Here is a 144,179-nt window from a genome sequence, read left to right on the forward strand (position 1 = left end):
AAGTAGTTGGTGAACCAGGCGAGACAGTCATTTGAGAAACCAAGGCTGTTGAGTCTGCCGATAAGAATGTGGTGATTGACAGAGTCGAAAGCTTTGGCAGAGTCGAAAGCGTTGGCCAGGTCGATGAATACGGCTGCACAGTAATGTCTCTTATCGATGGCGGTTATATCGTTTAGGATCTTGAGCATGGCTGAGGTGCACTCATGACCAGCTCTGAAACCAGATTGCATAGCGGAGAAGGTACGGTGGGATTCAAAATGGTCTGTAATCTGTTTGTTAACTTGGCTTTCGAAGACCTTAGAAAGGCAGGGTAGGATAGATATAGGTCTCTAGCAGTTAGGGTCTAGTGTCTTCCCCTTTGAAGAGGGGGATGACCGCGGCAGCTTTCCAATCTTTGGGAATCTCAGACGATATGAGAGGTTGAACAGGATAGGGTTGCAACAATTGCGGCGGATAATTGTAGGAAGAGAGGGTCAGATTGTCTAGCCCAGCTGATTTGTAGGGATCCAGATTTTGCAGCTCTTTCAGAACATCAGCTATCTGGATTTGGGTGATGGAGAAATGGGGGAGTCTTGGACAAGTTGCTGTGGGGGGTGTAGAGCTGTTGACCGGGTTATGGGTAGCCAGGTGGAAAGTATGGCCAGCTGTAGAAAAATGCTTATTGAAATTCTCGATTATCGTAGGTTTATTGGTGGTGACAGTGTTTCCTAGCCTCAGTGCAGTGGACAGCTGGGAGGTGCTCTTATTCTCCATGGACTTTAGTGTCCCAGAACTTTTGAGTTTGCAAATTTCTGCTTGAAAAAGCTAGCCTTAGCTTTCCTAACTGCCTGTGTATATTTGTTCCTAACTTCCCTTAAAATTGCATATCACGGGGACTATTCGATGCTAATGCAGAACCAAGGGCTATATTTGTTCCTGGTTCTAAATTGGAACCCACCATACGATACTGTACACTAAAACTTTTCCCCGTAAATGTACAGCATTATACTGGCACCATAGTTGCCAGTTTAATACTGTAATTTTGCTTTACAGCAGTGATGCTGTAATATAGTTTACAGCATGATTTATGTGACATATTACAGCATCCCTGCTGTACATTTACAGCAGGGATGCTGTAATATGTTGTACAGTAAGGAAAATCATGCTGTAAACTATTACAGCATCACTGCTGTAAAGCAAAATTACAGTATTAAACTGGCAACTATGGTGCCAGTATAATCCTGTAAATTTACAGGGAAATACCTACGGTAACATACAATTATTACTAAGCAGCATTGCAGGTTGTCTTTAGAAGACAGCTCCCTGAAATGTAATATTTTAAGAAAAACAATGTGTACAAATATATATATTTATTCAAATTCATAATATGAATTTCACATGAATTGCACTTTAACCACAAAGAACAACATTTGAAAAGAGCAACCTTACAACTCCAGATAATAGTGGAGAGAGGGAGACAGAGAGAGATACAGTGATAAGAACATTGACAAATACTAGCCAATAATGTACTTCACCATACACAAACCAAGACATCAGAATAGGTCATTCTTGAAAATACAGGATTATGTAAGAACATTTTTTAATCTAAACAGATCAATGAAAAATAGGAAAACAGTTGAACATGGAGACATTTTGACAAAACTATAACAAGAACTGCTTGCCTGCCTGTCTTTGAGAGAGAAATGAGAGAGAGATCGAGAGAAAAAGGGGCTTAGAGAGAAGGACGGATAGAAAGGAGTGAGCAGGGCTAGACTGGAGCCAGAGAAGCACGTTACTGCAAGCCAAAACAGGCTCTGGGATGGCGCAAGCAGATCATTTTCAATGCCTCAACTGATTTAATATATTCTAATGTTGGGTTGTGTAGGTTCCTGGTTCGAATAAACTCTGAAGGAATCAAAGGCACAGCGAAAGCAGGAGTGAGCCACAAGACCGGAAAGGTCGTTCAGAGGAAGCCATTGCCAATTGACCAACATGTTACACGCTTTCTCGCAGACCTGAACGAGTTTGAGTGGAAAAAGTACACAAACAATAAGGAATATCATTGCAATGTAACTAACAAATGCTAAATGTAAGTGGTGGCTTAATGAATGTTGAATGCTTACCTCTGTATCAGCTCCAAGGTTGCAGAGGCCAACTCCTGGTATTCTATGTTAAAAACATAGAACATGCTGAAGAGCACAGAGAGGGCAGCAGAAAAGTTGGACTCACTGTCCAAAACACAGACCACCCTCCTCTCGATCGACACCATCCATTTTGAGGAACCTAATAGAGTATTTCCTGAAATACACAAAAGTAAGAGTGTTACTGTATACTAACTAGACATCTCTAGATATGTACCACAATACTATATATTTCTGTTCCACCTTAAATCAAATAAATGTATTACCAAGCATGATCAGCCTTGGTGTGTCTGGCAAAGGAATTTGCGCCTCGACATCAACCAAAGTTGCAGTGACCTAAAATCACAAAACATACATATACAAAATATTCAAATCATGTGTAATAGTACAGTATAAACAAAGTTAATATGATTAATGGTAAGTATAAAAACACTATTATTTACATCTGCCAAGAGGAACAGAGACTCGTCCTTCTCTTTGAAGTGGGTCATCAACAAAAGAATGGCAGCAGTGGCTGTTAGATCGCCATTGCCTTTTATGTAACCATCGATTTCATTCAGCAGGCACTGGATCTCTCTCCTCAACTTGGTCTTTCGTTTTTTAATGAAGTTGAAAATTCTCTTACCCTTGTTCAGGGGAGCTTGAGTCAGGTGACTGTCAATCACGAGTATTGAAGTGGTCGCAGAGCCATAACTTGGTGAAAAGAGTAGGCCACTGTTCCTGGAGGTCACTGATGCCTCGAGGAGGACAAGTGTCCTATCCATTGTTACAGATCCTATCCATTCTTCATTTTATTTGAGAAAATACAAAGAAAAATAACTGTTAGGCTATGCGCTGCACTCCATACAAGAGGACAAGCAATTAATTTTCAGAAACATTTGAATATTTTTGTATTTCTATGTATTTTTGTAATTTCCGTCCATTTTATTGCAATGCCTCGTTCCCTCATAGCATAAACCATTTATTTTGAGGGCAAACAAACTAACTAAACTCAGCAAAAAAAAGAAACGTGCTCTGGACTGGGAACTGTCGCCGGAAGCTCCGGACTGGGAACGGTCGCCGGAAGCTCCGGACTGGGAATGCGCACTGGAGGCCTGATGCGTGGGACTGGCACAGGTGGCGTCAGACTAGTAACACGCACCTCAGGGCGAGTGCGGGGAGCAGGAACAGGACACCCCGGACTGGGCAGGCACACTGGAGGTCTGATGCGTGGGGCTGGCACAGGTTGCGCCAGACTGGTAACACGCACCTCAGGGCAAGTGCGAGGAGCAGGCACAGGGCGTACCAGGCTGAATAGACTCACTGGAGGCCGTGTACGTGGGGCAGGCACAGGATATACTGGGCCGTGGAGGCGCACTGGAGATCGAGTGTGGAGTTGGCACAACCCATCCTGGCTAGATGCTCAACCTAGCTCGACAAATGCGGGGCGCGGGCACAGATCGCACCGGCCTGTGAATGCGCACTGGCGACACAGTGCGCATCACCGCATAACACGGTGCTTGCTTCGTCACTCGCTCCCCACGGTAAGCACGGGGAGTTGGCGCAGGTCTCCAACCTGACTCTGCCAATCTCCCCGTGTGCCCCCCCAATTTTTTTTTGGGGGGGGGCTGCCTCTCGCACTTGCCTCGTGGTTGGTATAGTGCCTCGTAATATCGCCGCTCCGCTTTAGCTGCCTCAATCTCCTCTTTCGGACGGCGATACTCCCCAGCCTGAATCCAGGGTCCTTTCCCGTCCAGAATTTCCTCCCAAGTCCATTCCTGTTTCTCCTAGGCACGCTGCTTGGTCCTTTGGTGGTGGGAGATTCTGTCACGACTGTCGTAAGGAGAAGCGGACCAAAGTGCAGCATGTGTGTCGTTCCACATTTTATTTTCACTGTGAAACTTTGCAATACATACACAAATAAACTGAACGAACAAAACAACAAACCGTGACGCAGAGTAGAAACATACACTAACTCAGAAATAATCTCCCACAAACCCAGGTGGAAAAAAAAACCCTACTTAAGTATGATCTCCAATTAGAGACAACGAGGACCAGCTGCCTCTAATTGGAGATCATCCCAAACAAAACCCCAACATAGAAATACAAAACTAGAACCTGACAACATAGAAATAGAAAACATAGAGAGAAAAAACCCTGCCACGCCCTGACCTACTCTACCATAGAAAATAACATATTTCTATGGTCAGGACGTGACAGTAAGTTAGAGTAATTTTTACAGGAGGCTTACAATTACAGTTATTAACAGTATTTTTCAGCATTTTACCCCATATGCAGTGCAATCTACAGCATTAATGGTATTTTTAATGGTACATTTAAGGTATTTTACGGTGGATTCTACAGTGTTTTACTGTTGAAATTACAAGGAAAACCAACATAGTAAAGAACATCAAAGCCGTTTTTATTGAATAGAAGTAACATATATCGAGTACAAAGAAATACTTTCTTGCTGCCTTTCCAAACAGTACACAAGTACAAAAACAGGACACAGGTCTTTTTGAATAACTCCCTCTTCAAACAACACGTTTAGTTTAAAAACATTGAATGCAAAATGGAAGTACAGTATTATTGGAGAAAATATTTTTCACAAAATATAAATATATAAAAAGATGTTGCAAATCTAACATACAAAAAAGCCTATTGATTAATCATGTTCTAAAATGATTGATAAAATAATACATCTCAAACAAGCCTTATACAGTGCCTTCAGTAAGTATTCACACCCCTTGACTTTTTACACATTTTGCCACTGGCCTACACACAGTACCCCATAATGTCAATGTGGTATTATGTTTTTAATTAATTAAAAATCTGAAATCTCTTGACTCATTAAGTATTCAACCCCTTTGCTTGGGCAAGCCAAAATAAGTTCAGGAATAAAAATGTGCTTACAAAAGGGACATTAAATATCCCTTTGAGCATGGTGAAGTTATTAATTACACCTGGATGGTGTATCAATACACCCAGTCACTACAAAGATACAGGCATTCTTCCTAACTCAGTTGCCGCAGAGGAAGGAAAACTGAGGATGGATCAACAACATCGTAGTTACTCCATAATACTTACCTAATTGACAGCGTGAAACGAAGGAAACCTGTACAGAATAAAAATATTCCAAAACATGCATCCTGTTTGCAACAAGGCACTAAAGTAAGACTGCAAAAAATGTAGCAAAGCAATACATTTTTGTCCTGAATACAAATCCAATACAACACATTACTGAGTACCACTCTCTATATTTCCAAGCATAGTGGTGGCTGCATCATCTTATGGGTATGCTTGTCATCGTTAAGGACTGGGGAGTTTTTCAGGATAAAAAAGAAACGGAATGGAGATCAGCACAGGCAAAATCTGGTTCAGTCTGCTCTCCAACTATCAGCAGGACAATAACCTAAAACACAAGACCAAATCTACACTTGTTACTTGACAAGAAAACAACAAATATTCCTGAGTGGCCGAGTTACAGTTTGACATAAATTTACTTGGAAATATATGACAAGACCCTGAAAATGGTTGTCTTGCAATGATCAACAACCAATTTGACAGAGCTTGAAGAATTTTGAAAATAATAATGAGCAAATGTTGCACAATCTAGATGTGGAAAGCTCTTAGAGACTTACCCAGAAATATTTACTGTAATCGCTGCCAAAGGTGCTTCTACAAAGTATTGACTCAGGGGTGTGAATACTTATGTAAATGGGTATATTACATTTTCAATAAATGTGCAAAAATGTCTAAAAACATGTTTTCCCTTTTGTCATTATGGGGTATTATGTGTAGATGGGTAAGATTTTTATTTATTTAATCTGTTTTGAATTCAGGTTGTAACAACAATATGTGGAATAAATCAAGGAGTATGAATACTTTCTGAAGGCACTGTATATATTGTGCTACTACTTCAGATTTTGTTGCAAGTAAGCAGACGATCTGAGCATATAAAACAAACATTTTTGAAGGTGTAGTCATAAAAAGCCATAAAAATAATTGAAAAACATTTTGAATATTCAAAATCAAAAGGATACAGTGCTATTAATAAAGCGTGTAAACATCTTATGTATTTTGATATCTTAGTAAAAAATTACCTTTGAAGTAAAGCAAATGCTGGTTATGACATATAGTGAGTGTTTTACTAAAGTAAGCTCTTTGAACAGACTGCTAAAAGGCACCACGAACGAGTGAGTAGTACTGAGTAGTACTCAGTAAAAAACAAATAACTGGCAGGTCTCCACTGTGAACATATGCTGTAAAATCAGTAAAAAAAAAAGTCCAGTATTTTAAAACTGCACAGCAAACTCTCCAAACAAAAAAGGGCTACAAAAGTAGCCAAAATGAGTAGACAAAATAAGCGTATATTGTACTTCAATCTGAAGTCCAGAGCACTTTAACAATGGTGAAGGATATCTATGCACCATACTGGGATTTATCAACCACTGAAATGTACAGATTTAAAAATATAAATTTAAAATGACATTAGGACAATGAAACTCCCAAAGTTCAATCAAATATTTTTTAAATCTTGTAAACATTTTCATATATACAGTATAAAAATGAAGTATATCATTTCTATAAAACATTCTTGTACAGATAGCCAAGATGGGTTTTCAGATGCCCTGGATGATGAGGTAACTCTCACTTACATTTGGTGAAAGCGAAAACTAACTTCCAGTTAAAGAATATGGATACTTTAGAACAGTAGCACATGACAAATGTCAAAATGTCCAATATTGAGATGTCGTTACGTCTTTGTATTGATTTTACAGTACATTTTTGAATATATTTTGGCATGGCTGAGAACGGAGCCTTCTTCATTCTGTCTCTCAGCTCGATTGGACATTTTTGTATTGAATTGTTTCAAGTATTACGTCACATTGGCATTTGGGAGAAGAACATGTACATTTCCCAATGTTGACATCATGAAAATGAAACAAAAATGTCTACTCATTGATAAAGAGATCTATATAAATTCTTATATAAAACTTTCTCTAGTTTTAGAAAATCAGTGTGGCATAAAAATATGTCTGACTTTGTGAACACAACAAATCCACTCAAAGACAACATGAGGGGAAGTAATTTGTTAAAAAGTAAGAGCAGTGTACAAAACCTTAAAACCCTAAAATAACACTTTGGCTTTTGCCTACCAGGGGATAACAAGATTGTCAATCAGAAGTGCCAATGCCAAGTTAGACAATCAGTGGTACTTTCCATGTCACTCTCAGACCAGCCTTTTGTTAAAAGGAAGGCTATAAAAGTAAGACCCTCAAATGGTCCCCTTATGGCAGTGCTAGTTTCGCTCAGTGAAAGCATGTCTGGCTCCTTAGATTTTTTTGTGTAGGGTATTTTTAGAGTGATGGAAGAAAACACCATGGCTGAACGGAGAGGGGTGAGAGCGTAGTCACCATGTGTACCCGCACGATCTTGTGTCCTACTCCTCAGCCTCATGATTGGAGGAGGCCAAAGGGTGCAGATCTACACCTGCATTGCTTGCTGTTTGGGGTTTTAGGCTGGGTTTCTGTACAGCATTTTGTGACATCAGCTTTATAAATACATTTGATTTGATTTGCAGATCCTCCTCATGGGTTAGCAGTAGAGGGAGGTGTGGAACTACAGAGAGGTTAGTTAGGGAGGGCACTATTCACATGCAAAGTAGTCCTTCAGAGGGGCAAACAGGTGTCTGATGACAGGCACGCTCCAGGACCTGCCCAGAAGCTTCTGCCTGGCACCGCGGCCCATGTTGGACACATCTGTGTAGTGGACCGGGAAGCCAAAGATCCTGGAGGGAACAGAGGAGTAGAACAGTTTCTAAACGTGTGAGCGGCACAGTCAGAATAGAATTGTGGGTCTGGGTCTCACCCAATGATGTTTATAAAAACTGGATAGCTAATGCTATGTATTAGCCAATGAGAGGCTTTGAAGCTACCGGTTGGCCATATTGGCACACCCATTTAGGAGCAGTCCTCCATAGGAATACATGGAATTCTACAGTATTTGAATTAAACGTTCTAAGGACACAATGATGTGTATTTAAGTTTTTTGTTTGTTGTAGAGAGGACATTAATATTAGTATTCTCTACAAAAATACATTAAGGAAAATGTTTTAATATTTTTTTTTTAATGTTTAGCTCACATAATATAATTTAAAAGCATACATGAAGGTGTTTGTAATAGAATAAATGTGTCTAAAACGAATGTAGACATTAATTAACGCATTTCTATAGCTTCCAAAATCTTTTTTATAATTGAGGAGGAGTACCAAGATGGCTGCGAGGTGACTTCAATACAGCTCTTCCTGTTAGTCATCCAGGGTTTATACACATCATTGGTCTCACCTCTCCAGCTCGGTGCACCACAGGATGTCCTCTTTGCCATTCATCATGACAGGGAAGTGCTGGTCTTTTCCCTGCTTGATGGAGTTGGCGCGTGTGGTGATGGTGCGCACCTTTCCAAACTACAGGACAGAGAAAATACACACCCATATTAACACGATACAGATGTGATCAAAATATTGGCCCTCTTGCTCGATTCACTATTTCTTCTAAAATAAGTGGAAATTACCAAGGCAGCAGCTACTCTTCCTGGGGTCCAGCAAAATTAAAGGCAGTTATACAATTTTACATTAAGTGTGTGCCCTCAGGCCACTACTCTACTACCACATATCTACAATACAAAATCCATGTGTACAAGTGTGTATAGTGCGTATGTTATCAAGTGTGTGTATGCATGCGTCTGTGCCTGTGTTTGTGTCTCTTCCAGAGGTGTGGACTTGAGTCACATGACTTGGACTCGAGTCAGACTCGAGTCACAAATATGATGACTTGCAACTCGACTTTAACACCAATGACTCGTGACTTAACTTGGACTTACCCTGATGAAGACAGCTTCGCTGTCGAAACGTTGGTTATTAAATTTTTGCATCTGAGCTCTTAGAGTGTGCGGCTTTCCTTTATTTTCTAGTGTTCTACTCCGCTAGCCAGCACCTCGCCTTTAAAGGTGTGCGTTTCTTTTTTCTAGATTAACTTGGACTTGAGCCTTTTGACTCGAACTGACTTGATACCCTCCCCAAGCCCAAATATAAAAATGTATGCTATTACAAAATTGTGCAGCGCATCAACTCTTCATTTAACAGATTACAGTTTGAATCAGACAGCAGCCAATCAGATTGTGCCAGCTGAGAAAAAGTTGCGCGTGGCTGTGCAGAGGAACGTCAGTGGGTGAATTCAGATGTAACCCTTAGATTGATGATACCCAAAATTATTATTTTCAGATATAAAGACTACGCTGTATCAACAAAAACGGATTGCAACTTGCAAAACATCCGGGAACAAAATTACAGCCGGAGGTGCAACAACTTCCAACTTTGTTCGACATTTGAAGCTGCACAAAGAACGGTAAGTCGTGGCTAATATAGCCGACTGCTATATAATTTATAAATTTGCTAGTGTAGCATGTAGGTTAACGTAACGTTAAATCAATGAGCCTCCACACAGTCAGTCAGTGCGGGAACGTGATCATTGCACCCAAGATTGAGCTACAACTGGTTAGGCAGCTGGTAGCCTAAATCCTGCCTGATTTTACTGCTGTTCCTAAAACCATTGACATACGTTAGCCTACTGTAACCACACACAGAAAGGGTGTGTGTGTGTGTTAAGGTTGGGCGATTATGTACAAGCCTACATCGCACGATTGCGCCCCATGGGGCGGTGGGGGTCTTTCTCATGGTCTTTCTCATGGCTACCCATGTATTTCCATGGAAATATAAAGTTTATTTGGAAATAAATAAATATATATTTTTAAAAGCATTCATGATTTGCGTAAATGTAATATACTAACTATTACTCTTGTTAAAAATATGAAATGTTATTATATTTGGTGAAGAGCACATTATGACTTGTTTAGGACTCGAAACTCAAAGTTTAGGACTTGAGACTTGCCTGTCTTGACTTGGGACTTGAGTGCTAAGACTTGAGACTTACTTGTGACAGTCCCCGCTGTTCCATAAGGTGTATTTTTATCAGTTTTCTTAAATCAAATTTTACTGCTTGCATGAGTTTCTTGATGTGGAATAGAGTTCCATGTAGTCATGGCTCGATGTAGTACTGTGCACCTCCCATAGTCTGTTCTGGACCTTGGGACTATGACATTTGACCTTCACATTTTAGTCACTTCGCAGACACTCTTATCCTAAGCAATTTACAGTGCATTCGTATTAAGATAGCTAGGTGAGACAACCACATCCCAGTCGTAGTAAGTACATTTTTCCTCAATAAAGAAGTTTTCAGCAAAGTCAGTGCTAGTTGGAACAGACAAGGTCTATTTAAAAAAAAAGTGATTAAGATGTCTTATTTAAGATATTCTTGACCGGAACTGTATATATTGAAGGAGACACAGAAGGACTGAGTGTGGTTTTATTCATATCTGTACTGTACTGTAATTGGCAATACAATATATGTACAAAAGTATGTGGAAACCCCTTCAAATGAGTGGATTAGGCAATTCCAGCCACAGCCGTTGCTGACAGGTGTATACAAATTAAGAAACACAGCCATGCAATCTCCATAGACACACGTTGGCAGTAGAATGGCCTTACTGAAGAGGTCAGAGACTTTCAACGGAGCACCGTCATAGGATGCCACTTTTCCAACTAGTCAGTTCGTCAAATTTCTGCCCTACTAGAGCTGCTCCGGTCAACTGTAAGTGCTGTTGTTGTGAAGTGGAACCATCTAAGAGCAACAATGGCTCAGCCGCGAAGTCACACAAGTTCACAGAACAGAACCGGAAAGTGCTGAAGTGCGTAGCGTGTAAAAATCATCAGTCCTTGGTTGGAAAAATCACTACCGAGTCCCAAACTGCCTCTGGAAGCAACTTCAGCACCAGAACTGTTAGTCGGGAGTTTCGTGAAAAGGGTTTCTATGGCCGAGCAGCTGCACACAAGCCTAAGATCACCAGGCGCAATGCCAAGCATCGGCTGGAGTGGTGTAAACCTCGCTGCCATTGGACTCATCACGCTTCCCCATCTGGCAGTCCCACGGACAAATCTGGGTTTGGTGAATACCAGGAAAACGTACCTTCCTCAATGCATAGAGCTGTCATGACGTTGCCCTCTTTGGACACAGCGAGCACCATCCCCCTACCTCTGCAACATCCCCCTTTCTCTCTCCTACACTCAGGCTGCTGTGGTCAGAGAGGTCGTAAATTCCCGGAGAAGAATCTTCCTCATGGCCAGACAGTATAGAGAGAGAGTGAGTTTCATAGAGATAACAAAGGATTTTCTTCCACCTCACAGAACTGGAGAACCGGACGACATTCATGTTCTGGAGCAGGTATAAAAGATCGGTGAAGAATCCAGCTACGAACTGGTCCTTTTCGTACAATTTTGTGAAACTCATGAGAGACAATACAGCCACATTACCATAACCATGTCTATACAAGAGTCTCAGTTATGAGGCTTACATCTAATGGTTGTATAAAATTAATGAGTAAAGATTAAACTATTTGTGAAATAATGTAATGTGATTTTAGACTGTTTAATGAAGCAAACTCCAATTCCCTTTGGAGTTTAACTAAATAAGAGGACCGCCCCCTGAGCACAGGCAGGACCCGGCGTCATGGGACAGCCCTTTTCTGTGTTCCGAATAAAACCCCCACCTGGGTTTTCCCACTTCAGACCAGCTTACCTCGATAACGAAAGGGCTAAGGTTTGAGACGAGACCAGTACCTCTATCACAGAGGGAAATAAGGGTTTGAGTAGATTGCTTAATCTTTTAACCATCCCACATGGTTAAACTCTTGGACTATCGATACCGACAGAATAAGAACAAGTCTTTGATATTAATTACTAGTCTGCAGCTGGAATTCGGTATCATTGAACGCGAAGACAGACAACCGCCGAAACATCTGTTCTATAACAACATCCCTGAATTTTACTCTGAACTATCAATTCTAACCACGGCAGAGAGAGAGGGCGGACAAACTATAACAGAAACGAACTTTCCAACAGCGATCCCGACGACACACTGAGCGTAAATATATATATTGATTGCAATTATTCCCGAATGATTGAGCGTTCATGTGCAAAGGATTGGCATTTCAATTGTTATAACTATCAACTTTGTAGTGTCTCTTATCTTTCGCGCCCTTCTCAGTCCCTCTGTCTAACAAGCCGCCATGCCGGTTTAGCCCACTATGGCACATTCCCCTATCATTTCTTTGTAACCATATCTACTTTGTTTGTTTGTGCATTTGTGATTAATTACTTTGTTAGTAAATAAATGATTTAAGACAATTGATATATGGATGACTCATATTGAAGACTGCGTTCATGCAGATAACCAACAATTTACGACGTTTGGAATGAGACTAACGTGAGGTAAAGAATAATTAATTAATCAGAAGACTAAGTGATCAGATATTAAAATATCAGAAAGTTATATTAGGAAAATTATAACTTTGTAATCTGAATATTTTCCTTGGTGCCCTGACTTCCTAGTTAATTAAAGTTACATGATTAAGTAGTTTAATCAGGTAATAATAATTACAGAGAATCTTTGATAAAGACTAATCTTCAGTTTAATGATGCCAAAGACATGACAGTGCCAACTGTAAAGTTTGGTGGTGGAGGAATAATCGTCTAGGGATGTTTTTCATGGTTTGGGCTAGGCCCCTTAGTTCCAATGAAGAGAAATCTTAACTTGTTATGGATAGGGGGCAGTATTTTCACGGCCGGATAAAAAACGTACCCGATTTAATCTGATTATTACTTCCGCCCAGAAACTAGAATATGCATATAATTATTAGCTTTGGATAGAAAACACTCCAAAGTTTCTAAAACTGTTTGAATGGTGTCTGTGAGTATAACAGAACTCATTTGGCAGGTCAAAACCTGAGAAGATTCCAAACAGGAAGCGCCCTCTCTGACCATTTCTTGGCCTTCTTGATCATCTCTATCCAAAAAGGCTCTCAGAAGGCGCCAGAACGTTGAATGATGACTTTGCAGGCCATGGCTGAAAAACAGTAGCGCATTTGGTAAGTGGTCGATCTGAGAACAATGAGACTGGTGCGCGCGTGCACGAGACGACTCCATGTTTACATTTTCAGTCTTTGAACGAAAACAACGACTCCCGGTCGGAATATTATCGCCTTTTTACGAGAAAAATCGCATAAAAATTGATTTTAAACAGCGTTTGACATGCTTCCAAGTACGGTAATGGAATATTTAGAAATGTTTTGTCACGAAACGCGCCGGGCGCGTCACCCTTCGTTACCCTTCGGATAGTGTCTTGAACGCACAACAAAACGCCGCTATTTGGATATAACTATGGATTATTTGGAACCAAACCAACATTTGTTATTGAAGTAGAAGTCCTGGGAGTGCACTCTGACGAAGAACAGCAAAGGTAATCCAATTTTTCTTATAGTAAATCTGAGTTTGGTGAGTACCAAACTTGGTGGGTGTCAAAATAGCTAGCCCGTGATGGCCGGGCTATCTACTCAGAATATTGCAAAATGTGCTTTCACCGAAAAGCTATTTTAAAATCGGACACCGCGATTGCATAAAGGAGTTCTGTATCTATAATTCTTAAAATAATTGTTATGTTTTTTGTGAACGTTTATCGTGAGTAATTTAGTAAATTCACCGGAAGTGTTCGGTGGGAATGCTAGTTCTGAATGTCACATGCTAATGTAAAAAGCTGGTTTTTGATATAAATATGAACTTGATTGAACAAAACATGCATGTATTGTATAACATAATGTCCTAGGAGTGTCATCTGATGAAGATCATCAAAGGTTAGTGCTGCATTTAGCTGTGGTTTTGTTTTTTGTGACATTATATGCTAGCTTGAAAAATGGGTGTCTGATTATTTCTGGCTGGGTACTCTGCTGACATAATCTAATGTTTTGCTTTCGCTGTAAAGCCTTTTTGAAATCGGACAGTGTGGTTAGATAAAGGAGAGTCTTGTCTTTAAAATGGTGTAAAATAGTCATATTTTTTTAAAATGGAAGTTTTCGGATTTTCGAGGAGTTTGTATTTCGCGCCACGCCTATCATTGGATATTGGAGCAGGTGTTCCGCTAGTGGCCAGTCCGCTAGCGGAACGTCTAGATGTAAGAGGTTAACGCTACAACATACAATGACATTGTAGACGATTCTGTGCTTCCAACTTTGTGGCAACAGTTTGAAGATGGCCCTTTCCTGTTTCAGCATGACAATGCCCCAGTGCAAAAGCGAGGTCCATAGAGGAATGGTTTGTTGAGATCGGTGTGGAAGAACTTGACTGGCCTGCACAGAACCGTGACCTCAATCAACCCCATCAAACACCTTTGGGATGAATTGGAATGCCGACTGTGAGCCAGGCCTAATCGCCCAACATCAGTGCACGACCTCACCAATGCTCGTGGCTGAATGGAAGCAAGTCCTTGCAGAAATGTTCCAACATCTAGTGGAAAGCTTTTCCAGAAAAGTGGATGCTGTTGGTGCAGCAAAGGGGGGACCAACTGCATATTATTGCCCATGATTTTGGAATGAGATGTTTGACGAGCAGGTGTCCACATACTTTTGGTCATGTAGTGTATGTTTTCTGTGGGATATTGTGAAATATACACTCAGTGGCCAGTTTATTGGCTACACCACCCCATTCACGAAAATGGTTCATGTGGCCGTGGCTTGCTATATAAAGCAGGCAGACAGGCATCGAGACATTCAGTTACTGTTCGATTGAACGTTAGAATGGGCAAAACGAGTGACCTAAGCAACTTTGAGCGTGGTATGATCGTCTGTGCCAGGTGCACCGGATCCAGTATCTCAGAAACGGCCGGCCTCCTGGGCTTTTCATGTACGACAGTGTCTAGGGTTTACCGAGAATGGTGCTACAAACATTAAACATCCAGTCAGTGGGTGAAAACCGCTAATTGATGAAAGGTCGAAGGAGAATGGCAAGAATCGTGCAAGCTAACTGGCGGGCCACAAACAGGCAAATAACGAACACACTGGGTTCCACTCCTATCAGCTAAAAAACCAGAAGAAGCGGCTCCAGTGGCCACGCGATCACCAACACTGGACAATTGAGGAGTGGAAAAACGCTGCCTGGTCTGACGAATCCCGGTTCCTGTTGCGTCATGCTGATGGCAGAGTCAGGATTTGACGTAAGCATGATTCCATGGCCCCATCCTGCCTGGTGTCAACGGTAGTGGTGGTGTAATGGTGTGGGGAATGTTTTACTGGCACACGTTGGGTCCCTTAATACCAATTAAGCAACATGTCCATGCCCCGAAGAATTCAGGCTGTTCTGGAGGCCAAGGGGGGTACTAGATGGGGTACCTTATAAACTGGCCACTGAGTGTATATTGTAATATACTGAAATAAAACCCCTTGTTGATTTTTGTCCAGTTCCACTGAGTGAAGAAAAGTTAGATAGTGTTACCTTAGCCACACGGCCATGTTCCAGACAGTCCTGTAGCTCTAGCTTGTCCATCCCAGATGCACACCGAGGCCTGGCACATGAACAATGGGAATGTGATATGGAATACTCCAAGAGATATCCATAAATGGCCATTTATTTTACGGTACTGTTTCCACTAGATTTCAATTGGTAACAATGTGTACTTTCTGGCATTTACTTTATTTCAACACAATTGACAACTACCAAAGTAAAATTAATTCTCAGGATATAACTGTGTAATTACCAACCATGCAATTAGGTCATTTTTGTATTGTCAATTAAAACAGGAATATGAAAGATTGCGTTATTATAGGAAAACAAGTAGACTGTGGGCAACACACACCTGTTCATCCCTGGTAGGTTGCCCCAGAAGTACCTAGCCCTGTGAGCCGCAGACACCTCAATGGCATCGATCATCACTGGATTGCACTGTCGGACACACACACACACACACAGGTAGGCGTTTCATTTAACATACCACAGCTATCATGGGTTACACATTTTCGCTCTTCACAACGCCTTTGTGTTATGTTGTGAGTCCACAACGACATATAAAAGACTACGACAACTTTTAAAACGCTCTAATGAAGTAATACCAAAGACCTCTGAGATTGTCACTTGTATTGATATTGTGGATATAACAAACCTCGAGGAAACGGGAGATGTCCCTCTTGTCGTTGACGCCCATGGCGACCACGTTCTCGAACATCCAGAAGAATGGGCGGTCCTCGCCCTCCTTGGGCTTGGCCTCACTCAGCAGGCGGTAGAACTCAAAGAACAACCTCCCTGTGCCCTCTGGACAGACAGACAGACGGAGGATGAGGAGAACACGTTAGGAGATTTTTACTACAGTCCAATGTTGACTGAATAATAACATTCATCAATTGCAAATATCTCTTTGATTGTTGTAGCTTTAATGTATATGAAAAACAAGTTATAAGTTTATACTGTGCATATAAGAGGGAATGTATAGAAATGACATTTTATAAGAACTACTTCCCTGCCATTTCAGCCTGTAACACTTGGCATGGATTTTGTGTAATTGGAGAAGTGAAGCATGCTTCGTAACACATTTATTGAAGTTTGATTATGATTAATTGATCATTTTTTATTACGTTTCTTACCGTACAGTCCCTTCCTGGCGGGGTTGACAATAGATAGGTCGTTACAGGGGCTTCCTCCTATCACCAGGTCAAATGGGCCCCACTCTTCTATCTGTATGAGACAACAGCACCACCTACTGTCAGACTGAGTGTAACACAAGTCAATGCCCCAACATTTGTACCGATCTGTAGTCACCGCCTTTTCTCATTGCCAATCCCCTCTACTCTAACCCTACATAGCGTCACCCCCCCCCCCCCTGCACACCCTTGTTAACAAGCAAACAAAACAAAAACAACGTTTTCCATTGCTTTGTTGATTTCATAAAAGCTTTTGACTCAATTTGGCATGAGGGTCTGCTATACAAATTGATGAAAAGCGGTGTTGGAGGAAAAACATGCAACATTATAAAATCCATGTAGACAAACAACAAGTGCGCAGTTAAAATTGACAAAAAACTAGAGGTCGATCGATTAATCGGAATGGCCAATTAACTAGGGCCGATTTCAAGTTTTCATAACAATCGGTAATCTGCATTTTTGGACACCGATTGTGGCCGAATTTTATAATTATATACATATTTTTTTACATTTTATTTAACTATGCAAGTCAGTTAAGAACACATTCTTATTTTCAATGTCGGCCTAGGAACCGTGGGTTAACTGCCTTGTTCAGGGGCAGAACGACAGATTTTTACTCGGGGATTCGATCTTGCAACCTTCCAGTTACTAGTCCAACGCTCTAACCACCTGCCTTACATTGCACTCCATGAGGAGCCTGCGTGGCTTCAAGCCTATGACTTCAAGCCTATCAACTCCCGAGATTAGGCTGGTGTAACCGATGTGAAATGGCTAGCTAGTTAGCGGGGTGTGCGCTAATAGCGTTTCAAACGGTGACGTCACTCTGAGACCTTGAAGTAGTTGTTCCTTTGGAGAATAAAATCGATGACCTACGCGCAAGATTAAACTACCAACAGGACATTCAAAACTGTAATATCTTATGCTTCACAGAGTCATGGCTGAACGACGACACTATCAACATACAGCTGGCTGGTTATACGCTGCACCGGCAGGATAGAACAGCAGCGTCTGGTAAGACAAGGGGCGGCGGACTATGTATTTTTGTAAATAACAGCTTGTGCACGATATCTAAGGAAGTCTCGAGCTATTGTATCTCATGATAGGCTGTACACCACTATCTACTTAAAGAGTTTTCATCTGTATTTTTCATAGCTGTTTACATACCACCACAGTCACAGGCTGGCACTAAGACTGCAATGAATGAGCTATATTCTGCCATAAGCAAACAAGAAAACGCTCACCCAGAGGCGACGCTCCTAGTAGCCGGGAACTTTAATGCAGGGAAACTTAAATCAGTTTTTCCAAATTTCTATCAGCTGGTTAAATGTGCAACCAGAGAAAAAGAAAAACTCTGGACCACCTTTACTCCACACACAGAGACGCATACAAAGCTCTCCCTCCCCATCCATTTGGCAAATCTGACCATAATTCTATCCTCCTGATTCCTGCTTACAAGCAAAAATTAAAGGAGGAAGCACCAGTGACTAGAACAATAAAAAAGTGGTCAGATGAAGCAGATGCCCCCCCCCCCATCAAACAGGTAAAGAGTCAATACAGGACTAAGATCGAAGCATACTACACCGGATCTGATGCTTGTCGAATGTGGCAGGGCTTGCAAACCATTACAGACTACAAAGGGAAGCACAGCCGAGAGCTGCCCAGTGACACGGGCCTACCAGACGAGCTAAACTACTTCTATGCTCGCTTCGAGGCAAATAACACTGAAAATGCATGAGAGCACCAGATGATCCGGAAGACAGCGTGATCACGCTCTCCACAGCAGATGTAAGGTCAACATTCACAAGGCTGCAGGGCCAGATGGATTACCAGGACGTGTACTGCGAGCATGCGCTGACCAACTGGCAAGTGTCTTCACTGACATTTTTAACCTCTCCCTGTCCGAGTCTGTAATACCAACATGTTTTAAGCAGAACCACCATAGTGCCTGTGTCCAAGAACACTAAGGTAACCTGCCTAAATGACTACCGACCCGTAGCAATCACATCTGTAGCCATGAAATGCTTTGAAAGGCTGGTCATCATCAACACCATTATCCCAGAAACCCTAGACCCACTCCAATTTGCATACTGCCCCAGCAGACCCACAGATGATGCAATCTCTATTGCACTCCACACTGCCCTTTCCCACCTGGACAAAAGGAACACCTACATGAGAATGCTGTTCATTGACTACAGCTCAGCGTTCAACACCATAGTGCCCACAAAGCTCATCACTAAGCTAAGAATCCTGGAACTAAACACCTCCCTCTGCAACTGGATCCTGGACTTCCTGACGGGCCACCCCAGGTGGTAAGGGTAGGTAACAACACATCCGCCACGCTGATCCTCAACACAGGGGCCCCTCAGGGGTGCTTGCTCTGTCCCTTCCTGTACTCCCTGTTCACTCATGACTGCATGGCCAGGCACAACTCCAACACCATCATTAAGTTTGCCGACGACAACAGGGGTAGGCCTGATCACCGACAACAACAAGACAGCCTATAGGGAGGAGGTCAGAGACCTGACCATGTGGTGCCAGGACAACAACCTCTCCCTCAACATGGTCAAGACAAAGGAGATGATTGTGGACTACAGGAAAAGGAGGGCCGAGCACACCCCCATTCTCATTTACGGGGCTGCAGTGGGGCAGGTTGAGAGCTTCAAGTTCCTTGGTGTCCACATCACCAACAAACTAACATGGTCCAAGCACACCAAGACAGTCGTGAAGAGGAAAAACCTATTCCCCCTCAGGAGACTGAAAAGATTTGGCATGGATCCTCAAAAGGTTCTACAGCTGCACCTAAAAATTGTCAAAGACTCCAGCCACCCTAGTCATAGACTGTTCTCTCTGCTACGGCACGGCAAGAGGTACCAGTGTGCCAAGTCTAGGTCCAAGAGGCTTCTAAACAGCTTCTACCCCCAAGCCATAAGACTCCTGAACACCTAATCAAATGGCTAGGGGCTCGTAAGTAACCATTTCACTGTAAGGTGTAAGGTGCTGTTGTATTCGGCACACGTGACTAATATAATTTGACATTTGAAATGTCTCGATTCCTTTGAAACTTTTGTGAGTGTCTTTTTTACAGTTAATTTAATTCCACTTGCTTTGGCAATGTAAACATTTTCCCCATGTCAATAAAGCCTATGAGTGAGTGAGTGAGTGAGTGAGTGAGTGAGTGAGTGAGTGAGTGAGTGAGTGAGTGAGTGAGTGAGTGAGAGAGAAGTGCTTCTGAGACTCTTACGCAACTTCGAGGGGGTTGGCCATTGACTCCCTACTGCCTAAGGGTTATGTGTAAGGGGTTGTAGGTTCCCAAAACAGCCAGGCCGACCCACTTCGGGCCCAGACCCTCTTTGAGGAGTGCTCTGAGTCGCTGACAGAGGGATGAATGAGTTCTGGGATGATGTCAAGGACTCGCGTGCGACCCGGCAGCGCGCCCCTCTCTGCCGCTGTGGCAGAACTATGTATTTAGGTTTAACTTGAGAGTAGAGGGGGAAGTTGTGTTTTGTTATGAACAGGGATGAAAGCTGGGTGGATCAAGGTTTGTGTGTGGTTAATGTTGTGTGTGTGTGTGTTGTGTTGAAGCACTCAAAAGAGCCCTCAAGAGCCCATGTGTCTGTATATGTTTCATTGTGGATCCACATAAAGTAGGGCAGGGGAGCATTCACTGTAACTATAACAGCTGAGGCTCATTAAGCTACAATAAGGTACTACTGTCCTGTCTGGACAGGCAATAGCCCACAGAAAAAGCAGTAAACGGGTGTGTCATGTATGTGCAAATGTTTGCATTTCGAAAGACACTGAGTCACAAGACTACTCCATGAGACACAAAGGCACTATCCCTTGGTTCTTGGCAATTTATTCCCATATGATAAATAATATTAATAATGTATACCAGTTCAGTTGATAATCCTCATATGTTGAATAAGGAGAAGGACTAGAAAGAAATGTTTCATGAAGCACCTGCTTTACACAACAACAAAATCAGTCATTGTGGAAGGGATTGGATTTCTGCTAGAGAGACAAACTTAGTACTCTACTATCTCCTCCCATTCCTCCCTCTATTTGACTTGACTCAGATGAAGTTCTCTGCCCATCCATTTGTCAATAATGCGGAGAGAAAGAGAGACAGGGAAAGAGATGTGTTCTGCTTACATTCTTTCTGGTGATGTTGCGCACGTCGTGAACGTACTGGATTCTTCCTTCATGTCGGACGACCCCCACCGATATGGAATCCTCACACACCTCTGATGCAATATAATGGTCCACTTTGAATCCGAGGTCTCGTAGCACTAAGTAGCCTAGACACATGCACCCACACACATGGAAATATACGGTACCAGTTAAAGTTCAGACACACCTACTCATTCAAGGGTTTTTCTACATTGTAGAATAATAGTGAAGACATCAAAACTATGAAATAACACATATGGAATCATGTAGTAACAAAAACATGTTTGACAAATGTAAATATATTTTATATTTGAGATTCTTCAAAGTAGCCACTCTTTTCCTTGATGAAAGCTTTGCACACTCTTGGCATTGCACACAACTTGAGAGCACCCGGCCCGACACAAGGAGTCGCTAGAGCGCAACGGGACAAGGAAATCCCTGCCGGCCAAACCCTCCCTTAACCTGGACGACGCTGGGCCAATTGTGCGCCGCCTCACTGGTCTCCCGGTCACGGCCGGCTGTGACACAGCCTGGGATCGAACCCGGGTCTGTAGTGACGCCTCAAGCATTGTGATGCAGTGCCTTAGACCGCTGCACCACTTGGGAGGCCCTCTGAATATTACACTTGACACCTACGCGCGCACACTTACCAGTGGCGATGCCATCAAACAATGACAGCACGCGGATGGGGTGCCTCTGTTCTGCAGGGACAGCCCGGTAGATCTTTGGGCTTTCCTGAGAAACATATAGACCAAATCACAATGTTTATATAAACAACCACAGCTATGTAGCAATGTTGCTATGAACGAGACCCTGAGGTTTTCCAGACCCTGTGACCTGAGCAAGGAGAATGCCAGGCCCTAGATACTGTATGAGCTAAGTTGATTTGTCCTGAGTGTTGTGACAAGGGCCAATGTGAGGAGTTAACTAAAGTATCTTGATGGGACTCACAAACTCCTGGCCGTTGTCATTGATAAAGAACTCCTGCAGCTTCATGCTCCAATCGTGGCGTTGTTTGAGCACACCGTAGGGCTGCAGGGGCTGGCACATGTAGCAGCGCCACGGGTCCAGGTTACGGGCACTGTTCGACGCCCCCGCGCCCACCAGAATGTCCAGACATTCTACACAGAAACACCTGCATGGGGAGGAAGGAGACAGACGGAGACATGTGAAATAAGGTCGAGGGGGAAGGAGGGGAGAGAGGGAGATGGATGAATAAGGGAGGGGATAGGGGGGAGAGACAGATGGAAAGCAACGATAGGAGGCAGGAGGAACTAGTGGTAAAAAAGGTGACACTTGAGAGAAAAAAAAATACTTCTAATCAACAGGTGAAAGAGAAAGTAGACTGAAAATACAGAAGTTAAAAATGAACTAAGATACAGTAGACTACAGTTAAGACACAGTAGAGATAAAGTCTGTGTTCCCTATATAGTGCACTACTTAGTAGTTGACAATAAAGGGAAAAGGGTGTCATTTGGAACGCACTCTCACACACAGTAGAATACAGAGTTACAGTTGAAGAAGTGAGTGTTGAGTCCCACCTGCAGCAGTTGGCGTTCCCACACAGTAGCACCTCGCGCCCCCCGCAGCACACGGTACAGTACGATTGGTAGCCATCGTCATCATACATGTAGGAGATCTCAAGATACACGTCCTGACACACACAAAGATAAACAACACTAATTAACAATATCTAGATGCCAGTGTTCTACATATTGACAAACAGAACAACATTTTAAAAAAATGCACATTTCTTGGCACCAGCATGAACTAGGTGCATGTCTGGTGAGCCAGGAGATCCAACAAGAATGTGAACGCAAACAGGACCGGCCCTCACATTAGGCAGGATTAAGCGGCCTCCTAGGGCAGCAGATTGATGAGGGCAGCATTTTCCGAGCTAAACTGACCAAGACGTGTGGTAGAAAAATGACATATTTACCTGATCTATTTGATATTAATGGTTAACAATTAATATTTAACTAATAGTAAGACATTTCTGGCCTACTAGTGTCTGTGTTTTTATGGTCTCCACTCTAGTTACCTGCAGCTAATTTGGGTGTATGGTCACCAGAGATGGCTTGACCTGACAAATTAATTAAACACTACATTACATAGACAAGAATGTGTTTTACTAGAGATGGATTGTTCTACTCCCAAGCGCTCATCGTCTCAAAATCATCCTGGCAACTGGGAAACTAAGCCAGGGGTTAAGACAACAACCCCGTGCAGATGACGACAGGATGAACCCAGAGTGGTTTATAATGTCCTAATCTGCATGGGAGTGTAAGGACTGACGCTGGAGTCGAGAAGCAGGTACGAGGAGTCAACATTTAATTAGGGACAGACATGGAACAGGACAGAAACAGCTTCAGAACTGGGTAATACACAGACGTAAGACAATTAATGCAGCAGCGGGGAACAGAGCTGGGGAACTGACAAATATAGGGGAGGTAATAAACAGGTGATTGAGTCCAGGTGAGTCCAATAAATCGCTGATGCACGTGATGAGGGAAGGCAGGTGTGCGTAATGATGGTGGCAGGAGTGCGTAATGCAGGGCAGCCTGGCGACCTGGAGCGCCAGGGGGGAAGAGCAGGAGCAGGCCTGACAGGGAGGGGTGCAACCAACCACGACTGAGCATTCTTAGTGTCAGCTATATAAAGAACTCTTCATTTGTGTAAAGGTTAGGCTACTCGGCCCAACAGTCAAGACTGTGGGGTTGACTCGTCTCATTACTGCAATAATTAATCGATAGTAAATAAAGATAATTGTTTAAAGAAATGACAGTCTTTCTCAGTATGAATTTCCACCTCCAACCTCACATAATTCTGCCCAAAAACAATGAAAAAATAAATACAAGCAAGTGTCTGGAATTTTATCAGAGGGATGCAACACCATTCTTCCACGAGAAATTCCATAATTTGGTGTTTTGTTGATGGAGGTGGAAAAAGCTGTCTCAGGTTCCGCTCCAGAATCTCACATAACTGTTCAATTGGGTTGAGATCTGATGACTGACACACACACACACACACACACACACACACACACACACACACACACACACACACACACACACACACACACACACACACACACACACACACACACACACACACACACACGGAATGCACTGTTTGGAGTTATTTTATTTTTGGGCTAGATATTGCAATTATCTCTGATTAACTGTGATTATCAGTTGCGATTTTCAAACACTTGGTTGAAAACTTGGTAATTCCGTCAGACATGGTTAAGTCACGGTAGAAAACACTTCTAAAATGAGATCATATGAATCTCTTCCTCAAACTGTGCTAAGTGAACGCAAAACCAACATTATTTTATTGACCTTTTTAAATACTACCATACCACTGAAGATGGCACCAAACCTTCTTTGGCACCAAATCGACGTTCTCGTTAGCACTAGCAACACTCATGTTTCCGATACTTACTCTGCACTCAGGTGAAGCCCTTTCTTCCCAGCGTTTAACTGTAGGGGGTAGGAACTCAATACACAGTACAGTGCAGTTTTCCTCATCAATTTACACACAATACCCCATAATGACAAAGTGAAAACAGGTTTTTAGACAGAAATACCTTATTTACATAAGTATTCAGACCTTTTGCTATGCGACTCGAAATTAAGCTCAGGTGCATCCTGTTTCCATTAGTCATCCTTGAGATGTCTCTACAACTTGATTGGAGTCCACCTGTGGTAAATTCAATTGATTGAACATGATTTGGAAAGACAACACCTGTCTATATAAGGTCCCACAGTTGACAGTGCATGTCAGAGCAAAAACCAAGCCATGAGGTCGAAGGACTTTTCCGTAGAGCTCCGAGACAGGATTGTGTTGAGGCACAGGTCTGCAGCATTGAAGGTCCCCAATAACACAATGGCCTTCAAACATTGGCAGTCAAATGGCCTTACTGAAGAGCTCAGTGACTTTCAATGTGGCTCCGTCATAGGATGACACCTTTCCAACAAGTCAGTTCGTCAAATTTCTGCCCTGCAAGAGTTACCCTGGTCAACTGTAAGTGCTGTTATTGTGATTATTTCCATTGCAAAAATGTCTAACAACTTGTTTTTTCTTTGTCATTGTGGGGTATTGTGTGTAGATTGATGAGGGAAAAAAACGATTTAATCCATTTTAGAATAAGGCTGTAACGTAACAAAATGCAAAAAGTCAAGGGGTGTGAATACTTTCCAAATGCACTGTATAAAGGACAAATTGGTAATACCAAAACTGTAAATTGGTGTATGTCATTCTCCTTATTTAAATTATTACTAAAGCCACAAACAATCTCTTTTATGTTTTGTCTAGGCTACACAATGATTTTCAAATTGGTAGGGCTGTGTTTCTCTCATCCATAAAAATACACATATCAGTTATATTAGCCTACCTTTTAAAAACAAATATTATAGCCGTATCAAGTGTTGTTATTTCATCTTGATCATCCGAGTAAGCAAGCACATTTGCGTCATTCTTTCTTCTATTAGGCTACTTTCCGACAGTATCAGACTTTAAAAATAAAAGTGATAGGATTTACTGGGGGGGAGGGTCTGATCCAACTCTAAGTGTCAGGAAAAAAAATGCCCCACTCTTCCCAACATTAAAAATATTTTCACATGACCCTCCCCTTGTACTGTAAAATAAATTGAATACCCTCCCCCCGGGATGGCACAATAAAGTTGGGGACTTATTTCCACTATGGTCCCTATTTTGTTTTACATAAACACACATACAATTACATAGAAACAGACATTACAAAGAGACGAAAAATGCTCAACCTTCAGATGAGCATGAGGGGGGAGTTTAAGTACCATTTTTACAAGCTTGTTTGGCTGGTAGCTTATTCTTTAAAATGTTTGGGGTTGCTGGTGAACCATGATGTGCAGGCATAAACAAAGTGACACAGGACTAGCGCACTTGCCAGAGTCTTTATAGTGTCTATATTTCCAACCAATTGACGATAGATTTATGTGAATTTTCAAAAATCTTCCTAAAAACAATATGCCATTTCAGAGTTTCTCTTTGGAATATTTGGCGCCAGACAACTTGACAGGGAAGACTTAAATTCACCTGACATTTGAGAAATATTATAGACATCCATATGCATTCAGATCAGACCAAGCGCCATCAAAAAATGAGGGATGTTGGCCAAATGAGCCATATTTACGTGTCCTTAAAAACAGCTATAACAAATTACAAAAACACTATTCCTTGTGTTTCGATGTGTAGGATATGTAAAACTTTATAGCCACATTTTTGGAATGCAATACATTTAAATTAACAGGTGTGCCAAGATAACCGATGTGAAATGGCTAGTAGTTAGCGGTGGTGCGCACTAATAGCGTTTCAATCAGTGACGTCACTTGCTCTGAGACTTGAAGTAGGGTTTCCCCTTGCGTTGCAAGGGCCGTGGCTTTTGTGGCGCGATGGGTAACGATGCTTCGTGGGTGACTGTTGTTGATGTGTGCAAGGGTCCCTGGTTCGAGCCCAGGTTGGGGCGAAGAAAGGGACGGAACCTACACTGTTACACCTTGTTAAAAGTTAATTTGTGGAATTTCTTTCCTTCTTAATGCGTTGAGTAAAATCAGATGTGTTGTGACAAGGTAGGGTTGGTAGACAGAAGATAGCCCCATTAGGTAAAAGACCAAGTCCATATTATGGCAAGAACTGCTCAAATAAACAAAGAGAAACAACAGTCCATCATCACTTTAAGACATGAAGGTCAGTCAATCCAGAAAAACAACCCTCCCCCCAAAGCAAAAAAAAAAGTTTGACAACCCTCCCCTATAATGGACCACCCCTCCAACCCCAGTAAATGTAGACCTGTCCCTTAGTAACTAAAGTATAGCCTGCCTTAGCTTAATCAGAAAAAGAACGATGGCTGACTTGGTGGGAAAGAAAAGCATGTCTTTGCCTGTATGGCAGTTCTTCGGTTTCAGGCCGAATTATAAAGTTGAGCCAGCAGACCTGACCGAATTCTTCCAGACTATGCTAACAGATTATCAGGGCAAGGGATGGCAGACTACAAACCTCCGTTAACATTTACAAGTCCATCATCCTGCTGAGTTCGCTTCTCTGGGCAGAAAAGGTAAACATGCTGGTGTTTCTTGCCAAAAACATTTAGGTAGGCCTAAGACATGGTAAAAAACAACTAGACCTAATGGTTCCTCATTGCACTTTTTTATCTAATTTTAAATGGAGAACATATTCAAATCCAGATGCATCTTATTCGAAAGACATAGCCTATAGGATAGGCTAAAATATTCTGTCAAACCTTGAAAGGCTTATTTGTACAAAATTAAGCTATTTTCATACTTAATTTGTTAAGTAATTAATCTATTAATTTTGTAACTTGTAGGCATACATTTAGGATTTGTACAGTTCAATAGGCGGGAGATAAATCCCAATTGCCTGTTGCACAATTCAAGGACATCAATAAACACTTTGACAATATTATAAATATTAGTTTGTAAGTTTAACTTGTCAAAGTAACGTTTAGCCTACTGCAACTTTTATTGATAGTAGCCTATGTGTAGGCCTAAAGCCTGTTATTGGCTGTTTGGTTTGCAAGGAAGGATTTTCAGGATTGTTTAAACTTAGCCTGGTCTCATACACTAGATGTAACATAGTAAAATCGGGGGCACTCAAATTAGTATGATATGTAATCACACCAAACGTAGCACAACGCAAAAACAAACCCAAAGTGTGCGAGTTCGAATCATATCACGGACAACTTTAGCATTTTAGCAACGTTTCAGCTACTTACTACTTTTTAGCTACTCTGCAACTACTTAGCATGTTAGCTAACCCTTCCCCTAACCCTTTAAGCTAACCCTTCCCCTAACATTAACCTTTTTAGCTAACCCTTCCCCAAACCTTAACCCTTTAACTTAACTCCTAAACTTAACCCTAACCGTAGTCCTAACTCTTAGCCTAGCTACAATTAGTAACATATCATAAGTTTTGCAAATTCTCAACATATTGTAAAATTGTAGCAAATTTGTAAAATTTTTCAAACCAACAAACCAAGTAAAGACAAGGATGGTCAAATGCACTTGAAAGATGGGTGGAACGCAAAGAATTTCTAAAAAGACCAACACCAGCAGAAACCTCATACATATCCAGAGCTGAAATACTGCTGAATGTGAATTGCGAGAGACCAATAAAAGCTGCAATTAAACTACAAAAGAGTGGAAAGGCAGCTGGAGCCGACAACATTCCAGAGGCCTTTGAGGTGATATCAACGCATCTACAGACATGCTCTATGAGGGGTCTGGGAAAAGGAGAAAACACCCAAAGAATGGGCAGAGGGGCACATTGTCAAGCTTCCGAAGAAAGACGACCTAAGGGAATGCAGGAATTACTCTAATGTCTATACCCTGCAAAATCCTGAATACGATCATCCTCATGCGCCTCCAAAAAACTGATCAGGGACCAGCAGGCCAGGTTTAGGAAAGACAGACAATGTATGGACCACATGGAAACACTACGCATCATCACAGAACAATCAATAGATAGACAATTATAGCCAAAATATCATATTATATTTTTCAACCAAAAGTTGATCTCATTTGAGATAATTTCCACACTGCCACGTTGGGCTGCAAGATATGGGCAGAAATCTAGGCCTTATTTTTAAAGACATACTCCGGGACTTTAGCGACTACTAAGTATTTTTTAAACGTCCTGCTTTGGGCTAGATGTGTCAATGTATAGTTCATGCATGCATAATCTATGACCAGAATTTCTGTCGTACCTCAATTAACCACAAAATCCCTAGTTTGAAAGCAACTGTTTTTCTGGAAGTTGTGCTGCGCCATTTTCCCCCGCGTTGGCGAGCCCCTAGCAATTCGAGTTCAACCAATGAGTTTCAGCTTCTAGCTATATGAGTGACAGCTAGCAAGATGCACACACAGAAGAGCGAGAGAGAGCAATGACATAGTGCACATATCTGCAAATACATATCTGCAAATATACGTAGTACTCAATTTTTGGGGACCACTTTTAGCTCGTGAGCGCTACTTTCAGAACTAGTGGCTAAAAAGTATACAAAAGTACCAGAGAATCCCTTTAATGAAATATTGCAATTGTGATTTGACTTGCAATTTAGATCAAAACACTCGGGTGAACTGTTGGAAATGGAATGATTATTCTAATTCTATAGTTAAAATGTAATAGTTGAATACAGTATTGTTTGACAAGACCAGAGGGCATCCCAGAAACACTTGGAGGAGTGACATCCAGGCAGAAATGACTGAAAGCGGCCTCAATTAGTGTGACCTGGAAAAACTTGCCCCGAACTGAGTGAGGTGGAGGATATTTGTAAATGGCCTATGCTCCTTACAGGAGTCAAGGGATTAAGTCAAGTAAGTCAAATCTTGGCCAGGAATCAGGACTAGCCTAAATAAAGCCAATGCAACTGCCTGTTTTACAAACAGTACAGCACGGATGGGCATTCATAAAATTGCATTGCGGGCCGACACTGTAGGCTGCACTATTCTAGATTTGCGGGGATATGAGGAGGGCAGCCAGGACCGGGCCTGAATACAAAGATGTGTGTGTGCGTATGTCTGTGCATTTTAAACACAGAGACCAAAGCCCACAGACACAAAGGCACCGCTCTGGGACTCATTGTATAACTGACACAATAACAAAGCTGTGAACTGACTGCAGCCAAAGGTCAGTCATAACTCACATTTTCAGTCCCAGAAACATGGGACACTATCGTCATCAACCATCATCACCATTGCGATTTTATATTTCAGTCACCGTGAACCTAATGGACTTAAGGGGCTGAACCATAGCATTTTTACTATGATGGAACTGAGCCTATAACTAGAAAGCTGCTAATAATAAAATAAATGCTTGAGCCAATAGTTTCTATTAGAACTTCAACTGAGTGTTTTGTTTCATCAGTTAACTAGAGTATGTGTTGTTGCTAGAGTGGAACCATAGGGAGGTCACAGGTCCCAACTGAGGATCCTCTGAAGTTAGTACCAGAGACCTGGGGGCATATTCAGAAAGCATCTCAGAGTAGGACTGCTGATGTAGAATCAGTTTTGTCTTTTAGGCAGTGCTGGAAAAAGTAATCAATTGTCATACTTCAGTAAAATTAAAGATACCTAAATAGAACATGACTCAAGTAAAAGACACCCAGTAAAATACTAGCTGAATAAAAGTCTTGAATTTTACATTTACATTTACATCATTTAGCAGACGCTCTTATCCAGAGCGACTTACAAATTGGTGCATTCACCTTATGATATCCAGTAGAACAACCACTTTACAATAGTACATCTATATCTTTTAAGGGGGGGTTAGAGGGATTACTATATCCTATCCCAGGTATTCCTTAAAGAGGTGGGGTTTCAGGTGTCTACGGAAGGTGGTGATTGACTCCGCTGTCCTGGCGTCGTGAGGGAGCTTGTTCCACCATTGGGGTGCCAGAGCAGCGAACAGTTTTGACTGGGCTGAGCGGGAACTGTGCTTCCGCAGAGGTAGGGGGGCCAGCAGGCCAGAGGTGGATGAATAAGTCTAAAAGTACACTACATGGCCACATGCTCGTCGAACATCTCATTCCAAAGTCATGGCCATTAATATAACAGCCTCTACTCTTCTGGGAAGGCTTTCCACTAGATGTTGGAACATTGCTGCACATGAGCAGGAAAGGGCCTTCCCCAAACTGTTGCCACAAAGTTGGAAGCACAGAATTGTCTACAATGTTGTTGTATGCAGTAACGTTAAGATTTCTCTTCAATGGAACTAAGGGGCCTAGCCCGAACCATGAAAAACAGCCCCAGACCATTATTCCTCATCCGCCAAACTTTACAGTTGGCACTATGCATTCGGGCAGAAAGCATTCTACTGGCATCCGCCAAACCCAGATTCGTCCGTCAGACTGCCAGATGGTGAAGCATCATTAATCATTCCAGAGAAGGCGTTTCCACTGCTCCAGAGCCCAATGGCAGCAAGCTTTACACCACTCCAGCCAACGCTTGGCATTGCACATGGTGATCTTAGGATTGTGTGCAGCTACTCGGCCACGGAAACCCATTTCAAGAAGCTCCCGACGAACAGTTATTGGGCTGAAGTTGCTTCCAGACGCAGTTTCAAATCAAATCTTATTGGTCACATACACATATTTAGCAGATGTTATTGTGGGTGTAGCGAAATGCTTGTGTTCCTAGCTCCAACAGTGCAGTAGAATCTAACAATTCACAACAATACACACAAATCTAAAAGTAAAAAAATGGAATTAAGAAATACATAAATATTAGGACGAGCAATGTTGGAGTGGCATTGACTAAAATACTGTAGAATAGAATACAGTATATACATATGAAATGAGTAAAGCAGCATGTAAACATTATTGAAGTGACTAGTGTTCCATTATTAGAGTGATCAGTGTTTCCGTGTATGGGGCAACAGCCAGAGGTACAGGGTTGATAAGGGGGATAGTCATTTAGTTCAGTTAGCAACAAGTGTTGCTGACATAGCCGAATCCACTAATTTGAAGATGTGTCCACATACTTTCGTATACAGTTGAAGTCAGAAGTTTACATACACTTAGGTTGGAGTCATTAAACCTCGTTTTTCAACCAGTCCACAAATTTCTTGTTAACAAACTATAGTTTTGGCAAGTCGGTTAGGACATCTACTTTGTGCATGACACAAGTAATTTTTCCAACAATTGTTTACAGACAGATTATTTCACTTATAATTCACTGCATCACAATTCCAGTGGGTCAGAAGTTTACATACACTAAGTTGACTGTGCCTTTAAACAGCTTGGAAAATTCCAGATAATGATGTCATGGCTTTAGAAGCTTCTGATAAGCTAATTGACATAATTTGAGTCAATTGGAGGTGTACCTGTGGATGTATTTCAAGGCCTACCTTCAAACTCAGTGCCTCTTTGCTTGACATCATGGGAAAATCCAATGAAATAAGCCAAGACCTCAGAGAAAAAAAATTGTAGACCTCCACAAGTCTGGTTCATCCTTGGGAGCAATTTCCAAACGCCTGAAGGTACCACGTTCATCTATACAAACAATAGTACGCAAGTATAAACACCATGGGACCACGCAGCCGTCATACCGCTCAGGAAGGAGACATCAGTCAGGAAGTTAAAGCTTAGTCGCAAATGGGTCTTCCAAATTGACAATGACCCCGAGCATGCTTCCAAAGTTGTGGCAAAATGGCTTAAGGACAACAAAGTCAAGGTATTGGAGAGGCCATCACAAAGCCCTGACCTCAATCCTATAGAAAATGTGCGGGCAGAACTGAAAAAGCGTGTGCGAGCAAGGAGGCCTACAAACCTGACTCAGTTACACCAGCACTGTCAGGAGGAATGGGCCAAAATTCACCCAATTTATTGTGGGAAGCTTGTGGAAGGCTACCCGAAATGTTTGACCCAAGTTAAACAATTTAAAGGCAATGCTACCAAATACTAATTGAGTGTACGTAAACTTCTGACCCACTAGGAATGTAACGAAATAAATAAAAGCTGAAATAAATCATTCTCTCTAATATTATTCTGATATTTCACATTCTTAAAATATAGTGGTGATCCTAACTGACCTAAGACAGGGAATTTTTACTAGGATTAAATGTCAGGAATTGTGAAAAACTGAGTTTAAATGTATTTGGCTAAGGTGTATGTAAACTTCCGACTTAGCTAACACAAAGTGCCATTGGAACAAAGGAGTGATGGTTGCTGATAATGGGCCTTTGTTTGCCTATGTAGATATTCCATAAAAAACAGCTGTTTCCAGCTACAATATTAATTTACAACATTAACAATGTCTACACTGTATTTCTGATACATTTGATGTTATTTTAATTGACAAAAAAATGTGCTGTTCTTTCACAAACAAGGACCTTTCTAAGTGACCCCAAACGGTGGTGTACATATACCCCCCAAAATTACTTAAGGAACTTTACACCACTGGCTGGTCGTAACGGTATTGTTTATTGTTGTTCTTAAAATTTGAATTCTATATTGTGCCAAATTTGCGCACACCCCATGTTCCAAAACATTGTCATGGAAAATATTAATGATGTTTCCAACTACCAATCAGTAACTGCGTGTTAAATCCAGCTGCATATTGAACGTTGAGATTTCTGAAAGTCCAGTCTCTTTGGCAAATAACAGGAGTGTTAGCTAAAAAGACTGGTACCCAGACTGATCTACTGGACTGGAGGTATTCGATAGAAGCAGCCAGCCAAGCCTGGTATCGATGCCTCTAGTCCAGGGGGTACCAACCTTTTCTTTTTTTACCCCTTTTTCATGGTATCCAATTGGTAGTTACAGTCTTGTCCCATCGCTGCAACTACCGCACGGACTCGGGAGAGGTGAAGGTCGAGAGCCATGCCTCCTCCGAAACACAACCCAGCCAAGCCGCACTGCTTCTTGAACCAATGCCCGCTTAACCCGGAAGCCAGCGGCACCAATGGGTCGGAGGAAACACTGTACACCTGGTGACCGTGTCAGCGTTCATTAGCACGGCCCACCACAGGAGTCGCTAGTGCGCGATGCCAGCCAAACCCTCCCCTAACCTGGACGATGCTGGGCCAATTGTGTGCCGCCCCATGGGTCTTCCGGTCGCAGCCGGCTGCGACAGAGCCTGAACTCGAACCAGGATCTCGACCACTGCGCCACTCGGGAGGCCTGTTACCAATCTTTTCTGAGTCAAGATCACTTTTGGAGTCAAAAGGCAAGCCGAGATCTACGGCTCAGATTTCTTTTTAAACATGACAAAAAAATGGAACCCTATGCAACATTAACCTAATAAAGATAGTTCTGTAGAAATTAGGTTTGTGCATTAGGCATAATACATTATCACAGCATATTGGCTATGCTTGGTCTACCAATATTGTTCTTGTCAGACCATATTATATTTCAAAACTTGAGCTTGATAACAAAATAGATCAGCTGTTGTATCACTTGCGAGGCACAGCTGAGCATACATTTAAATAATTCGCTTTTTTATTTTACTGGACTGATGGTACCTGCATCTGATGGTCAGTCTCAGCGGAGGGAGAGAGCAGCAGAGGGTCGACCTCTCACGTTCCCTGCTCTCTCCTTTCCTTCGGTGAGATTGACCAGAGAAAGGGGACACCGTCTCCCACCTGGTGGCGAGACTCGAGTCGCACCACATTATTTCTGACTCATGCACAAATTCATGTTGTTCCTATGACAAAAGAAAGTGAAATATTCCTCGATATTAAAATAGACACGACAATCTGCTAATAATAAAAACGCAGGCCTATCGATACACTTGGCTACTCATTGATTGCAGCTGCAGTGCTGGTTGTAGCATGAGTGGAAGTAGGGCATTTTGTTTTGTAAAAGTGTTGAATAAAAACAGTGTTGACAGTGCTGAATAAAAACAAACATGAACTCACTCATAAAAACATTAGCTCTGTGCTGTATTTGTTGACAGTTTCTCTCTGGTCATGGTTTTAAAAGTTATAAAATCTCACATAGGCTAGTATCAAACTTTGCCGTGGGATCGTAGAAGCTGTAGGCACGGTGATTTTTATCTATCCGATTGGCCAGCGCAGTAAGCACACTTAATTTAGCAATCCTGGTCCACCGGGTAGGTGGAGTTTGTCCCTTCAGACAAATGAAATGGTTGAAAATGGGAACACTTTGCCTACCCAGTGTGCAGGGCTTTTGAATCAAGTGCACCTACCACCAACAGCACAAGACTTTATCGCTGGAATTTCTACAGAAATGTTTGGTGATCGACTAGGTATGCTTTGAAGATTAACCAGTTGGTCGACCGGTTGGTGACCACTGCTCTAGTCCCTTACACAACAAAGAGGCAAGCCCAGGCATTTACAACTCTAAAATTTTGAACACAGTGGCTCTATTCACAGAATAGCTGTAGATGACTATTGTGGAAATCCTGCTTCCAGAGAGAGCACAAACACATTACTAAACATTTTGACACATCGTAGGGCTCAGAGTGGATTAAATATTTAGGTAGGTAGGTGAATGTCTGTGTGTCATTCACCTCAGGGTGTCCTGCTTTTTTCAACAAGTATTTTCTACTCTACAAGTACAATGTGGGATCTACTGTATAGTCAGTGGGTGTTGTAAGGATGGTTGAGTGAGAGTGATGAGAGTTACAGATAATATTGGTGTATTTCTTAGAAAACTAACCTTGCATGCTTGGCAAAGGCCTCCTTCAAAAAGTGGGTGGAAGGTTGCCGCTCGTGTTTTCCCACATGAGAGGCAAAACTCTGTCAGAAAAAAGACAGATGAAGTCTTCAGACTAAAGCACCTTTCGCAGTTTATGTTCCATAGCTGCATCAATTAGAGATATTTTTTGGGAGAAATGTCCGAAACTAAAATGAGAACATACCTTCTATACTTCTGTTATTCTTCAAAACTTCATGCACCATTTGTTCTGAAGGGCAGAGAGGATACACAGAGACACACATCCAAGTCAATAATCAAGACAGGTCTTGAGACACATGAACAATAACATACTACTGTATAGTAATAAATAAAAGGGAATTAGCTACATATGTTTGAAACAGACGACTACAGGTTCGTATTCATTAGGGCATAACATTTTGAAAAGTTTTGCAACAGAAATGGGAAATTAGCGTTTCTTATAGGACAAATCTAAGTAGTCCCTCCCTGTTTCAGTCTGTTTTCTTCTGTTTGGTGCCTAATGAATACGACCCTGGTACCCCAGGTTGACCCGTTTGGTTGACCTCTGACCTCTACTGTAGACCTCCTCAGGGCTGCTCTTGGCCTTACAAAGACTGATGCGGGGCCTCTTGGCTGTGGGGAAATACTCTAGCAGACTGACGTCCAACACTTTGTGGTTTAACGGGTTGCTGTCTAGAGAGGACACATACAGAACAAAAACAACAGTCAAATTACAAGACAGATTAAGTTATCGCCTAAACAAAATGTTGTAATACTTTTATCTTACTGACAGTAAATTATTGCCCAAGTAATATCAGGGTTAAAGTAAGCCGGTACAGTCCGGTACGGAGTAGACGTTACGGCGTACCAGTATAACATGAGCCTATCACAATAATTAAAACAAAGACGCCAAGAAAACTGAAGGCAATTACAATATTATTTATCATTACTGCATGTCAGTTGCATGACAAATGAGCGACTGGAATTGAAACCGTGAAGAATACACTCCAAAATGCAGTGTGGTTTGACAATAAATGTTACATTTTGTGAAGGCAGAGGTGAGTGTCAGAGACTGAGACTCTCGCTGACAGCAGTGGACGCATCATTTCAGGTTACAAGTGTAGGCCTAATGAATGTGTCACACCCTGATCTGTTTCACCTGTCCTTGTGATTGTCTCCACCCCCTCCAGGTGTCACTTATTTTCCCCAGTGTATTTATCCCTGTGTTTCCTGTCTCTCTGTGCCAGTTTGTCTTGTATGTCTTTCAAGTCAACCAGCGTGTTTTCCCGTACTCCTGCTTTTTATTCTCTTTTTGCTAATCCTCTCGGTTTTGACCCTTGCCTGTTTTCTGGACTCCGTACCCACCTGCCTGACCTGACCTCGAGCCTGCCTGTCACTCTGTACCTCCTGGACTCTGATCTGGTTTTGACCTTTTGCCTGTCCATGACCACTCTTGCCTGCCCCTTTTGGATTGATGAATAAATATCAAGACTCAAACCATCTGCCTCCCGTGTCTGCATCTGGGTCTGGTCTTGTGCCCTTATAGAATGACAATTACTGAATGTCATTCATTATACTTTTTGGTGTTTTGTAAGAGATGTTTCTTTCCATTCATCAATTAATCAATCAAATGCATTTATAAAGCCATTTTTACATCAGACAAGATGCCACAAAGTGCTTTCTAGAAACCCAGCCTAAAACCCCAGGGAGCAAGCAATGCAGATGTAGAAGCATGGTGGCTAGCAAAATCTCCCTGGAAAGGCAGAAACCTAGGAAGAAACCTAGAGAGGAACCAGTGTCACACCCTGATCTGTTTCACCGGTCTTTGTGCTTGTCTCTGCCCCCCTCCAGGTGTCACCCATCTTCCCCATTATCTCTTGTGTATTTATACCTGTGTTCTCTGTTTGTCTGTTGCCAGTTTGTTTAGTTTGTGAAACCTACCAGAGTTTGTTCCCCTGCCCCTTTCTTACTCCTGTTTTCTAGTCCTTCCCGGTTTTGACCCTTCTGCCTGCCCTGAGCCTGCCTGCCGTTCTGGACCCTTTGCACCCTCTCTGGATTACTGACCTCTGCCTGCCTTTGACCTGTCATTTTCTTGCCCCTGTATTAGAAATACACTTTTGTTTCTTCGACACTGTCTGCATGTAGGTCATACCTGAAACGTGATAACCAGGCTCTGAGTGTGGCCAGTCCTCTTCTGGCTGTGCCAGTTGGAGATTGTAAGAGTACATGGCCATTCATGAAATGGTAGTTGCACAGTGCACTGTATGGATGCAGGATTTATTTTAGAGTGGATGAAGGTGTGCAGGTGGCGAGGCTTACAGGAGCCTATTGAAGTGATTGTTTGAAAATTAGATGAAAACATTATGACTGGTTGTGTTTATGCCCTAAATATAATCTTGACTATAAGTCCACAGACATCTTAAGGGATTCATTCTATATACTTTCACACCTGGTTAATCCCCTGACAAACCCATCGAACCCTAACCAATGGAGTACTGTGGATGACATGAAGCATACTAGACAGGAGGCAACCCTTAACCACCCCTCCACTCTAATGAAATAGCAAAGTGTCAACATACAGTTAACAGACAATGTCCAAACAGAGACTGGGGGAGAAAGACAGAAAGACAAAGAGAAGGGCGAGTGTGTGGGATGCCAAGTAGAGACATAAATAAATGATGTAAGTCTTCTAAAAACAGCTTATCAAGAAGCAAATGATTAGAATCAGGTGTGCTAGATTGCGGTTGGAGCTAAAAACTCACAGGACGGTAGCTCTCCAGGAACAGGGTTGGAGCTAAAAACTACAGAACGGTAGCTCTCCAGGAACAGGGTTGGAGAACCTGATCTAGAGAAAGTAATGGTGGAACTCTTAAATCTGTCAGCAACTATTGTTTCACAGCACTAACCAGGGCTATTCTTTAAGTTGGGTGCTATAACAGTGATACATTGGACTACAGATATGCTTCCTAGCTTATTCCGGCAAATTCACAATTATTGTATGATGTGAAAACTGAAAAAACGGCAGCTATCCCTTTAAGGGGCCCAAAGTGGACAAGACAGGACAGAAGGGGGCCAGGAGAAAACCCCAGCCACGGCATTTCGACCTTATATTGGCTTTAGTTGGTGAGTCTCACCAGGGTTCTCTGTGGGTTTGAGTCCCTCCTGGCCCTTAGGCAGGAAGCCCCCGTTGGCCCAGTCCAGCATGGGCTTGACCTGGTCCTCTGGCCCCTCTGACTCACACGGAGGGAATGGCTTCTCAGCACGCAGACTGGCCATCTGAGAGAGAGAGGGGGAAAGAGAGGAAAGGGAGGAGGCAGGGTGTGGAAGAGGGAGGGAGGGAGGGAGGGAGGGAGGGAGGGAGGGAGGGAGGGAGGGAGGGAGGGAGGGAGAGGTAGAGAGGGAGGGAGAGGTAGAGAGGTTGTAAATGAGAACTTGTTCTCAACTAGCCTACCTGGTTAAATAAAGGTGAAATAAAAATAAAATATACAATTGCTTGTGGGAGTATACATTTTAGGGGAAAATATTATAGGCCTATTTTAACAATGTTCAATTTTAACTAAGTTAAATTAAAATATCCATGTGACATTGTCACATACAAATATATAACCTGACATTTGATATTCTTAATTTAATAAAACAACAAACTTTTAAATGTAGTTTTTATCCTGTGCACCCCATAAAAAAAATATCCCACTTGTTTTATTTGTCTGCCAATCAAAGTGCCACAGAGTGCCACAGAGGCTTAATGCCTAGCAAGTAAAGTGAGAGATCATTGTTATTTGTTGCTATTTGTAGACAAGGACAGGGAGCACAGCAAAATGTTGCCTCAATTAGCCTAGCTAGCTAGCTGGCTCGTTTAAGTAACTTCTCTTCTTCGATTTGATGCAGTCAACACAGGCACTGTCAGATGGGACTATAAATAACATATGGCATCAACAAGTTAGCGGGAGTTGACTAGGCTTCATTGCATCTCTCTCTGTCTCTCCCTGTTTGCTCTGCACACCCCTTCCACACACACTGGCACCTCCCACCGCCTGCTTCTGCAGCAGCAGAGCGCATTGCCTCTACCTTGAAGAGCAAGTGTTCAGGTTAAAAACATAGTGAAGTTTAGAAAACACACGTATTACGAAAATCTGAATACCCCCCAAAAAATGTATGATATTTTTCGAATAGTAACATTATTTCAAATTCCCATGGCTACTGTCTGTCTGTTTTGTGAAGTTATTAACAGGCCCTAGTATTGAGTTCAAGGAAATGCAGGGAAATTCCCGGACCCTGTCTTGACATAAAAATGTATATACAGTACCAGTCAAAAGTTTGGACACACCTACTCATTCAAGGGTTTTTCTTTATTTTTACTATTTTCTACATTGTAGAATAATAGTGACGACATCAAAACTATGAAATAACACATATGGAATCATGTAGTAACCAAAAAAGTGTTAAACAAATCTAAATATATTTTATATTTGAGATTCTTCAAAGTAGCCACACTTTGCCTTGATGACAGCTTTGCACACGCTTGCTCACTCTGTGGTAAATTCAATTGATTGGGCATAGGGCTGTGGCGGTCATAGTCAGCTGGTGATTGGCAAGCAAATAACTGTCGCTCTCACGGTAATTGACCATTAATTAACATAAACACATTTAGCATCTTCTGGCATCCAAAGATATTTCAGTTTTTTATTTTTAATGCATTTCTAAAAATGTCTAAAAACCTGTTTTTGCTTTGTCATTATGGGGTATTGTGTATAGATTGATGAGGGGAAAAAATTACTTAATCCATTTTAGAATAAGGCTGTAACGTAACAAAATGTGGAAAAAGTGAAGGGGCCTGAATACTTTCCGAATGCACTGTAGAGTAACCAAACCCTCCCCCCACACACCACACATACACACACCCAAAATAATCTCTACATTCTTCTTTCCCCCCTCCTCCTCCCCCTCCTCACCTCCAGTGCCTGGAAGATGGCCCTGCGGTAGGATGCCAGCTTGGCGTAGGAGGCCTGGTTGAAGAACTTGGGGAAAGCAGTGATGGAGTCCAGCTTGTCAGCTGAAACCTGGTGAGGATGATGAGTGGAAGCCAAGGACAAGATATTAGCAGGTGGAGATATGGAAGGTTAAATGCTCATTCATTGCTTTACTATAAAACAAGGTCCGTATTCACAAAGCGTCTCAGAGTAGGAGTGCTTAACTTGGATAAGGTGCCCCCTGTCCATGTCATGTTATTCTTTATGCTCTACAAGAGGACTGATCATCGACCAGCACTCCTACTTCGTGTCGTATGAGCCTCGTTTACACCTTGCACTAATATGTGGGGTTCATGATCTTATCAATATGATTCAATCACTATCTAATCAAGGTTTATCGTTCATCTATCCACTATGTCCACATTTTGACCAGATTTCCAAGTCCCTCCCTGTATGCAACTTCTTTGCATTCAGATAATATGAATGTTTTTATTTATTTTAAGAGACAATTATTGATGCTGTAAGTCATTGGTACTGCCTGTCAATGATTTTAGAGATCAGTATAATGCTGATTTAATTAAATGTTTTGACCATCCAGATCTGTCTACACTTGATTGATTTCCAGACACAATGCTTGTCTGACTACCTCCAGAGGTGGTCAGGAAGATCTGATCACAACCAGATCACAATTGTCTACACCTGTCTAAAAATGTGGGCACAATCAGAATGTGGACAAGATAAGGACAAAAGGATGAATGTTAGCCCCGGGTATAAACAGGGCTTTTGTCAATGCTGACCCTGAAATATAGCAGACTTTATGACAGACATGATAACATCCAAAATGTTTCTCTCTGCCAAAACAATGATGGAGTGTTGTGATTGTTGTGAGTACACAGGGTGAGAACCCTCCTCCTCAATTCTCACCTCAGAGAACTTGCCATCACCGAACCACTGCAGCCACCTCATGCCATGAGTGGCTTGTCGTTTGCCCGTGGCGCGCCAGGTGACCACGATGCCTGGCCACCAGGAGAACCCCTTGATCTTCCCCCACACCAGCTCTCCAATGCCAAAACCCTTGTTGTCCTGCGAGGGGAGAGGACGGGGGACAGTTGGAGGGGTAAAGAGGTGTGTGTGTGTGTGTGCGAACTAGATTTGGAATTTGAAACAGGTGGGTCTTTGACTCTAGGACATGTCAGCGCATAGACAATCCGCCAGGTGCACATCATCATAATGGATATACCAGTGCTAGGGGACTGTGGGTTCCATTAGTCTTGTTGTGGATACAGGTTGGCCTCCAAACACACATTAAAAAGACTCAGTCTTACTATGAGACTGTTATACTTCATTTACTTCATCTGCCACTGACTAACCGCACACCACACAGCTTTGTAGACCTGTGAGGTTACAGACATCAAAGACAATGGAGGCAGAGATGTACAAACACACACAGTCAGCCATGCTCCAAACACACATTGTCTCTGCAGGTGGACAAAAAGAAGAAGGGATGGGAGACTTCTATGATATTATCCACTTTCTCCTCTCTTGTTTTCTGTTAAAACTTAACTCCCTCTTCTATTGGCCCTATATTCCCCCCTTTGTCCTCTCCCTTCTCTCTCCCCCTTCCTCACTTCTTCCCCTCCCCTCTCCCTGTCTCTCTCCTCCCTCCCTCTCTCTCCCTCTCTCTCTCTCCTCTATCCCCTTCCGGTACCTTGTACTCTGGCTGGCAGGCAGGCTCTGTGGTGTGGGAGGTCAGGGAGGTGGAAGAGGTGGAGGTGCTCTGGGCCGAATCCTTAGAGTCCTGCTCCAGGAGCTCCAGGGAGGGGCTCTCAGGGACCACGGACACCAGGGGCCCAGGGCCAACACTGCAGGCCAGGCTCTGTGGAGAGAGAGAGAAAGGTGGGAGGGGGAGAGATGGGAAGGAGAGAAGGTGAGAGGGACACAAAGCATTAAACATTAGTTGGGATTAGGGTTGCAAAGTTCCAGGAACTTTCAATAAATTCCCTGGTTTTCCCTAAATCCCGGTTGGAGGAATCCTGCTTATTCCCTCCAATTCTGAGAATCCTCCAACCGTGATTTCGGGAAAACCAGGGAATTTATTGAATGTTTCCGGAATTTTCAACTAGCTTTATGAGAAGGTTATGTGTTTTGAAGTGTCTTAAAACCTATGTGTAATTACACAATGTTACCAAGTACGAACAACTGCTAAATCTGTATGTGTTTTTTTGTTTAATTTGGTCCCTATCCACCTGATGTTCTCCGCTCCACCCAATCCTAGTTCTTAGCTCCATCAGTGTGTGTTTTAGCATAGTGCTCTTGACCCAAATGGACTCACACATCTACCCAGATAATCCAGACCATCACCTAGGAACCTACTCAGTGTCCTTTAATCCAGACAATCACCTAGGAACCTACTCAGTGTTCTTTAATCCAGACCATCACCTAGGAACCTACTCAGTGTTCTTTAATCCAGACCAACACCTAGGAACCTACTCAGTGTCCTTTAATCCAGACAATCACCTAGGAACCTACTCAGTGTCCTTTAATCCAGACCATCACCTAGGAACCTACTCAGTGTCCTTTAATCCAGACAATCACCTAGGAACCTACTCAGTGTCCTTTAATCCAGACAATCACCTTGGAACCTACTCAGTGTTCTTTAATCCAGAACAACAATTAGGAACCTACTCAGTGTTCTTTAATCCAGACCAACAATTAGGAACCTACTCAGTGTTCTTTAATCCAGACCAACACCTTAGAACCTACTCAGTGTTCTTTAATCCAGACCAACACCTTAGAACCTACTCAGTGTTCTTTAATCCAGACCAACACCTAGGAACCTACTCAGTGTTCTTTAATCCAGACCAACACCTTAGAACCTACTCAGTGTTCTTTAATCCAGACCAACACATAGGAACCTACTCAGTGCTCTTTAATCCAGACCAACACCTTGGAACCTACTCAGTGTTCTTTAATCCAGACCAACAATTAGGAACCTACTCAGTGTTCTTTAATCCAGACCAACAATTAGGAACCTACTCAGTGTTCTTTAATCCAGACCAACACCTTAGAACCTACTCAGTGTTCTTTAATCCAGACCAACACCTTAGAACCTACTCAGTGTTCTTTAATCCAGACCAACACCTAGGAACCTACTCAGTGTTCTTTAATCCAGACCAACACCTTAGAACCTACTCAGTGTTCTTTAATCCAGACCAACACATAGGAACCTACTCAGTGCTCTTTAATCCAGACCATCACCGTGGAACCTACTCAGTGTCCTTTAATCCAGACCAACACCTTGGAACCTACTCAGTGTTCTTTAATCCAGACAATCACCTAGGAACCTACTCAGTGTTCTTTAATCCAGACCAACACCTTGGAACCTACTCAGTGTTCTTTAATCCAGACAATCACCTTGGAACCTACTCAGTGTCCTTTAATCCAGACAATCACCTTGGAACCTACTCAGTGTCCTTTACTCCAGACCAACAATTAGGAACCTATTCAGTGTTCTTTAATCCAGACCAACAATTAGGAACCTACTCAGTGTTCTTTAATCCAGACCAACAATTAGGAACCTACTCAGTGTTCTTTAATCCAGACCAACACCTTGGAACCTACTCAGTGTTCTTTAATCCAGACAATCACCTTGGAACCTACTCAGTGTTCTTTAATCCAGACCAACACCTTAGAACCTACTCAGTGTTCTTTAATCCAGACCAACAGCTAGGAACCTACTCAGTGTTCTTTAATCCAGACCAACACCTTAGAACCTACTCAGTGTTCTTTAATCCAGACCAACACCTTAGAACCTACTCAGTGTTCTTTAATCCAGACCAACAGCTAGGAACCTACTCAGTGTTCTTTAATCCAGATCATCACCTTGGAACCTACTCAGTGTTCTTTAATCCAGACCAACACCTTAGAACCTACTCAGTGTTCTTTAATCCAGACCAACAGCTAGGAACCTACTCAGTGTTCTTTAATCCAGACCAACACCTTAGAACCTACTCAGTGTTCTTTAATCCAGACCAACAGCTAGGAACCTACTCAGTGTTCTTTAATCCAGACCAACACCTTGGAACCTACTCAGTGTTCTTTAATCCAGACCAACACATAGGAACCTACTCAGTGTCCTTTAATCCAGACCAACAGCTAGGAACCTACTCAGTGTTCTTTAATCCAGACCAACAGCTAGGAACCTACGCAGTGTTCTTTAATCCAGATCATCACCTTGGAACCTACTCAGTATCCTTTTCTCTTTTTGATGTAATTAGCAATCTCACTGGTAACTGAAATAAAGCAACCTTTTTGCAGGTACTGTAGACTGACAGAGAGACACACAGGGTATGAGAGAGAGGGGAGAGAGAGACAGAGAGAGAGGAAGAGAGAGGTGGAGAGAGTGAGAGAGAGTGAGAGACAGAGGGGGAGAGACAGAAAGAGGGACAGAAAGCGAAAGAGAGAGTGAAAGAGAGAGAGAGCGCAAGAGGGAGAGCGAAAGAGACAGGGAAAGAGAGCGATAGAGCTGTTGAACAAGCACTTAAGAAGGCACTTGAAATCTCTTCACATGATGGACTGCAGACAAGCATGTTTTAACTGGCTCACGCTGCAAACAAGAGACTTCAGAAAATAAACCATGAGGATCCAATTGTACACTGACTGTCACTCCATCCAGGCCGCAGCGTTTCACACAAAGGCAGCTGTTATGGTTGCTGTTTGTGTGTGTGTGTGTGTGTGTGTGTCTCCAACGGTTTGGTTTCTCCTCTGTACCTACCCTCTCATATCTGCTGTTTGAGCGTGACAAGTGTGTGTGTGTGTGTGTGTGTGTGTGTGTGTGTGTGTGTGTGTGTGTGTGTGTGTGTGTGTGTGGTGTGTGTGTGTGTGTGTTTCAGAGTGACAAGCCATTCTTGTTGGATGGTGTGTGTTTCTACAGGTGCTGTCTCATAATTTCTCAGAGAACTGACAGAAGACACACAGAGCTACATTCCTCCAGCCACATGTCATGTCTTGTCCTGTCCTACTCTGTTAGTTGTGCTAATCGTAAGGATGTTGCCATGGTTCAGAGTGATTTTTTTCTATTTCACCTTTATTTAACCAGGTAGGCCAGTTGAGAACAAGTTCTAATTTACAACTGCGACCTGGTCAAGATAAAGCAAAGCAGTGCAACAAAAAACAACACAGAGTTACAAATAGGATAAACAAAAGTACACTCAATACAACAATAGAAAAATCTATATACAGTGTGTGCAAATGGAGTAAGGAGGTAAGGCAATAAATAGGCCATAGTAGCGAAGTAATTACAATTTAGCAAATTAACAATGGAGTGATAGATGTGCAGATGATGATGTGCAAGTAGAGATACTGGGGTGCAAAAAGAGCAAAAAAGTAAATAAAAACAATATGGGGATGAGGTAGTTGGGTGGGCTATTTACAGATGGGCTATGTACAGCTGCAACGATCGGTAAACTGCTAAGATAGCTGATGCTTACGTGAGGGAGTGAGGGAGATATAAGTCTCCAACTTCAGCCATTTTTGCAATTCGTTCCAGTCATTGGCAGCAGAGAACTGGAAGGAAAGGCAGCCAAAGTGGGTGTTGGCTTTGGGGATAACCAGTGAGATATACCTGCTGGAGCGCGTGCTACGGGTGGGTGTTGTTATGGTGACCAGTGAGCTGAGATAAGGCGGAGCTTTACCTAGCAAAGACTTATAGATGACCTGGCCAGCCGATGAGAGCATACAGGCCGCAGTGGTGGGTGATATATGGGGCTTTGGTGCCAAAACGGATGGCACTGTGATAGACTGCATCCAGTTTGCTGAGTAGAGTGTTGGAGGCTATTTTGTAAATGACATCGCCGAAGTCAAGGATCAGTAGGATAGTCAGTTTTACGAGGGTATGTTTGGCAGCGTGAGTGAAGGATGCTTTGTTGTGAAATAGGAAGCTGATTCTAGATTTAATTTGGATTGGAGATGCGTCTGGAAGGAGAGTTTACAGTCAAGCCAGAAACCTAGGTATTTGTAGTTGTCCACATGTTCTAAGTCAGAACCGGCCCGAGGATTGAACCCTGTAGTACCCCCATAGAAACTGCCAGAGGTCCGGACAACAGGCCCGCCGATTTGACACACTGAACTCTATCTGAGAAGTATAGTATGACTACCTAGTCATGTAATCACGGACGGGATTGACAGAATATCTTTTTTAATATCAAATAATGTCTAAGGTACTGTTAGAACAGAGTAATTCATTTCTGTGGGGGTGTCAAATTTGAATGAAAAAATATGTACAATTAAATATGAGGTGGATTTGTTTTTCTTTGTGAGAACATAAAACAACAGAGCTGAATATTTTGACAGACTAGATGGGAGCCCTGGGGTGTATAGTGTCTGTTCATTACGTTGTTGCATATTCAGTCTACTCTGAATGGCGTGTGTCCACATGTAGTGTGTGTTCTCACCAGAGGACTGCTGTGGTGCTCCAGCTTGTTCTGGCGTCCTCCCCTTCTCTGCTCGCGGCTGCGTGGTTTGCTGTGAGGGGCCAGCAGACCGGCCTGGAAGATGGTCCTGGGAGAGGGTCTCTGTCTCAGACCCGAGCCAGACTCCGAGCCCCCCACTCCTGCTACCTTGGCCTTCTGCTGTAGAAAAGACACAGCACTGCTAAACCATGGTTGACCAACTCACTGTCCAATCTGGCTGACCTTTGGACCATCATAAGAAGGTTCATGTCCATTCCAGTATTCTAATTCCTAATTCTACAGCGCACAGTGTCTGGCTACGAGACATCATCATCACCGTTCAGGTTTTGTTGATGAGATGGGGTTCAACACAGACTAACAGCAGGGCTAACTGGTTCTACTGTTAGGATCATCACTTTGAGCACTATGCATTTGTGCAGGTAGTGTTCTCCTGGCATCCGGCAAACCCAGATTCGTCTGTCGGACTGCCAGATGGTGAAGAGTGATTCATCACTCCAGTGTTTCCACTGCTCCAGAGTCCAATGGCGGCAAGCTTTACACCACTCCAGCCGACACTTGGCATTGCGCATGGTGATCTTAGTCTTGTGCGCGACTGCTCGGCCATGGAAACCCATTTCATGAAGCTCCTGCCGAACAGCTCTTGTACTGACGTTGTTTCCAGAGGCAGTTTGGAACTCAGTAGTAAGTGTTGCAACAGAGGAGAGATTATTTTTTACAAGCTACGCACTTCAGCACTCGGGGGTCCCGTTCTGTCAGCTTTTGTGGCCTACCACTTCGCGGCTGAGCCGTTGTTGCTCCTAGACATTTCCACATCACAATAACAGCAATTACCAGGGCAGCTCTAGAAGGGCAGAAATTTCACGAACTGACTTGTTGGAAAGGTGCCACGTTAACCTGTTATGGCTAGGGGGCAGTATTTTCACGGCCGGATAAAAAACGTACCCGATTTAATCTGATTATTACTCCTGCCCAGAAACTAGAATATGCATATAATTATTAGCTTTGGATAGAAAACACTCCAAAGTTTCTAAAACTGTTTGAATGGTGTCTGTGAGTATAACAGAACTCATTTGGCAGGCCAAAACCTGAGAAGATTCCATGCAGGAAGTGCCCTGTCTGACAATTTCTTGCCCTTCTTGATTATCTCTATCCAATACAGGGGATCTCTGCTGTTACGTGACACTTCCTACGGCTCCCATGGGCTCTCAGAAGGCAGCAAAAAGCTGAATCGTGGCTTTGCAGGCTCTGGCTGAAAAAAAGTAGCGCGTTTGGATAGTGGCTGGTCACAGTACTGTGAGACTCAGGCTCGTGCCCGAGTCGACCCCATGCTTTATTTTCTTTCGTCTTTTTACCTAAACGCAGATTCCCGGTCGGAATATTATCGCTTTTTTACGAGAAAAATGGCATAAAAATTTATTTTAAACAGCGGTTGACATGCTTCGAAGTACGGTAATGGAATATTTAGAAATCTTTTGTCACGAAATGCGCCATGCTCGTGACCCTTATTTACACTTCGGATAGTGTCTTGAACGCACGAACAAAACGCCGCTATTTGGATATAACAATGGATTATTTTGAACCAAACCAACATTTGTTATTGAAGTAGCAGTCCTGGGAGTGCATTCTGACGAAGAACACCAAAGGTAATCAAACTTTTCTAATAGTAAATCGGAGTTTGGTCAGGGCTAAACTTGGTGGGTGTCTAAATAGCTAGCCGTGATGGCTGGGCTATCTACTCAGAATATTGCAAAATGTGCTTTCACCGAAAAGCTATTTTAAAATCGGACACCTCGATTGCACAAAGGAGTTCTGTATCTATAATTCTTAAAATAATTGTTATGTTTTTTGTGAACGTTTATCGTGAGTAATTTAGTAAATTCACCGGAGGTTTGCTAGTTCTGAACGTCACATGCTAATGTAAAAAGCTGGTTTTTGATATAAATATGAACTTGATTGAACAAAACATGCATGTATTGTATAACATAATGTCCTAGGTGTGTCATCTGATGAATATCATCAAAGGTTAGTGCTGCATTTAGCTGTGGTTTTGTTTTTTGTGACATTATATGCTAGCTTGAAAAATGGGTGTCTGATTATTTCTGGCTGGGTACTCTGCTGACATAATCTAATGTTTTGCTTTCGCTGTAAAGCCTTTTTGAAATCGGACAGTGTGGTTAGATAAAGGAGAGTCTTGTCTTTAAAATGCTGTAAAATAGTCTGTTTTTGTATTTTTGAGGAATTTGTAATTCGCGCCACGCCTATCATTGGATATTGGAGCAGGTGTTCCGCTAGCGGAACGTCTAGATGTAAGAGGTTAAAAGTCACTGAGCTCTTCAGTAAGGCCCTTCTACTGCCAATGTTTGCCTATGGCGATTGTGTGCTCGATTTTATACACCTGTTATACACCGGTTGAAATAGCCAAATCTACTAATTTCAAGGGGTGTCCACCACAGGAGTTTGCTGAGGGTAGGACGGCTCATAATAATGGAGCGAATGGAATGGCATCAAACACCTGGAAACCATGTGTTAGATGTATTTTATACCAATCCACTGATTCCGCTCCAGTCATTACCATGAGCCCATCCTCCCCAATTAAGGTGCCACCAACCTCATGGTGTCCACAAACTTCTGTACAAATAGTGTACCTTGAGAAGCAACTGCTCTCTATGTATCCCCTCTTGATCCCGCATTCTTTTGTCTCTTACGTAGTTTGAATACTCACCTCACTATAGGAGGAGTCCCAGCTGCACTCCTCCTCCTCAGAGGACCTCTTCCTGGTTCTCTTCCTGCTCCCAGACAACTGGTTAGCATCTGAGTCTGGAGAGAGAGAGGGTAGGAGAGAGAGCAAGAGAGAGAGAGAGATGGGGAGAGACATGGGGGACTGAGTAAGAATGGTGACTGTTTAACTCTGTAACACATTAAAGTTACATGTTTAAGTTAATTCATTGAGCTGTATCTAAAGATATTTTCTTTACAGTTATTTGAGAACTACATACATATTTTGTTGTATTGGTTAGTAATGAATTACGCTTTTGACTGCAAGTTCCAGAATGCCTTGCGACAGGAGAGAGAGTTTGCGACAGTTATGTTATGACAAGTGATTATCCTGACCTTTCGCTAGCAACCAACTTTTATTGTTTTGTAGAATCTAAAGTTGTTAAATGTAACGTGAACAAGTATTATTACTAAAAGAAGCTTTTATTTCAAACCCGACGTCCCGAGACATTACTTTGAAGATAGTTATTCTACAGTGACTTATGAAAACATAAGGTTCAGAGAGTGTGTGAGAAGTTTCGGCTTGAGAGTTGAGAGGAAGCTGCTACTTAATGCGGTAGTCAAGTGAAAGGTGAGAATTTGGTCAAATGAATCAAATGTATTTATAAAGCCCTTTTTACATCAGCAGAGGTCACAAAGTGCTTACAATTGAAGTCGGAAGTTTACATACACCTTAGCCGAAAATATTTAAACTCAGTTTTTCACAATTCCTGACATTTAATCCTCGTAAAAATGTCCTGTCTTAGGTCAGTTAGAATCACCACTTTATTTTAAGAATGTGAAATGATTTATTTCAGCTTTTATTTCTTTCATCACATTCCCAGTGGGTCAGAAGTTTACATACACTCAATTAGTATTTGGTAGCACTGCCTTTAAATTGTTTAACTTGGGTCAAACGTTTTGGGTAGCCTTCCACAAGCTTCCCCCAAAAGTTGGGTGAATTTTGGCCCATTTCTCCGGACAAAGCTGGTGTAACTGAGGCAGGTTTGTAGGCCTCCTTGCTCGCACACGCTTTTTCAGTTCTGCCCACACATTTTCTATAAGATTGAGGTCAGGGCTTTGTGATGTCCACTCCAATACCTTGACTTTGTTGTCCTTAAGCCATTTTGCCACAACTTTGGAAGTATGCTTGTGGTCATTGTCCATTTGGAAGAGATATTTGTGACCAAGCTTTAACTTCCTGACTGATGGCTTGATATGTTGCGTAAATATATCCACATAATTTCCCCTCCTCATGATGCCATTTATTTTGTGAAGCGCACCAGTCCCTCCTGAAGCAAAGCACCCCCACAACATGATGCTGCCACCCCCATGCTTCACGGTTGGAATGGTGTTCTTCGGCTTGCAAGCTCCCCCTTTTTCCTCCAAACATAACAATGGTTATCATGGCCAAACAGTTCTATTTTTGTTTCATCAGACCAGAGGACATTTCTCAAAAAAGTACGATCTTTGTCCAGTTGCAAACCGTAGTCTGGCTTTTATATGGCGGTTTTGGAGCAGTGGCTTCTTCCTTGCTGAGCGCCCTTTCAGGTTATGTCAATATAGGACCCGTTTTACTGTGGATATAGATACTTTTGTACCTGTTTACTCCAGCATCTTCACAAGGTCCTTTGCTGTTGTTCTGGGATTGATTTGCACTTTTTACACCAAAGTACGTTCATCTCTGCGTGGTCCCATAATGTTTATACTTGCCTTGAAATACATCCACAGGTACACCTCCAATTGACTCAAAGTATGTCAATTAGCCTATCAGAAGCTTCTAAAGCCATGACATCATTTTCTGGAATTTTCCAAGCTGTTTAAAGGCACAGTCAACTTAGTGTATGTAAACTTATGACCCACTGGAATTGTGATACAGTGAACTATAAGTGAAATAATCTGTGTGTAAACAATTGTTGGAAAAATGACTTATGTCATGAAAAGTAGATGTCCTAACCGACTTGCCAAAACTATAGTTTCTTAAAAAGACATTTCTGGAGGGGTTGAAAAACGAGTTTTAATGACTCCAACCTAAGTGTATGTAAACTTCCGACTTCAACTGCACATCCTGTATGCGCCTACAGTAGAAACGACAACACGATATACAGAAAATAAGGAACTTACTTTGATAGGAACGCACACATGTCCAAAGTTATTATGTGTAAGGAAAACAATAAGGAAGGCAAAGCGAGCGCCAGCAAGAAAACATTCAAATTCTTGCAAGACTGCGCAAATATACTCATTCTTGATCTGCGCAAACATGAGTGAAGTGCGGTGGGTTCTCCTGGAAGAGAGAAGTTTATCCGGCTCAGTAAAGCCTCAAACATAAATTGCATGCAATGCTGAAATGGACTACTTTTGTGTGAATTAATGAGGAGGCGGAACACACCTCAATTCAAATTGTTGTTAGAAAATACAACTTGTTAGAAAAGAATTTGAAATTGACAAGTTGAAACATAGTCTATAGATAATTAGCAGGAAGCGCGTGTTAACTGTCCTTGTCACGTCCTGACCATAGAGAGCTTGTATTTTTCTATGGTAGAGTAGGTCAGGACGTGACTGGGGGGTTTTGTCTTGTTTATTTATTTCTATGTTTGGTTCTAGTTTCTTTTTTCTATGTTTGTTGTTTTTGTTTATAGTTTATTGTCTGTCTTGCATAGTTTCACATAGAAATAAAGATGTGGAACGATACGCACGCTTCGCCTTGGTCTCTTTCATACGACATCCATGACATAATCTCCCACCACCAAAGGACCAAGCAGCGTGCCCAGGAGCAGGCATCCTGGGCCCGGGAGAGAAGAGAGTGGAGGACATCCTGGACCTGGGAGGAGGTAATGGCAGGGGACAAGACCCTGCCATGGAAGCAGGCGGAGACAGCGATAGAAGAACGGCGACGATACGAGGAACTAGCACAGCAATGACGGAAGCCCGAGAGGCAGCTCCAAAACATTTTTTTTAGGGGGGGCACACGGGGAGATTGGCGGAGTCAGGGTTGAGACCTGAGCCAACTCCCCATGCTTACCGTGGGGAGCATGTGACCAGTCAGGCACCGTGTTATGTGGTGAATCTGTATCTCCAGTGCGTATTCATATCCCGGTGAGACGGCCCGCAGCCCGGAGCCTCCTGAGACGGCCCGCAGCCCAGAGCCTCCTGAGACGGCCCGCAGCCTCCTGAGACGGCCCGCAGCCCGGAACCTCTAGAGACGGCCCGCAGTTCGGAACCTCTAGCGACGGCCCGCAGTTCGGAACCTCTAGCGACGGTCCGCAGTCCAGAGTCTCCACCGATGCTGGCGGGTTCGCAGGATGAGAGGGTTCTTCGTCCCGCACCAGAGGATCCGCGGAATGAGAAGGTTCTTCATCCTGCACCAAAGCCGCCACCAACACTAGACACCCCCCCAACCCTCCCTTTTGGTTTCAGGTTTTGCGGCCGGAGTCCGCACCTTTGGGGGGGGGGGGGGGGTAATGTCACGCGCTGACCATAGAGAGCTCATATTTTTCTATGGAAGAGTAGGTCAGGGCGTGACTGGGGGGTTTTGTCTAGTTTATTTATTTCTATGTTTGGTTCTAGTTTCTTTTTCTATGTTGGGGTTTTTGTCTAGTTTAAATTTTCTGTTGTGTTCTAGGTTCTTTTTTCTAGATTGGGGTTTTCGTATGATTCCTAATTAGAGGCAGCTGGTCATCGTTGTCTCTAATTGGGGATCATATTTAAGTTGTTGTTTTTCCCACTAGTGTTTGTGGGAGATTATTTTGAGTTTATGCATGTAGCACCTCTTCGTCACGGTTTGTTGTTTTTGTTTATAGTTTATTGTCTGTCTTGCATAGTTTCACATAGAAATAGTTCCACTATAGTTCCACGCTGCGCCTTGGTCTCTTTCATATGACATCTGTGACAGTCCTGTTGCGTAATAATCACATTTTGGAACAGTGAGTGAATTCTGACATCACGTGCATAAAACAACTCATGCTGGGGCGACTGTTAGAGATATTTGGAACTCACATGTGAAAAGGTTAATGCGTTTCAGCCAACCATTTGCACACATATAGACTTTCTTTTTTTCTATTATTGACTGTACGCTTGTTTATTCCATGTGTAACTCTGTGTTGTTGTTTGTGTCGCACTGCTTTGCTTTATCTTGGCCAGGTCACAGTTGTAAATGAGAACTTGTTCTCAACTAGCTTACCTGATTAAATAAAGGTGAAATTAAAAAAAATGTTTAAAAAATCAGTTGTGTGGTGACAAGGTAGGGGTGGTATACAGAAGATAGACCTATTTGGTAAAAGACCAAGTACATATTATGGCAAGAACAGCTCAAATAAGCAAAGAGAAACCACAGTCCATCATTACTTTAAGACATGAAGGTCAGTCAATGCAGAAAATGTCAAGAAATCTTAAAGTTTCTTCAAGTGCAGTCGCAAAAACCATCAAACACTATGATGAAACTGGCTCTCATGAGGACCGCCACAGGAAAGGAAGACCCAGAGTTACCTCTGCTGCAGAGGATAAGTTCATTAGAGTTACCAGCCTCAGAAATTGCAGCCCAAATAAATGCTTCACAGAGTTCAAGTAACAGACACATCTCAACATCAACTGTTCAGAGGAGACTGCGTGAATCAGGCCTTCATAGTCGAATTACTGCAAAGAAACTACTACTAAAGGACACCAGAGAGAAGAGACTTGATTGGGCCAAGAACACGAGCAATGGATATTAGACCGGTGGAAATTTGTCCTTTGGTCAGATGAGTCCAAATTTTAGATTTTTGGTTCCAACCGCCATGTCTTTGTGAGACGCAGAGTAGGTGAATGGATTATCTCCGCATGTGTGGTTCCCACTGTGAAGCATGGAGGAGGAGGTGTGATGGTGTGCAGATCTTTGCTGGTGACACTGTCAGTGATTTATTTAGAATTCAAGGCACACTTAACCAGCATGGCTACCACAGCATTCTGCAGCGATACACCATACCATCTGGTTTGCACTTCGTGGGACTATCATTTGTTTTTCAACAGGACAATGACACAACACACCTCCAGGCTGTGTAATGGCTATTTGACCAAGAAGGAATGTGATGGAGTGCTGCATCAGATGACCTGGCCTCCACAATCACCTGACCTCAACCCAATTGAGATGGTTGGGATGAGTTTGACCGCAGAGTGAAGGAAAAGCAGCCAACAAGTGCTCAGCATATGTGGGAACTCCTTCAAGACTGTTGGAAAAGCATTCCAGGTGAAGCTGGTTGAGAGAATGCCAAGAGTGTGCAAAGCTGTCATCAAGGCAAAGGGTGGCTACTTTGAAGAATCTCAAATATAAAATATATTTGTATTTGTTTAACCCTTTTTTGGTTACTACATGATTCCATATGTGTTATTTCATAGTTTGATATCTTTACTAGTAAAAATAAAGAAAAACCCTTGAATGAGTAGATGTGTCGAAACTTTTGACTGGTACTGTATATATTTTTTTATACTTCAAGGGGTCTTAAAATTCTAAATAAAATAAAATGATCCTTGGTATGACTTTCTTAAAACAATTCCATATAGCTTAGTAGAACTCCCCCCCTCCCCCAGTTTAGACAGGGTTTAGACTGTAATGGGTTAATTAACCCATTTTCTACGCTAAACTATGTAGAATATTGGCCTGTCGGAAACTACAACTCCCTACTACATTGCACAGTTCGGGCTTAATCTGATTTATCTCTATAGAGAAACTGCAGCACTCTGTGCAGAGTCTGGGGGAGTAGAAAGTTGGGCAGTGTGTGTGTGTGTGTATGTATATGAGTGTGTATATGTGTGCGTGTATGTGTGTGTGTGTGTGTGTGTGTGTGTGTGTGTGTGTGTGTGTGTGTGTGTGTGTGTGTGTGTGTGTGTGTGTGTGTGTGTGTGTGTGTGTATCTAAGTATGAGTATGTATCTGATGTCAGGTCAATTACTGTAGTCATTTAAAAACAGAAAAATAACCTACATTTCTGTTCATTGCTTAGCACTACTGTAAACCAACTAGAGAGCTTAAAATATTCTAAATGTCCCTTTCCAGTCTTGCTGCCATGCATATTTGCTACTATCAGTGTTGTATGTGTTCCTGACCTGCAGGTGAGGCAGCGTCTCCGTTCTGCTTGGGGCTGAAGGGGGAGGGCGGCTCAGCAGCGGTAAGCGGGCTGTTCTCATTGGTCATCTCTGCGCCACTGTCGTTCTCTGATGGTCCCTCGGCTGCAGGAATGTCCCCGTTCACCTCAGCCTGGGGACAATAGAAGATGTGCTATCAACTCAGTAAAAAAAACAGCAAAACAGTCCAAACAAACCACTCCAAACACACAACAGCAGCCAACTACCTATAGACCATTCCGCTTCCATCACAAACCAACCCACCTGACCAATAGAGCCTATTCACTTAACATAACATCACACAACAACATTTTTCATCAAAAAAGCTCAGAGCATTCATCAGAAAACTTGCATATTAGCAAGTCAAGCTAAGGACAGTAATTTCCTGTCTAAGTGTGCTATATGTGCTTTCACTGTGCATGAATGATGTATGTACAGTAAGTAAGAAATGATGCGGATTCAGAAATGGCTTCAGTCTCGTGGCAAGAATCAAACGTGTCTGGCCTGCTTGACTTGAATGACTCAGCTTGAATGATTCATTCCCTGTGTCCCACTTCACCACTCATCTCTTCCCCTTGAAATACACAATTTTATATAGAGACAGCCAGTAAAGGAGTGATGAAAAATTAGGCAGTCTCTCTCACCGTTTCTTCAATAGCATTGTGTGTCTATAAATCACATGACCCAGCCTCCTCTTTGCTAATTCTGCCACTAAGACAACATTACAGTTTTTCTCAATCGCGTACAAGCATTATTTGGAACTACAGTGGGGGAAAGTGTTGTTGTCAGATGAGACCAAAATGGAGCTCTTTGACATCAACTCAACTCGCTGTGTTTGGAGGAGGAGGAATGCTGCCTATGACCCCAAGAACACCATCTCCACCGTCAAACATGGAGGTCATTAATTTGCCGGAATTGCACACAATTATGACATAACGTTGAAGGTTGTACAATGTAACAGCAATATTTAGACTTAGGGATGCCACCCGTTAGATAAAATACGGAACAGTTCCGTATTTCACTGAAAGAATAAACGTTTTGTTTTCGAAATGATAGTTTCCGGATTTTACCATATTAATGACCTAATGCTCGTATTTCTGTGTGTTATATTATAATTAAGTCTATGATTTGATATTTGATAGAGCGGTGGTTGGCAGCAGCAGGCTCGTAAGCATTCATTCAAACAGCACTTTCCTGCATTTGCCAGCAGCTCTTTGCTGTGCTTCAAGCATTGCGCTGTTTATGACTTCAAGCCTATCAACTCCCGAGAATAGGCTGGCAATACTATATTGCCTATAAGAACATCCAATAGTCAAAAGTATATGAAATACAAATGGTATAGAGAGAAAAAGTCCTATAATTCCTATAGTAACTACAACCTAAATCTTCTTACCTGGGAATATTGAAGACTCAAGTTAAAAGGAACCACCAGCTTTCATATGTTCTCATGTTCTGAGCAAGGAACTTAAACTTTAGCTTTTTTACATGGCAAATATTGCACTTTTACTTTCTTCTCCAACACTTTGTTTTTGCATTATTTAAACCAAATTGAACATGTTTCATTATTTATTTGAGACTAAATAGATTTTATTGATGTATTCATTTAAAATAAGTGTTCATTCAGTATTGTTGTAATTGTCATTATTACATATATATATATATATATATAATAAATCAGCCAATTAATCGGTATCGGCTTTTTTTGGTCCTCCAATAATTGGTATCGGTATCGGCGGTGAAAAATCATAATCGGTCGGTCGACCTCTAATTTCTACGTAAAAAGACCCATGAGGACTAACATGTGAAATTGATAGGAGCATATCAAATTGGATGTAAAACAAAGCTCAGAGTCTACATTTTGGGGAAATTAAGAAATCAATTTTTCTAAAATGTCCTCATGATGGAGGATAATGAAGGTTCACATACAGTGGCTTGCGAAAATATTCACCCCCTTGGCATTTTTACTATTTTATTGCCTTACAACCTGGAATTAAAATGGATTTTTTGGAAGTGTGTATCATTTGATTTACACAACATGCCTACCACTTTGAAGATGCAAAATATGTTTTATTGTGAAACAAACAAGAAATAAGAAGAAAAAAATGAAAACTTGAGCACACATAACTATTCACCCCCCTAAAGCCAACACTTTCTGGAGCCATATTTTGCAGTAATTAGAGCTGCAAGTCTCTTGGGGTATGTCTTTATAAGCTTGGCACATCTAGCAACTGGGTTTTTTGCCCATTCTTCAAAGCAAAACTGCTCCAGCTCCTTCAAGTTGGATGGGTTCCGCTGGTGTATAGCAATCTTTAAGTCATACCACAGATTCTCAATTGGATTGAGGTCTGGGCTTTGACTAGGCCATTTCAAGGAATTGAAATGTTTCCCCTTAAACCACTCAAGTGTTGCTTTAACAGTATGCTTAGGGTAATTTCCTGCTGGAAGATGAACCTCCGTCCCAGTCTCAAATCTCTGGAAGACTGAAACAGGTTTCCCTCAAGAATTTCCCTGTATTTAGCGCCATCCATCATTCCTTCAATTCTGACCAGTTTCCAAGTCGCTGCCAATGAAAAACAATCCCACAGCATGATGCTGCCACCACCATGCTTCACTGTGGGGATTGTGTCCTCGGGGTGATGAGAGGTGTTGGGTTTGCGCCAGACATAACGTTTTCCTTGATGGCCAAAAAGCTCAATTTTAGTCTCATCTGACCAGAACACCTTCTTCCATATGTTTGGGGAGTCTCCCACATGCCTTTTGGCGAACACCAAACGTGTTTGCTTATTGTTTTCTTTAAGCAATGGCTTTTTTCTGGCCACTCTTCCGTAAAGCCCAGCTCTGTGGAGTGCACGGCTTAAAGTGGTCCTATGGACAGATACTCCAATCGCCGCTGTGGAGCTCTGCAGCTCCTTCAGGGTTATCTTTGGTCTCTTTGTTGCCTCTCTGATTAATGCCTTCCTTGCCTGGTCCGTGAGTTTTGGTGGGTGGCCCTTTCTTGGCAGGTTTGTTGTGGTGCCATATTCTTTCCATTTTTTAATAATGGATTTAATGGTGCTCCGTGGGATGTTCAAAGTTTCAGACATTTTTTTATAACCCAACCCTGATCTGTACTTCTCCACAAGTTTGTCCCTGACCTGTTTGGAGAGCTCCTTGGTCTTCAAGTTGCTGCTTGCTTGGTGGTGTCCTTGCTTAGTGGTGTTTTCAGAATCTGGGGCCTTTCAGAACAGGTGTAAATATACTGAGATCATGTGACAGATCATGTGACACTTAGATTGCACACAGGTGGACTTTATTTAACTAATTATGTGACTTCTGAAGGTAATTGGTTGCACCAGATCTTATTAAGGGCTTCATAGCAAACGGGGTGAATACATATGCACGCACCACTTTTTTTAATTTTTTTTAACAAGTTAGTTTTTTCATTTCACTTCACCAATTTGGACTATTTTGTGTATGTCCATTACATGAAATCCAAATAAAAATCAATGTAAATTACAGGTTGTAATGCAACAATATAGGAAAAACACCAAGGGGGATGAATACTTTTGCAAGGCTACTAAATCGGTAAAATAATTACTGAAATGAATTAATGGAATTCCTGCAATAAAATTGACTACAATGGGAAATCATAGTAGTCACAAACATTTGGGTCGCATGCTACTGTCCTCCCTTCCACTGGCAAACTGTTATGTTCAGTTCATCTCTTAACAACCTCTCTCTCTCTTTATCTCTTCTCTCTCTCACTCCATTTAAAGGGATATTGTGAAATTCTGGCAATTAAGTTGTTCTACTTACCCAGAACTAGTGGATACCATTTTTAGAGGTAGTTTAGCGAGCTAATTCTAACTACTGTAGCATTAGCGCAATGACTGGAAGTTTACAGGTATGCTAGCATATGAATAAAAAGGTTAGCTAGCTGCAAGACTCAGTGACTCTATATGCCAGAAGGAGTGAGTGGGGTCGGTGGTGGAGGAGTGTATGGATACATGTTTGTTATTTTTTCCTTTCCCTGTCTTTTTCTAAGTCTCGCTATATCTCTATTCAAGCGAAAGCATTATAACCTGGTATGGCAACTGCTCGGCATTTGACCGTAAGGCGCCACAGAGGGTATTGCAAACAGCCCAGTACATCACTGGGGCCAAGCTTTCTGCCATCCAGGACATACATAATAGGCGGTGTCAGAGGAAAGCCCATAAAATTGTCAGAGACTCCAGTCACCCAAGTTATAGACTGTTTTCTCTGCTACCGCACGGCAAGCGGTACCGGAGCACCAAGTCTAGGACCAAAAGGCTCCTCAACAGCTTCTACCCCCAAGCCATTAGACTGCTGAACAAGTCCGAAAAATCGCCACCGGACAATTTACATTGAACCCCCTCTTGTACACTGCTGCTACTCGCTGTTTGTTTGTTACCTATGTATAGTCACTGCGCCCCCACCTACATGTACAGATTACCTCAACTAGCCTGTACCCCTGCACACTGACTCGGTACCGGTGCCCCGTGTATATAGCCTCGTTATTCTTATTGTTACTTTTTATTTTAGCCTACTTGGTAAATATTTTCTTCTTCTTGAACTGCACTGTTGGTTAAGGGCTTGTAAGTAAGCATTTCACAGTAAAGTCTACACTTGTTGTATTCGGCGCATGTGGCAAATAAAGTTTGATTTGATTTAAATGGGACCGCAAGACTCCAGTGCTTTGCCAAATGCCAGCTAAAGATGTGGGGCTTCTGCAGCATCAACTGCAGCATTGTTTTTTACCCTAACGCGGAACCCAAACTGGCTGCGCGTGTGCGCCATCGTGCATAAATATATTTTGTCCACCTACACCAAACGTGATCACGACACGCAGGTTAAAATATCAAAACAAACTCTGAATCAATTACATTAATTTGGGGACAGGTCGAAAAGCATTAAACATTTATGGCAATTTAGCTAGTTAGCTTGCACTTGCTAGCTAATTTGTCCTATTTAGCTAGCTTGCTGTTGCTAGCTAATTTGTTCTGGGATATAAACATTGAGTTGTTATTTTACCTGAAATGCACAAGGTCCTCTACTTCGACAATTAATCCACACATAAAACGGTCAACCAAATCGTTTTTAGTCATCTCTCCTCCTTCCAGGATTTCCATCATTGAACTTGGTGATTGGCATCTACACTTTCATAGTATTACCATGACGACCGGCAAAACATTTCATCTTTCAATCACCCACGTGGGTATAACCAATGAGGAGATGGCACGTGGGTACCTGCTTCTATAAACCAATGAGGAGATGGGAGAGGCAGGACTTGCAGCGCGATCTGCATCAGAAATAGGAATGACTTCTATTTTAGCCCTTGGCAACGCAGACGCTCGTTGGCGCACGCGAGCAGTGTGGGTGCAATAATTGAATAACATGGATTTCTACATTTATTTTGCAACGCATGCAGCGCATGCAACGCGAGCGGTGTGGTCAGCCTATAAGCCACCTTGACTTTTCTGAGCTCAAGGGACTAAACTGAGGAGAATTCAGCTCCTGAGGAGATACTCATTTTTATTTATTTATTTCACCTTTTTTAACCAGGTAGGCCAGTTGAGGTAGGCCAGTTGAAAAAAGTTCTCATTTACAACTGCGACCTGACCAAGATAGAGCAAAGCAGTGCAACAAAAACAACAACACAGAGTTACACATGGGATAAACAAACATACAGTCAATAACACAATAGTCTATATAGAGTGTGTGTAAATGTAGTAGGATTAGGGAGATACGGCAATAAATAGGCCTTAGTGGCGAAATAATTACAATTAGCAATTAAACACTGGAGTGATAGATGTGCAGAAGATGAATGTGCAAGTAGAGATACTGGGGTGCAAAGGAGCAAAAAAATAAGTAACTATATGGAGATGAGGTAGTTGGGTGGGTTATTTACAGATGGGCTATGTACAGGTGCAATGATCGGTTAGCTGCTCTGACAGCTGATGCTTAAAGTTAGTGAGGGAGATATAAGTCTCCAGCTTTAGTGATTTTTGCAATTCGTTCCAGTCATTGGCAGCAGAGAACTGGAAGGAAAGGCGGCTAAAGGAGGAGTTCGCTTTGGGGATGACCAGTGAGATATACCTGCTGGAGCGCGTGCTACGGGTGGGTGTTGCTATGGTGACCAGTGAGCTGAGATAAGGCAGAGCTTTACCTAGCAAAGACTTATAGATGACCTGGAGCCAGTGGGTTTGGCGACGAATATGAAGCGAGGGTCAGCCAACGAGAGCATACAGGTCGCAGTGGTGGGTGGTTTAATGGGGCTTTGGTGACAAAACGGATGGCACTGTGGTAGACTGCATCCAATTTGCTGAGTAGAGTGTTGGAGGCAATTTTGTAAATGACATCGCCGAAGTCAAGGATCGGTAGGATAGTCAGTTTTCCGAGGGAATGTTTGGCAGCATGAGTGAAGGATGCTTTGTTGTGAAATAGGAAGCCGATTCTAGATTTAATTTTGGATATGCTTAATGTGAGTCTGGAAGTAGAGTTTACAGTCTAACCAGACACCTAGGCATTTGTAGTTGTCCACATATTCTAAGTCAGAAATTTACTTCAGGAAACCAAACTCAAGCCCTGGATGACTGTAGAATCTAAGAGTAAAAACAAACTGTTATCTTAAATATATTTCATAGTTTAAAACAACACTCCTTTAGGGAACGGTAGCTAATAAGTATATAGGGGAAATAGTTTACAACACTTTCTAAGGTACTGTAAAACTTCAATTAATAGCCCAGGCGTTTATTTGCTTAAATTACTGAACACAGTAGGCACTTAGAGACAGGCTTCTATTTGAGCCAGGCATCTAACTTATTTCCTTAGTGCACATAACTTTTGCTCATTTTCATAGTTCATGTTTAATTCCAGCATTCACTTTCAGCAATTTAATCAATTTCTTCATTTCCTGCACTAATGTGTTATCATTTACACAGTGTCACGTTTGTTTTATCTTAGTATGCCTATATTTAAAAAATATACATAAAAATGAATTGAGAATAATTATTCTCCTCTTTGACAGTGCTTACTTCTGCCGATTTCTAGGGCTCTGTACTCTCGAAGTTGTTAACTGTTTTTGTGCATACCAGTTAGCTAGCAGTTCTCAGCTGTTAGGAGCCAATGGCTAGCAGTTCATTACAGGCCCAAAAAATAAGCGGATTGCAATAATTTTTCCAGTCAGTACTGAATTATTGAATGTTACAAATAAAACATTAAACCTCCTAAACAATTAACCCAGCGTTTATTTGAAACAGGAATTGATTTGCTTTAATGTGTGCCGTTGCCCAGCTATTAAAAGGGGCAGGTGGTTATTTGAGACTTGCTGTTTAATTTAAGTTTTACAGTATGCATGTGCGTGTGGGGGGGTAACAGTGAGAGTGATGGGAAGAATGTTAGTTCCAGCTGTGAAATACATGCAGAGTTAGCTATAGGAACACACCAAAATAAAACCACAACAAAACGATAACAACATAGAGAGATACAGAGTTAAAGCATCTATCCAACATCTTTAGGCTGAATACCGGGTTGAGACCGGAAGAGGGTGAGAGAGGTGGAACTCTGAGGGGGAGACAGCCAGGGAGTTGTGGGTGAGAGAGTTAAGGGCCTTCACCCCATTGGCAGGCTTCCTCCTCAGGAAGCGTAAGCCCTTGGCCTTGGGAACAATGCATGTGGTTGTGGGATATCAGGAATCTTCCTCTGGAATGCCAGTCTGAGTCACGGTTCCCTTACCGCCACAGCTGTCCTCCAGTGACACAGTCACTTGCCAAAGCTAACACAGCCAACTAGCAGGCACAGGGGAAGACACAAGCCAACCCAGGCCAGGCTAGCACAGAACACAGCAGCACAGTAGAGCTAAGCACAGTTCAATGCCATACCACACACTGTGCACTCTCTCACTCTGGGAAACCAGCACTACAATACAAACGCTATACAAAGAAATAAGCATTCTCCCTCTCTCTTGCCCCCCCCCCCCCCCAAACACCTCACCTAAGCCAACCTGGGCCACACAGCACAGCACAGTATAAGATAGTAGAGCACGACACAGTACAGCTATAGACCCCAAAGCACTCAATGCACCGTGGATAGAGGGATTATTAAGGCCACAGGGGCAGAGATAGAAAATTAGAGAGGGGGAAAGAGAGATAGACAGAGTGAGGGTGAGAATGAGAGTGAGGGTGAGAATGAGAGTGAGGGTGAGAATGAGAGAGAGAGAGAGAGAGAGAGAGAGACAGCTACACAGCAGGTCAGTGCCAGAGTTTCTCTCATTAGTGAGATTAGACCTGAGAGAGAGACGCCTTTTTCCAGACCAGGAAACCCCTCTACACCTGTCAACAGTTCGTCTGCTACCCCCCTTGCCCCTCCCTACCCTCCTGTCTGCACCCTTTCACCCCTCCTTCCCTCTCAGCCCAACATCTGGCTAGGAGAGGCTCAGGCAACATCTCAGTGCAGACGGCTATGGAAACGGTGTCAGACATAAGACAATGCACGTGTGGATTGATTAAAATTGTATTGACAGATTAAAAGAGCAAGACCTTTGGTTGATCTGTCTGTCCGTCCATCCGCCTGTTTCTGCCCACTCAAACGTCCTCAAAAAATTATTCCCTGACAAAGTACATCTTCACCCCCCCAGCCCAAGCTGAAGGGGCCCAGACAAGGCACTGCCACAGCCTCTGCTTTTGTAAAAGGAGAACAAAGTATGAGTGAAAACTAAAGGCTGGGGTTCAGACCAGGTGGCTAGGAGCCCTTTCAGTATCTCTGCTTCCCTGACACCTCAGCCCTTGATCTGCTTTCTGGGTTGGACACAAAGACAGGAAACAAAGGAGAGGTTAGGAAGGAATGGACTCAGTTGGAGAGAGAGATACTCCCTTTCAATGGACCCATACCTGACAAACAGTATAGCACACACACGGCAAGGAATAACACACAAGCACACACACCTTCCAGACATATTTACAACATGAGACACTGGCTTGCCATGTAAATGTGCTTAGCTGACATCAGTTACTCTCATTTTCAAAGTCTAGACTGGCTCCCCTGGCTTGGCACAAAGACACCAAGATAACAGCGTTACAGAAAACCCTAAAGGGGAACTACATAAACTATACACCTGTGAATACCATGTCTGTGCTTTAACTGCTTTCCATAGAACAATATTATTCTTATCTGGGATCACAGATTCACATAGTTGAGAACCAGTTTGCCAGGCAGACCCAGGAATGATTAAAAAAACTCCTATTGTAAAAGCATGTAGAAACCCATAAGGCATTTCCCAGGGTGTCACTGTACAGTAGAGTTCCAAGGTATACCGAAACTATTGTACTTTTTTAATTAAAAAAAATAAATACATTTGATACTAGAATTTTTGTTACGTTCAGAACTTCTGTCAAATGTGTTTCTCGCCATTGAGGGGATCAAGTCTGTCTATCAGCGCAGTGGAGTACCTACCCCACTTCCTCATTCATTGTTAGAGCTGTCTGGGCTGCATTGTTACTCATGCTGCACAGAAATTAACACACTTGAATAACGCAACACCATATGTAGAAATGTTGAAACTGTTCATTACTGTTCGCAAAACAATGTCCATACAGGCTAGAACACTTTTACAATGCAAGACAATGCCGGTTGCATTCAGCTTTAATTGTAGGCTAGCTTTCCTTCCTAGCTTACAGCTGAATTCACTACTCAAGTACTTTGTTTGTGATAATATGCAAATCATAATGCAAAATATGCTGATTTCAAAGCTGATTGTCACCAAAAACGTTATTAATTGACTTTGTCTCCCTCGCCAACAAAAAGTAATTCACTTCTTCGTCTCCCTCGCCTCCCGTCTGGTTTCCACTAGATTCCATGGCCACAAAGTCAGATTCCACAGCCATGTGAATGATGTATTACTTTCTGAAAGAGACAGCATACACTTTTATAAAAGAAGAGATCGCTTCTTCTATGCAAATGTTATACAATAAAATAATATGTTCTCCTAGTAGTTGCCAATAAAATAAGTCTTAAATCGGAGGTATTGTTTGTCATCTGTAGCCTCATGAAATCAGCTAAAACAAGCTGAATTATTTTTTTAATTGAACATTTATTTAACTAGGCAAGTCAGTTAAGAACACATTCTTATTTACAATGACAGCCTAGGAACACTGGGTTAACTGCCTTGTTCAGGGGCAGAACGACAGATTTTAACTTTGTCAGCTCGTGGATTCAATCTAGCAACCTTTCGGGCTGGGAAATATGGCCTAAAAGTAATATCTCAATTTCTTTATGAGGTTCAGATGATTCACGATATATATCTCCATTTCTTGTTTTTCTCTAAACAAATTATAAAAGGCCAAGACATAATTCTTAACTGAAGTTAAAATAAAACAAGGCCTATTTGTGCAAAACAAATTAACAACCCCCACATCTATTCTATTGTTTAGGAATGTTTGACCAGCTGTTTGAATAAGTCATTTAGAGGCAGCTGGTAATCATTGTCTCTAATTGGGGATCATATTTAAGTCGCTATTTTTCCCACCTGTATTTGTGGGATATTGTTTTGTGTCTGTGCACCACGTAGTCACGTTTAGTTGTTCGTTTATTTTATTTATTTATTTTAGCTTGAAGTTTCACTTTGGATTAAAGATGTGGAACTCTACACACGCTGCGCCTTGGTCCCGTTCTTACGACAACCGTGACAGCAGGGCTTCTTCCATGAAATACTTGCGGCTTGGCAGCTGATATTTGTGGTCAACTGCAGCTTTTTAAAGCCTGGCTTTTCTACTGTAAAGATTGGAACCATATCTTTCGCTATGTAATAGGTCACTGCATCCGTTATCTGGTATCGTGACAACACTACTGTACACTTTCTGAAACAATATGGTGACCACCGGGCCAACTCTTGTCTGTCACATTTCTGAGCCCCTCGGGCAAGAACCAACAGGCCTAAGAAAGGAAGCACCTAGGAGTCCTACAGTGTCTAATGCTATGGAAGGTGGGAACACAACACACATACTGCATCAGCAGACAAAGTTGAAATACAATTATGCCCCCCAAATGGTGATCCATCCATCATGAATATAGTGGCCTATTACAAGGTATTTAGACCATCATGACAGAGCCAAGCAGGCCTCCCACAGGCCTCCAGAAGCTTCTGAAAGCCTGGTCCCTTAGGTAGAGGGTGAGGTGATTGAGGTGGGGGGTGAGGTGATTGAGGTAGTGGATGAGGTGATTGAGGTAGGGATGAGGTGATTGAGGTAGGGGGTTGAGGTGATTGAGGTAGGGGATGAGGTGATTGAGGTAGGGGAGAGGTGATTGAGGTAGGGATGTGAGGTGATTGAGGTAGGGAGCTTGAGGTAGGGGGTTAGGGGGTTCCAGTGGCTGTGTTGTTTACTGTACTGTAGCAATAGAGCAGGACCTGAAGCAACAGGATGAGAAATGGGGAGAGAGAGAGAGTTCCCTGATGCCCTAAAGACTAGTGTCGGCTCTAAGCCATAAATCACACTGAATAGTAGTTAAGAACTATCTCACTCTGGGATAGAGCAACAGCCAACACTACACTACCACAGACACCACAGAAGATAATTTATTACATGTATTACAATGATATGTAGATTTATCTAGATAGTCCTTATAACAACATTTTTCAACATAGGCATGGTACTAACGGTATAATCCAGGAGTGAAGGCCAAAACCCAACTGGCAAAGGATGCTACTGGGGCTGCCTGGAAGTAACTTTTTTCTAATGTAACTAACGGGGCAGAAATATTGTCCTACTGAATGGAAAAGGGGGATCTGAGGGCAAAACTGATCCAACCAAAACTTTCAGTCACAGTGTATCATGATCCAGTTTTGTGTGAGAGTGTTAGTGGTCGAACCAGTAGGCGTGCTATCTGGCACTGAGCGATAAGAATCTCAACTCTTGGAGCAATAGGCATATCTCATCTGATATGATGTGTAAAACTGTGGAGTTGCCTGACAAAAACATTTTGAAGGTGAAAATACGATGGTTGTTTGCTGAGAAGTGCCACGCACTGCAGTTCACCAACAGAGTATAGGAATGCGTAGATGTATAACAACACATTAGTAATACAGTAATACCATGTCACTAAAGCCAGGCAGCTCACCTGAGTTACAAAGTGATATGAAGGAGGACATGTAGGCTATGGCTGTGAAAAATGTATTGATATTGCTGCACAGAGTGGTGGTTTTGGGGCACAAACCCCAGTGGATAACAAAAGTGTGTATGAACAGTGGATATTTGGTCACTTTGTTTGGTAATAGTAGGACAGCAACCTGTCCTGACATGTTCTGAGCAGCGCGACCTGTCCTGACATGTTCTGAGCAGCGCGACCTGTCCTGACATGTTCTGAGCAGCGCGACCTGTCCTGACATGTTCTGAGCAGCGCGACCTGTCCTGACATGTTCTGAACAGCACGACCTGTCCTGACATGTTCTGAGCAGCGCGACCTGTCCTGACATGTTCTGAGCAGTGTGACCTGTTCTGACATGTCCCCCCCATTCTTTCAAATGATGTACAGTGAGCAAATTTTAGAGCCAGATGGTGTTAAGTTTCAATCAAAGCAAAAATTGGACCTAGTGGCATGCTGTTGAGTTGTGGCCGCACGAGAGAACAATCATCCTAAAATCTCATTAGAAATTAGGTGTTTCTTTGTCTTACAGTATCATTATACTTTTTATAGTCAGCTCCGCAGCCTCTCTGTAAAATAAAAATGGAGACCAACACTACTTACTGTTGCCGTCATCTTGTCACTCTCAACCATGATGGCTGAAGAATACTTGTTGGATGGCATTACTGTTGCAGTTAACTTCGTCAATTATTGTTATTTTGATTATCTTCTAACCTGGAGGCAAAACAAACAAGACAATGCAGTATTTAGGAGAGTGCACAAAACAATACATTTAAATGTGCACTATTTCATGCATAAAAAATATATTTAAATGTACATACATTTCCCACACTTCCCTCTCTTTAAAAGCTTTGCAAAGTAAACAGATACAGAATCTTGAGTCAAAGATGTTTCTATTTTTGGGAGTCCTGAATCTTCTCAAGTACCATCTGCTCTTATCAAAATTATGCTTTTCCACATTGGAAAAAAGAGTGAATCTGAACACACTCCTGAAACCACTCAAAAAAACATTTTCCCCAGAGGAATTCATCGTCTCATCAGAGTAATCACACAAAATCACACTGAATCACTAGCTAAGTGATTCCTTGAACATGTATTACTATTAGGACTGTCCCCGACAAAAAAGAATCTTGGTTGACCGAAAGTCATCTTTTGAAAAGTGTATTTTTCCATATACAGACACATCCTATCTGTGTGAATAAAATCAACTATATATGCATTGAGTTTGTCTGCTTTAAGCGCACTGTTTGATGAAATAAGACACAAATGACTCAAGAGGGATCCAGAGATCAAGATAACCAGAAAAAAAACCCGTAACCTGACCCAGCAGATCCTGCTGTTACTATCCTGAAGTTGCTGGTAAAAGGCTACACGAGGAGTCGGCAACCTTTCTTACGTGGAATGCCAATTTATCGTACCATTTCTATATACACTACCGTTCAAAAGTTAGGGGTCACTTAGAAATGTCCTTGTTTTTGAAAGAAAAACTATTATCTTGTCCATTAAAATAACATCAAATTGATCAGAAATACAGTGTAGATATTGTTAATGTTGTAAATGACTATTGTAGCTTGAAACGGCTGATTTTTTATGGAATATCTATATAGGCGTACAGAGGCCCATTATCAGCAACCACCACTCCTGTGTTCCAATGGCACGTTGTGTTAGCTAATCCAAGTTTATCATTTTATAAGGCTAATTGATCATTAGAAAACCCTTTTGCAATTATGTTAGCACACCTGAAAACTGTTGTTCTGATTAAAGAAGCAATAAAACTGGCCTTCTTTAGACTAGTTGAGTATCTGGAGCATCAGCATTTGTGGGTTCGATTACAGGCTCAAAATGGCCAGAAACAAAGAACTTTATTCTGAAACTCGTCAACCTACTCTTGTTCTGAGAAATGAAGGCTATTCCATGCGAGAAATTGCCAAGAAACTGAAGATCTCGTATAACGCTGTGTGCTACTCCCTTCACAGAACAGTGCAAACTGTCTCTAACCAAAATAGAAAGAGGAGTGGGAGGCCCCGGTGCACAACTGAGCAAGAGGACAAGTACATTACTAGTACTAGTTTGAGAAAGTACTAGTTTGAGAAACAGACGACTCAAAAGTCCTTAGCTGGCAGCTTCATTATATAGTACCCGCAAAACACCGGTCTGAGCGTCAATCGTGAAAAGGCAACTCACGGATGCTGGCCTTCTAGGCAGAGTTGCAAAGAAAAAGCCATATCTCAGACTGGCCAATAAAAAGAAAAGATTAAGATGGGCAAAAGAACACAGACACTAGACAGAGGAACTCTGCCTAGAAGACCAGCATCCCGGAGTCGCCTCTTCACTGTTGGCATTGAGACTGGTGTTTTGTGGGTACTGTTTAATGAAGCTACCAGTTGGACATGTGAGGCGTCTGTTTCTCAAGCTAGACACTCTAATGTATTTGTCTTATTGCCTAGTTGTGCACCGGGGCCTCCCACTTCTCTTTCTATTTTGGTTAGAGACAGTTTGTGCTGTTCTGTGAAGGGAGTAGTACACGGCGTTGTACGAGATTAGAGGTTGACCGATTATGATTTTTCAACACCGATACCGATACCGATTATTGGAAGGCTAAAAACCCCGCTACCGATTAATCAGCCAATTTTTTCTTTATTTATTTGTAATAATGACAATTACAACAATACTGAATTAACACTTATTTTAACTTAATATAATACATCAACAAAATCAATTTAGCCTCAAATAAATAATGAAACATGTTCAATTTGGTTTAAATAATGCAAAAACAAAGTGTTAGAGAAGAAAGTAAAAGTGCAATATGTGCCATGTAAGAAAGCTAACGTTTAAGTGCCTTGCTCAGAACATGAGAACATATGAAAGCTGGTGGTTCCTTTTAACATGAGTCTTCAATATTCCCAGGTAAGAAGTTTTAGGTTGTTGTTATTATAGGAATTATAGGACTATTTCTCTCTATACGATTTGTATTTCATATACCTTTGACTATTGGATGTTCTTATAGGCACGTTAGTATTACCAGTGTAACAGTATAGCTTCCGTCCCTCTCCTCGCTCCTACCTGGGCTCGAACCAGCAACACATCGACAACAGCCACCCTCGAAGCAGCGTTACCCATGCATAGCAAGGGGAACAACTACTCCATGTCTCAGAGCGAGTGACGTTTGAAAAGCTATTAGCGCGCACCCCACTAACTAGCTAGCCATTTCACATCGGTTACACCAGCCTAATCTTGGGAGTTGATAGGCTTGAAGTCATAAACAGCGCAATGCTTGAAGCACAGCGAAGAGCTGCTGGCAAAACGCACGAAAGTGCTGTTTGAATGAATGCCTACGAGCCTGCTGGTGCCTACCACCAATCAGTCAGACTACTCTATCACATCATAGACTTAATTATAACATAATAACACACAGAAATATGAGCCTTAGGTCATTAATATGGTCAAATCCGGAAACTATCATCTCGAAAACAAAACGTTTTTTCTTTCAGTGAAATACGGAACCGTTTCGTATTTTATCAAACGGGTGGCATCCATAAGTCTAAATATTCCTGTTACATTGCACAACCTTCAATTTTATGTCATAATTACGTAACATTCTGGCAAATTAGTTCGCAACGAGCCAGGCGGCCCAAACTGTTGCATATACCCTGACTCTGCGTGCAATGAACGCAAGAAAAGTGACACAATTTCACCTGGTTAATATTGCCTGCTAACCTGGATTTATTTTAGCAAAATATGCAGGTTTAAAAATATATACTTGTGTATTGATTTTAAGAAAGACATTGATGTTTATGGTTAGGTACACGTTGGAGGAATGACAGTCCTTTTTCGCGAATGCGCACCGCATCGATTATATGCAACGCAGGACAGGCTAGATAAACTAGTAATATCATCAACCATGAGTAGTTAACTACTGATTATGATTGATTGTTTTTTATAAGATAAGTTTAATGCTAGCTAGCAACTTACCTTGGCTTCTTACTGCATTTGCGTAACAGGCAGGCTCCTCGTGGAGTGCAATGTAAAGCAGGTGGTTAGAGCGTTGGACTAGATAACCGTAAGGTTGCAAGATTGAATCCCCAAGCTGACAAGGTAAAAATCTGTCGTTCTGCCCCTGAACAAGGCAGTTAACCCACCGTTCCTAGGCCGTCATTGAAAACAAGAATGTGTTCTTAACTGACTTGCCTAGTTAAATAAAGGTGTATAAAAAAAATTCAAAAATGTCAATGTTAAAAAAAAAATAATAATACATTTTGGCAAATCGGTATCCAAAAAAAACGATTACCGATTGTTATGAAAACTTGAAATCGGCCCTAATTAATCGGCCATTCCAATTAATTGGTCGACCTCTATACAAGATATTCAGTTTCTTGGCAATTTCTCGCATGGAATAGCCTTAATTTCTCAGAACAAGAATAGACTGATGAGTTTCAGAAGAAAGTTCTTTGTTTCTAGCCATTTTGAGCCTGTAATCGAACCCACAAATGCTGATGCTCCAGATACTCAACTAGTCTAAAGAAAGCCAGTTTTATTGCTTCTTTAATCAGAACAACAGTTTTCAGCTGTGCTAACATAATTGCAAAAGGGTTTTCTAATGATCAATTAGCCTTTTAAAACAATAAACTTGGATTAGCTAACACAACGTGCCATTGGAACACAGGACTGATGGTTGCTGATAATGTGTCTCTGTACGCCTATGTAGATATTCCATAAAGAAATCTGCCGTTTCCAGCTACAATAGTCATTTACAACATTAATAATGTCTACACTGTATTTCTGATCAATTTGATGTTATTTTAATGGACAAAAAAATTGGCTTTTCTTTCAAAAATAAGGACATTTGTAAGTGACCCCAAACTTTTGAATGGTAGTGTATCTGCGTGCCAGTTATGGTTTTCTTTATGTACATTTTGTCACGTCCTGACCAGTATAAGGGGTTATTTGTTATTGTAGTTTGGTCAGGACGTGGCAGGGGTGTGTTTGTTTTGTGTTGTCGGGGTTTTTGGGTAGTGTTCTATGTTCTATTTTCTAGTTTTTATATTTCTATGTCTAGTTTATTGTTTTGACCTTCAATTGGAGGCAGCTGTTCCTCGTTGCCTCTAATTGAAGGTCCTATTTAGTAGGGGTGTTTTTCTTGGGGGTTTTGTGGGTAGTTGTTTCTTGTTTAGCTGTGTGCCTGACAAGACTGTTTTCGTCGTTCTTTTTGTTCAGTGTTCTTTTATTTTAATAAAGAAGATAATGAGCATTCACATCCCCGCTGCATTTTGGTCTACTCATTACGAAGGCCTTGACACATTTTCGTGGAACAGTTTAATTTAATTTATAATAACATCAAAGTATCTTAAAATCCTTGTCATGTGGTTAATCAAAATTCTATTCAAATCTAAATGAGAATGATACAAACCTAAAATGTAACTTCTATTGCCATTGTCAACTACAGTGGGGGAAAAAAGTATTTCATCCCCTGCTGATTTTGTACATTTGCCCACTGACAAAGAAAGGATCAGTCTATAATTTTAATGGTAGGTTTATTTGAACAGTGAGAGACAGAATAACAACAAAAATATCCAGAAAAACGCATGTCAGAAATGTTATAAATTGATTTGCATTTTAATGAGAGAAATTAGTATTTGACCCCCTCTCAATCAGAAAGATTTCTGTCTCCCAGGTGTCTTTTATACAGGTAACGAGCTGAGATTAGGAGCACACTCTTAAAGGGAGTGCTCCTAACCGCAGCTTGTTACCTGTAAAAAAAGACACCTGTCCACAGAAGCAATCAATCAATCAGATTCCAAACTCTCCACCATGGCCAAGACCAAAGAGCTCTCCAAGGATGTCAGGGACAAGATTGCAGACCTACACAAGGCTGGAATGGGCTACAAGACCATCGCCAAGCAGCTTGGTAAGAAGGTGACAACATTTGGTGCGATTATTCGCAAATGGAAGAAACACAAAAGAACTGTCAATATCTCTCGGCCTGGGGCTCCATGCAAGATCTCACCTCGTGGAGTTGCAATGATCATGAGAACGGTGAGGAATCAGCCCAGAACTACACGGGAGGATCTTGTCAATGATCTCAAGGCAGCTGGGACCATAGTCACCAAGAAAACAATTGGTAACACACAACGCCGTGAAGGACTGAAATCCTGCAGCGCCCGCAAGGTTCCCCTGCTCAAGAATACATACACAGGCCCGTCTGAAGTCTGCCATTGAACATCTGAATGACTCAGAGGACAACTGGTGAAAGTGTTGTGGTCAGATGAGACCAAAATGGAGCTCTATGACATCAACTCAACTCGCTGTGTTTGGAGGAGGAGGAATGCTGCCTATGACCCCAAAAACACCATCTCCACCGTCAAAACATGGAGTTGGAAACATTATGCTTAGGGGGTGTTTTTCTGCTAAGGGGACAGGACAACTTCACCGCATCAAAGGGACGATGGACGGGGCCATATACCGTCAAATCTTGGGTGAGAACCTCCTTCCCTCAGCCAGGGCATTGAAAATGGGTCGTGGATGGGTATTCTAGCATGACAATGGCCCAAAACACACGGCCAAGGCAACAAAGGAGTGGCTCAAGAAGAAGCACATTAAGGTCCTGGAGTGGCCTAGCCAGGCTCCAGACCTTAATCCCATTGAAAATCTGTGGAGGGAGCTGAAGGTTCGAGTTGCCAAACGTCAGCCTCGAAACATTAATGACTTGGAGAAGATCTGCAAAGAGGAGTGGGACAAGATCCCTCCTGAGATGTGTGCAAACCTGGTGGCCAACTACAAGAAACGTATGACCTCTGTGATTGCCATCAAGGGTATTTTTTTCCCTCACTGTAGGTGAAAAATCTGTCGACAGCACTTAACCTTAATTACTCCTGTAAGTCACTCTGGATAACAGCGTCTGCTAAATGACTTAAATGTAAATGTTCTCTCCAAATGTTCATTAAAAACATTTGCACAATGACCACTTCTTGTCATTCAAATGCATTGTTGAAGTTGTTGGTTAGCTAGTTACACAAAATCAGTCAAAACATGATTGGTATCAAAAACAAGATAAAACTAGCGGAAACAAGCCTCCTATAACTCTCCACATGGCAGCTTGTCATTGTTGCAAGCTATCTGACCGTTCAGAATCATAACAATGCACGTGCATAATTTCCGTGACCTTGTCAGCCGACCCTTCTTTAAAAACAACAACACCAACAAAACAACCAGACATGCCCGTACACTGCCCTGGGGTAAACTTACACTCACTAATGCTGGTGGGATTTGTATGGCAGGAGAGGAATTTGACCCCGGTGTAGGGAAATTATCATTCTTTTTGGTGCCTAGTGACCAGGTGAAGGGTTAAAATGTCACTGTTGTTGTGTTTGAGAGATCATTTCAGAGAGATAACTTCAGCCACTGACAATGTTATTATCAATGGGAGGGGTGCAACAGTCAGCCCTGCAGCACCCCATAACAAAACAGAGGAGACAGATCACATACAGCTTATTATGCAATACATACTGTACATCGCACAATTGCATAAAACATTTAGGCCTACCATTCAGGTAGGGCTGGGTGATATATCGAATTTATTCAGTTAATTCAAATGTATGCTTTTGCACAATATTCCAAATGCCTGTATCACAAGAAAAATGCTTTACATTTTTTATGAGCATTTTTGTCTGCTTGTTCTCATGTTGTATTTTTGGTCTCGTCTAGTTCGCTCCTTCTGTGCTGTGTGCACCAGAGATCCCTATAAAATAACAAGATGCTCATGTCTCCGTCCTAACAACGGGAGTTGTTGTCCCAAAGGCGGGAAGGCAGGCGACAAGCTTAGGTCCAAAATAAGCCCATAGAAACGCCAGTCTCAACGTCAACAGTGAAGAGGCGACTCCAGGATGCAGGCCTTCTATGCAGAGTTGCAAAGTTGTCATCTGTTTCTCAAACTAGACACTCTAATGTACTTGTCTTCTTGCTCAGTTGTGCACCGGGGCCTCCCACTCCTCTTCTATTCTAGTTAGAGCCAGTTTGCGCTGTTCTGTGAAGGGAGTAGTACACAGCGTTGTACAAGATCTTCAGTTTCTTGGCAATTTCTCGCATGGAATAGCCTTAATTTCTCAGAACAAGAACAGACTGATGAGTTTCAGAATAAAGTTATTTGTTTCTGGCCATTTTGAGCCTGTAATCGAACCCACAAATGCTGATGCTCCAGATACTCAACTAGTTCTAAATAAGGCCAGTTAAATTGCTTCTTTAATCAAGACAACAGTTTTCAGCTGTGCTAACATAATTGCAAAATGGTTTTCTAATGATCAATTAGCCTTTTAAAATGATAAACTTGGATTATCTAACACAACGTGCCATTGGAACACAGGAGTGAGTGATGGTTGCTGATAATGGGCCTCTGTACGACTATGTAGATATTCCATAAAAAATCTGCCGTTTCCAGCTATAATAGTCATTTACAACATTAACAATGTCTACACTGTATTTCTGATCAATTTGATGTTATTTTAATGGACAGATTTCTTAAATTAATATCACTTGGAGCTGCTTTCCTGGTGTTTTTACAGTCTTTTATGTACAACAATAAAAACATACATATAAAAATGAAAAATATATATCTTTTTTTTTTTTTTTTTCAGAAAACTTGTGGGGGTCAAATAAAACCTGTAGGATGCCAGTTGGGGAACCCTGGCATAGCCTATATTATAGCGTTTCCCAAACTCGCTCCTCGGGACCCCCAATGGGTGCACGTTTTGTTTTTTGCCGTAACACTACACAAATTATCAAAACGATCAAAGCTTGATGATTAGTTGATCATTTGAATCAGCTGTGTAGTGCTAGAGCAAAAACCAAAACGTGCACTCCTTGGGGTCACGAGGACCGAAACCCTGGATTAGCAATTGCGGTGTGGTGCAGATGAACAAACAGCTGACACGCGCACCACTAACGTGGGCACTCTCCGAGAATAAAGACCCAACTTGAAAGACTGCAAATTTGATTGAAAAAAAAATCCACGCAGGTGCACAACAGTCCACAAAATTGTCATACTTAAGCGACTAGCCTATGGTAATAGGCCTATTGTATTATGTTTCAGCATTCGAATTGAAATTCCCCTACAGGGAATGATTATCAAGGCATACAGAAGACAATTCATTCAAATAAGCCATACAAAAATACTAAACTATCTGTCTCTCTTTAACGGAATGGAGTAGGAAACATGCACTTGTTTGTATGAAAAACAACGTAATCGAACTGATAGTGATTTTGAGGAAATTGTGCCAAAACCACAAGAAAAATCTAACCCTTCATTAGTGAAGTTGAAGTTCAACAAACTTTGAAATAAACGTCAAAGTCACGCTAAAAATAAATAAATCACAAACTACTGACGCATAAAAATCCATTAGATTCCAATCGCAACATCTGTAGCCTACTACTGAGTGTGCGTGACGCAGATCAACTCTGAATTGAAACTATGCAATATTAAACATTCCCATACAAAAAAAGGATCATATTATTTTATTGTAGGATAAATATCCTTATATTTGCCATGTTTGAGAATATGTAGGGTATTTTCCCTTCCTTGTCTCCAATTTACATAATCATCGACGCAACATTGTTTCATCAATTGAATCGAAATGTAATGTTACCCTACGTCTTTCCGCAAAAAAAGTTTAAATGAAGTTGAGTCTCTATTGAACAAATTACTGTAACAGTAAGAAAGTTATCAAACCTCATGCAGGAATTCTTCCAGATTCTAGCAGCATGCTGTTAACTGATCTCCTAAATAATGTTCTGCAGACTAGCGTGCATAAACACTTATCATAAGAATGGCAACTGCACAAAAATGTACCTGTTGCAGGGGTTGTCGTTCGGTGAACGGGGAAGAGTTGAGATTGATTGGTCCTCTCTCACTGCTTGCCAAGGTGCCTCGAAGTGTCACACTACTTACCTCAACCTATGCATGCCTTTATACCCTTGGGGGCAAATATCTAAGCAGAGTTCTCTTCTTTTCAAACTTGCCTGTTGTAATCTTTTTTTCTTTGTTTTTTTTTGCCACAATGTGCCACAATGTTCAGGCGTAACTTTTCCCGGGTCTCGAATCACACTGTAGCTGAATGGAAACTAGATTTACCTTTTCCAGTGTTAACCCTTAATACACCTGTATTGCATTTATACACCATTTATATGCAGTTCTGCCAATAGTCTACTACCCTGCTGGCGGTGGTGTAAAGTAGTTAAGCACTTTAAAGTACTACTTAAGTCGTTTGTTGTGGGGGGGGGGGGGGGGGGGGGGACAACTTTTACTTTTACTTCACTACATTCCTAAAGAAAATTACGTACATTTTACTCCATACATTTTCCCTGACACAAAAGTACTCGTTACATTTTGAATGCTTAGCAGGACATGAAAATGGTTCAATTCACACACTTATATAGAGAACATCCCTGGTCATCCCTACTTCCTTTGATCTGGTGGACTCACTAAACACACATGCTTAGTTTGTAAATGACATCTGAGTGTTGGAGTATGCCCCTGTCTGTACGTAAATAAAGAATTGTGCCTTCTGGTTTGCCTAATATAAGGTATTTGCAATTATTTATACTTTTACTTTTGATGCTTAAGTACATTTCAGCAATTACATTTACTTTTGATACTGAAGTAGTATTTTACTGGGTGACTTTCACTTTTACTTGAGTAATTTTTTATCACGGTATCTTTACTTTTACTCAAGTATGACAATTGGGTACTTTTTCCACCACTACCTACTGGTCCTTATTAGGAGAGTGCGTGAAGCCTAATGTCCACAATAAACCAACCCATCCAAACATTTGATGTTGTCACTGGAAAAGGATTGCTCATTGTATTAATTTACTGAAATAGTATAAAAGGTAGAGTCAGCGATATGAAGTGTAGATGCTCAAAGTAAACAGCATAGTGGGTCAATTTCCGCAACAACTAAGAGCGTTGGAGCGCAAGGCTAAACTTCTCCACTGTTTTAATCCCGTGGCTACCACATTCCAAAAGTGTGAAGCGAACCCGTGCGCATGTGCAGATACTCTGTGTGATTGTGTGAGAGCGAAGTCTTGTATCATGCTCATCGCAATATCTGGCCGACATGTGGCTGACTCTACCTTTAAATCCATTGGTATAATAACAGATACATAATCATATAACTGTGTCCATTTAAATTATATCACACTATTGTCTTAAATGTCTCAATGTTTTCCATTGTATTGTAGCCTGTGTAATGTTTTGTGTTCATCCTACAAGATTATAGGGGGATATGACAGACTGTGTATAACCTCTGCTGAGTGTGCATACACCCACTTATTATATGGTTGCCACTCAAATCAAAAGCAGACCACAAGGCCCACAGCCTAGCCTACTGAACAGTCACAACTCGCCACATTGTCTGAGTATTGTTGTCATTCATAAGTAGGCCCTATTGTCACGAATGCAATGCATGAGTATTAGAGTATTGCTATGACTCATGACTGAAATAAAACTTTTGAATTGGCTTTCCTTATTGAATCCAATAATGTGGGTATGAAATAGTGATTCAGGTGTGAATATCAAGACCTTCTCAAGCACACCATGGCCTAAGGTTATGCAATATCACTGGAAGTGCACTATGCAGAATTGATGGGTACAGGTTGCATTTTCAGAAGATAGCAACTAACCATATATTTTACCTATTGGTACAAGCAAAATACAATATGTGGATGCTATAATATAAATCATAAACACTTAATTTAACTGATGACTGTCGCCCCGTAGCACTCACTTCTGTCATCATGAAGTGCTTTGAGAGACTAGTCAAGGTGTCACGTCCTGACCCTAGTAAGATGTCATTTTCTATAGTAGAGTAGGTCAGGGCGTGACAGGGGGTGTTTTGGGTGGTTTGTCTATGTTTTCTATTTCTATGGTTTGTTCTAGTATTTCTATTTCTATGTTGGAGGTTTTTGGGATGATCTCCAATTAGAGGCAGCTGGTTCGCGTTGTCTCTAATTGGAGATCATATTTATGTTGGTTTTTTTTCTAGTGTGTTTGTGGGCAGTTATGTTCTGTTTAGTCTCTGTACCTGACAGAACTGTGCGCTGTCGTTTTTTTGTCGTTGTTATTTTGCTTCAGTATTTTGAGTTATAATAAAGTATCATCATGAGCACTCAACACGCTGCGCTTTGGTCCCCTCTCTACGACAGCCATTACAGAACTGCCCACCACGACTGGATCAAGCAGCGTGCCCGGGAGGAGATGGATTCCTGGTCTCTGGAGGAGAGGCTAGAGAGGGTAAACTGGACTTGGGGCCAAGTACTGGACAGATATAGAAGCCTGCCAGGGAGGCACGAGAGGCTACAGAAACCCAAATATATTTTTTTGGGGGGGACACATGGAGCAGTCGGCGGAGCCGAGGAGCAAACCAGAGCCAATCCGGGAGAAGAGGGAGAAGGGAGAAATGGGAGAGTTATTGAGTTGGTGGAGGAGGCACGAGTTTTTCCCAAAGGAACGTGTCGTCAGTTTAGTGCCACCTGAGTCAGCTCCCCGTACTCGTCCTGAGAAGTGTGTGGAAGTTCCGGAACAAGTGATATCGGCTATACACACCAGGTCTCCAGTACGTCTCAACAGCCCGGTACGTCCTGTACCGGGCTCCAGTACGTCCTCCTCGCATTCGCCCTGAAATGCGTGTCACCAGTCTGGTGCCACCTGCACCAGCTCTATGCACGGTACCCCCAGTTCACCAATGCAAACCTGTGCGACCTGTCACAACGCCTCGCGCTTGTCAGGCTACAGTGGTTATCCAGCCAGGACAGGTTGTGCCAGCCATAAGCTCCAGATCTCCAGTGCACCTCCACGGCCCAGTATACCCTGTGCCTGCTCTGCGCACATGGCCTCCAGCGACGCTCTCCAGTCTGGAGCCTCAAGCAACGTTCCCTAGTCCAGAACTCCCAGCGACGTTCCCTAGTCCGGTGAGACCTATTCCAGCTCCACCAAAGCCTCCAATGATCTATGGTCCGAAGTCTGTAGAGATGATCCATGGCAAGAAGCCTATAGGGATGATCCATGGCAAGGAGCCTGTAGGGATAATCCATGGCAAGAAGCCTGTAGGGATGATCCATGGCCCGGAGCCTGTAGGGATAATCCATGGCACGAAGCCTGTAGGGATGATCCATGGCCCGGAGCCTGTAGAGATGATCCATGGCACGAAGCCTCCAGTGATGATCCACGGCACGGAACCTGTAGTAACGATCCACGGCACGGAGCCTGCAGTGACGGTCCACAGTTCGGAACCTCCTGAGACGGCCTACAGTCCGGAACCTCCTGACACGGCCTACAGTCCGGAACCTCCTGACACGGCCTACAGTCCGGAACCTCCTGAGACGGCCTGCAGTCCGGAACCTTCTGAGACGGCCTACAGTCCGGAACCTCTTGAGAAGTTCCCCAGTCCAGAGTCTTCAGCGACGGCCTGCAGCCCAGAGTCTCCGGCGACGGCCTGCAGCCCAGAGTCTCCGGCGACGGCCTGCAGCCCAGAGCCTCCGGCGGCGGCCTGCAGCCCAGAGCCTCCGGCGGCGGTCTGCAGCACAGAGCCTCCGGCGACGATCTACAGTCCGGTTCATCCGACGACGATCCACAGTCCGGTGGTACAGAAGCAGAGGGATCTGCGGGCGGAGCGGGGGTTACACCCCGAACCGGAGCCACCTCCGCTGCTGGAGGATCTGCTGGATGGTAAGGTTCTGGGTACTGCACTAGAGCCGCCATAGACAATTGTCACCCTCCCTAACCTCCCTTTTTGTTTTGTGGTTTCTTTTGTTGTTTTTTTAGTTGCATTACTTACCACCCCAATAGGTCCACAGACGATGCAATCGCCACCACAGTGTACACTGCCCTATCCCATCTGGACAAGAGGAATACCTATGTAAGAATGCTGTTCATTGACTATAGCTCAGCATTCAACACCATAGTACCCTCCAAGCTCATCATTAAGCTCGAGGCCCTGGGTCTGAACAGCGCCCTGTGCAATTGGGTACTGGACTTCCTAATGGGCCGCCCCCAGGTGGTGAATGTAGGAAACAACACCTCCACTTCGCTGATCCTCAACACTGGGACCCCACAAGCGTCCGTGCTAAACCCTCTCCTGTACTCCCTGTTCACCCATGACTGTGTGGCCAAGTACACCTCCAACTCAATCATCAAGTTTTCAGATGACACAACAGTAATAGGCTTGATTACCAATAACAACGAGACAGCCTACAGGGAGAAGGTGAGGGCTCTGGGAGTGTGGTACCAGGAAAATAACCTCTCACTCAACGTCAACAAAACAATGCAGATGATCGTGGACTTCAGGAAACAGCAGAGGGAGCACCCCTTCATCCACATCGACTGGACAGCAGTGGAGAAGGTGGAAAGTTTTAAGTTCCTGGGCATACACATCAATGACAAACTGAAATGGTCCACTCACACAGACAGTGTGGTGAAGAAGGCGCAACAACGCCTCTTCAGAAATTTGCTTGCCACCTAAAACCCTAACACACTTTTACAGATGCACAATTGAGAGCATCCTGTCGGCTGTATCACCTCCTGGTACGGCAACTGCACCACCCACATCCGCAGGGCTCTCCAGGGGGTGGTGCGGTCTGCCCAACGCATCACCAGGGACAAACTACCTGCCAAAAAGATCATCAAGGACAACAACCAACCGAGCCACTGCCTGTTCACCCCGCTATCACCCAGAAGGCATCATACCACTGCTGGCTTGCTTCTGAAGCTAAACAGGGTTGACCCTTGTCAGTCCCTGGATGGGAGACCAGATGCTGCTGGAAGTGGTGTTGGAGGGCCAGTAAGAGGCTTCCTTTCCTCTGGTCTAAAAAAAAAATGCCCCGGGGCAGTGATTGGGGACATTGCCCTGTGTAGGGTGCCATCTTTCAGATGGGATGTTAAATGGGTGTCCTGACTCTCTGTGGTCACTAAAGATCCCATAGCACTTATCGTAAGAGTAGGGGTGTTAACCCTGGTGTCGTGGCTAAATTCCCAATCTGGCCCTCATACCATCACGATCACCTAATCATCCCCAGTTTACAATTGGCTAATTCATCCCCCTCCTCTCCCCTGAAACTATTCCCCAGGTCGCTTCTGTAAATGAGAATGTGTTCTCAACCAATTTACCTGGACAAATAGGGGTTAGATAAAAAAGTGAGGTCAGTACAGGTGCATCAAAGCTGGGACTGAGAGAATGAAAAGCTTCTCTCTCAAGGCCATCAGACTGTTAAATAGCCATCACTAGCAAAGAGAAGCTGCTGCCTATATACACAGACTTGAAATCATTTGCCACTTTAATAAATGGAACACGAGTCACTTTAATAATGTTTACATATCTTGCATTACTCATCTCATATTCTATATACTGTATTCTACACTTTTTTTCCCCCTAGCCACCGGGAGTTTAACTATTGCCACACTTGTAACAATGCATGAACAAATAAAGCATAAAATACTTTACAACAGATTGTGTATTTTTGTAATAAATATATTTTCAATTAGATTATTTTGTATTTTTTATTGATTGAATCAAATGGATCGTTTTCCAGCCTTGAATGCGCTGTATAGACAAGATAAAAATATGGAATGTGCTGAGTTGAATAGCAAGATAGCTTAATTTGAGTTTACCATCACGGAAGTAGCCACTAAAGTAAACATTTCCAGGCCGACAGCTATAATGTTGCAACTGCAATTTACCAAAGATACTTTACCAGATTCTGTGAGCAATGACTTTCAGAACTTGAACAAATTCAACGAACAGGTGAGCATTCAATAACGCGGAATTGTCGTTTTGAGCGTTAGATAAGAACAGTGAATTTGCATGCAAATCTTAGCTGTATGCTTGTAGTCAATATAATAGACAAGCTTTGCTCAGGAACAAATGAATTGACATACCGGTAGTAGTCAAACTGTTATAGAATCATGCTGTTTTTAGTATGATACAATGTTGCAAAATGAAGTTCAAACACATTTGTGTCGACAAAGATAGACATTTGTTCCTGAGCAAAGATTGTCTATTATATTGACAAGATAGTCAAGTGACTGTTCTAACAATGGAAATACATGTCCTCAAAGATGGAAGGCAGGCTAGAGGAGGCGAGATACACGTGCAAGGAACAGGTCTAAGAGGTAGAGGAGTCATCTTTGTTTGGTGTCATTATAGTGTCTGTGACAGCATGGCCAGCGCCATTGAGGCCATCTCCATTTTATTTAAAGTAATCCATTTTCTTCTTCATTGACTGATTGCGCCCAACTCATAGGAATCCCCACCCAGTTGACTACTTTAAAATGGTGGAATCCCTAAATGGCAATGTCTATGCTAAAACGGATTATATCCATGAGTCCTCTATTTATCTCTATGAAAACGGGCACAACAAGTTGCAGAAATTCTCACTTATATCAGTGCATTCGTAACAACCTAACCATTATGAAATTTCTATTAGCTCAAATAAGCCTCACGTAGCAAATTAGCAATTACATATTTTGTTGACCAAATTCAATTCTCTCTCATTGACCTCTATACAAAAATTCCTCACTTTGTGGGCATATTTTCATAGACAGATTTTAGGCAGAGTAAAACTCTCACTTTGCCTCTTCCTCTCTGACCTGAGTCAACATCCCAGGTCACATGACTAGCAAGTGTCACATGATTCATAATTCCAATTAGGTCTAACCTGCCTTAACTGTCAACAAAGTAGATCTTTGGCAAAATAGCAATTACTGAATTGAAGAAGCCAATAAACACTATTTTTTTAAACTGTTTCCCTGTAGCAATTCACAAGTCTGACTGAGATTCTTTTCAATTTCCTGTTGGAGCCAAAAGAGGTAAACACACACACGCATTAACTTATTTTTTACATTTTAGTCTAGATGAGACAACCACATATCACAGTTGTAGTAATGCATGTTTTCCTCAATAAAGCCGTTATCAGCAAAGTCAGTGCTAGTAGGAAAAGTCAAGTGTTAGTTTTTATTTTTGGGGGGAGGGAGGGATAAGACTGAGATGTCTTATTTAATATATTATTTGGAGAGCTTTTTCATTCATGGTGTGCTCTGTGGACAGACAGCCACTTGACTGGTGTTTCATTCATTGTGTTGTGTATGCAGGCGGACAGGTTCCTGCATCAGCTGAGTGAGTTTGCAGGAGAGAATGGGATGAGTGCAGGCCCACTGAGGAACCTCATGAAGAGCGTCCTGCTGCTTCCCCATGGTGAGATTGACCGAGCACTCACAAATAAGCAGATTTATAAAAAACGTTTGTGTTTAGCTGCAAATGTGTACAACATGAAATACACATACACCAAAATATTGTAAAGATTCCATCACACATCTTAGATATATGGTATATCAAGGAAAATGTCATTTTTTCTGGTCCATACTGTTACCACCATAGAGAGCAAAAATATAAATGCAAAATGCAACAATTTAAGATTTTACTGAGTTACAGTTCATATAAGGAAATCAGTCAATTTAAATAAATAAATTAGGCCCCAATCTATGGATTTCACATGACTGAGAATACAGATATGCATCTGTTGGTCACAGATACCTTAAAAAAAAGGTAGGGGCGTGGATCAGAAAACCAGTCAGTATCTGGTGTGACCGCCATTTGCCCCATGCAGCGCGACATATCTCCTTCGCATAGCGTTGATCAGGCTGTTGATTTTGGCCTGTGGAATGTTGTCCCACTCTTCTTCAATGGCTATGCAAAGTTGCTGGATATTGGCGGGAAATAGAAAATGCTGTTGTACATGTCGATCCAGAGCATCCCAAACATGCTCAATTGGTGACATGTCTGGTGAGTATGCAGGCCATGGAATACTGGGACATTTTCAGCTTCCAGGAATTGTGTACAGATCTTTGCGACATGGGGCCATGCTTTATCATGCCTAAACATGAGGTGATGGCATGGCAATGGACCTCGGGATTTCTCACAGTATCTCTGTGCATATAAATTGCCATTGATAAAATGCAATTCTGTTTGTTGTCCGTAGCTTATGCCTGCCCATACCATAACCCCACCACCACCATGGGGTACTCTGTTCACAACGTTGACATCAGCAAACCGCTCGCCCACACAACGCCATACACATGCTCTGCGGTTGTGAGGCCGGTTGGACGTACTTCCAAATTCTGTAAAACGACATTATGGTAGAAAAATGAACATTACGTTATCTGGCAACAGCTCTGCTGGACATTCCTGCAGTCAGCATGTCTATTGCATGCTCCCTCAACTTGAGACCTCTGTGGCATTGTTTGACAAAACTGCACATTTTAGAGTGGCCTTTTATTGTCCTCAGCACAATTTGCACATGTGCAACAATCAGCTTCTTGATATGCCACACCTGTCAGGTGGATGGATTATTTTGGCAAAGGGGAAATGCTCCCTAATAGGGATGTAAAGAAATTTGTGCACAAAATTTGAGAAATTAGCATTTTGTGGGTATGGAACATTTCTTGGATCTTTTATTTCAGCTCATGAAACATGGGACTAACACATTACATGTTGCATTTTATGTTTTTTGTTCAGTGTATATTTAAGTATGTGGTTACAACGACCTACAATTGTAAATCCATATGAATTCAATAACTTTTTGATAGCATCCATTTTGATTTAAACAAAACTTTCCACACATGTTTGCCCATGGAAGAGGTGCTCAGAAAGTGACTTTTTGGACCTGAATGCCAAAACATTCAGGAGCTAGAGGTTCTCAAAGTTGAGCCATTTAGCATACCATACCATGAGACATCCATGTCTTCATCACTGGAAAATATAAATGGTTTAGTTTGATATCATTTAAAAGCTTACAAATAGGCTTGTCAAACTATTTTACAATTTCATGAAAAAAATGTTTTAGTAAAAAATTCTTCCATTTTTTTTTTCACCTTTAATGTAAATTATAATCAAATACATAAGCTCAGATTTTTTTCATATTCGCATATGTTGTAGCTTAGACCCTGGTTGCGGTCCAAACACTTAAAAGACACACCCTATCCCCTCAGCCCTTAAATTAAGTGGACAATTCTGATGACGTATCATGACGTCTGACGAGTATACACTTGCAGGGCAAGGGGCGAGGGAGGAAGGAATGATTTTTAAATGGACCACCTTTGGCTGGAAATTCGTCATCACTCGTTCCTCCCGCGATGATTGTGTTCTCAGCCATCAGTAGTTTGTGGATGCTTTATATGCGCTACAGTCAATTATGAGTGCATGTCTACTTATATTAAATATACAGGTGAAGTCAGAAGTTTACATACACCTTAGCCAAATGCATTTAAATTCAGTTTTTCACAATTCCTGAGATTTAATCCTAGTAAAAACTCCCTGTCTTAGGTCAGATAGGATCACCACTTTATTTAAAAAATGTGAAAGAGCGAACGATTTATTTCAGCTTTTATTTCTTTCGTCACCAATAAAGGACACCAATAATAAGAAGAGACTTGCTTGGGCAAAGAAACACGAGCCTTGGACATTAGCCTCTCTAGGGTTGGTGGGACGAAATCGTCCCACCTACGCAACAGCCAGTGGAATCCTGTGGCGCGTTACCTTAGAAATGCTATTACTTCAATTTCTCAAACATATGACTATTTTACACCATTTTAAAGACAAGACTCTCGTTAATCTAACCACACTGTCCGATTTCAAAAAGGCTTAACAACGAAAGCAAAACATTAGATTATGTCAGCAGAGTACCCAGACAGAAATAATCAGACACCCATTTTTCAAGCTAGCATATAATGTCACATAAACCCAAACCACAGCTAAATGCAGCACTAACCTTTGATGATCTTCATCAGATGACACACCTAGGACATTGTTATACAATACATGCATGTTTTGTTCAATCAAGTTTATATTTATATCAAAAACCAGCTTTTTACATTAGCATGTGACGTTCAGAACTAGCATACCCCCCGGTGAATTTACTAAATTACTCACGATAAACGTTCACAAAAAGCATAACAATTATTTTAAGAATTATAGATACAGAACTCCTCTATGCACTCGCTATGTCCAATTTTTAAAAGAGCTTTTCGATGAAAGCACATTTTGCAATATTCTAAGTAGATAGCCCGGCATCACAGGGCTAGCTATTTAGACACCCACCAAGTTTAGCCCTCACCAAAGTCAGATTTACTATAAGAAACATTTTATTACCTTTGCTGTTCTTCGTCAGAATGCACTCCCAGGACTTCTACTTCAATAACAAATGTTGGTTTGGTTCAAAATAATCCATAGTTATGTTCAAATATCCTCTGTTTTGTTCGTGCGTTCAAGACACTATCCGAAGTGTAAAGAAGGGTGACGCGCACGACGCGTTTAGTGACGACAAAATTCTAAATATTCCATTACCGTACTTCGAAGCATGTCAACCGCTGTTTAAAATCAATTTTTATGCCATTTTTCTCGTAAAAAAGCGATAATATTCCGACCGGGAAAGTGTGTTTACGTTCAAAGTGAAAATGTTTTTATATATACATTTTTATTGAATATGTATTGAAAATTGTAGAAGCAGCGATTACAGCTATGAGTCTTTCTGAGTAAGTCTCTAAGAGCTTTCAACACCTGGATTGTGCAACATTTCTGTATTTTGCACATTATTCTTTTCAAAATTCTTCAAACTCTGTCAAATTGGTTGGTGATCATAGCTAGACAACCATTTCAGGTCTTGCCACAGATTTTCAAGTAGATTTACTTGAGGCAATAATCCAGAGGCGGCATTGGGCACAGCAAATGAGGGGAAGAGTCAACAATAAGACCGCGATCGGAGATGGGAACATTCACAACAGCACAGTCAATCAGCTACTGTAGCGTGCTAGTACTATACCAAGGTTGAAAAACTCTTGTAGTCTACTTCACAGTGAACAGGTAGAAAAGTTGACCAAACAAATTTGAGAAGGATCATGCACCACCCACGTGTGGGGAATCTGATTGGTTGTTTACATCACACCTCCTCGTGATTGATGGATTGTAGCTCACCACTGCCAACATTTGGTCTGCATGGCTAGTGGCTAAAGTTAGCCAGCTCGAGTTACAGTAGCTAACGCAGAGTAGATTCTCCATATGACGTTGAGAAATAATGCATTGCGGGGTAGTTTAGAAGAGATCCAGAAATAAGTAAATAAATATGTAAAAGCCCTAAAACATAACGATGTTTGTAGTTATAGGTAACCAGATCGTGACTACAGCTAAGTTACTACCCACTGGGCACACACTGTTTTGAATCAAATTTCAATTAAATTACGTTGGACCAACGGGGAATACGTGTTGAATTGACATCTCTGCCCAGTGGGTAACTCTTCAACCACACTATGACCGCTGGCTACGTCCCTTCCGTCTTCAAGAGAGCGAGAGTTGCACCCCTTCTGAAAAAACCTACACTCGATCCCTCCGATGTCAACAACTACAGACCAGTATCCCTTCTTTCTTTTCTCTCCAAAACTCTTGAACGTGCCGTCCTTGGCCAGCTCTCCTGCTATCTCTTTCAGAATGACCTTCTTGATCCTAATCAGTCAGGTTTCAAGACTGGGCATTCAACTGAGACTGCTCTTCTCTGTGTCACGGAGGCTCTCTGCACTGCTAAAGCTAACTCTCTCTCCTCTGCTCTCATCCTTCTAGACCTATCTGCTCTCTTTGATACTGTGAACCATCAGATCCTCCTCTCCACCCTCTCCGAGTTGGGCATCTCCGGCGCGGCCCACGCTTGGATTGCGTCCTACCTGACAGGTCGCTCCTACCAGGTGGCGTGGCGAGAATCTGTCTCCGCACCATGCGCTCTCACCACTGGTGTCCCCCAGGGCTCTGTTCTAGGCCCTCTCCTATTCTCGCTATACACCAAGTCACTTGGCTCTGTCATATCCTCACATGGTCTCTCCTATCATTGCTATGCAGACGACACACAATTCATCTTCTCCTTTCCCCCTTCTGATAACCAGGCGGCGAATCGCATCTCTGCATGTCTGTCAGACATATCAGTGTGGATGACGGATCACCAGCTCAAGCTGAACCTCGGCAAGACGGAGCTGCTCTTCCTCCCGGGGAAGGACTGCCCGTTCCATGATCTCGCCATCACGGTTGACAACTCCCTTGTGTCCTCCTCCCAGAGTGCTAAGAACCTTGGCGTGATCCTGGACAACACCCTGTCGTTCTCCACTAACATCAAGGCGGTGACCCGATCCTGTAGGTTCATGCTCTACAACATTCGCAGAGTACGACCCTGCCTCACACAGGAAGCGGCGCAGGTCCTAATCCAGGCACTTGTCATCTCCCGTCTGGATTACTGCAACTCGCTGTTGGCTGGGCTCCCTGCCTGTGCCATTAAACCCCTACAACTCATCCAGAACGCCGCAGCCCGTCTGGTGTTCAACCTTCCCAAGTTCTCTCACGTCACCCCGCTCCTCCGCTCTCTCCACTGGCTTCCAGTTGAAGCTCGCATCCGCTACAAGACCATGGTGATTGCCTACGGAGCTGTGAAGGGAACGGCACCTCCATACCTTCAGGCTCTGATCAGGCCCTACACCCAAACAAGGGCACTGCGTTCATCCACCTCTGGCCTGCTGGCCCCCCTACCTCTGAGGAAGCACAGTTCCCGCTCAGCCCAGTCAAAACTGTTCGCTGCTCTGGCACCCCAATGGTGGAACAAGCTCCCTCACGACGCCAGGACAGCGGAGTCAATCACCACCTTCCGGAGACACCTGAAACCCCACCTCTTTAAGGAATACCTAGGATAGGTTATCTAGGATAGGATATCCTTAAAAGATTTAGATGCACTATTGTAAAGTGGTTGTTCCACTGGATATCATAAGGTGAATGCACCATTTTGTAAGTCGCTCTGGATAAGAGCGTCTGCTAAATGACTTAAATGTAATGTAAATGTAATGCTGATACTTTGGGTGAAAACTCATGCTTCCTATCCTTTTAAGGTTAAAAGTGACATAAACATATATTTTTTTGGGGGGGGATTAGAAGACAGTTTGACAACCCTGTTTGTAAGCTTTTTAAATTATATCAATCGCAACCATTTTATATTTTCCAGACATGGATGTCTCATGGTATGGTGGGTTATGCAAAATACGTCTACTTTGAGCACTTTTATATCCTTGAATATTTTGTCATTCAAGTCCAAAAAGTCACTTTCTGAGCACTTCTATAATGGGAAAATATGTACAGTTGAAGTCGGAAGTTTACATACACTTAGGTTGGAGTCATTTAAACCACTCCACAAATTTCTTGTTACAAACTATCGTTTTGGCAAGTCGGTTAGGACATATACTTTGTGCATATGACACACCATTTTTCCAACAATTGTTTACAGACTGATTAATTCACTGTATCACATTTCCAGTGGGTCAGAAGTTTACATACACTAAGTTGACTGTGCCTTTTAAACAGCTTGGAAAATTCCAGAAAATGTTATGGCTTTAGAATCTTCTGATAGGCTAATTGACATAATTTGAGTCAAGTGGAGGTGTACCTGTGGATGTATTTCAAGGCCTACCTTCAAACTTAGTGCCTCTTTGCTTGACAAAATGGGAAAATGAAATCAGCCAAGACCTGGTTCATCCTTGGAAGCAATTTCCAAACGCCTGAAGGTACCACATTCATCTGTACAAACAATAGTACGCAAGTATAAACACCATGGGACCACGCAGCCGTCATACCACTCAGGAAGGAGACGCATTCTGTCTCCTAGAGATGAAATTACTTTGTTGGGAAAAGTGCAAATCAATCCCAGAACAATAGCAAAAGTATCTATATCCACAGTAAAACGAGTCCTATATTGACAACCTGAAAGGCCGCTCAGAAAGGAAGAAGCCACTGCTTCAAAACCGCCATAAAAAAGCCAGATTACGGTTTCCAACTGCACATGGGGACAAATATTGTACTTTTTGGAGAAATGTCCTCTGCTCTGATGAAACAAAAATAGAATTGTTTAGCCATAATGACCATCGTTATGTTTGGAGGAAAAAGGGGGAGGCTTGCAAGCCGAAGAACACCATCCCAACCGTGAAGCACGGGGGTGGCAGCATCATGTTGTGGTGGTGCTTTGCTGCAGGAGGGACTGGTGCACTTCACAAAATAGATGGCTTCATGAGGAAGGAAAATTATGTGGATATATTGAAGCAACATCTCAAGACATCAGTCAGGAAGTTAAAGCTTGGTTGCAAATGGGTCTTCCAAATGGACAATGACCCCAAGCATACTTCCAAAGTTGTGGCAAAATGGCTTAAGGACAACAAAGTCAAGGTATTGGAGTGGCCATCACAAAGCCTAACTGATCTAAGACAGGGAATTTTTACTGGAATTAAATTCAGGAATTGTGAAAAACTGAGTTGAAATGTATTTGGCTAAGGTGTATGTAAACTTCCGACTTCAACTGTATGTAGGGTTTCATTCAAATCAAAAGTGGTGGTGTCAAAAAGTGATTGAATTCAAATGGATTTACCAACAGGGGTAAAGTGTTGTTTAATTTAAATCAAGATTTAAAAAAACAAAAACAATTCTAGGTGCCCTGAAGAAAAATCTAACAGAAGACCAAGTCAAAGAGGACCTTCTCACTTTAGGTATGTTGTAATATGAAATCCCATATGCTAATCCATACTCCTGTCTCCACCGTCCTCATTACTAATGAGTTTTAGTGTCACTGCGCGACATATATAATGTTGTATAACGTTTTCATTTTTAGGAGTCAATGAAGATAAGGCAGACCATTTTTCACAACAGGTATATTTGATATCATATCCTCCATGCTGTGTCAGTACTCTATTTAAGTACAGTGCTGAATTGAGGAAAAAAGGTCATTTATTGACTTTTATTTTATTTTATTTTTTTCAGTGGAGCCTCCACTACCCTGTGTTGTCCAGGCTGGCTGTAGGACAGACTCTGATGGTCAACCAGCTGGTGGACATGGAGTGGAAGTTTGGTGGTAAGACTTAATCAGGGACTGACATCTTATGAACAAGACCAGGGCCTGTAGTGCTGATCTAGGATCAGTTTAGCCTTTTAGATAATAATGAATACTTATTATATGGCCAGGATGGACCTGATCCTAGATCCGTACTCCTACTCTGAGATGCTTTACGAATAGGGGGTAAGGATAGAATTGCCATTGTAAATAACCCTCATCGTATTATAGATAGATGGATGTTTTATGTTGTGTATAGTGTGCATTTGGGATGGATGAATTACCCTATTCCTGGTCCTCTCCATGAAGGATGAGGGTGAAGGGGGGGAGAGAGAGAGGGGGCAAGACGGAGCTTATCTTTGGGGAGGCACAGCTTTCTCTTTTCTTGTTGAGATGTACAAAGGCCACTAAATCGCTCTATACACTTGATTAGGCACAAACAGAGCCATGTGTTTAGAGAGTTGGGCCAATGCGGTTTCTGCAGTATGATGCATTTACCGTAATTTCTGGACTATTAAGCGCACCTGAATATAAGCTGCACCCACTGAATTTTAAAAAAAGTATTATTTTGAACATAAATAAGCCGCACAGTCTATAAGCCGCAGGTGCCTACCGGTACATTGAAACAAATTAACTTTACACAGGCTTTAACGAAACACGGCTTGTAACAAAAATAAAAAATTTGCAGTAAACAGTAGCCTACCAAGAAAGTCATTGCTCCTGTGCAGCAGCTCTATTTCCTTTTCCAACAGCCAGATCAATCGCCTTCAACTTGAAAGCTGCAACATATGCATTTCTCCGTGTCTTTGCCATGATGAGGGTGACAAAATGACTACCGTAATCAGAATGATGGGAAGTTTGAGCGCGCTCGATTTAATCTAAACAGTAAACAAAAAAGTTGTTTGACCTTAACCCGTTCGGCAATTTCATTGGTCTAATGAAAGCTTCATGCCGCCAAAAAACTGAGCACGTCACAGAATGTTTTATTTTAATTTTTTTTAAATTTGAAAGCGGGAAAAATCCATATATTAGCCACGTCATTGTTTTGGCCGCGAGGTTCAAAGCGTAGGAAAAAAGTAGCGGCTTATAGTCCGGAAATTACGGTACATGACACTTCATCATTCTGTGGCAGCCATGTTTTGCCCGGGCCAAACGCTTCTTGCTCCGGGCCAAAAGCTACGCCACACCCACGGACTTTAGTTTCTTCTCCGCAATGAGTCTGGATCTGAGTACCTCCCCTGGATTTTTAGAACGCAAACGCATTCTAACCATTCTGATTGGTCCCAGAAACCAATGGGTTGAGCCAGAGGCAGAACACACGTGGGTAAAGCAACGTTTTGAAAATGTTACTGCTTAGAGCAGTGGTTCCCAAACCTTTTATAGTCCCGTACCCCTTCAAACATTCATCCTCCAGCTGCGTACCTCCTCTAGGGTCAGCGCACTCTCAAATGTTTTTTTGCCTTCATTGTATGCAGCTGGAGGTTGAATGTTTTAAAGGGGTACGGGACTATAAAAAGTTTGGGAACCACTGCCTTCATTGTTAAACATAAGAATGAGTGAGTTTTTGTCACTACCCGGCTCGTGGGAAGTGACAAAGAGTTCTTATAGGACCAGGGTACAAATAATAATCAACAATTTTGCTCTTTATTTAGCCATTTTACATATAAAACCTTATTTGTTCATCAAAAATTGTGAATAACTCAACACAGGTTAATGAGAAGGGTGTGCTTGAAAGGATGCACATAACACTGCAATGTTGGGTTGTTTTGGAGAGAGTCTGTCTTAAATCATTTTCCACACACATTCTGTGCTGTATTTAGTTTTCCTGCTAGTGAGGGCCGAGAATCCACTCTCACATTGGTACGTGGTTGCAAAGAGCATCAGTGTCTTAACAGCGAGTTTTGCCAAGGCAGGATACTCTGAGCACAGCCCAATCCAGAAATCTGGCAGTGGCTTCTGATTTTAAATAAAATTTTCACAGAACCTCGTTGCAATTTTGATGAGGTTCTCTTGTTCAGATATCGGTAAGTGGACTGGAGGCAGGGCATGAAAGGGATAACGAATCCAGTTGTTTGTGTCGTCCGTTTTGGGAAAGTAATTGCGCACCCAGCTCACTCGGGTCCTTCGCTTTATCACATTTGACATTGTCCGCAAGCTTGAGTTCATTTGCACACAAAAAATCATACAATGATGGAAAGACCTGTGTGTTGTCCTTGTTAATGCAGACAGAAATTAGCTCCAACTTCTTAATCACAGCCTCAATTTTGTCCTGCTCATTGAATATAGTTGCAGAAAGTCCCTGTAATCCTAGATTCAGATCATTCAGTTGAGAAAAAACATCACCCAGATAGGCCAGTTGTGTGAGAAACTCGTCATCATGCAAGTGGTCAGACACGTGAAAATGATGGTCAGTGAAAACTTTAAGCTCGTCTCTCAATTTAAAAAAAGTGTCAATACTTTGCCCCTTGATAACCAGCGCACTTCTGTATGTTGTAAAAGCGTTACATGGTCGCTGCCCATATCATTGCATAATGCAGAAAATACACAAGAGTTCAGGGGCCTTGCTTTAACAAAGTTAACCATTTTCACTGTAGTGTCCAAAATGTATTTCAAGCTGTCAGGCATTCCCTTGGCAGCAAGAGCCTCTCGGAGGATGCTGCAGTGTACCCTAGTGGCGTCAGGAGCAACTGCTTGCACGCGCATTACCACTCAACTATGTCTCCCTGTCATGGCTTTTGCGCCATCAGTACAGATACCAACACATCTTGACCACCAAAGTCCATTTGATGTCGCAAAGCTGTCCATTACTTTAAAAATATCCTCTACTGTTGTCCTGGTTTCCAGTGGTTTTCAGAAGAGGATGTCTTCCTTAATTGACCCCTCATAAACGTAACGGACGTATACCAGGAGCTGTGCCAGGCCCGCCACGTCTGTTGACTCGTCCAGCTGTAACGCATATAATTCACTGGCTTGTATGATAAGCAGTAATTGTTTCAAAACATCTCCTGCCATGTCACTGATGCGTCGTGAAACAGTGTTGTTTGATCAATACAGACAATGTCTTCTTTTTAAAAAAAAATTCCCCAGCATTGTCCCAGCCATATCCGCGGCAGCAGAAATAATTAAATCCTCCACAATATTTACATTTAAGTCATTTAGCAGACGCTCTTATCCAGAGCGACTTACAAATTGGTGCATTCACCTTATGATATCCAGTGGTATACAATAGTATGGGGCTTGCCTGTCTTAGCCACTCGGTAGCTCACCGTATAAGATGCTTCTATACCCTTCTTATTAATGGTATCTGTTGCTTATATACATGTCTTACTACTCGAAAGTTGTATTTATTCTCCCTCAAAAAACTCCCGTGGCTTATTTTTCAAATTGTCATGTTTCGTTTCTAAATGTCTGCGCAAGAGGGAAGGTTTCCCGCGAGAGTAATGGTTAATGTGATTGGATGTTAATAATTTGACTATGCTACCTGTATTTGATATTGTTGTTATTTCGCTGAACACTAGATGGTTTAATTTTATTTTTGGCAGTGAAACGAGGCTACTCAGGCGAGGAAAAAAAGTTCACCCAAATGTATTGCCCTGTTGGAAAATATAAATATACTTTTTGAAAATGTTAAGAAAAATGTTTTTGTTGAAAGAAAAACTAAAAAAATTTAAAATGTGAATCACATTTGTATTTGGTGTACCCCAGACGGAATTGCGCGTATCCTTGGGGAATACCTGGTTTAGAGGATCCAATCGCTGATGACTTTGTTTTGTACAACAACCCTCATCACAAACGACTTCAACGATGGCAGTCTAACTGAAGTATGTAGCAAACATAGCGCAGTGGAACCATTCCGTTTTGAGTCATCAGGTAAAGCCATGTTAGCTCTCCATTAACATAGCACTGTTTAAATATTCCCCATGTTATGTAACTGAAAGTCTAAAATTAGAACAATATTCAAAATTCTAAAAGTTGACCTAACTCTCTAAATATATGGCTCTGGGCACGACAACATGAGCAGAGCATGCTATTGTGGTATGTTGGCTTTAGACTCATTAAGATATCTGTTGTGATTAGGTGTACAACAATACATAATGTTCTTGATCAGTGAGTGGTCTCAAATCTTTCAGTTAACAGTGGCCTAATGACCCAACCAATCAGTATTCACTATGCTAAGTAACGATTATGCTAAGCACTATACATGGTATGCTAAATACAATATTCAGTTAACAAATTATTGCTCAGGCATGCCTATTATTGCTCAGGCATGTGCGCATGTGTATAATCCAAGCGTCTAGAGCACTTGGCTGAAGCCAAGCTAAATGCCTCTCTTGATAGTTAAAAGTGCAGTTCAATTACAATATGGACAATAAGACATTGTGATTGAATGTTGTCTGTCTCCATAGTGACCGTGGGGACGAGTGAACTTCAGAAAGTTGGAAACACCTTTCTACAGGTATTATTTAGGTTGCCATCATGATTACATATTGAATAAATGTACAGTGCCTTCAGAAAATATCCATACCCTTTGACTTATTCCACATTTTATTGTGTTACAGCCTGAATTCAAAATGTATAAAAAATAAAAATTCTCACCCAACTACACACAATACCCCATAATGATAGTGAAACCATGTTTTTAGAAATGTTTGCTAATTTATTGAAAATGAAATACAGAAATATCTCATTTACATATGTATTCACACCCCTTAGTCAATACATGTTACAAACACCTTTGGCAGCGGTTACAGCTGTGAGTCGTTCTGGGTAAGTCTAAGAGCTTTGCACACCTGGATTGTACAATATTTGCACATTATTCTTTAAAATAAATCTTCAAGGTCTGTCAAGTTGGTTGTTGATCATTGCTAGACAGACATTTTCAAGTCTTGCCATAGATTTTCAAGCTGATTTAAGTCAAAACTGTAACTAGGCCACTCAAGAACATTTTATGTCATCTTGGTAAGCTACTCCTTGTGTATATTTGGCCTTGTGTTTTAGGTTATTGTCCTGCTGAAAGGTGAATTTGTCTCCCGGTGTCTGTTGGAAAGCAGACTGAACCAGGTTTTCCTATAGGATTTTGCCTTCGCTGTATTCCGTTTCTTTTTATCCTAAAAAACTCCATAGTCCTTGCCGATGACAAGCATACCACAACGTGATGCAGCCACCACTGTCCTTGAAAATATGAAGTGTGGTACTCAGTGATGTGTTGTTGGATTTGCCCCAAGCATAACACTTTATATTCAGGACAGAAAGTACATTTCTTAGCCACATTTTTGGCAGTTTTACTTTAGTGCCCTATTGCAAACAGGATGCATGTTTTGGATTATTTTTATTCTGTGCAGGCTTTCTTCTTTTCACTCTGTCATTTAGGTTAGTATTGTGAAGTAACTACAGTCGTGGCCAAAAGTTTTGAGAATGACACAAATAATAATTTTCACAAAGTCTGCTGCCTCAGTTTGCATGATGCCAATTTACATATACTCCAGAATGTTAGGAAGAGTGATCACATGATTTGCAATTAATTGCAAAGTCCCTCTTTGCCATGCAAATTAACTGAATCCCCCAAAAACATTTCCACTGCATTTCAGCCCTCCCACAAAAGGACCAGCTGACATTATGTCAGTGATTCTCTCGTTAACACAGGTGTGAGTGTTGACGAGGACAAGGCTGGAGATTACTCTGTCATGCTGATTGAGTTCGAATAACGGACTGGAAGCTTCAAAAGGAGTGTTGTGCTTGGAATCATTGTTCTTCCTCTGTCAACCATGGTTATCTGCAAGGAAACACGTGCTGTCATCATTGCATTGCACAAAAATGGCTTCACAGGCAAGGATATTGCTGCCAGTAAGATTGCACCTAAATCAACCATTTATCGGATCATGAAGAACTTCAAGAAGAGCGGTTCAATTGTTGTGAAGAAGGCTTCAGGGTGCCCAAAAAAGTCCAGCAAGCGCCAGGACCATCTCCTAAAGTTGATTCAGCTGCGGGATCGGGGCACCACCAGTACAGAGCTTGCTCAGGAATGGCAGCAGGCAGGTGTGAGTGCATCTGCACGCACAGTGAGGCGAAGACTTTTGGAGGATGGCCTGGTGTCAAGAAGGGCAGCATAGAAGCCACTTCTCGCCAGGAAAAACATCAGGGACAGACTGATATTCTGCAAAAGGTACAGGGATTGGACTGCTGAGGACTGGGGTAAAGTCATTTTCTCTGATGAATCCTCTTTCCGATTGTTTGGGGCATTCGGAAAAAAGCTTGTCCGGAGAAGACAAGGTGAGCGCTACCATCAGTCCTGTGTCATTCCAACAGTAAAGCATCCTGAGACCATTCATGTGTGGGGTTGCTTCTCAGCCAAGGGAGTGGGCTCACTCACAATTTTGCCTAAGAACACAGCCATGAATAAAGAATGGTACCAACACATCCTCCGAGAGCAACTTCTCCCAACCATCAAGGAACACTTTGGTGACGAACAATGCCTTTTTCAGCATGATGGGGCACCTTGCCATAAGGCAAAAGTGATAACTAAGTGGCTCGGGGAACAAAACATCGATACTTTGGGTCCATGGCCAGGAAACTCCCCAGACCTTAATCCCATTGAGAACTTGTGGTCAATCCTCAAGAGGCGGGTGGACAAACAAAAACCCACAAATTCTGACAAACTCCAAGCATTGATTATGCAAGAATGGGCTGCCATCAGTCAGGATGTGGCCCAGAAGTCTTTAAAAAGAAGGGTCAACGCTGCAAATATTGACTCTTTGCATCAGCTTCATATAATTGTCAATAAAAGCCTTTGACACTTGATATGCTTGTAATTATACTTCAGTATTCCATAGTAACATCTGACAAAAATATCTAAAGACACTGAAGCAGCAAACTTAGTGGAAATTAATATTTGTGTCATTCTCAAAACTTTTGGCCACGACTGTACAATGTCAGTTATCTCCAATCACAGCCATTCAACTCGAACTGTTTTAGTCACCCTTGGCCTCATGGTAAAAGCGGTTTCCTTCCTCTCCGACAACTGAGTTAGGAAGGACACCTGTATCTTTGTAGTGACTGAATGTATTGACACTCTATCAAAAGGGTAAATAATAACTTCACCATGCTCAATATTCAATGTCTGGTTAAAAAAAAAAAATATATATATATATATATATATACATATACAATCTACCAATAGGTGCCCTTCTTTGCGAGGCATTGGGGAAACCTCCCTGGTCTTTGTGGTTGAATCAGTGTTTGAAATACACTGCTCGACTGAGGGACCTTACAGATACTTGTATGTGTGGGGTGGAGAGATTTGGTAGTCATTCAAAAATCATGGTTAATACTATTATTGCAGTCCATGCAACTTATTATGTGACTTGTTAAGCACATTTTTACTCCTGAACTTATTTAAGCTTGCCATAACAAAGAGGTTGAATACTTATTGACTCAAGACATTTCAGCTTTTCATATTTTATTAATTTGTAAATTATTCTAATAAACATAATTCCACTTTGATATTATGCGGTATTGTGTGTAGGCCAGTGACACAATTTCTATTCAATCAATTTTAAATTCAGGCTGTAACGAAAGAAAATGTGGAGAAAGTCAAGGTGTGTGAATACTTTCTGAATAGATTGACCAGGTTATCAAATATGGCAAATAAAATATGGATTCGGTGTGTATCAACTGTCTAGACCATAAACCCATGGCGTAGAGGTTAAAATAATGATTGATGGACAGTCACATTTTTTGGTAAGAAGTGTCAATTATAAATGTTACAGCTTTATGGGCTAACTGATTGACCGATGAAGGTGTGATAGATCGCTATGACAACAGACTTAGATGTTAGTTTTCGTGGTCTGCCTTCCTACTTGTCAGAATTCCTGCGGACTGCTAATACTGTATTTCTCCTTTTCAGCCGCTTTAATTTGTTGACAAAAGTATGTCCACACACAGTGACAGTAGCAGTCTGAATGACCATAGCATGAGTATATGTTTAGTACTAGCACAATATACACAATCTGTCCTCACCAATGTCTAATATTTCGAAGACATTGGCACATTGCTGTTTTCTACTACACTATTTGAAAATATATCTATGTCTCTTCCAGCTTAAGTTGGTCATCAGAAAGGGGAACTCAACTGAAAATGTCTACATGGGTGAGTCTCTAACTCATACTGACTGGTACGTCATTGGTTCACTTTGCTTATTGTTCTTGGTATCATTCACAGATTTGGTCTGTTTTTTTTTTGTTCTTTAGAGTTGACCCTCCCCCAGTTTTACAACTTTCTCCATGAAATGGAGAGGGCCAAAGCCAGTATGGACTGTTTCAGCAGAACCTGATCGCCAGTAGCATGAGCATGTACTAAATATCTGTCCTAGAGGGGCAGCAGAAAACAAAAGTGGAGATGACAGTGATTGACACTGGATGTGTCCCAATTGGCACTCTATTCCCTTTGTGAACAGGGGCAATTTGGGACATGCATGCAGTTCAAAATAGAACATACAGAATCTGAATGAACCTTCCAGATTCTCACATACCAAGATTTCAATATTGTTTGTTATTTTGACATTTGTCTTTTGAAATGTGCACAATTGTTTTGCAGTAGTGATTTTGTGTGCATGAGTAACTGCCCGTGAGTTTGTTTTGAGAAAAAGTATTATATTGTAACCCAATGACTTTAATTCCATTGGCTGTCGCTACAAGTGATGTGAGGCATACGTGTAACAATTTTTGCAATCTCTCATTTATATTACTGATTTGCTTAACTTTATTTTTAACAAAATCAAATGGAACATGATTCACACTTGCACTTACTTTTTTCTCTCCAAATAAAGTATTCAGATGTTGTCATATTGGTCTGCTGTTGGTATTCACATAATAATGAATGAATGATAGAAATTCTGAATAATATCCTCAGACAATTACACAACAAGATGGTCAGTTATTACGCTGACATAGAACATACTGTCAAATTGGTTCTAATAACAGTTTTCAGTAGATATTCCACTGACACCAATATGAGACAACGATGGGGAGCCAAATACACTGTAGAGAGGAGCATGTGAATACTAGTTGTCATTCCATCCTACTTTTATACCTTAATTAGCCAAGAAGTCACATTAAATGTACACCCATCCATTTCCCCAAAAGGAAATAGTTCATACTAGCATTTGGGCCTGCAACAATGATCTGTCATTTGTGGACATTCTGTATTCATTAAATGTTGTGAATAAGAACTTGAAGCAGAAAAAACGTTTTAATATTGTAGGTTCTATCAATTTAATTATTTGCATTTCTAATCCCTACCATTCTTACCCTAACTGGAGTAAACTAACAGACAGCAATACTTCTACTTCGCTCACATCTATGGTACCTGTAGTTAAATATTTATAGATGTATGCCTCATTTCCTCAAGTACTTGATTTTTACCCACAGCGTCCACTCCAACTCTTTATTTTACCTTTATTTAACTAGGCAAGTCAGTTAATAACAAATTCTTATTTTCAATGACTGCCTTGTTCAGGGGCAGAACAACAGATTTTTACCTTGTCAGCTCGGTGATTCGATCTTGCAACCTTTCGGTTACTAGTCCATGGCTCTAACCACTAGGCTACCTGCTGCCCCGGATTGATCTGTCAATTATTGTTTTATATGTCAGTTCATAGACCCTATGCCATGGTATTGGGACATAAAAAACCAGTTTCCAACTGTCTTGAATTTTATATGGTATTGCTGTCAAACTTTTTGACTAAGTGAAACTGATACATTTTATAATTTTAAGTAATTTATGATTTTTAATGGGTGGTAGACAGACAAATGAAATAATTAAAGTAATTGTCTCTTCCAATTTTGTGGCAGAGCCGCAATGAGTTGGTTCTAATTTTGTATTGAGCATACACCTCCATACATTATTGTTAGTTGCTTGGGTGATAATTTACCGTTTTTGTTTTACAATATTATACCCATATACGTTTTTTTTTCTTCCCCATTTTCTTTTTTTTTGTCTTTTCTCTGTCAATATATTGGAGTTTAGCCATATTATTTACTGTACTATTAGAACTGCCTTTTCTGGAGGATGAAATTGTAGCCAACTCTATGACTTCATTTAAAAATGAGGATACTTTAAACAGGGATCCATTGTCAATACTACCAATGGGTGAAAAGGGCAAAGAGCCCACTCTCCTGGTAGCTGGCTAGAAAATCCATTTGGATTTAGATACAATGGAGGCTTTAGGAGAGAGGTTTGGGTTTAAACAAAAACAACGTAACACTGCCTGCATTGCTGCTTACACTGTCATAATCAATAGGATGTTGAGCAGAATATGTGACGTGTTTTTGGAGAAGTAAAACTTGGAGGAATGTCTGTCTCCACTTTGTCTCAGTGAATGTACAGTATATGATCTTGCACTTGTTTGTATTAAGTAACTTATCAGCCATGGCTTTGCACGTTTTAATGACAATGTCATCAAATCATTCGATTACTCATTGTCGTCTTGGGTTTAAAGTCTTCTTTATGAACACATCTTCTGCCTGGTCCTACTCACTCACACTCTTTCAGTTTCTCGAGTTGCTGGCCTCCTCCCAAAATCACCCCTCTTCTCCTCTTTCACTTTTTATCCACTCTTCCCTCCCTGACAATCCCTGCATGTCAGTGCTTGTCCCAGCCAATACTAAGTCTATTCAGAAGAAAGGAGGGAAATATTGGTCTCAACTTAAGTGAGCGCCAAAGGTTTTGGGATAGTGACAATTATGTTGTAGTTTTGGCTCTGTACTCCAGTACTTTAGATTTGAAATGGTACAATCACTGAGGTTATAGTGCAGACTGTCAGCTTTAATTTGAGGGTATTTTCATCCAAATCGGGTGAACCGTTTAGAAATAACAGCACTTTTTGTACATAGTCCCCACATTTTAGGGGATCAAAAGTATTGTGACAAATTTACTTGTGTAGTAAAAAGTTCCATATTCCTAGCACACAATGACGACATCATGCTTGTGATTACAAATTTGTTGGAATCATTTGCTGTTTGTTTTGGTTGTGTTTCAAAATATTTTGTGCCCTATAGAAATTAATGATAAATAATGTATTGTGTCATTTTGGAATCGCTTCTACATCAAATTGTATTGGTCACATACACATGGTTAGCAGATGTTATTGCGAGTGTTGCGAAATGCTCGTGCTTCTAGTTCCGACAGTGCAGCAATATCTAACAAGTAATCTAACAATTCCACAATGACTACCTAATACACACAAATCTAAGTAAAGGAATGGAATAAGAATATATGGATGAGGAATGACAGCGGCTTAGGCAAGATGCAGTAGATGGTATAAAATACAGTATATACATATGAGATGAGTAATGCAAGATATGTAAACATTATTAAAGTGACTAGTGACCAATTTGATTTCAAGTCTGTATGTAGGCAGCAGCCTCTGTTAGTGATGGCTGTTTAACAGTCTGATGGCCTTGAGATAGAAGTTGTTTTTCAGTCTCTCGGTCCTGGCTTTGATGTACCTGTACTGACCTCGCCTTCTGGATGGTAGTGGTGTGAACAGGCAGTGGCTCGGGTGGTTGTTGTCCTTGATGATCTTTTTGGCCTTCCTGTGACAGCGGGTGCTGTAGGTGTCCTGGTGGGCAGGTAGTTTGCCCCCGGTGATGCGTTGTGCAAACCGCACCACCCTCTGGAGAGCCCTGCGGTTGTGGGCGGTGCAGTTGCCGTACCAGGTGGCGATACAGCCCGACAGGATGCTCTCAATTGTGCATCTGTAAAAGTTTGTTATGGTTTTAGGTGACAAGCCAAATTTCTTCAGCCTCTTGAGGTTGAAGAGGCGCTGTTGCGCCTTCTTCACCACACTGTCTGTGTGAGTGGACCATTTCAGTTTGTACGCCGAGGAATTTAACTTTCCACCTGCTCCACTGCTGTCTTGTCGATGTGGATAAGGGGGTGCTCCCTCTGCTGTTTCCTGAAGTCCACGATCATCTCCTCCTTTTGTTTTGTTGAGTGAGGGGTTGTTTTCCGGACACCACACTCCGAGAGCTCTCACCTCCTCCCTGTAGGCAGTCTCGTCGTTGTTGGTAATCAAGCCTATTACTGTTGTGTCGTCTGCAAACTTGATGATTGAGTTGGAGGCGTGCGTGGCCACGCCGTCATGGGTGAACAGGGAGTACAGGAGAGGGCTGAGCACGCACCCTTGTGGGGCCCCAGTGTTGAGGATCAGCAAAGTGGAGATGTTGTTTCCTACATTCACCACTTGGGGTGAGGAAGTCCAGGACCCAATTGCACATGGCGGGGTTGAGACCCAGGGCCTCAAGCTTAATGATGAGTTTGGAGGGTACAATGGTGTTGAATGCTGAGCTATAGTCCATGAACAGCATTCTTACATAGGTATTCCTCTTGTCCAGATGGGATGGGGCAGTGTGGAGTGTGACGGCGATTGCATAGTCTGTGGACCTATTGGAGCGTCTGTGGACCAAATGTGGATTTTACCATGATTACGGATAGTCTTGAATGAATCGTGAATAATGATGAGTGAGGAAGTTAGACGCACAAATATCATACCCCCAAGACATGCTAACCTCTCACCATTACAATAACAGGGGAGGTTAGCATTTTGGGAGGGTTATGATATTTTTGCATCAAACTTTCTCACTGATCATTATTCACGATTCATTCAGGGTTATCCTCAATCATGGTAGCATCCACATTTAATGCAGAAGTGTTTAGAAACATATTCTATTCTTGTTTACGATAAAGGTATATGAGATATATTGATGCACATGATGCAGTTTTGAAAGAGGGAGGATAGTTCTATTAATACCTGCATGTTGTCAGAAATCTGCCTTTCTAAGAAATACAGCTCTGTCCTATTTCCAGTGTATTCTAGTGAGGAAAACCCCTTGGCAAGTAATATCCATAGTAATTCAAATGAAAGCAAACACTTTTTTGTGTGTGTGTGTGTGTGTGTGGGGGTGTGTGACAGGGAGAATACCGTTGGTGAGTACAGCACATAAGAGGAAGTAGAAGCTTGATTCAGGTTAGTTATTTCTCAGAACCTACTGCCATTACTTATGCCTTTCATACTTTGTTGACTTTGGTACTTTGAGCAGTTTCACAGTTGGGTGTATCCTCTGGTAAGTCCCCTGAGAGAGACAGTGTCAATACAAGAGTTCAAGAACTTGCAGCTACTGTACAGCTTTCCTTTTTTCCAAGGATTATTTTTGTCAAAACATTTCTTGACTTAGTGTATGTTCAACACTACTCCTCTAGCTCTCATCCTGCCCCTAAATCAAATCAAATCTTATTGGTCACATACACGTGTATAGCAGATGTTACTGCGGGTGTAGTGAAATGCTTATGCTTCTCGTTCCGACAGTGCAGTAATATCTAACAAGTAATATCTAACAATTTCACAACATATGCCCAATACACACATCTAAAGGAATGGAATTAAGAATATATACATATATGGACGAGCGACGTCAGAGCGGCATAGACTAAGACACAGTAGAATAGAATCAAATACAGTATATACATATGAGATGAGTAATGCAAAATATGTAAACATTATTAAAGTGACTAGTGTTCCATTTATTAAAGTGGCCGGTGATTTCAAGTCTTTGTATATAGGCAGCAACCTCTAATGTGCTAGTGATGGCAATTTAAGTCTGATGGCCTTGAGATAGAAGCTGTTTTTCAGTCTCTCGGTCCCAGCGTGATGTGTTAATGGCCCACATCAACACCATTATCAATACCATTATCCCAGAAACCCTAGACCCACTCCAATTTGCATACCACCCCAACAGATCCACAGATGATGCAATCTCTATTGCACTCCACACAGCCATTTCCCACCTGGACAAAAGGAACAACTACGTGAGAATGCTATTCATTGACTACAGCTCAGCGTTCAACACCATAGTGGCCACAAAGCTCATCACTAAGCTAAGGATCCTAGGACTAAACACCTCCCTCTGCAACTGGATCCTGGACTTCCTGACAGGCCGCCCCCAGGTGGTAAGGGTAGGTAACAACACATCTGCCATGCTTATCCTCAACATGGGGGCCCCTCAGGGGTGCGTGCTCAGCCCCCTCCTGCATTTCCTGTTCACCCATGACTGCCTAACCAGGCACAACCCCTACACCATCATTAAGTTTGCCAACGACACAACAGTGGTAGGCCTGATCACCAACAACAATGACACAGCCTATCGAGATGAGGTCAGAGACCTGGCCGTGTGGTGCCAGGATAACAACCTCTCCCTCAATGTGATCAAGATAAAGGAGATGATTGTGGACTACAGGACGAGGAGGATCGAGCACGCCCCCATTCTCTTCGACACGGCTGTACGTGGAGCAGGTTGAGAGCTTCAAGTTCCTTGGTGGCCACATCACCAACAAACTATCATGGTCCAAACACACCAAGACAGTTGTGAAGAGGGCATGACAAAACCTATTTCCCCCTCAGGAGACTGAAAAGATTTAGCATGGGTCCTCAGATCCTTAAAAAGTTCTACAGCTGCACCATCAAGAGCATCTTGACTGGTTGCATCACTGCCTGGTATGGCAACTACTCGGCCTCTGACCGCAAGGCACTACAGAGGGTATTGCGTAAGGCCCAGTACATCACTTGGGCCAAGCTTCCTGCCATCCAGGACCTCTATCCCAGGCAGTGTCAGAGGAAGGCCCTAAAACTTGTCAAAGACACCAGCCACACTAGTCATAGACTGTTCTCTTTGCTACCGCACGGCAAGTGGTATCGGAGAGCCAAGTCTAGGTCCAAAAGGCTTCTTAACAGCTTCTACTCCAAGGCATAAGACTCCTGAACAGCTAATCAAATGGCTACCCGGACTATTTGCATTGTGTGTGTGTGTCCCCACACCCCCACACCATCTTTTACGCTGCTGCTACTCTCTGGTTATTATCTATTGTTGGGTTCGACATTTTGAACATTGAGATATTAAATAAATTATAACTTCTTCTTTGATTCTAACCTCTTGAGGACCCCTTCGAGATAAAATCCAGTTAGCGGGATTGGTTGGACAACAACCAGTGAGATAGCACGGCGTGAAATTCAAAACAAAATAATCTCAAAATTCAAGTATTATACGGCATTTTAAAGATACTCTACTCGTTAATCCAATCACAGTTTCTGCTTATAGGAAGGGAGGAGCAAAATGGAGTCGTGGTCAGATTTGCCGAAAGGAGGGCAGGGGAGGGCCTTGTAGGCATCCCGGAAGTTGGAGTAACAGTGGTCGAATGTTTTAGCAGCGCGAGTACTACACTAGATATGTTGATAGAACTTCGGTAGTGTTTCCCTAAAATTTGCTTTGATAAAATCCCCAGCTAAAATGAATGCAACCTCAAGATATGTGGTTTCCAGTTTGCATAAAGTTCAGTGAAGTTCTTTGAGGGCCGTCATGGTATCGGTTTGAGGGTGATATACACGGCCGTGGCTATAACCAAAGAAATTTGGGAGATAATACGGTCGGAATTTGATTGTGTGGTATTCCAAATCAGGTGAACAAAAGGACTTGAGTTCCTGTATGTTAACACAATTACCCCATGAGTCACTAATCATGAAACATTCACCCCTGCCGTTCTTCCCGGGGTGATACTTTTTTCCTGTCTACTCGATGAACTGAGAACCCAACTGGCTGGACCGACTCAGACAGTATATCCCGAGAGAGCCATGAAACACAGTATGTTACAATCCCTGATCTCTGGAAAGAAACCATCGCCCTGAGCTCGTCAACTTGATTATACAGAGATTGAACATTAGCGATTAATATACTCGGAAGCGGTGGGTGGTGTGCGCGCCTCCTAAGTCAGACTAGAAGACCACTCTGAGTACCTCTCCTCCGCCGGCGTTGTTTTGGGTCGGCCTCTGGAATCAGTTCAATTGCCCTGGGGGGTGCGAACAAAGGATCCGCTTCAGGAAAGTCGTATTCCTGGTCATAATGCTGGTAGTCCTGGTGAGTTACTGCCGCTCTGATATCCAATAGTTCTTCCTGGCTAACAATGTAAGAAATAATACATCAAAAAATGAAATACTGCAAAGTTTCCTAAGATCTAGAAGCGAGGCAGCCCTCTGTTGGCACCATTTTTGTGTATGAGTGTGTGTTATCTAGTTAAGCATTTCCAGAAGGTTTATAACCAACTTCCCCTGACTTGTGTGTCATTACCTGAGGGTGTGTGTGTGTGTGTGTGTGTGTGTGTGTGTGTGTGTGTGTGTGTGTGTGTGTGTGTGTGTGTGTGTGTGTGTGTGTGTGTGTGTGTGTGTGTAATCCTATAACATTTCCCAAATGTTCAAAACCTTTCCACTTTTCATTGCACCCTAAAATAAGGGTGTGCACGTGTATGCAAATCCATGTTTTGCTCTATGTGTGTGCTTGTGTCTTTTGAGTCTCACATGACGAGACAGTGGAAGCAACCATGAATCCATGAAACTGCAGTCTGGGAGCACAATGTCACTGCTAGACCACTGTCCTTTTGGAAGAATAGAGGAAAACACTAGTCTTCCAAGAGTCATTTGAGAGCAATGTGTCTATCGTCTTCCTTTACCAGTACACCAGCATCACTATACTCATACCTGATTTACACTATACTGCCAACCCGAACTGTACTGGGCTGGCTTAGATATCTTATTTACCATGTTCTTTCCAGCACGGTTCCAGAAACGATGGTGGTAACTATGGTTAGTCTCAGTAGTATTAGAAGGGTGTTAGATAAGCATCCCATTCCTACAGAAACCTTTGGTGGCATACCTGTATAACGTCCTTGTTTCCTTACTCCTCTGCACCCCATATAGCCCAGAGGAGCCCAGCTGTGAGCGGGGTGGGGTCATTGGACAGGCTTCTCCCAGCCCACTCAGCCCAGAGAGCCTCAGCAGGTTGGTGCTTGTCGGGGCGTATCGTCTGGCTGCAGAGGCAAGAGTCAGAGAATTTAAAACATCTTAGAACATGTGTAATAGAAACCTCCATCCTTATCTTTGGAATTTATACTTGTGTGAGACCAAAAATTCATCTTCTCCGAACTGGAAATCCTCAAGGGACTGCATCATAACCCACTGGACACTGACGTCAATTCAACATCTATTCCATGTTGGTTCAACTTAATTTCATTGTAACGACGTGGAAACAATCTTGATTCAACCAGTGTGTGCCCAGTGGAAAGTCCTTGTTATTGGTGCAAAAACTCTTTTGCGATGTCAAGAATTTGGCACAGAGAAAAGGAAAATCAGAAGGGACAGGGAGTCATCTACACAAAAGTACAACAGAAGCCAGGCTTTTGCAACAGATTTGGAAGATTCCCATATCATTCCCATACCATTGCATCTGTTTGTCAGCCCTCTGCTCCTACAGAGGGAGACAAAAGGAAGACAAAAGTAAAATTGCACATTCCTGAACAGACCCCAGGATACTGTAGGCAGGTTGACATCCTGGAGGCAGAACTAAGCGATTTAACCTTAGATAGGCCAGCTGCAGTCCAAATTTATAAAAACTAAAATTCTCTTTTTGATCTTAACCTGTGCTATTGTAGCCTGATCCTTGGCATGGTGGCCTACAGGGCCTACAGTACACCGGAGTCACCAGGGTCTGTGTATAGTGGCCCCAGGCCCCCAGGATGTGTGTGTTTTGAATGGGAATGTATGTGGGGAGGGGAGGGGGTAGTGAGGTGTGTGTGTGTGTGTGTGTGTGTGTGTGTGTGTGATATATATATATATGAGTGTTTACGAGTGTGTGTGAATGGGGGGGTAAGTGTAGTAGGCCTCTCACCGCAGGGCGAGACTGACCCGGGTGATAAGAAGTGTTCCTTCTCCCTCCATCATGTGGTTTCAAAGGGGAAACAGACGTCGACTCAACATGTCTAACTAATCCCCCTTCCTCTATGCCTGTTACTATTACCCTCTCTCTCCGCCTTGTCTCTCTCCTTTTCTGTCTTTGTGCTCCTGTCTTTCTTTCTATTACGCTCTCTCTCCATCAGCCTCACACACGTACGGATGCACGCATGTGCAGATAATCAAACACACACACACACACACACACACACATATATAATGACCCTCTGGAGCAAGGGTCTGTTGAGGGTAATTGATGGTTTCCTGCCCAGCACTGTGACTAAAATGCCAGTGAGCCTGTCTCTCCCTGACCACAGGACTAACAGTACTGCCAGGCCCAGACCTGTGTGTGTGTTTGACAGCACAGGCCGATGTGGTGGATAGGGGGCTTCCTGTCGTATTTCACCCCACACTGAGGCCCTCTAATCTGGGTAGGACAGAGGCACAGGACTAGGTCCCATAGGAAAGAGGGACTCCAGCACTCAGACTCTGGCTGTGGAGAGATTATACTCTATTTCTCTCTCTCACACACACACAGTTGCAGGGTTATCTTGATGACACACTATAGAATATGTGACAGCCAGGCACTCTCAGCTGTGAGTTGTCCTCTATCTGTTGTCATGAGCCTCTTGCACAACCATGACACGAGCACACACACTCCCCCCTGCACTGTGGAGCTCCTAGAGCGAGCTCCTAGTTCAAACAAAGTCCTGTTCCAGCACGGCTGTGGACCACACAGCATGTCCCATAATCACCCAACTCTGGAAGTACCATTATAATCTTTCTCTGTTGTGTGCTCCTGTTCCTTAGTTACCCGTTGCTGCGGTTTCCTGCGGTAATCACGTTTCCCTGGCAACCATGCCCATCCCAATGTCTGTGATCCTGCTGTGGTTTTTCTGGGCCTGTCCCAAGGTTGCCCCCTCCCCCGCCCAGCCATCCACTCCACTCCACTCTGCTCCTCAGGGGGAAGCCAGGGCACTGAGAGGGTGGTGCCCACACACACAAATGTACGCATACACACGCACGCACGCACTTGCATGGACAACACACACACAAACAAACAGGGCTTCCGAGTGCACTACCCCTGTGACCTGGTAAATACACACACACACACCAGGTGCGTTTCTGTAGGCTAATCTAAATTATTGTGGAACCTGCAGCCTGTTTCTGCTGGCTGCAGGACGATTTATTTAGGCTAATCGTTAACAATGCAGCCTGTTTGTGCCGCGGAACAAGTAAGGCGCTCTCTTGTCTGTTTTGTTTGTTCAATTCTCACACTTTGAAAGGAGGACCAGTTAATTGAGCCTCACAGCTACAGTATCAAAGAAAAAACGAATACTCCCGTGTGTAACTGTGTTAAGTCTGGTGCTGTGTTGCAATTCTCCAAGGAGATGCCAACACCACAAAAAGCAGTTTCTGGGCTTCGAATATTACTACCATATACTTTCTATCACTACCATTCAACATCTATCACTACCATACACTCTTTATCATTACCATTCAATATCTATCCGTTCACTTCTATCACTACTATTCACTCTGTCACTACGATTCACTATCTACTACTACCACCATTCATTATCTACTACTACCACCATTCATTATCTACTACTACCACCATTCATTATCTACTACTACCACCATTCATTATCTACTACTACCACCATTCATTATCTACTACTACCACCATTCATTATCTACTACTACCACCATTCATTATCTACTACTACCACCATTCACTATCTACTACTACCACCATTCACTGTCTACTACTACCACCATTCACTGTCTACTACTACCACCATTCACTGTCTACCATTCACTCTCTGAGATTACTTGTTTAAGGTCAAATTCAAACAATGGAATACTAAAACAATATTGTACTAATCACATGCTGACTTTTTGAGCTGCATTTGCACTCATGTAACACCAGTGGGCAGTGTTGCACAAACATTCTCAATACATATTGGCTGCAGAGACAATGGTTTTGGATCAGGAGATGCTTTTATGTAGTTTTGTGGCAGGGTAGGGTTGGGGGATGAGTAGACCAATACATGATTTATCTTGTACAAAATGCCCGTATGGAAAATATTCCTTCAATCTTTTATAAAATATGTTATAAGGCTACTACTGTTAACAAGAATCCCACCATCGTATACTCCATCTACTGTATCAGCCATGGGTAGGACAGAGAGCTAGCTTCTGCATCACTTCGAATTAAAGGGAGCAGCAGGACAGGAGCCTTGGGCCATACTTCACTGGTCAATAGCAGGCCTATAGGCTATATATGTAGTATCCACTGAGCATACAAAATATTAGGAACACCTGCTCTTTCCATGACAGACTGACCAGGTGAATCCAGGTGAAAGCTATGATCCCTTATTGATGTCACCTGTTAAATCCACTTCAATCAGTGTAGATGAAGTGGAGGAGACAGGTTAAATAAGTTTTTTTAAGCTTTGAGACAATTGAGACATGGATTGTGTATGTGTGCCATTCAGAGGTTGAATGGGCAAGACAAATGATTGAAGTGCCTTTGAATGGGATGTGGTAGTAGATGCCAGGCGCACCTGTTTGAGTGTGTCAAGATCTGCAACGCTGCTGGGTTTTTCACGCTCAACAGTTTCCCATGTGTATCAAGAATGTTCCAAACCCAAAGGACATCCAGCCAACTCGACACAACTGTGGGAAGCATTGCAGTCAACATGGGCCAGCATCCCTGTTGAATGCTTTCGACAGCTTGTAGAGTCCATGCCCCGACAAATTGAGGCTGTTCTGAGGGCAAAACGGGGTGCAACTCAATATTGGAAAGGTATTCCTAATGTTTTGTACACTCAGTGTATATGTACTGTATGCAGGTTCAATGATCACTGCAGTGTGTAGACATGCTTTACATACATGATCTGTGTGCCATGATACGTGTGTTTGTTTTTGTGTGTATGTTGTGATTGGAAGATCCTTACATCGCCTGCGGCTGCCGGGGTACGTGCTCTACTAACAGTCCATAGAGGACGAGCACTAAAATCAAACATGGCCTTCACTGACTGTCTTTTCTGTGGGAGGGCAGGGTTCAGGGTCAAGGCGCCACCTGCGACTTAGGAAATGGAAGAGTACCTGACTCTATTGGAACAGATGAGAAAGGTGTGGGATGGTAAACTCCAAGAGAGTGATATTATATAAATATTTACATTTTCACAACAGATGGCTCATCCAATCCTCTAAGGACAACCATGTTTGCACGGTATGTCCACATGCAGATCAGGAGGGATGAGACCAGAGATAAAGAGACTGAGATATGCAATGAAAAGTAAAAGAGAGAGTATAAAGAAGGGTTGAGTTGAATAAAGTAGATTGCAGAGAGAGAGAGTAGAGGGAAGGACGGAGAGTTGACAGGGTGAGCCCCCAGGGTACAGCTGTTGATGAATGGGGGTCAGAGAGGGCTGAGAGAGACAGGCTGGGGGCGGAGAACAGGTATACAGGGGAAATACTACCGAAGTACCCCCACTTCTCTGTCTCATTCTCTCTCCCACACACACACCAGACCAGACCACTGACTGAGTCAGAGAAAAATAGGGACAAATAACATTTGGTGTAGTTCAAAAGGATAGATATCCATCAGTAGGTACAGTCTAAGGGGTGTGACCAGTCTGTTTTTATAACATGGTGTGCTGTATTTTAACATCAGTATAGTTGTGGATAAGCATGTAAATTACAGATAATGATATTATTTTGCATACTTTGTCATTATTGTGTATGTAAACAACTTTTATTTTTTAAAGCTCCTTTTTGTGTAACTCTGTAAGCACTGAATGCACACACACATTGACAAACCACTGGAATTTTACTATGAAGAAACGTTAACATCGAGCCATGGTTTACAAAGAAAAACTAAAATCAATGAGGCAAATCTCCAAGTCTGGGCTATGATGTAATCACTGTTAACAGCTCTCTCATCTCCCTGGACCTGGCAGGTGCAATCACAACAGGTTACACAGAGAAAGGGATAGGGCTTAGCGCCAGAGTAGGATGAAAAAGGAAGGAGGGGGGGCTTGTTCAGAAAACCTGGACAGGGGGCTTGTCCTTTTTAATTACAGCTAAATGAACTTGCCGACAGTAATAATAATTTGGTGGGTGCTTATATTTGTCCTACTTCACACATGTACAAGTGTGTATTAATACTGTGTTTTTTGCATATCGTAACGCCCTCTGAGACACCCTCGGAGAGTCTGGTCACGGCCAGGGTCACCATTGTTCAGCGCTCCTGGAACAATTAGGGTCAAGTGCCTTGCTCAAGGGCACATCAACAGATTTTTCACCTTGTCTTCTTGGGGATTCGAACTTTTGGTTACTGGCCCAACGCTCTAACTGCTTGGCTACCTGCCGTGTGAAAGCTTGTGTAAAATGACTCACCTCCACACCCTGCTTGGGTCCCCTAATCACCCCACCCCATCCCTACAGCCAAGCCCCATCAAGGCAGCTGCACGGGAGGCACACGTCGGCCCTGACCTGGGGGCATGGCTTGATAGGCTGGCTGAGGTCAGAGGTCATGTGAGTCAATAGGTTCTGTGACATCTTCCTTAGACAGATGGACTCAATGTGTTGCTCAGCAAGCTGATAAAGTCTTCCTTTTATTTGTGTGTGTGTGTGGAGGGGTGTATAGGCGTATGTGTGTTTCTCATAGTGTGGAAGAATCTGTGTTAGTCATTCTCATGACTATTTATCCTGTCCTTGAATCTCAGGCAATCCCCGGACTACTGTGCCTGGCCTGCACACCTGGGGACATGGTGGAACAGAGACAATCTCCTAATTCTCACAAACAGACACACAGATGTTTTATTATCACATACACTGGATAGGTGCAGTGAAATGTGTTGTTTTACAGGTTCAGCCATAATATTATGGCACCACACACACCAGACCAGGGTTCAAATACATCTCTACTTGAGTATTTGGTATTTTCAAATACACAGCCCAAAGCAAGTACTTTTATCTGAGTATTTAAATGGTTACAAATAGTGTACCAAATTGTTTGAGTATACTATTTCCCAATACCTGGGTTAAATGCATGGGAGTGTATTTGAGTCAGTGTATTTAGCATTTTCAAATACTTTCCAAGTGATTTTCCAAATACATTAAACTATTAAACTACTTGTCTTTCAAATAAAATATAAATCTGAATACCTACTTCGAATCTATGTGAAAGTAATTGAGATATTGGAAATATTATTTGAACCCAGGTCTGACACTCACATACGCACAAAAGCACATGCCCACCCCACCTACACACACTGCACACTGATACTCAGTTGTGAAGCTCTAGAGTGTGTCTGTTTGACGGGCAGGGACAAGCTTACCCAGCACTCGTAGATTTGCATATTTTCATCGGGGTGGGGGGGTTTAGGGGAGGCAATGCCCTGCTCCGAGTGGGGGGATGGGACGATGCTGAGCTGAGCCTGTACGCTCCCTCCCTTCCAGCCTGCAGCAAGGAAACAGGAAAAAGTGATGTGAGAGGGAAAGAGCGAGAAGCAGGGAGGGAGAGGGTGAGTGGAGAGGTGAACTCCCAGCTCAGAAGGCTGTCCCCTGTAGCTCTGTGTGAGGACCATACTCTGACCTGCTCCGCCAAATCCAATGGAGACGAGAATCCCACTAGATATCTCTGTTCTACACACAAGACTGCGTCACACACAGATGCATTTGGCCCACACGCATACGCACTTAAAAACACACACACACACACACACAGATTCATCCTCCATGAACATAGAACAATAGGGTCTAATGATATGTTTGGTATTTATTGCCAAGTCTGGGGTTGGCTAGGTTACTTTCAAAATGTAATCTGTTACTAGTTACCTGTCCAACATTTTAAATCAGAAACATAGCTTTTGGATTACCCAAACTCACTAATGTAATCTGATTACTGAAGACAAACCCTGAGAAGATCAAGACAAAAATGATAAATGTTTTTAATGCTGAATTAAATGTCATTGAGAAAACAGAAAGGTGTCATATTGCATTTTTTTCTCGCACACATCCTTTCTGAATTTGAAAGTAATCCAATAAGTAATCATCTAGTTTTTTCAAAGTATCTTTTTTGTTGTTGCTGGTAACGTAACTGATTACACTGACGTAATCAGTTACTGATTACAGTTATGTAATTACAGAAATCAGTTACTCCCCAAACCTGACCATATCTTGTCCGTAATTACCCTGTTCACAACAGCATTGTTAGTAATGAATAATACAGAGGTTTACTTATGGAGTAGACATTCCATAATGTCTCCTTGGAGCTACAGTTTTAGATTGATACTGTATGAAAAAATAATGGATTAATGAAGAGCTGTATGGGGCCCTGGAGCATGAGGTGCCGTCTTGTTTAGTTTTCTACGTAAGATGGATGGAAGATTGTTAAATGGCCATTATGGCCTGCTGTACAGGCCACATACACCACACTTATTACATCCATGGTTATGGATCAGTGGGTGGACTGTACACTAGCCTAACATCTTGTAACCAACCGTACCTTTGGTGTCGAGCTTACCTGTGGGATGCAGTCTTGGATGGGTGGCAGAGAGATGGCAGGAAGGTGCTAGACAAAAGTCTTTACAGTAAAGTCACATGATTTATTTACAGTAAGGTGATAATGTTCAGCAGTTGACTTGGATACATACAAATGGATCCACAAAAAACACAAGAAAAAGTTAGAATATATAGCTCTCTTGAAAACACTCTTCCCAGTTTAGGGCCTACAGCTTACATCAAGTATCTCGCAAGCACATTACAGGCAGGTAACTTTTTCCCTGAAGGTTTGCAACAGACTGGCATAAATAGCCTAGCAGTTGGTAAACCTCATACCTGGATTGGGTTGTACCAACTCAGTTCACAGAGTGGGGGACATTGTCTCTCTAAAATCACAGTATTACTCACATAATAAATTGAATGACATTCTTAATTAGTTAGCATAGAACAAAATACCCATATAATTAATCAACAAAAAAGAATACAGAGCCCGTACATGTATATTATCAAAATAACAAAACAGGGAGAAACTAAACCCTTGCCCCACAATTGCTGCTTCCGAACCGAAATGAATATGCACCCAATATGGCGCATTGCCTCCCCTATTGTCACGGCTGTCGTAGGAAGTAGACCAAGGCACAGCGGGTTGCGTGCTCCTCATATTTTTTTTATTTATTAAAGTGAACACGAAAAAAACAATAAACAAAGAAACGACAGTCCAACAGTTTCGCAGGCTATACACGAAAGCAATGCAAAAAAACAACTACCCACAAACAGACAGGTGAAAACAAGCTCCCTAAGTATGACTCTCAATCAGAAACAACGATGTACAGCTGTTCCTGATTGAGAGCCACACCCGGCCAACAAAGAAATACACAACATAGAAAACCTAGAATACCAAAACAAGAACATACACCAAAAATCCCAGAACACATAAATACAACACCCCTCTACATACACAAAACCCCCGAACCACATAAAACAAATACCCCCTGCCACGTCCTGACCAAACTATAATAACAAATAACCCCTATTACTGGTCAGGACGTGACACCTATAGAACTATGTTGAAGACGTACAGTTGAAGTCGGAAGTTTACATACACTTAGGTTGGAGTCATTAAAACCCGTTTTTACCACTTCACAAATGTCTTGTTAACAAACTATAGTTTTGGCAAGTCGGTTAGGACATCTACTTTGTGCATAACACAAGTCATTTTTCCAACAATTGTTTACATTATTTCACTTATAACTCACTGTATCACAATTCCAGTGGGTCAGAAGTTTACATACACTAAGTTGACTGTGCCTTTAAACAGCTTGGAAAATTCCAGAAAATGATGTCATGGCTTTAGAAGCTTCTGATATGCTAATTTACATCATTTGAGTCAATTGGAGGTGTACCTGTGGATGTATTTAAAGGCCTACCTTCAAACTCCGTGCCTCTTTGCTTGACATCATGGGAAAATCAAAAGAAATCAGTCAAGACCTCAGAAAATAATTGTAGACCTCCACAAGTCTGGTTCATCCTTGGGAGCAATTTCCAAACGCCTGAAGGTACCACGTTCATCTGTACAAACAATAGTACGTGAGTATAAACACCATGGGACCACGCAGCCGTCATACCGCTCAGGAAGGAGACGCGATGAACGTGTTTTGGTGCGAAAAGTGCAAATCAATCCCAGAACAACAGCAAAGGACCTTTTGAAGATGCTGGAGGAAACAGGTACAAAAGTATCTATATCCACAGTAAAACGAGTCCTTTATCAACAAACTGAAAGGCCTCTCAGAAAGGAAGAAGCCACTGCTCCAAAACCGCCATAAAAAAGTCAGACAACGGTTTGCAACTGCACATGGGGACAAAGATCATACTTTTTGGAGAAATGTCCTCTGGTCTGATGAAACTAAAACAGAACTGTTTGGCCATAATGGCCATCATTATGTTTGGAGAGAAAAGGGGGAGCCTTGCAAGCCGAAGAACACCATCCCAACCGTGAAGCATGGGGGTGGCAGCATCATGTTGTGGGGGCGCTTTGCTGCAGGAGGGACTGGTGCACTTCACAAAATAGATGGCATTATGAGAAAGGAAAATTATGTGGATATATTGAAGCAACATCTCAAGACATCAGTCAGGAAGTTAAAGCTTGGTCGCAAATGGGTCTTCCAAATGGACAATGACCACAAGCATACTTCCAAAGTTGTGGCAAAATGGTTTAAGGACAACAAAATCAAGGTATTGGAGTGGCCATCACAAAGCTCTGACCTCAATCCCATAGAACATTTGTGGCAGAACTGAAAAAGTGTGTGCGAGCAAGGAGGCCTACAAACCTGACTCAGTTACACCAGCTCTGTCAGGAGGAATGGGCCAAAATTCACCCAACTTATTGTGGGAAGCTTGTGGAAGGCTAACCGAAACGTTTGACCCAAGTTAAACAATTTAAAGGCAATGCTACCAAATACTAATTGAGTGTATGTAAACTTCTGACCCACTGGGAATGTGATGAAAGAAATAAAAGCTGAAATAAATCACTCTCTACTATTATTCTGACATTTCACATTCTTAAAATAAAGTGGTGATCCTAACTGACCTAAAACATGGAATTTTACTAGGATTAAATGTCAGGAATTGTGAAAAACTGAGTTTAAATGTATTTGGCTAAGGTGTATGTAAACTTCCGACTTCAACTGTACATAGGTCGCGTTCCTCTACACAGACATTGCATGCATCAGCAATGGTTGCGTGCCACTTCATCGACGTGTGGTTAGCTGATACGTAACATCTGGCATGTGTCAGCAACGCCTGGGGAGAGGAACACACCCATAGCCTACATTATATCTTCAACCTAGCTATAGACCAGACCCTATACTATGTATGTGGTTTGAGGAATTAGCAAGATAACTTTGGTCTACTCTGAGTTCAACTCGGGATAACCAGTACCATTAAAGTGTCTCACCTTTTTTAGCCAGGTACATTTCTATAGTAATAAATCCTTCAGAACTAACCTGCTCCCAGGCAGGCTAACTCAGGACTAACTCAGGTCAAACTCATTTTTCCCCAGGGCCGACCCACTCGGGAACAAATAAAATAAAATATATACTCTACCGTTCAAAAGTTTGAGGTCACTTAAAATTGTCCTTGTTTTTTAAAGAAAAACACCTGTTTGTCCATAACATCAAATTGATCAGAAATACAGTGTAGACATTGTTAATGTTGTTAATGACTATTGTAGCTGGAAAGGGCTGATTTTTTATGGAATATCTATATAGGCGTACAGAGGCCCATTATCAGCAACTATCACTCCATCACTCCTTTTGCAATTATGTTAGCACAGCTGAAAACTGTGTTAGCACAGCTGAAAACAGTTGTGCTGATTAAAGAACCAATAAAACTGGCCTTCTTTAGACTAGTTGAGTATTTGGAGCATCAGCATTTGTGGCTGGCCTTCTAGGCAGATTTGCAAAGAAAAAGCCATATCTCAGACTGGCCAAAAAGAAGGCCAGTTTTATTGCTTATTTAATCAGAACAACCGTTTTCAGCTGTGCTAACATAATTGCAAAAGGGTTTTCTAATGATCAATTAGTCTTTTAAAATTATAAACTTGGATTAGCTAATTGGAACACAGGAGTTATGGTTGCTGATAATGGGCCTCTGTATGCCTAAATCAAATTGTATTGGTCACACTTATTTAGCAGATGTTATTGCAGGTGTAGCAAAATGCTTGTGTTTCTAGCTCCAACAGTGCAGTAGTATCTAACAATTCACAACAATACACACAAATAAATCTAAAAGTAAAAGAATGGAATTAAGAAATATATAAATATTAGGATGAGCAATGTCGGAGTGGCATTGACTAAAATACAGTAAAATTGAATACAGTATATACATGTGAAATGAGTAAAGCGGTATGTAAACATTATTAAAGTGACTAGTGTTCCATTATTAAAGTCACCAGTGATTCCATGTCTATGTACATAGGGCAGCAGCCTCTAAGGTGTAGAGTTGAGTAATTAGGTAGTAGCTGGCTAGTGATGGCTATTTTACAGTCTGGTGGCCTTGAGATGGAAGCTGTTTTTCAGTCTCTCGGTCCCAGCTTTGATGCACCTGTACTGAACTCGCCTTCTGGATGGTAACAGGGTGAGCAGGCCGTTGCTTGGTTGGTTGATGTCCTTGATGATTTTTTGTCCATCCTGTGACATCTGGTGCTGTAGGTGTCCTGGAGGGCAGGCAGTGTGCCCCCGGTGATGTGTGGGCAGACCACACCACCCTCTGGAGAGCCCTGTGGTTGTGGGCGGTGTAGTTGCCGTACCAAGCGGTGATACAGCCCGACAGGATACTCTCAATTTTGCATCTGTAAAGGTTTGTGAGCGTCTTATGAGCCAAGACAAATTTCTTCAGCCTCTTGAGGTTGAAGAGGCGCTTCACCACAGTGTCTGTGTGGGTGGACCATTTCAGATTGTCAGTGATGTGTACACCGAGGACCTTGAAGCTTTTCCCCTTCTCCACTGCGGTACTGTCGATGTGGATAGGGACGTGCTCCCTCTGCTGTTTCCTGAAGTCCACGATCAGCTCCGCTGTTTTGTTGACGTTGAGGGAGGGGTTGTTTTCCTGGCAGGACCCTCACCTCCTCCCTGTAGACTGTCTCGTCATTGTTGGTAATCAGGCCTACTACTGTTGTGTCGTCTGCAAACTTGATGATAGAGTTGGAGGCGTGCGTGGCCACGCAGTCGTGGGTGAACAGGGAGTACAGGAGAGGGCTGAGCACGTACCCTTGTGGGGCCCCTGTGTTGAGGATAAGCAAAGTGGAGGTGTTATTTCCTACTTTCACCACCTTGGGGCAGCCCGTCAGGAAGTCCAGGGCCCAGTTGCACAGGGTGATGTTCAGACCCAGGGCTCTGAGCTTAATGATACGCTTGGAGGGTACAATGGTGTTGAAGGCTGAGCTATAGTCAATGAACAGCATTCTTAATAGGTTTTCCTCTTGTCCAGATGGGATGGGGCAGTGTGCAGTACGATGGCGATGGCGATTGCATTGTCTGTGGACCTATTGGGGCGGTATGCAAATTGAAGTGGGTCTAGGGTGTCAGGTAACGTAGAGGTGATATGATCCTTAACTAGCCTCTCAAAGCACTTCCTGATGACAGAAGTGAGTGCTACAGTGCGATAGTCATTTAGTTCAGTTACCTTTGCTCACTTGGGTACAGGAACAATGATGGACATCTTAAAGCAAGTGGGGACAGCAGACTTCAATATGTCCGTAAACACTCCAGCGAGCTGGTCTGCGCATGCTCTGAGGACACGGTTAGTGATGCCGTCTGGGTCGGCAACCTTGCAAGGGTTAACACTCTTAAATGTCTTACTCATGTCAGCCAAGGGGAATGAGAGCTCACAGTCCTTGGAAGTGGGCTGCATCGGTGGCACTGTGTTATCCTCAAAGCGGGCGAAGAGCAAGACGTCGGTGTCCGCGACATGGTTGGTTTTCCCTTTGTAATCCACGATTGTCTGTAGACCCTGCCACATACAGTGAGGGAAAAAAGTATTTGATCCCCTGCTGATTTTGTACGTTTGCCCACTGACAAAGAAATTATCTGTCTATCATTTTAATGGTAGGTTTATTTGAACAGTGAGAGACAGAATAACAAAAAAAATCTCAATCAGAAAGAATTCTGGCTCCCAGGTGTCTTTTATACAGGTAACGAGCTGAGATTAGGAGCACACTCTTAAAGGGAGTGCTCCTAATCTCAGTTTGTTACCTGTATAAAAGACACCTGTTCACAGAAGCAATCAATCAATCAGATTCCAAACTCTCCACCATGGCCAAGACCAAAGAGCTCTCCAAGGATGTCAGGGACAAGATTGTAGATCTACACAAGGCTGGAATGGGCTACAAGACCATCGCCAAGCAGCTTGGTGAGAAGGTGACAACAGTTGGTGCGATTATTCGCAAATGGAAGAAACACAAAAGAACTGTCCATCTCCCTCAGCCTCGGGCTCCATGCAAGATCTCACCTCGTGGAGTTGCAATGATCATGAGAACGGTGAGGAATCAGCCCAGAACTACACGGGAGGATCTTGTCAATGATCTCAAGGCAGCTGGGCCATAGTCACCAAGAAAACAATTGGTAACACACTACGCCGTGAAGGACTGAAATCCTGCAGCGCCCGCAAGGTCCCCCTGCTCAAGAAAGCACATATACATGCCCGTCTGAAGTTTGCCAATGAACATCTGAATGATTCAGAGGACAACTGGGTGACAGTGTTGTGGTTAGATGAGACCAAAATGGAGCTCTTTGGCATCAACTCAACTTGCCGTGTTTGGAGGAGGAGGAATGCTGCCTATGACCCCAAGAACACCATCCCCACCGTCAAACATGGAGGTGGAAACATTATGGTTTAGGGGTGTTTTTCTGCTAAGGGGACAGGACAACTTCACCGCATCAAAGGGACGATGGACGGGGCCATGTACCGTCAAATCTTGGGTGAGAACCTCCTTCCCTCAGCCAGGGCATTGAAAATGGGTCGTGGATGGGTATTCCAGCATGACAATGACCCAAAACACACGGCCAAGGCAACAATGGAGTGGCTCAAGAAGAAGCACGTTAAGGTCCTGGAGTGGCCTAGCCAGTCTCCAGACCTCAATCCCATAGTAAATCTGTGGAGGGAGCTGAAGGTTCGAGTTGCCAAACGTCAGCCTCGAAACTTTAATGACTTGGAGAACATCTGCAAAGACGAGTGGGACAAAATCCCTCCTGAGATGTGTGCAAACCTGGTGGCCAACTACAAGAAACGTCTGAACTCTGTGATTTCCAACAAGGGTTTTGCCACCAAGTACTAAATCATGTTTTGCAGAGGGGTCAAATACTTATTTCCCTCATTAAAATGCAAATCACTTTATAACATTTTTGACATGCGTTTTTCTGGATTTTTTTGTTATTCTGTCTCTCACTGTTCAAATAAAGTTACCATTAAAATGATAGACAGATAATTTCTTTGTCAGTGGGCAAACGTACAAAATCAGCAGGGGATCAAATACTTTTTTCCCTCAGTGTACGTCTCGTGTCTGAGCCATTGAATTCCAACTCCACTTCATTTATCAGTGTTTCAAAGGGGACATTATTTTCTCTTTTTACCTAAACTTGCAAACATCATCAGATAGCACTGGAATGACATTCACTTGAACTGGAGTGATATTCACTCTCATGGGATGGGTGGCCAGAAATTACTAACTGAAGGCTACACCCCAATTAAGCCACGAATATGATCGCATTGAGGCATGCAGTATGTCTCTGTGCTTCTATGGCTATATGCACCATGCCACTGCCTACTTAATTTGTTCATTTAGCAAACAAGCTCATAATCTAGTGCCTTTATCACAGTCGTGTTGACTGTATTTTAGCTTTAATTAACTTTAAAAATACAACATTTTCTCTCAGCCTCATTGCAAAATGTGTAGAATTGCAGGAGGGTAGCTGTTCTAAATTTTCTTTTTGATTTCAGCACATTTGAAAATGTGGCACTGAATCCCCCATGGATTGATGTTTCAGCATTGTCTCAATGAAGAGTTAAGTGTTCAACTAGCCACGTGCGACATGTAGGTATAGTTACAACCACTGTCAAGGGTACAAATGAAGCCTGAGCTGGAATGTGAAGCTAACTGAAGCTGGCTAGATAGAAAACCCTAAGTAGATCTAGCTTCAATCGTAGTATACCCCTCTGGGTGCATTGGATGCGTGGGATACATATCAAATTAGCTGCCGATTAACATTTCTAAAGTGTGTCATGAATTTCTTTTAACTACTGCAAAATGCATAATAATTAGCAGACCACGTAAACTGAGTTTGAATAACCTTTCCGAAACCCCACATTCTTGTGTGAGCGCAATTGACGGTGACGGTGAAACGAAACAAACACAGATCCGAGCTGCTCATATCTCCAACCACAATAGGGACATTTCAGCTGTCCCTATAGGAGAACCCTTTGGAGAACTATTTTTGGTTCCAGGTAGAACTCCTTTGGGTTCCATGTAAAACCCATTCCAGGGGGTTCTACATTGAATCCAAAAGGGTTCTATCTGGAACCAAAAAGGATACTACCTGGAAGCAAAAAACAATTCTACTTTTAGGACAGGCGAAGAACCCTTTTGGAACCCTTCTTTCTAAGAGTGTAGGCCTATATATGTTAGGAAATGGTTTGATAAGCAAATAATGACAATAAATACTGAGGTTATCCTCATACAGCGTAATAACTGTCACGTCCTGACCAGAAAAGGGGTTATTTGTTATTGTAGTTTGGTCAGGACGTGTTTGCTTAGAGTGTTTCGGGGTTTGTTGGGCTATATGTTATGTAGAGGGGTGTTTGTTTAGAGTGTTATGGGTTTTTGGGTTATGTTCTAGGTTAGTGTATTTCTATGTTTAGTTAATTGGGATTGGCCTTCAATTGGAGGCAGCTGTTCCTCGTTGCCTCTGATTGAAGGTCCTATGTATAGGGGTGTGTTTGTAATGGGAATTGTGGGTAGTTGTCTCCTGTTTAGTGTCTGAGCACCTGATAGGACTGTTAGTGTCGTTCGTTTGGTTTGTATACGTGATTTGTTTGTTTTTCCTTCTTCACATTAAAAAGAAGATGAGTATACACGTTCCCGCTGCGTTTTGGTCTGATCCTTACGACACCCGTGACAATAACAAATGTTTAGGAATGAATTCGACAAGAGGTAGTCAATCAAACTAATCCATTTGCTGGAGAATAAGGGGGAACATTAATGAATGAACATTGTGTTCTCTTCTCACTGTGCGAGGCTGGTGCTAGACATCGTCACAACAACTATTTGAGGAAGAAAGAATAAATCTGCCTGCATTTAATATTTAACCACGGAAGGCACAGATATATTTTTGACAAGTGAACCCTGGGCAAGAAAAGCAGCATATTTTTTATTACACAACAGTAACTGGTCTACATTTATTTAGTAAAATATCTAGGGATTTTACTCAGAATGTGGTCATTATTTTCTACTGCATACACAGCATTCCATCTGCACTGCGTAGAACATAGGCCTATAGATATTTATCATAAAACCTAGATCTATTTATCATAGAACCAACCTACCGATATATCTTACCAGCAATCATATACAGCTTCCTCGTAATGTAGGCCTACTATGAACCAACAACACCTTGGAGCAACATGCCAAAACAGATATTGATTTGTTGGGGCTTTTGAAGCCAAACATGTATTTTCCTTTGTTCTATATGTGTTCTAGATGGTGATGTATGGCTGAAAGCATCAGAATATTGTATCAGACTGACTGACTGACTGATTGATTGACTGGGGTTGGGCCAGTAACTGAAATGGCGCTGGTTCGAATACCCAAGCAGACAAGGTGAAAAATTGATCTATGTGCCCTTGAGCAAGGCACTTAACCATAATTGGATCCAGGGGTGCTGTACTACTATAGCTAACCCTGTAAAAAACACATTTCACTGCATCTATCCGGTGTATATGACAATAAAACATGTATTTTTTTTTTGGTACAGTATACATACAGTAGGTCTGCTATTGAGAGACATAGATCTGGTACACAGCACAGAGACCTCCTCAGTGACACAGTTCAACCTGTGGGTTATTTCTATGTGTTTCGAAGCTCTAACTGTCTCCACCGTTTGTGGCTGTCTCTCTGAGCATGTGTGTGTGTATATGCCTGTGCGTGTGCGTGTGCGTGTGCATGCGCACACAGCATAACCCCCTATTGTGTGCATGCCAGTATACCATCATAATAAATAACATCCTCAGATTTATTTGCAGAGCTGTGTAAATCAATGCGTGCCGGTGTGTGTGTGTGTATGTCTGTGTGCATGTATGCAAGTGTGTGTGTGCTGGTATGTTGTTGGTGTGTGACAGTCGTTCCTAGGACCTTGCCTGCACACACAGACAGGCAGAGGCAGGATGGCAGGGATCAGGCATCCTGACCGCCCACTTGCAGTCCCTCCAGCTGACTGCCGTCATGGCAACGCAGAGCTCCAGCTAGCCGAGTAAGTGAGGGAAGGAAAGGGAGCAGAGCAGCGAGGTCCTGTGTGTGTGTGTGAAGCCAGGAGCAGGACAGCCTCAGCAGGCAGGCAGGGGGATGCATCAGCCATCGGCCCAGGGGCAGACACCAGCCACTGTCTCTGTGTGTCTGTCTCTGTATGCCTGTCTTTTAATAGTGTGTGTGTGTGTGTGTGTGTGTGTGTGTGTGTGTGTGTGTGTGTGTGTGTGTGTGTGTGTGTGTGTGTGTGTGTGTGTGTGTGTGTGTGTGTGTGCGACTGCGAGAGTGTGTGTGTGTGTGTGTGTGTGTGTGTGTGTGTGTGTGTGTGTGTGTGTGTGTGTGTGTCTATATTTCTCTATTCTACATGGAAATGTTTCCGTCTTTGATTCTTGTAGTCTTTTGACATTCTCTGAGTGTAGGATTTCAGCTTTGAAAGTCTGTGTGTGTGTGTAGGGGTAAGGGGGTTAGCTTGATTTGACTTACTACTGCGCTAGGTCAGGGGGAGGAAGATATGCTCTCTCCATTTATACAGGAGGAACAAGCTAGTGTGTGTTGGGGAACAGAAAAGGGCTGTGTATATTGGGGGGGTTGCGTGAGCGTGCAGTTTGGGGATGCTGAACAGGTCTGTATGGGGTTGATTTTTAATCTCAACGAAATCCGGTTAGGAGAAGATAATATCTCCATTATTTCTGAGGAAGGGCTTTGTGTTTGTGTGTGTGTGTGTGTGTGCAAGGCAGCGCAATGTTTGTTCTGCATACCACTAATTCAGAGATAGGATCATCCTCTGTTCAATTTAGACTCAATAACTCCCTGCTGTGCAAATCATCCTATTAATGACCATAAACAAACAAACCTCAATCATATTGTCAGTTTCTATATAAATGCTTCATTTTCATAGCACATGTGTGGCCTACCGAGGTAGCCTATCATTGATTTATTTTCTGGATAGTTTCAGGCATTTGCCATTTTTACATTTTCATTGGATATGTGAGGATAAATAAAGATTTTGTGGAGATCAATTGGAGATATCGACTACAGTTTGGGTTCATATGTGGTATAAGTATATTGCTCTGTGTAGTGCGAAGGCCGATCCCACTGGGCACACCACGTAATTTCAACGTGGAAATTTGGGTAATATTTGGTTGAGATGTTGATCAATGAGATTCCAACCTTTAGTAACCCACTCGAAAAGACAGCCAGAAGTTTGTGGAATTGCCAATGTGTTATCACTATGATTTCAACCATCTAAAAGCACAACCAAAATCCAATGGAAAAACAATGTCTGTTTTTTTGTTTAGTTGTCATCTAAATGTTTTATTTCTGCTTAATCTAATAGCACATCCAAATGACCTGGATTCAGTGGCGTAAAGTACTTCAATAAAAATACTTAAAAGTACTACTTAAGTAGTTTTTTGGGGTATATTTACTTTACTTTACTATTTATATTTTGGACAACTTTTACTTCACTACATTCCTAAAGAAAATTATGTACTTTTTACTCCATACATTTTCCCTGACACCCAAAAGTACTCGTTACATTTTGAATGCTTAGCAGGACAGGAAAATGGTCCAATTCACACAGTTATCAAGAGAACATCCCTGGTCATCTCTACTGTCTCTGACCTGGCGGACACACAAAACACAAATGATTTGTTTTGTAAATTATGTCTGAGTGTTGGAGTGTGCCCCTGGCTATCCGTAAATGAATAAAACACGAAAATGGTGCCGTCTAGTTTGCTTAATATAAGGAATTTGAAATGATTTATACTTTTACAATTGATACTTAACTATATTTGAGCAATTACATTTACTTTTGATACTGAAGTACATTTGAAATCAAATACTTTTAGACTTTTACTCCAATGGTATTTTACTGGGTGACTTTCACTTTTACTTGAGTCATTTTCTATTAAGGTATTTTTACTTTTACTCAAGTATGACAATTGGGTACTTTTTCCACTACTGCTTGGATTGCAGTTGTAATTACAGAGTGCAAGTGATCAGTGCTGTTGAAGATTCGGCACAGATTATTATAACAATTGTGAACATCTCCATAGACCTGCAACCTTTGCATGCTTTCTATGAACACGCTCTCTATGAGAACATAAGAAGAAATGTATAGTTACTGTCGGCTAACCTCAAAATGTGGCCATGGATGTGTTACTCATTTTAAGGTTGAATAACACCAACTGGGTAACACTTTACTTGACACCCAGTGTCATAACACGTAACCTTTATTTAACATGGCAAGTCAGTTAAGAACAAATTATTATTTACAATGATGGCCTACAGGGGAACAGTGGGTTATTTAGAGGGAGAACGACAGATTTTTACCTCGTCAGCTCGGGGATTTTTACCTCGTCAGCTCGGGGATTCGATCCAGCAACCTTTCTGGCCCAATGCTCTAACCACAAGGCTACCTGCCGCCATGTCATAATATGTCATAATAGCTGACATAACTTGTCATAACCTGTCATAATATGGTCATAACACTGTCATGACACATATTTATACTTGTTGTGACATATATTGTGTTATTGTATGGCTGGTTATGACACCTACTTAATAAGAGTGTTAAAACCCACATTTATTCAAATTAGCTTTTTCCCTGCAAAGAAGTTTACTTTTGTTTGAAAGTTTATTTCTTATATCCTTCGTTGCTGTTGTGATTAATTCTTTACAGTGTTTCTTTCATCATATTCACCCCCAAAGCCAATTCCTCCTTTGGCCGCCTTTCCTTCCAGTTCTCTGCTGCCAATGACAGGAACGAATTGCAAAAATCACTGAAGCTAGAGACTCAAATCTCCCTCACTGACTTTAAGCACCAGCTGTCAGAGCAGCTCACAGATCACTGTACATAGCCCATCCATCTACCTTATCCCCATACTGTTATTTATTTTATTTATTTTTTGCTCCTTTGCACCCCAGTATCCCTACTTGCACGTTCATCTTCTGCACATCTATCACTCCAGTATTTAATTGCTAAATTGAAATTATTTCGCCACTTTGGCCTATTTATTGCCTTACCTCCCTTATCTTACCTCATTTGCACACACTGTACATAGACTTTTTTCTATTGTGTTATTGACTGTATGTTTGTTTATTCCATGTGTAACTCTGTGTTGTTGTTTGTGTCGCACTGCTTTGCTTTATCTTGGCCATGTCGCAGTTGTAAATGAGAAATTGATGTCAACTAGCTTACCTGGTTAAATAAAGGTGAAATAAAAAAATGAAATACAAATATTTTCAATAACTTGTAGAAAATACACTTTATGACACTGACATGAAGCATTATGACCATCCCGTGTCACTTTACTTGGACTAAGAATATTCACTGTATGAAACTGTCAAGAAGCATTATGACTACCATAATCATATAAGCCAGATAGGCCTATCACATACAGCTGAAGTCGGAAGTTTACATACACTTAGGTTGGAGTCATTAAAACTCGTTTTTCAAGAACTCCACAAATTTCTTGTTAGCAAACAATAGTTTTGGCAAGTCGGTTAGGACATCTACTTCGTGCATGACACAAGTAAGTTTACAGACAGATTATTTCACTTATAACTCACTGTATCACAATTCCAGTGGGTCAAAAGTTTACATACACTAAGTTGGCTGTGCCTTTAAACAGCTTGTTCCAGAAAATAATGTCATGGCTTTAGAAGCTTCTGACAGGCTAATTGACATCATTTGAGTCAATTGGAGGTGTACCTGTGGATGTATTTCAAGGCCTACCTTCAAACTCAGTGCCTCTTTGCTTGACATCATGGGAAAATCAAAGGAAATCAGCCATGACCCCAGAAAAATAATTGTAGACCTCCACAAGTCTGGTTCATCCTTGGGAGTAAATTCCAAATGCCTGAAGGTACCACGTTCATCTGTACAAACAATAGTACACAAGTATAAACACCATGGGACCACACAGCCATCATACCGCTCAGGAAGGAGATGTGTTCTGTCTCCTAGAGATGAACGTACTTTGGTGCGAAAAGTGCAAATCAATCCCAGAACAACAGCAAAGGACCTTGTGAAGATGCTGGAGGAAGCAGGTACAAAAGTATCTATATCCACAGTAAAACGAGTCCTATATCGACATAACCTGAAAGACCGCTCAGCAAGGAAGAAGCACCGCTCCAAAACCGCCATTAAAAAAGCCAGACTACGGTTTGCAACTGCACTTGGGGACAAATATTGTACTTTTTGATCTGATGAAACAAAAATAGAACTGTTTGGCCATAATGACCATCGTTATGTTAGGAGGAAAAAGGGGGAGGCTTGTTAGCCGAAGAACACCATCCCAACCGTGGAGCTTGGGGGTGGCAGCATCATGTTGTGGAGGTGTTTTGCTGCAGGAGGGACTGGTGCACTTTACAAAATAGATGGCATGATGAAGATGGAAAATGATGTGGATATATTGAAGCAACATCTCAAGACATCAGTCAGGAAGTTAAGGCTTGGTTGCAAATGGGTCTTCTAAATGGACAATGACCCCAAGCATACTTCCAAAGTCTTGGCAAAATGGCTTAAGGACAACAAAGTCAAGGTATTGGAGTGGCCATCACAAAGCCCTGACCTCAATCCTATAAAAAATTTGTGGGCAGAACTGAAAAAGTGTGTGTGAGCAAGGAGGCCTACAAACCTGATTCAGTTACACTAGCTCTGTCAGGAGGAATGGGCCAAAATTCACCCAACTTATTGTGGGAAGCTTGTGGAAGGCTAACCGAAACGTTTGACCCAAGTTAAACAATTTAAAGGCAATGCTACCAAATACTAATTGAGTGTATGTAAACTTCTGACCCTGTCACACCCTGATGATCCACGGTTTGGTTCCTCCGGTGACACAGAAGCGGGGGGATCAGCGGGCAGTGTGGGGGCTACGCCCCGAACCAGAGCCGCCGCCAAGAATAGATGCCCACCCGGACCCTCCCCTATAGGTTCAGGTTTGCGGCTGGGAGTCCGCACCTTTGGGGGGGGGGTACTGTCACGCCCTGACCTTAGAGAGACGTTTATTTTCCTCTAGTTTGGTTAGGTCAGGGTGTGATGTGGGGTGGGCAATCTAGTTTGTCTATTTCTTTGTGTTGAGCCGAGTATGGTTCCTACTCAGAGGCAGCTGTCTATCGTTGTCTCTGATTAGGAATCATACTTAGGCAGCCCTTTTTTCCACCTTTAGTTGTGGGATCTTGTTTTTGTGTAGCTGCCTTTGCGCTGTCCCAGAACATCATGTTTTCGTTGTTCTCCTGTTTTGTTGTTTTGGTGAGTTTCATTTTCATTTTAAAAGATATGGAATTCCATGCACGCTGCACCTTGGTTTATTTATGATCGGGAGTTCGAAGATAGCGATCGTGACAGAAGATCCCACCACAAGAAAGCCAAGCAGCGGGCGCTTACTGGGAAGACGAGCTGGACCGGGGAGAACCAACATCGACGGAAGCATGAGAGGGGAGGGGGGGGGGACACGGGGGAGATTGGCAGAGTCAGGGTGGAGACCTGAGCCAACTCCCCGTGCTTACCGTGGGGAGCGAGTGACCGAGCAAGCACCGTGTTATGCAGGGATGCGCACTGTGTCGCCAGAGCGCAGCTTCAGCCCGGTGCGCTCGGTGCAAGCTTCCTGCAGTTGCCGTGCTAGAGTTGGCATTCAGCCAGGAAGAATTGTGCCGGCTCAGCGTTCCTGGTCTCCAGTGCGTCTCTTCGGCCCAGGTTATCCTGCGCCAGCTCTACGCACGGTACCCCCCGTTCACCAGCACAAACCAGTGCGGCCTGTTCCAACTCCCCGGGCTTTCCGGGCTAAGGGGGGGGGGTGATCCAGCCAGGACGAGTTGTGCCAGCCATACGCTCCAGACCTCCAGTGCGCCTCCACGGCCCAGTATATCCTGCGCCAGTTCTACGCACTGTGTCGCCAGTGCGCCTGCACAGCCCAGTTCGTCCTGTGCAAGCGCTCCGCCCTTGCCGGGCTATTGTAAACATCCAGTCAGGATGGGTTGTGCCAGCCCTAAGCTCCAGACCTCCAGTGCACCTCCATGGCCCAGTATACCCTGTGCCAGCTCTGCGCACCCGGTCTCCAGTGCGTCTCCCCAGTCCGGTGAGACCATTTCCAGCTCCACGTAACAAGCCTCCAGTGATGATCCATGGTCCGACGCCTTCAGTGATGATCCATGGCACGAAGCCTCCAGTGATGATCCATGGCCCGGAGCCTGTAGTGATGATCCATGGCACGAAGCCTCCAGTGATAATCCGTGGCCTGGAGACTCCAATGATAATCCATGGCAAGAAGCCTGTAGGGATGATCCATGGTCCGGAACCTGTAGAGATGATCCATGGCACGAAACCTCCAGTGATAATCCATGGCCGGAGACTCCAGTGATGATCCAGGGCACAAAGCCTCCAGTGATGATCCATGGCACGGAGCCTGCAGTGATGATCCATGGCACGGATCCTGCAGCGACGGTCCCCGGTCCGGAACCTCCTGAGACGGCCTACGGTCCGGGAACCTCCTGAGATGGCCTACGGTCCGGAACCTCCTGAGATGACCTACGGTCCGGAACCTCCTGAGATGGCCCACGGTCCGGAGCCTCCAGCAACGGTCTGCAGTCCGGAGTCTTCAGCGGCGGCCTGCAATCCGGAGTCTTCAGCGGCGGACTGCAGTCCGGAGTCTTCAGCGGCGACCTGCAGTCCGGAGTCTTCAGCGGCGGCCTGCAGTCCGGAGTCTTCAGTTGCGGCCTGCAGTCCAGAGTCTTCAGTGGCGGTTGGCAGTTCAGAGCCTCCGGCGATGATCCACGGTTTGGTTCCTCCGGTGACACAGAAGCGGGGGGATCAGCGGGCAGTGTGGAACCAGAGCCGCCGCCAGTGTGGAACCAGAGCCGCCCCGAACCAGAGCCGCCGCCAAGAATAGATGCCCACCCGGACCCTCCCCTATAGGTTCAGGTTTGCGGCTGGGAGTCCGCACCTTTGGGGGGGGGTACTGTCACGCCCTGACCTTAGAGAGACGTTTATTTTCCTCTAGTTTGGTTAGGTCAGGGTGTGATGTGGGGTGGGCAATCTAGTTTGTCTATTTCTTTGTGTTGAGCCGAGTATGGTTCCTAATCTGAGGAAGCTGTCTATCGTTGTCTCTGATTAGGAATCATACTTAGGCAGACCTTTTTTCCACCTTTAGTTGTGGGATCTTGTTTTTGTGTAGCTGCCTTTGCGCAGCCCCAGAATGTCACGTTTTCGTTGTTCTCCTGTTTTGTTGTTTTGCTGAGTTTTTCATTAAAAAAGATGTGGAATTCCATGCACGCTGCGCCTTGGTTTATTTATGATCGGGAGTTCGAAGATAGCGATCGTGACAGACCCACTGGGATTGTGATGAAAGAAATAAAAGCTGAAATAAATCATTCTCTCTACTATTATTCTGACATTTCACATTATTAAAATAAAGTGGTGTTCCTAACTGACCTAAGACAGGATTAAATTTCAGGAATTGTGAAAAACTGAGTTTAAATGTATTTGGCTAAGGTGTATGTAAACTTCCGACTTCAACTGTATATATATATTACACACGCCCTTCCATGAAAAATACTAAATTCTCATATTACAGAGTCCTACCTTTATAGGATTCTGTCTTTGCATAACGTATAGAGTCCCCTCCCTCTATATGAAAATAGCTTTCCTTGACCTTTCTCCATTATTATCTTTCCATCTCAGTTCTTGCTTGTTAACGCCCACATCTGACAGCTGTATAGGTTATAATGGTAGCAGGCCCTGGTGATATATGTTCCATTCCTTATATGGCTATTCTGTCTCAGCTCTTCAAAGTGGACAGCCTAAATGCTGCTAATAATGGAAATGTAATCATAGTCATGAGTTTTGCTCCCTCACAGATTACAGCTTCCCTCTGATTACCGTATTAACCCCTCGTTTCATGTGTCTCTCCTCAGGCCGGTGGTGGCTGGTCCGCTCCAGGAATCTGAGGTGCGGGAGGTCCCTCCGCCCCCTCTGGACATCGAGGGGGCCCCGGCGTACTCCGTTTGTTCCATCCTGGATTTGAGGCATCAGGCGGGGGGCCTCGTGGAGTGGGAGGGGTACGGTCCGGAGGAGAGGTGCTGGGTTCCGGTTGCGGATGTTTTGGACCCTCAAACTGCTGCGGGAGTTTCACCGTCGCCGGCCGGATCGCCCTGCGCCTCGCCCTCGGGGTCGTCCCCGAGGCCGGTGTTGGCACGCCGCTGGAGCCGCGCGTCAAGGGGGGGGTCACTGTCACGACTTCCACCGAAGTCGGCTCCTCTCTTTGTTCGGGCGGCGTTCAGCGATCGTTGTCACCGGCTTTCTAGCCATTGCCGCTCCATTTCTCATATATCCATTGGTTTTGTCTTGTTCCATTACACACCTGGTTGTCATTCCATAATCACTGCATGTATTTTGTCCTCTGTTCCCCTCCATGTCTTTGTGTGTAATTGTTTATTGTTATGTGGATATTGTCAGGCGCTATACTTTTGCTATGTTCTGTGTTTTTGGCACGTTATTGTATTTATGTGTTGTCAGCTGTTATGACATATTATGGCATGTTTATGTCTGTACTGAGTGTCATAACACGTTATGAAACTGTAACGTGTTATGCAAAGTGTTACCTTTGTAGAGAAAGTGGAATTAAAGCCAGAGTAAGTCAGTGGCACAGATGAAACTGTCCAAGACAAGATACATCTCCTTCAAATGTTGATATTTGGTTGTGTTAACAACCAAACACAATTGAATATCCAGTTTCTCTACAAATGAATAATTAAAATGTTGGATTCACGTCTCCATCTCAACCAAAAATCTAGGTTAAAGAATAGGACTAAATCTAATCTAATCAAACTTGAAATGCACTTTAAATAAAGTTAGATTTGATTTAGTGGAGATGTCAATCCAACATATCAATTATACATTTTCTGACAAATTTGAAATCAACCAAAGCTTAAAACCCTAGTCCTATATGTATTGTCTATTTTTTGTGGAATCTTGGGTTGAATTGAAACAGTAGCTGTTGATGACTTTGTAAATGCTGTATAGATCTAAATAGCATCATTGATGATATATGAGTGATGAAGTGTGGTTACATTTCATTTGCTCTGTTAAACCTACTCTTTGGAATGACTTCAATAGCAGCAGTGAATATATTCAGTTATTAATCTCTCAATAATCATTCTCACAATAGCACATTGGTAGTAGTCAGTGACAAATATCAACGCTAAGAAGAGCTTGGTTAAAACCCTGGACCAATTGAAGCTGTAGTAGGAGGTGCTATCCAGCATATAGTTTTTTTTTCGGATAGTGGATATAACATTGAAGATCTGACATTGTTTCAAAGGTACAAATTCAACATATTTTATACAAGGTTTTTCTATGTTGAAAATGATGATGACTTAATCCTGTGGTTGAAATTTGCCCCTCAAAACAACAGTAGATTCCACGTCACAATATGTTGACAAATTAAGTTGAAACAATGTTGATTCAACCAGTTTGTACCCAGTGGGATGTTTCTGTACATGTCAGTGTAAATGCATTTACACACTACAACACTCCAGTGTTTCCCAAACCTGGTCCTGGGGACCCAAAGGCTGCATTTATACAGGCAATCCAATTCAGATTTTTTTTCTTCTCACAAATTGGTCTTTTGACCAATCAGATAAGCTCTGAGAAAGCTGATGTGAAAAGATCCGATGTGATTGGTCAAAAGACCACTTAGCGGAAAAGATATCAGAATTGGGCTGCCTGTGTAAATGCAGCCAAAGAGGTGCACATTTTATTTTTGCCCTAGTACTGACACACCTGACTCTAATCAAAGGCTTTAAACGCTTTAAAGGCTTTTTCAATTAAAGGCCCAATGCAGCCATTTTTATATCAATATCAAATAATTTCTGGTTAACAATTAAATAACTTACTGTAATAATATATATTTTAAAATGGACAAAAGTAGCTTTTTAGCAAAAAAACATATTTCTCAAGCGAGAATTTAGCTAGTACTGTCTGGGTGTGGTCTAAGTAGGGAGGGGAAAACTGAAAACTGCCTGTTATTGGCAGAGAGGTTTGGAACTCTCTTTGTTAATGGTCTATTAACCAATTTACAGCATGGTGATGTGACCATGGAAAGCCGGCCATGAAACTCCCACCCATGCAAACCTGCTGATTAGGTCCTGTGTAGATTGTATTTTCTACCAGCAACTATCAGGAAATAACGGCACATTTTTTTTCACACTTTTACAGTGTTAGTTTCATCTGCTGTTGCACATATGATATATAACACAGGAAAAATGAATTTTGACTAACCTGTTGGTCCTTTTTATTTTACAGATGAATAGATTATCTGACAGAGAATAGACAGATATTGTAAGTTTGAATGACAGTGTCAGATAATCCCTAATCACTGGCTCACTGTAACAGAACCAAACAAGCCAACTCAGTCAGGACAGACCCATGAAGTTGAGAGCTGCCCCGGGCGCCAGCCAGCGGTTATGATTTCAACAGACTTTTCACAGAAACAGGAATGAAGGGTTAACCGCACATGACTAACAATTTTTCTCAAAAACCGTCCGGTCGCTTAGTTCCAGGAGCCCCAAGACGAAAAAGGGGAAAGGAGGCAGATGAGGGAGGAGGAAGACGGGTACGTTTTGTAATACACTTTCACTTCCCATGGTTGAGGTCTATTCTATTTTGATCCCCTCTGTTGTGTTTTTTTTGCTTTATTCCTCTGGGGCAGGGGCTCTCCCTCATGCAGAGATGAGCCCAGAAACACACCAAAAACATGGTTGAATGTCAATGTAACGTACATGCAACGTTAGCTTTGAGTGTAGCCTGTCTTGATAGTTGTTGTTGGGAGCCCCTGCCCTGCTGTATTCCGTTTCCTCCATGGTGCTGTGGTGGGGCTCAGGAGGCCTGGTTGGGCCTTGTTTTTCACAAGAACAGGTGTCACCCCAACTGCCCACAACTAGCGGTGAGAGAGGGTTGAAACTACGCAGAGACAATGAGACCACTGTGGCAACATCAGGCACATGTGTATGTACTGACTGTACAGGTACACATAGACACAGGTATCCAAGCACAGTGCTGCAATGCTTTGACAGAACTGCCAGATGTAGGCTACGTTGTTGTGTGCCCTATTCCCCCTTCTCATGTACAAACCATAGAACTACATAGCATCATATTTAATATAGAAACTCATAGTTCATTTTAGATGCTATATTTTATTAATCCCATTCCCCTTACGTATTCTTAATTTGTTAAAACTGGTAGAGGTGAGAGACTAGGGAGGAGAGGCAGTAATTTAAATGGTATTTCAAAGCTGTTGTAGCATCCCAGCCATCCGCTCTACAGGCTACATGGGCGGGACTCTAGTCGTCTCTGACCTACTGGCTGCTAGGGTCAGTGATTGAGCAATAAGCATGACTTTTACTTCAACACAAGCTGTGATGTTCTGTAGATAAGCCCTTAATAACGGAACTTCAACTTAGTTGACTGGCCAAAGGACAATGTAACTGTCCTTCTTTTGAGATAAACTGTAATAAAGTTGGGATGTATTTTGGTGTATTCAAGAAATGAGGACATGTGTGACACATATCTGGTATCTTTCATTGATGGTGAGCTCCGATGGTGACAGTAGTCTTTATTGTCAAATTTAAGGGCAATCTCATTCTCTGAACAATCTCAATATGCAGCCCATCACTAACAATACACAAAAAACGGTATTTCTCATAGGGGTCACACAGTTTGGTCACACAGTGTCCATTCTCCTGTCTGTACCAAGTCAAAGATATGCCCAACCCAGAAACACTGCATCCACCGGTGTGGTTCTAAAGCCTACAGCCTTTAACACAACATTAGAGGCTTTTGGATCAAGTCGTGAATTAACCATGCAGTGCTAGTATAAGTAGTGTACGGATTTCCCCAGATTGTTCTCTTTCTCCTCATACAGCTAGGATACACACACTGATATATGAAATACAATGTTTCTTTTAATATCTGGGGAATGACATGTACTGTACATACACATGTAGTATGGTATGGGCATCCAGCGAGATCAATACACTCTTAGAAAAAAGGGTTCCAGATGGGTTCTTTGGCTGTCCCCATAGGAGAACCCTTTTTGGTTGCAGGAATAACTCTTTGTGGTTCCAGGTAGAATCCTTTTGGGTTCCATGTAAAACTCTCTGTAAAGGGTTTTACATGGAACCCAAAGGGGTTCTACTTGGAACCAAAAAGGATTATTCAAAGAGTTCTCCTATGGGGACAGCTGAAGAACCCTTTTAGGTTCTAGATAGCACCTTTGTTTTTAAGAGTATAGGGTTCTCATTTTGTAAAATGCACCTTGTATGTTCTTTGATGTATTTCACCTGGGGGAGCAGAAATAGTGGGTCAATATTAGAGGTCGACCGATTAATCGGAATGGCCGATTAATTAGGGCCGATTTCAAGTTTTCATAACAATCGGTAATCGGTATTTTTGGACACCGATTTGCCGATTTAATTATTATTATTCTTTTTAATTATTATTATTTATTTTTTTTAACTAGGCAAGTCAGTTAAGAACACATTCTTATTTTCAATGACGGCCTAGGAACGGTGGGTTAACTGCCTTGTTCAGGGGCAGAACGACAGATTTTTACCTTGTCAGCTCGGGGATTCGTTTTTGCAACCTTCCGGTTACTAGTCCAACGCTCTAACCACCTGCCTTACATTGCACTCCACGAGGAGCCTGCGTGGCAGGCTGACTACCTGTTACGCGAGGGCAGCAAGAAGCCAAGGTAAGTTGCTAGCTAGCATTAAACTTATCTCATAAAAAACAATCAATCTTAACATAATCACTAGTTAACTACACATGGTTGATGATATTACTAGTTTATCTAGCGTGTCCTGCGTTGCATATAATTGATGCGGTGCCTGTTAATTTCTCATTGAATCACAGCCTACTTCGACAAACGGGTGATGATTTAACAAGCGCATTTGTGAAAAAAGCACTGTCGTTGCATTCATGTTAGCAGGCAATATTAACTAAATATGCAGGTTTAAAAAGATATACTTGTGTATTGATTTTAAAGAATGGCATTGATGTTTATGGTTAGGTAACCATAAACATCAATGCCTTTCTTTAAAATCAATACACAAGTATATCTTTTTAAACCTGCATATTTAGTTAATATTGCCTGCTAACATGAATTTCTTATAACTAGGGAAATTGTGTCACTTCTCTTGCATTCCGTGCAAGCAGTCAGGGTATATGCAGCAGTTTGGGCCGCCTGGCTCGTTGTGAACTGTGTGAAGTCCATTTATTCCTAACAAAGGCCGTAATTAATTTGCCAGAATTGTACATAATTATGACATAACATTGAAGGTTGTACAATGTAACAGCAATATTTACACTTAGGGATGTCATCTGTTAGGTAAAATACGGAACGGTTCCGTATTTCACTGAAAGAATAAACGTTATGTTTTCATAATGATAGTTTCCGGATTCAACCATTTTAATGACCAAAGGCTCGTATTTCTGTGTGTTATTATGTTATAATTAAGTCAATGATTTGATAGAGCAGTCTGACTGAGCGATGGTAGGCACCAGCAAGCTCGTAAGCATTCATTCAAACAGCACTTAGAAATAGTCCTATAATTCCTATAATAACTACAACCTAAAATTTCTTACCAGGGAATATTGAAGACTCATGTTAAAAGGAACCACCAGCTTTCCTATGTTCTCATGTTCTGAGCAAGGAACTTAAACGTTAGTTTTTTTACATGGCACATATTGCACTTTTACTTTCTTCTCCAACACTTTGTTTTGCATTATTTAAACCAAATTGAACATGTTTCATTATTTATTTGAGGCTAAATTGATTTTATTTATGTATTATATTAAGGTAAAATAAGTGTTCATTCAGTATTGTTGTAATTGTCATTATTACAAAAAATAAATAAATCGGTATCGGTATCGGCGTTGAAAAATCATAATCGGTCAACCTCTAGTCAATATACTAGGTCATAAAATACCATTGAGCCAACATTATGTTGGGTGGTTTGTGATTGGGCTGTAATTGGATCTTATGTTTTACAAATTGTGTTGCCAAAGTAGGCCGTTCATCTAATCTATTGGATGTTATGAGCGATTATCAAAATTATAACAGTCTCTAAGTATTTTTGGGTAAGGTATCCATCCTATTTAGGTAAACTGAGCATCTAGACTGTTGTGTTATCCATTACTATATGATACACTATACAGCTGACATGTTCAGTATGTAGCCTTCAAAATTATATGCATGGCCTGGTGAATGAAGAATAGGAATAGGTACAATCTTGCATTTATGGACTCTTGAGTAAAATCGGGCATATTGGATGTGTGTGGGGTCTCTTATTTTGATGTGTGAAAGTGTTTTTAGCAGAATTGTTTTTGTGTTTTGCTTCATTGACTACAAGATTGGATGGAGCCACAAAAGGCCACTGACTGTTGAGAGAGAACTAAAACAGTTTAACTGACAATCTTTCTAAAACAAACAAAGATCAGGTGGAGTCAAGCCACTCTAAGCAGAATATTGTCTTATAATGAAAACAATAGTGGGCTAGGATGGTTTGGCTGTGTAAAAGACTCTGCCTCCAGAACACTTATAGCTGCAGCATGGGTTTGAATCCGGCACTGCTATTTCAATAAACTCTCTCCTCTCTATCTCTTTCATATCAAATAAACATAAAATATGTGAGGACTATGCCTACAATAATAACAATAATAATAATTATTAATAAATTAATTCATAGGTTTACTTAATTCCGTTATACATAGTATTTTTAATTCTTATTATACCAATACAATAGGTTATCCAGTTATGACAATCTGGGTAGTCGAATATAAAATATAAATTCAAATTTGATTGAAATTATAGCTCATATTTTACAATGTAGCCTACCAATCATGTGCTGGCTCAAAACCCTGCATTTCATACGAAATAGGTTTCGTTACAATGGGTCAAAGAAAACGTGGGGGGAAAAGCACACATTCATTCTTCATGTCTATATCCATCAAACGAAAGAAACAGTGCCAATAGCTCTATTTAGTCCCGCATGGGACGGTCGGGCAGCCCCGCTTTCTGTGCGTTTCGGCTTCTGGGACTGCACTTCCTGGATTTTAGCGAGCCATTCCGCGCACCCATGTCCCATCGACGCTACATGGTTTGTGGGTGTGTGGTATCTAGTGGAGAAGAACAAGAGCCTGTACATAATACCTACTATTCGCACACATGTATCCTTTATCAATGTAAAGCTTTATCTAGGAGAGACATCGATGCGCTTTGATTTGCCTTACAGGAGATGGTTCGGGACGGCGGCATTCAAGTTCGATTCAAACAGGTGGAATACAGTAGGTATCAGGTGGAGTTGGGAGGAGGAAGGTATCACGACAGCACGGGCTGCATTCTAACCTTCTGACTAGTAGCGGACTTGTGCCATATATGGACTCTGTCTTATTATATAGCCTTATTTATGTAAAATAGGCTACCACGTTTTATTGTCTACTCCGGGACAGTAAAATTGTGATATTCAAACGGCGAATCTTTATTAGCTTGGAGACCATTGACACACAGGTGGGAGATACCAGTTTCTTAGGACGGCCCCTCTTTCAGTTCCTCAGCAGGATATGAGCTACTGACATTTGTTATTACCCTTTGGGACAGGAGGCGAACGGTTTCTGCTAACAGGTGTGAGAGAGAGCACACCAATCTTCATAGCCTGATACGGAATCCTTCCTCATTGTTCGCAGGAATATCAATCTAAGTAATATGTTGATCCCTTTCTAGCCAGGAGAGATACATTTAACGGTTAATTGAAACATACATCGAATAAAATAGTGTATTATTAGTGTTTGGAAATATTTTTAAGACCCCGTCCTCCTATTTAAAAGGACACGGGACATCAGAGAGAAACCATGTCAATGAAAAAACCCAGCTTGAATTTACCCAAAATGAGCAGAAACCCGGTGGTGTTGGAAGGAGAGATGTTCGGCGAATTTCAGGACTGGTGTCTCCGTACTTACGGGGACTCGGGTAAAACAAAGACAGTCACCCGGCGAAAATACAATAAGATTCTCCAGACCCTTTTACACACCGACGACTCGGACGCCTTCTACATCGAGAGCAACCACATCAACGCCAAATTCAAATTCTGGGTGAAGTCCAAAGGGTTCCAGGTCGGGACCATTCAAGGGGACCTGAACAAGAATGGAGCCACTGACATACCTGTCCTGTACGTCCCCATCAAGGTGACGGTTAGTAAATGTTCCTCTTTCCTTGCTGTGCGCGTAATGTGTGTGTGGTCTATGATGCCCATATTTGCCCATATAAATGTATGTATTGAGTCCTCGCACGCTTCCGTTGCTCTACCATAACTTTCCCTGGACCTTTGATCCACCCCAATAGTCCGTTCTTATCTTAAGATGGCACTCATTCATTCCTGTCCCTACTGTCATGGGCCAGGCAGTGCCACTATGCGTACAGGGCATCTATATTAAGCTACTACCCGGTTTGCGCAAATAGCATCGCCCTGACAATAATGATAGACAATGATTTTTGCAACAAAGACAAATTAGGCTAAAGCTAATATCCAGAGACACCTGATGGCATGATAGTCATGTGTGTGTGTGTTTGCTTGCAGGCGTCCAAGCCATATTGGTTTGAGCGATTGCGTTTTGATGGTTGTCGTGCTGCTGAAGAGACTGGGTAGAGAGAGAAGGTATATATAGATGCCCATCCCACCGCTAGCCCGTGTGCGCGCGTTTGTAGCTCACATTGGCAGCGGAGGGGGGCAAATTAAAAATAAATGATAAAATATTGGTAAAAAAACCCCCAAAACATTCGTATGAGATATTTCATTTGCCAGTTCCCAATATTTACATTATCTTGTCCATTTATGTCTCAAATCAATTCAATTCCGTTAATGCTTAATTTCATATAGCCATTCTATGATAAATATTAAAATATGTGATGCAGACATGGATACAGCTGACAAAAATGGAAGAACTTATTCCATTTCACCTTTGTGCCTGGTGTTAGAAAGTCATTCTAAAATTGCATTTGTGCAGCCTATTCTTTCAATGTTCTTCTAATAATGTTTTATATTGAAAGTTGAGGGGGTAAAGTGGCCTGAAAAGATAGACATCTGTGACTATAAATGACAATGTAAGCTCCATGCCAGTTTATCTAGATCCTGGTTCAGACAGGGACAGGACAACTAAAGATCATGCATCAACATCAAGGATTTACAGAGATGATTACACATTTCAAAGTCACCCGTTCACCTGCTGAGCTTGTCTAATGCACCTGTTTGCTGCTGCTTATTTACATGCCTCAGCATCTGAGTCACATGAAAAGGTTGTGCTCCTGTCTGCTCCCCTCTTGATAATGTGTC

At 42.3% G+C, this 144,179-nt stretch overlaps 3 protein-coding genes across 7 annotated transcripts in view; 2 read left to right on the forward strand and 1 right to left on the reverse strand.

The window, feature by feature from the left end:
* Positions 1-4,500: 4,500 nt before the first annotated feature.
* On the reverse strand, positions 4,501-77,612 carry LOC106566802 (DNA (cytosine-5)-methyltransferase 3B-like). 3 transcript variants are annotated; one of them, XM_014135216.3, is made up of 22 exons: positions 77,339-77,612; positions 68,104-68,214; positions 55,348-55,498; positions 49,239-49,333; positions 46,499-46,672; positions 41,755-41,922; positions 40,971-41,129; positions 40,029-40,136; positions 38,211-38,352; positions 35,647-35,769; positions 35,282-35,326; positions 35,080-35,159; positions 22,445-22,557; positions 21,855-22,038; positions 21,554-21,638; positions 20,886-21,031; positions 16,677-16,767; positions 16,199-16,347; positions 15,896-15,981; positions 15,535-15,604; positions 8,447-8,565; positions 4,501-7,890 (listed from the first exon to the last, which is right to left on the reverse strand). In XM_014135216.3, the coding sequence occupies exons 2-22, from the start codon at positions 68,161-68,163 to the stop codon at positions 7,749-7,751; spliced, it is 2,490 nt and encodes an 829-aa protein (XP_013990691.1). In that variant the 5' UTR covers positions 68,164-68,214; positions 77,339-77,612; the 3' UTR covers positions 4,501-7,748. The 3 variants fall into 3 exon arrangements, with proteins under 3 accessions (XP_013990691.1, XP_013990689.1, XP_013990690.1); XM_014135214.3 differs by having other exon boundaries at positions 46,499-46,675; XM_014135215.3 differs by having other exon boundaries at positions 46,499-46,675; positions 77,219-77,344.
* Positions 77,613-83,132: 5,520 nt separating this feature from the next.
* Positions 83,133-101,272, forward strand: commd7 (COMM domain containing 7). 2 transcript variants are annotated; one of them, NM_001141365.1, is given in 9 exon segments: positions 83,154-83,285; positions 84,296-84,349; positions 84,632-84,734; positions 92,036-92,092; positions 92,215-92,252; positions 92,364-92,454; positions 96,840-96,889; positions 100,530-100,578; positions 100,680-101,272. In NM_001141365.1, coding segments are annotated over 9 exon segments (609 nt in total). In that variant the 5' UTR covers positions 83,154-83,201; the 3' UTR covers positions 100,763-101,272.
* Positions 101,273-141,885: 40,613 nt separating this feature from the next.
* The window catches only part of LOC106566803 (nucleolar protein 4-like), a 182,728-nt gene continuing 180,434 nt past the window's right edge, over positions 141,886-144,179 (forward strand). Inside the window, exon 1 of one of the 2 annotated variants that reach the window (XM_014135217.3) lies at positions 141,886-143,040. In XM_014135217.3, the coding sequence (XP_013990692.3) occupies positions 142,702-143,040 (339 nt within the window). In that variant the 5' untranslated portion in view covers positions 141,886-142,701. The remainder of the gene's footprint in view (positions 143,041-144,179) is intronic. The other variant, XM_014135218.3, reaches the window with a different exon arrangement.

The sequence above is a fragment of the Salmo salar genome, chromosome 13 (genome assembly GCF_965601325.2).
Source record: "Salmo salar chromosome 13, fSalSal1, whole genome shotgun sequence".
In the NCBI taxonomy this organism is placed as follows: Eukaryota; Metazoa; Chordata; class Actinopteri; order Salmoniformes; family Salmonidae; genus Salmo; species Salmo salar.

Bases quoted from the DNA above. Each gene is read 5' to 3' on its own strand.
- LOC106566802 (XM_014135214.3), bottom strand. From the start codon at position 68,163: ATGCCATCCAACAAGTATTCTTCAGCCATCATGGTTGAGAGTGACAAG. The intron at 35,770-38,210 runs GTGAGACTCACC...TGTCCTCTCTAG, and splicing joins CAAACCCACAGAGAACCCTG to ACAGCAACCCGTTAAACCAC. The intron at 8,566-15,534 runs GTAACACTATCT...TCTGTCCTGTAG, and splicing joins AACATGGCCGTGTGGCTAAG to TTTGGAAAGGTGCGCACCAT.
- commd7 (XM_082959648.1), top strand. From the start codon at position 83,202: ATGTTGCAACTGCAATTTACCAAAGATACTTTACCAGATTCTGTGAGC. The intron at 84,735-92,035 runs GTGAGATTGACC...AAACAATTCTAG, and splicing joins CGTCCTGCTGCTTCCCCATG to GTGCCCTGAAGAAAAATCTA. The intron at 92,455-96,839 runs GTAAGACTTAAT...CTGTCTCCATAG, and splicing joins CATGGAGTGGAAGTTTGGTG to TGACCGTGGGGACGAGTGAA.